The sequence below is a fragment of the Lepidochelys olivacea genome, assembly GCF_965140295.1.
Source record: "Lepidochelys olivacea isolate rLepOli2 genome assembly, chromosome: 25".
In the NCBI taxonomy this organism is placed as follows: domain Eukaryota; kingdom Metazoa; phylum Chordata; order Testudines; family Cheloniidae; genus Lepidochelys; species Lepidochelys olivacea.
The window spans coordinates 14,395,844-14,536,597 of NC_140435.1; the positions used below are offsets into that span (position 1 = coordinate 14,395,844).

Here is a 140,754-nt window from a genome sequence, read left to right on the forward strand (position 1 = left end):
CTGAGCAACCCATTGCATCACAGGAAATGTTCCATCTTCTCACCATGCCCTTTTCAAGAAGCTAAGGGGATGACAGGGTGAGCTCTGAAAGGTCGTAATAAAGTTCTGACCTAAGATATTTCAGTGCAAATGCCCAGGGTGCTTTTTTTCTCTCCCAGTTTCAGTGCGTATGGAGGGCAGGTCATCCTGAACAGCAGCTATGCAGATGATTAGCTGCATCTGGATCTTCATCCGCAGGATCTCCCAACCCATCGTTTTTCCCCTTTAGCCTCCTGATGCAACTTAAATCCCCTACAATTGGGACCAGAAGGTCTTTCGCTCTCTCTGCTGGGCCCCCAAGGCCTCTGGTTTTGTGCATCGTGTGTCCTGCATCATCATCTGTGCAGCAGGGCCTGGCACGAAAGTTTGCAGGAGAGGCAGTATGGTCAGAACATTGGACTGGGAGCCAGGAATTCGATTCCTAGCTCAGCTTCTCCTTCCGTCTGTGGCTTTGGGCGAGTCACTTAGGCCCAACTTTACAAAAGTGGTCCCTAGGTTGGGGTCCACAACTTGACGCAACCTGGGCTGATTTTTGAGGTGAGTTTTTGGGTGCCCAGCACCTCTTAAAATCAGGCCCACCACATCTCAGGTTGGGTGCCTAAAATTAGTGTCCCCTTCTGGAACTTTTGGCCTTACCTTCTGTGTGCCTTAATTTGCTCATCTGTAAAAATTGGGGGGGGGGGAAGATACTTGACTGTGTTGCAATGTATCTATGAGGACTGATTGGTGTTTTAGTGAGCTTTGGGCATATTAAGTGCTAATTATTAAGACATGCTGGATTCTTTCCTAGTTTAGGTAATGTACTTTTCTTTACCTGTGCACCAGTAAGTTTGTTTTTATTGTCAACAATGAAACAAAATGCAAGGTTAAATAATTATTCTTAATGCACCGTTATGATTGAGAAAGACCTAGCATTCTCGTGGCAGCTGTAACTGAGACAAGCACATACTACAGTTAACATCACAAGCCATAATATAAGACAATAATCCCTAACTCTCATATAGCACTCTTCACCTCTAGATCTCAAAGCACTTGACAGGTCAGATTTTCTAAATGGGGAAACTGAGGCACAGAGCAGGAAAGTGACCTGCCTAGCAGGTCACCGGCACAACCCAGACTGCATGCAGGTCTCCTGAGTCCCAGTCCGATGCCCTGAAGAACGCAGGAGTCCTGACTCCCATTCCATAGCGCTAACCATAAGACCGGGCTGACTCATTTGTATGTGCCCTGTGACAATGAAGTGTGCTTAACTTTACACAAAAGTGTCAAGTGAAGCATACAGGTCAGTTTGCCGATCAAGGCAGCTGTACGCCCTAACTTTTTGAATTTCTTGATTTTTTTTTGTATAATTAAAATTGCAACCACTGGGTTGTGTTAACAGAGACTTGTGTCCCTAACAAAAGCATCTATTTGAACCTTTCTGGGTTGATCTTCATAGCCTTCTTGACCTTCTATTAAACTGCTGCATTGCAATTTTATAGCAGGAAATAACTTGTTTATAAAAATAAAATTCAAGTCCCCTGGTATTGACTTGGTTGTTTGAAATACACTAATTTCCTGCATGAAATTAAATAGTTGCAAGGATAACATCCGCAAGGGAATCCAAACAACAATACAGACTCTGAGGACGCTGTGATCTTCTAGTGATTGAGGTTGCAGCTGGGAAATAAATTGGATTTAGTATTTGTTTAGTGCCAGCAATGTGCATGGCACTGTACAAAATGTAACAGTGCTGCTGTGAAAGTTTCTCTTCAATGAACATGCTTAAATCAGTGTTGTCAACTCTCAGGAAACCCGAGAGCTGGCTGGTTAATATGTGTTAGGGGTCAAGGTAACTGACCAGCTAACACGTGTTAAAACTACAGCTGCCTTGTCCATAGTAGGATTTTACCATGTGTCAGCCGATGTGTTAAAAACACATTTCTCTTTCTAGTGAACACAAGGCAGAAATGTTGAGTGACCCCGCGGCAGACTCTTTGTGCCTGATTCTCACTTGTGCTGAGCACCTTCCATTTGCACTGAATTCAACTGGACTAGTGAGTTCTGAGCACTTCTGAAAACTGGGGGTACCAGAGTGTCAGATTCATGATAGTCTGTTATGTCTGAAGTTAGACACCCCAAATCAGTGGGCACACCTGTGAGCTTTTGGCTGTAAACGTTCTGTGCCTCAGTTTCCCTCCCTGTGAAACGAAGACAGCGAGACCGACCTTTGTAAAGTGCTTTGAGATCCATAAAGGAAACATGCTGTGTATTTATAGGTTTCAGAGTAGCAGCCGTGTTAGTCTGTATTCGCAAAAAGAAAAGGAGGACTCGTGGCACCTTTAGAGACTAACAAATTTATTTGCGCATAAGCTTTCCTGAGCTACAGATGAAGTGAGCTGTAGCTCACAAAAGCTTATGCGCAAATAAATTTGTTAGTCTCTAAGGTGCCACAAGTCCTCCTTTTCTTTTTGTGCTGTATATTGTAATTTTCTTATAAAAATGACACCTTTTTATACCCTCCCCACTGCTCCCTGTGTGTCTTCTAGCCACAGCTGCTGATTTGACTTCCCAGAGTAGTCTTTACTCCTGTTTGCAGGCTCAAAGACCAAATCAAAGAGAGGCTGTAGCTCAAGCAGAAATTACAGGCTTGATGCAGGACTCGCGCGGAAAGTCATCTGGCCTGCGTTGTACAGGAGATCAAGGGAAACATTTTATGATCCTTTGGTCTGATCTCCTGTAAATGTTAAGATTTATTCAGTTTTTCCCTGACTGAAATATCCCTCTGAATATCTTCAAGGGAGCTGAAAATTTCAAGGAAAGTAAAAAATAAAATAAAATCCAGGACACATACTATTTAGAGAACGATCAGTCCAGAGCTAGATTAAAATAAAATTAAATAAAATTTAAAAAAGAGTTAGGGGCTGATTCTGCAAAGATTTAAGCACAGGTGGGTAATGGGAGTAGCCCCAGTTGCAGTAAATGGAACTTCTCCTGCGAGTAAAGTTATTACACACGTGCTTTGAGTGTTTGCAAAAAAACCCCCAAAAAAGTCAAAAGGAGAGTGCCCCTTTAAATTCTACCTTCCGGGCTCTTTTGAGACGCTTCCTAATGTGCAACACCACCAACCTAAAGGCAGTTACGCTTCAGCCTTTTTTTCTTTTCTTTTTTTTAAATTTAAAGGAGCCACGTCTATATATACGTTTGTGCCCATGGACAGCACATCCAACCCCATGGGCAGAGAATAGAAACCGGTATTTATCTTCTAAACAAATGCAGAGTTAGGAGTCTAGGGGATGATTTCTGATGCTTTGGGGGTATAATCTTTATGGGAAACTTCAAATTATAACAAAACAACTCAAAAAGCAGACTCTCAGCTGCAGATCTCAAAGCCCTTTGTATCTTTCCCACCCCATTTTCCAGATGGGGGAACTGAGGCACAGACCTGCGTGGGTTTGAACACCTTTCAGAGCTTTAAAATCCTAATTCTGCAAACGTTTTAGGCAAGCAACTAATATTCATGGACACAGCCCCTCCTCCCCATCAGCTTTTAAAAGGGCTTGAGTGTGTGGTTGCAGGATGGAGCCCTCAATTTTAAATTTTGCAAATAGGTAATTAAAAAAAAACTACAGATCAACAGTTTACACCAAAATTACAACAGCCACTTAGAACAAGGATCGTGCCTGCAAAGATAATAAGTACAAAAAAAACCAAAAACAACAACAGGTAATGGGGTGGCCACGAGGCTCAAAAACAGCTTCTGGGATTTTGAATCTCCAATCATCACTGAATAATCTGGGCAGCCCCTACCCTCTGCGCGTTTTCGGGAGCCGCTGGGGAAATGGGAGATGGTCCCTAGCTGGGCAGCCCACTCCTATGGCAGGTCTCTGATTCAGAGGTTAGGAATTTGCATCTGATTGCTATTTGTCACCCAATGATTTGTCTATCCAGCCATGAGCACGCCTTAGGCAGAAGGGGGAGGGGAAGGGGCCAGGGCTTGCATTGCCTGAAATGAGAAATTTACCAATCAGGCCAGATAGGGGTGCATTAAAACAAACCCAATTAAAAGAGAGATACCGAAAAAAGAAAAAGAAACCAGGATCGGCCAGGTGCCTGGGCAGCAAGGTGGGCCAGCTGCCCGGGGACGCTCGCGCTGCCATGGAGCTCCCCAGCGGAGCGGCTGCCTTGGGTGAGCGAAGCTCTTTCCTTCTCCTCCTTCTCCCCTTTAAAGTGGGTTCAAAGCCATAGGCCACCCCGCTGGCTGAAATCTAAGTCGCTGGGAGGAGGCGCAGGTTTGCGAGGGGCTTTTATTTTTGCATTAGGGAAAAAAAATTTTAAAAAAAGGGGGGGCGGAGTGGGGGTCCCCTCTAAACAAAGTTGCCGCATGAATGGGGGGAGGGGGATTTCCTACAGCTGAGCGCTGGATGCCACTTTTATCGACTTCCCCAGTGTCGGGGCTTTATTAGCACGATCACCCGACAACGCGCCCCCCCCTTTTTTTGCGCCCCCTTTAAATTCTGTACAACTTCCAAAGAAACGTAGCTGGTTGGGGCTGGAATGCAAAGATCCCTTTTTGTGCTTCTGGGAGGAAATCCTCTTGGCAAATAAGAGATCGGACCCCCTTTTTGCGGGGGGGGGGGGAAGGAAAGGGCCTTCTCCCCCACCCGTGGGGGGGAAGCAAAGACTCTGGTGTGGTGCAGCGAAAGGCCGTGCAGCCTTTCCCCGGGGGAGAGGGGCCACGCGCCCCGGGAGGGTTAAATGCGAACTCTCCGCCTGTTTTATTTTTAAAGGGCTTGTCTCTGGCTTTGCAAAAGGCTCCATTTTTTTTTCTCGCACCAGCAAGAGTTGGACACTGACCTTCCCGTGCAGGGCAAAGCATTTCAAACCCCAAATCCGCCCCCCAGCTAGAAAGGCCCTGGATAGTTCCAGGCACTCACCGGCGATTCCCCATTCAAATCCTAAGTTTTGCTGGGGCTGATTCCCCCCCCCCCCCCGCCGTGTATGAGATTTTTAGAGGAACCCTCTTCACGTAGCAGGTTAAAGAAAGAACCCAGTAAAACCATGTCGATTGTGTGATTTCCCCCCCCTCCCCCCGGTTGCTTACATGGTTGGGGATCAGGGTCTATTGATTCTACAGGGCTGACTTGCAAATAAAATCCATATTTGGGGAGGGAGGGGTGGATATGAATGCTGCTGCTAGAAATTCTCTAAGGAAGCCCTTGGAATTGCCTTTAGATTTTTTCTTTTTTTTTTTTTTTCTTTTTGATATACAAAACTCTTAGTGTCTTTTTGTTTGCCTTGTTTCTTGCCACGTCTGAACTTAACCTTTGTTACTTCTGGCTTTTTAAATGTAACCCCCTTCTCCGATTGCTTGTGTGTGTGTGTCTGTCCTGCCTCCACGCCATTTCCAGTTGTGTCAATTGTTGCATGTGTTTTTTTCAAGCCGAGTGACTGAAGTTTGATTTCCACCCACCCTCCAAAATAGAAAAGCTTGGGACAGCTTGACTTGCATGAAAATGGGGGTGGTAAGAGAGCGTATTTAACCTGTCACGTAACAACTTTTTCCCCCTTCCCCATAATCTCCATTTAGGCCAGGTGTCTGCCCCAAAAAATAACAAATTCTGTGCTTGTTAGAATCTAAATGACTTATTACTGTTTGATCGTTATTACAATAGTACCGAGAGACCTACTGTGCTAGGAGCTGTGTGTAAATGGACAAGACGGTATTGGAGGGGAAGCTGAGACTTGTCTGAGGTCAGGCAGCAGCAGGTCTGTGGCAGATCTGGGAACAGAAGGCAGGTTTCTGCAGTCTCTGGTCTCTCCAGTGCTAGCCTGCATTGCCTGTCAGTTTGCCTCACTAAGATCCACCTTAGTAAAACAATGGGGTCAATATCACAATTCAAAAAGAAATGTGGGAATTTAGTGTTCACGAAACTGAAGAACAAGTCGCACTGTCTGGGGCCGAGCATGGAATAAGCAAGACTCGCGTTCCACACGTGTCCCACCCCGCAACTGCAAAATCTTTTGCTTCCCAGCTTTACAGTCACCCTCCCACAGCATCTCAGCCCTGTCCTGGATCTCGACTTGTCCTCTGCAAACTCAAAATCTTTGCTGGAGGTTGCGTCTTGAGAGGCAAAGGTCTGACACCGGAAAGCGATTGTGTGTCAGGATTGCAGAGTTGTTACTGTGCCGCTTCGTGGCTAATATTAGTCCGTCCTGTTAATGAGGCCACAAACTTCTAATCAGGGCAGCTGGTGGGAAATATTAAATGGAATTTATTGACAGGCACATTCTCTTTAAGATTTGTTTGCTTATTTTGGCTCTGCCTAGCAAAACGGGGCCCTGATTCCCAATTAAGGCCCTTGGTTATTACTGTAATATAAATAATTTACTGACCTGGAGGCTCTAGGAATTCAAATTACCATGGTGTTTTCCTTCTTTTCCTGTCCTCGACTGTAGCTTCCAGTTGCTGGGTGCAGTTAGAACAGCTGCTTCCATCTGCTCCAGAGGTGGCTGCCCTACACTGATGGATGTCATGATATGTTCTGTATTTTAGTTTGTAAAGTGGCTTGGGGCCCTGGGGGACAAAAGGTGCTATTTTAAAAAGTTGCTGTGATCTAGTAGAAATAGTTTATATTTAAGGTTACACCAGTATCCTTGTTTCATATTCCTAATGTCTGTGGTTTGGCTGCTGTTACAGCCTGCAGCGATTTTTCTTTCACCAAAAGCTGAGTAGGTGCACTTTTCCCCGGAACTCAGATTATTTTAACTACAAGCTAATGTTGTAAGCAGCTTGTTTAGAATATGTTCTGGCAGATTCCCCCCCCTTTGTATCTTCAACAGCAACAAAGCTTCAGAATTCAAAAGGATACTTTCCAACCTTTTGTAATTGTGTGTGTGTCATGAATAAACTGATGGTCCGTGTATCCTTGAGAACTTGGAATGAAAGTGAATGGCAGTGACTCTTAGAGCCCTGCCCTAGCCACTAAACTGCATTCATTTGCTGTGTGATCCTAGGGAAGTCACTTCTCTCTGGGCCTCAATTTCTGTATCTGTGAAATGGGGATCATATCCATTCAAGAAGGTGGGGTTACAATTAAAGTAGGCCCAGTGGCCTGGGACCGTCTTTCCTTCTGCATTTCCGATTGTTCCATGGTTTCTGGTCCATGACTGCCTCTGAGGCACCACGGCAATACAAATATTCTTTAATTGTTCTAATTGTATTTTTTGGGGGATCCCAGGGCTACTTCCCCACTGCCTCGTGTAGCTGGTGCATGGGTGGGTAGAATTCTGACACCATCAGGATGGTAGTATTCTGGACTGGTGCCAATGATGACAACAGACACAGGAAAAACACCACACTCCCTTGTTTGGTGTGAGGGTGTGTGTGTGTTTGTTCTTAAATTGTGAGTCTTGTGGTATTGGCTGTTTCTCTTAGAACTTCAGCTCCGAGACTATGTGCAAATCTCAGATTTATTTATTTATTTTTAATTGTTTCTAGCCCTCATGGTGTAAATTCCATGATTTTTTTGTGGGGCCTGACTCTCAAGCTTTTGGACACTTGGGGCTAGCGACACCGCATTGGTACAGGCAAGACCAAAAGCCACTTCCTAACACTCCCCAATGCGATCAATGTGGGTTATCGATGGAGTTCCCTGTTCTCTCCTGCAGCTAGCTCAACCGTGCCATAGCAACAAACAAATTCTGGAAGGGAGGAAATGGCTTCTCTTGCTTTAATGTGTGGGAAGACCAAAAGGGGAGGGGAACGGACACAGTGGGCAAAAAATACATTTAAAAACCAAAATGCAAAGCAGCCTGCCTGTGCTAAAGGAGGATCTGCAGCATCTCTTTGAAACCGGACAGTTCTGTACCCTCCTGTCCCATTTTCCCCATGTCCTGATGCAGGGTGTCTGGCTTTTCTAATTTCTTTTTTTTCCTCACCTGATTTAATTTTTAAACCGTGGCAGTAGTACTTGTGAGAAACACTCCCCTTCCCCCCACCCCCCAGCGTTGTTGATCTTCTGATTGTTCCTTAAATGGATTCAAAGTAAACTGAAACCAGTTGTCCACTCCAGGTCATTACACCATGTCTGTGCATGCGCTATGTGGCGAGGCAGCGTGACACAACAGAGCTGTCCATCAGCTTGCAAAACCCTAACTGTCTGCTATGGTTTATTTTTAGCTGAATTCAACTGATACCCCCCCCCTTTTTTTTTTTGCTTTCTTTTTTTCCTCTTTTGAGCATCTGCTCTCGTGGGAAGTCAGTGGGGTTAGCAGCTGAAGTGCCAAAATGCTTGTTTCTAGCACATCAGACTTTGGAGACTATTTTTAAAATGAGTACAGCAGTGCCTGAGATCCAGGCCCCAGTGTGTCAGGTGCTGTACAGACACGTCATAAGATAGTCTTACAGTCTAAAGTGCTCACAATCTAAAGGGTGGGAGGGGAAGTGGCTTACCCAAGTCACACAGTAGGTCAGCGGCTAATCTCTAGAATCCCTATCCCTTAGACAACACTGCCTTGCATAGGGTGTGGTTTTAATTGGCTTCCACAGATATCACCAGGCCCTTGGGTCTGAATCTCATTTAATTCAAGACCCCTTCTCCTATACATTCTGATGTGGCTTTCAAGGTCCATTAAATGGATCTGTTCTGGCTGGGGGTTCAGGAGGGAACCCCTTACTTAGAAAATATTTATTTTGACGCTATGTCCATCTCCATTAAGGAAATGATCCATGGAGGTCAAACGGCAGGCATCCCGTGGCAACACCCCCTTCGTTTGCTGCCCCTCAGCCAGGGATGAAAACAGTTTGGCTCTGTGTGTGTGTGTGTTTTCAGCAGGTGTCTAGCGCGGGTCACAGTGGCTAAACTATTTCAACCCTGCTGCGCTGGCCCTGGCCCTGTGCATGCCCTGGCTGCTGGGATGTGTGTGCACGCTGTTAATAGAAGTTGTCCCCAATAAATCTCTTTGTGCGTCAAGACGGGGCCCTGATCTCGCCCTGCCATGGTCACTTCAGAACGTTTCCCTCCTTTGCACAAAACGGGCACCCAGTTTAAGAACTGAACATGAGAATTGTCTCTAGACATGCGCATCTACCCATTGCATAGGTGGAAGCCTCACCGGAAAGCAGTTTGCCCCCTCCCCCCCCGGATATGTTTGTCCAATCCACAAGACCAGATTTCCACACTGGCATCCCAAGCCCTCTTGCCCGCTTTCATAAGCATGCTTAGGTATTCATTTTGCACAGGAATATAGTAGAAACCTGTACAAGAGATCACTTGATGTAGGTGCCCCAAAATACCTCCCCACTCCCAAAGAATACAGTACATCTCTGCTTTAGCTTTATTAGAAGGCAATGGATTCCCCCCACCCTCAGTCCCTCACTGAGCAACTTCTTACCTAATAAAAGATCCTTTGTATTGCCAGTAGGTGTTGGGTTAAATTAAGCTAACTGTACAAAAGAGACTTCTAGTTGCTCTGGTTTTTGATCAGTGCATTGATCAAAGTTGGCAACTCATAGCAAAACAGAGAGCCAACCACCAAAGAAGTGTGACCAACGAGCTCATGGTTACTGTAATGACTCGTGTTCCAGTTGTGATCTGTCTCTCTATGAATGAAGCTCACCACCCTTTTCTTGTAAATGGAGAGGGTGGAGGAATGAGCAGAGACTTCTCAGCCTTGTTTGTGCCTTTCCCGCCGTTGTGATCGCTGCCCCTCCCTCCCCCCAGTTGGCAGCTGCTGGTATTATTTATTTTGCAGTAGTGCCTAAAGGCCTGGGCTGAGCTCAGGGGGCCCCATTGGGCTAGGCATTGCACAAACAGATAAGAGACAGTCCCTGCTCTAAGCGCTTATGATCTAAATAGACCAGACAGATAAAATGCAGGAGCAGAAACAGGCAAAGTGACTTGCCCAAGGTGACCGAGCAGGTCAGTGGCAGAGATGGGAATAAGACTTCAGCTCTCCTCACTCCTGCTTCCATTGCCCTGTCCTCCAGTCCATGGTGGGAGCCCTAGTATGGGCCAGTGCTGCCGGTGTTTGAGCCGTCCTGTCTCCTACACCTGCTTCGGTCAGGGGTCGAGGATGTCCCTTACAGCTGTCCCGTACTGCAGGGGACTGCTATGAAATCTAACACGTTTCCAGTGGTGGCACAAAGCGTAAGCAGACCAAGCAATTGTCTGGGGCCCTGATCACCCTCAAAAGGCCATGCCTCTTATTTACTGTAGACTTTTTAACAAGTAAGTGTGTGTAATAAAAAAAAAAAAGGATTTGTGGAAATAATGCAATTAGTATTTTTAAGGGGTGGGAAAGGGGGCCCAAAATATTCCCGGTTAGGGCCCCCAGTGGGCTAGCAGTACTTCTGCTTGTTTCTTGGCCACAACAGCTGTGAGATTATGGGACCCAGTTATATAAAGCAGTCCCCACCTCATGCCTTTGAAATGCTTTCTCCTCTTGCAGCACAGAAGGGAGAAAGCGATATCCAGGTTCTGTTCCGTTGGCGCTGCGGCGTCTGGCTTTAGCAGGGCAACGTGGGGACAAAGTTAAGACTGATCAGGCCCACGTGCGCTGCGAGAGACAACCACATTTGCAGCGGTCAGCAGAGAAGGGCTGGGCGAGCCCGTCACTCCTTGCTGGACTTGTACTTGGAGCTCTGCCCAGAACTGGGTTTTGAAAGCCGGGGTCTCGCCCAGCTTCCTCTGATTGGTGTGCATGGGAGTCTTCCTATTCTGAGAACTGTGCTTGTCAGACCATAGGGGAGCAACCCCTTCCCCACCTCCGCTGTATAATTAGGAACACAAGAGCTGCCATCTGGGGCTGGACCAGTGGTCCGGCTAGTCCAATATTCTGACAGCCCTGGGGCTTCATAGAATATCGGGGTTGGAAGGGACCTCAGGAGATCATCTAGTCCAACCCTCTGCTCAACGCAGGACCAATCCCCAACTAAATCATCCCAGCCAGGGCTTTGTCAAGCCTGACCTTGAAAATCTCTAAGGAAGGAGATTCCACCACCTCCCTAGGTAACCCATTCCAGTGCTTCACCACCCTCCTAGTGAAAAAGTTTTTTCCTAACATCCAACCTAAACCTCCCCCACTCCCCGCTTCATAGGAAGGTGAAAGAAATCTGGGTACATAGACACAATTAAGGTCCCAGCCACAGTCCAGCTGGGACCTTGTTTTATGGCATGGCAGGCAGGAAAGCTCGAAAGGCCTGGCTCATAGAGGTAAGAGAATCTCAGTGTTTAGTGGCAGCATGGGCTAGTGGATAGAGCACTGGACCGAGACTCAGGAGCCCTGGGTTCCATTCCCAGCCCTGTTGTGTGACCTTGTCCAAGTCATTTCACCTGTCAGTGACCCTGTTTTCCCTCCCACCTTATCTGTCTGTTTACACTGTAAGTTCCTTAGGGCAGGTGCTGTCTCTTACTATGTGTCTATACAGCATCTAGTATCTAGTCTAAGCCTCCAGGTGCTACTGGGATACCTGTGGACAAGGACAACTCGGGTTAATGAACTGCCGTGTTCTCAGGGCTGCTCTCTAGAAGCAGCCTCTTCTTCTCTCTTGGGTGCCCTGGCTCTTGATCAGGCTTTCTAGGAATTGTCTTAAAAGCCAGTTGATCCTGCTGTTTGCTTTGCAGCAGGGAGGGGTTGTGGGGATTCTGGGGGTGGGGGCTGACCTTTCAACAGATTAGTGGCTCCCCTCCAGCCTCTGCTTAGAGGAGAAGCCACAGACCAGGCCTTTGCGTCAGGGCTCGCTAGGGTGATGTCACTGGTCTCCAGGTGAGTGCCTTTGGCTGTCCAGACAAGACAGTAAGAGCGTCGACTCCAGCCTTGTGCCACAACACGGCTGGTAACTCCTGAGGCTCGGATGGAAAACCTGTGGCATGGGCAGGCTCCATGTGCCCTAGCCAGACAGACCACACGGGGCACCCTTTGATGTGATCCTTCTCCTGGGTGCCCAGGTCCTTGCTGAATGCTGGAGAAGGCGGTAGATGCTTTCAGGAAAGGCCCTTTCTCCTTCACCCTGCATCAGGTTCCAGCTGCTACTTTTTACTGCTCAACAAGGGACTGTCACTAGAACAGCTTAGAGGTACCAGTTGTGGAGTGTGAGTGTGTATGTCAGAGAGAGAGAGAGAGAGACCCTCCCTTTATAAGAGTGGAATCCACCATGTCCTAGTCTTATTTATTGTGCATTACAGTAGCACATGAGCGCCCCGGCCACTGTGCTTGGGGCTGTACAAACGTAAGAGGTGTGTACGCTGGAGGCCTAACTTCCAACTCTGGTAGGCCTCACGGCTTGCAGTGGCTTTGCCTCTGCCCTGAGGCAGCGACACTGAAACGCCCCATGCAGGCAAGGCCACGGTATGTGTGGTGTTTATTTGTGGTAGCACCTGGGAGCCTCGGTCATGGACCAGGACCCCAGTGTGCTAGGCGCTGCACAAAGACTGTGTCTGCCCCAAAGAGCAAGTAGAAGAAGAGACACTCTGTATTAAGCACCAACACGAGACAGGCCTGGTCTAAACACCGTTTTTGTACTGGTGTAACTTTTGGCTCCGTGTGTGACTTTTTTGGTTAAAAAATATATATATTAGCACAACCCCCAATGTGGACACAGTTACACTGGTAGACCCCTTTGCACTGGTATAGCTTATTCCCCTTTCCTTATGGGAAGCAGCTACACTGGTATAAACCTCTCTATACCAGTATCGCTGCTTCAGCACTGGGGTTTGTATTACTGTAATGACATAGGTTTAGTTCAAGCCATGCAACTTTCTTGTGTAGGCCAGGGCAATACTGGATGCCACACAGCCTGAGCGATCTCCAGATAACTCACACCTCCCTTGAGGGTTTACATCTTCGTGGAGGAGGAAAAGCCAGCCATTGTGTCTTTTCATAGCTAACTACCGGCCTTTTATAAACCTGCTTTTGTCTCCTGTCCCCTCTGCTGCCTACAACATCATTAAACAACTAATGTCTCCATGACTCAAAATGCCTTCCCTGCTAAGATGCTTGCTCAGCTTTTTCTTGGCTCTGTTTTTCCCAGCTGTAACCTCTTGGAGAACTGGTCTGAGATCAGTTCTTATCCACGGAATGTAGGACAAGAAGTAATGGGCTTAATTTGTAGCAAGGGAGATTTAGGTTCAATATTAGGAAATCTTTCTGACTCTAAGATAGTTCAGCTCTGGAACAGGCTTCTAAGGGAGGTTGTGAAATTTCCATCATTGGAGATTTCTTTTTCTTTCTTTTTTTTTTTTTTTTTTTAAGAACAGGTTGGACAAACACCTGTCAGGTATAGTCTAGGGTTTACTTGGCCCAGCCTCCGCACAGGGGGGCTGGACTTGATAAATTCTCCAGGACCCTTCCAGCCCGACATGTCTCTGAATTGTTGGTAACCACTGGGCTGGGACCCTATCACCTGCCAGGGTCCCAAAAAATCTTGTCTTCAGCAACGAATGAACTCCTTATTCCTGGCCATGATATTGCTAAGAACGGGGCTTTATTCACTTTAATAATGACAAAATAAGGAGTGTTTTAAAAAATAATCTACATGGACGTAATCCTTCAGATACGACATTCAATCCTTACGCTGGTAAATTCACACCTGCACACAAATAGTCTAAACCCCATTCATAGCCCTCTTCTCGCCTCTTTCCACCTAATTCCATTTTATTTAACATGCCGAGACTCAAGAGGGTCTTAGTCCTCTAGCCATTAACACCGAGACCCGTTTAGAGCTAAACACTCCAGTTGAACTGCTTCAGCGGATATGTAAATTGGTACAATGCCCAACGCCAACAGCACAAATGCAGTTCTGTCTGGACAAAGGTGCTTTAAGGTACAGCTTATTCCTGCATATTTACTATACAGATATATAATTGCCTGTGTACAGCCAGGGGATTCTACTGCTTTCTGTACGCCAGCTTCTGAACAGATTAAAATTAAAGCGGTGCAAAAATTGCATTGACAAGCCCCTAGCGTATAGTCCACAGCCTGCATTTTGCAAACATAAACAGTCACTCTGGCTTAAACACACACACGAGATGGTCTAGAAACGTTTCCCTCCTTCTCTATTTATTTCCTATGTAAATCATGCAAGTCTGATCCAGCTTCTCTAGCTGTCTCTGGAAATCATGTGTCCTGCTCCACCGACTGATTTCTCTGTAATGCGTTCTCTTCAAAAGGGACTAGATTTCTGCACCTGCTCCAACTGGTTCAGAATAAACTGACCCCCGTGTCTCAGAAGCGCTCAAAGCCGTTCATGAAATGGGTCCTTCATGAAATGAGTCGCTGTCCTGCTTATGCCTGGATTTGTCTGCAGATTTCTCCCAGCAGAGCTCTGTTGTCTGATGCACTCGCCTTGGAAGTGCTGCTTCTCTGTCTCCAGCGTGGATGGGCAGGGCTAGAAATGTGACACACCCCCACCCAGCGCTGGTTTAAAGCCAGTTTAATCACACTTTCAGTTAAACTGGACCAGGCCTAAGGTCCAGTTACACTGTGATTTCTACCACCGTGAGGAATCTCTGTTACAGCCTGATGGTTCCCCTGGCGCAGTTACACTGTGGTTCATTGCTGCTAAGTTTAAAATGGAGTTAAATTGCTCCCAGTCCTCATTCACAGCAGGAAAACTCAATGCCCTGAACGATTGCAGGGAAACAAGGAACCTCACTTCCATCCCTTCTGCATTTGTCTAAGAACTAGAACAATATTGGTGGAGACTAAAAATAAAAAATGAGGGGTTTTGTTTTTTGCCACGTTCCCCCTCCCCTTCCCCCCCCATCTCTTGCCCACTCCAAGAACGCAGTTTAAAATGCAGCTTGATCCTGTCTGGGGCCAAGCTCCTAGTGTATTTGTAACCGCGTTGGAACTACCGTGTTGCAGCCGGGTCGACCTCAAAATGGTGGCACTTAGGGTGTGGATTGGACCTCTAAGCAGTGAAGCCCAAGAGACAAATTAGCGCGGCAGCTGCCTTCTGTTGTACTCGATCTTAGATCTGGCAGCCCAGCCCGCAGGGGGCTAATGACTTTACCAGACCAGAATTCAACTCTGTCAGTCCTCTCAGGAGCTTTGGGTATGCTTCCCGCCGCAGCTTCCCTCCGTGCCAGCAACAATGGGAGTGCCCGAGTTAACAAGTCTGTGGTGTCATCCAGACCTGTCCTGAACCGGGTTAGACGCACTCCAAGCTGTGCTTCCCGGCTGCCAGGGGAGCTGAACTGCTGGGAGCGTGGCCTAGTGGATAGGGCACCGGACTGGGAGTCAGGAGACGTGTCTTCTGTTCCCAGCTCTGCGCTGCATGACTCGTGGGCATGTCACTTCCCTATTCCCTGTCTTTCCCCTTCCCCTTTGTCTCTTTCGCCTGGGCTCGTTGGGGCAAGGACTCTTTCACTATGTGTCTATGCAGCTCCCAGCCCAAGGGGGCCTGGGTCGTGGCTGGATATTACTGTAATAAAAGCCCAGTGTTGGGAAATCTTAGTCTAGTATAGACAGATTTTATTTATTTATTTATTTAATAGTACTGGGAAAACCTGAGGGCTGGAGGGGAAGTGGGCTCTTGTTTTCACAGGAACTTCTCTTTTTCAAGAAAAGGGCAGGCAGACTTTTCAAGCGTTTATTTTCCTTAAGTGTGTAAATGTGCTGGCAAACTGTCAACGTGGCGTCCTGGGCCACCCAAGTCTGGGAACCCCTGCGTCATAGCATACTGACACCCCTATGAGTGGGAGTATTGGGATCTGCGGGAGGGACCCTTCTTCAGGACCTGTTGACAGTGGATCTCAAACCAAGTCTAAGGAACTGTGTGTAAACTCTGTGCCAGGTAAACTAATTCCATCCGCCAGCAGGACGGGGGTATGGAGGGGTAGAGCCCTACGCGGACACAAAATTTATATCTGCCTCTGATCCGCAAACATGGTTTGCGGATATAAAGCGGATAGCCGCAGATTTGCAGGGCTCTACGGACATGTTCTAGCCTAGATCTGCCCCCTGTCTGTGCCCCATCCATGCTGGCCCCCTCACCTTGTTAGAAACTGGTTTTTGCTGGTCCAGTCTAAACAGGTGGCCTACCTGCTAATGAGAGGTAAATGGCTCAACCCCCCCCCCCCCTTTTTTTTTTTTTTAACGCCACTGGACAAGCCATTTTCAACCCCAGACAAGCTGGGGGCTGGCTGATATTCAGCGTGTGAGGGTCTGAGACGCTTCGCAAAGGTGGGTCAGTATCGCTGTGCGGTACGCTTGGCGTTACAGGGAAACAGAGGCACAGAAGTACCATGCAGCAAACTAGCGGCTGAGGTGGGGCCAGACCCGTGCTTACCTGGGTCCCAGGCCAGGGCCTGACTTGCTGCACCCCAGGAAGGACTCGGTCCCGCTCCCAGTGTGGATTCTATGGGCTCGTCCGTGCTGTAACCACTGTACTGGGAGGCTGTTACACAGTTGCCCCCCAGCTCTGAGCTGCGCTGTGGTACAGACTGGACCTAACTGTGTCCTTGATTTTCCCCCCCTCCCCCCCTGCAGCTTTGGACTAGGGTGACCAGATGTCCCGATTTTATAGGGACAGTCCCGATATTCAGGGTTTTGTCTTATATAGGCGCCTATTACCTCCCCACCCCGTCCCGACTTTTCACGCTTGCTATCTGGTCACCCGACTTCGGACCGAGCAGGTCGGGGCACATGAGTACCCGTAGGGGAGGACGGGGAGAGGTACTCCTAGTGCAGGCCATGGGGGCCTTCCTCCATGCAATTGCCACTAGCCAGTTTCCCTGACTCTGTCTCCAAGGTCAGGGCAGTCTCAGCTCTGCGTCCTCGGGGCAGGGCTTGGGTGGAGGAGGAGGGTCTGTGTATGGTTCTTTCAGTAGCCCCTCTCCTCCCACGGGGGGCTTGGAGAAACAGCGGAGGCCTGGGGTGAGGGATCACCTGGTAGGTGTTGGATGTGGGGGGAGGGGAGCCCGTTAGCTGTGGGTCAGTGACACCAGGGCTGCTTGGAGGCGGATGTCTAATGACCAGGCGGCCCTGCTCGGGAGCTCTCAGATTGCAAAGCAGCCACAACAGGCTTCTAGAACAAGCTGAAGGACGGTCCCTCCCCACGCCCAACTTCATTCCCCATGTCTTCCTCTCCCCTGTCATCTTCTTCTCCTATACTCCTCCCTCTTCTTCCTCCCTCCTGGCCAGGCAGGGCCCAGCCTCCCTCCCCTCTTGCATTAATTCTGGATTAATGAGGCTCCTGGTTAACTCTCTCCTCCCTGCAGTGACCCACAAGAAGACAACCCCAACCCAGTCCGCACTTAACCCTGCTTTCTCTTTTTTCCCTCCCTCCCCCGTCCCCAGGTTTGCGCAGACACCTGGATGAAGCAGAATTGGCCAAGGACTAGTGGGACCCAGCCCTACCACTGCAGCAGATCCAGAGGAAGGAAGGAAGTTGCAGTCCAGCCTGGGGAGTGCCCATCGAGCTAAGGGGCGTGCAATGTACAGGACTGCGCTGGCTGCCTGCTGAGCCAGAGGGGCATTGGCCCTGAGGTGTCTTGTTTGCAGAGACTAACAGCCCGGGTGCTTGCAACCAGCTGGTTGCTCCGAGGGTCCTGTCCCCGGTCCCCAGGGAAACGTACTGGTGTCATCGGGGTGTCGGCCCCTCGATGCAAAGCAGCCCCTAGTGTACCGCCTTGGTGCCCATTTCCCCCAGGGCGTTGCAACCTCCCTCCTCCCAGGGTACCAGTCCAGGGCTTTATTCCCTCTTAGGAACTTGCCGGCCAGCTCCCGTGGGGCACTGCACCCCACAGGGCGTTGTCCTGCAGATACCCCTCCCCTCCAGGACATTGCATCCTCCACTCCAGGGCATTGCACCCCGGGTGCATTGCCCGCCAACCCCCCCAGGGAGCTGCCCTCGGCTGGCAGAGCCATGAAGCTGCAGGCGGTGATGGAGAACCTGCAGCGGCAGCAGCGGGCGCGGCTGCAGCAGGAGCTCGAGGCGCGGCAGCAGGAGCAGCAGCGCTCCACGCCTCCCCCGCCAGCCCTGCCCCCTCCGCCGCCCTCCGGACAGAACGTTGCCCTCCCTGCTGGGGCCTCGCTGTCGGCCCGTGGCCGCAGCCAGGACCCCGTCCCATCTGAGGAGGGGGTGGAGCTTGAGAGCGCCCGCATCCAGCGCGCCCAGATGGCTGCCCTGGCTGCTATGCGGGCAGCAGCTGCTGGACTCAGCCACTCGCCCAGTCCAGGAATGTCAGATGAGAGCCAAGCCTCAGAGGAGGAAGAAGAGGAAGAGCAGGGAGAAGAGGAGGATGATGGCGGGTACCAGCAGGAGATGGGCTCGGAGGAAGAGGAGGAGCTGTGAGTATGGATGTATAAATTTGCATAAATTAACACCTCCCGTGGCATAGGCATTGCATGCTGACTTGAATTAATGCAGCAGCGCATAAATTAATGCACTTCTATCCCCACCGTGTGTTGTGAGCAAGGATTGAACTTGGGACCTTCACTGCTGAAAGTACAGGCCTTTTCTCCTTGAGCTACGTGAGTACATCCCTTAGTGTTCAACAGTAATGGGCTTTTATCTTCTGGCCCAGCCACTGAATGGGGATACTAGAATGCTTGGACGGTATGTTACATTGACGCACGCGTGTGTGTGTATAACATCCTAATTCGATAAAGTAGCTTGGTTTTATACAAATTAACATAGGATCGTTCTTAGGTTGCACGGAGACTTATCCTGAGTTAAGAAAAGTGCCATAAACGGATTTTGAATGTTTGAAAACCATCACGCTTATATGTAACTGAATTTTAGCATACAAGTCTCATGTTAACTAAAATCACATGGTGCGCTGAGGGATTCACACTGATGTCTCCCTTCTGCAGTATAAATACAGGTGCCACTTTTCTCAAGCGAGTGTCGGATGGTTTAGCCTCCACCACTGGTCGGATTCTTGGCGGCATGATGCCCTATGGCGACAGGCCGAAGCGTTGCCAAACGCCACTTTGGCTGTGTGTTGTGTTGGAAGTCATTGTGGGGGCTGAGAGCCGTCTCTTCCAGGGCCTGCCCACGTACAGTCCGAATGTTGCAATGGCATCGCTTTTCGCTGAGTCTACGATAGCACATCAATTCTGTGCAAGAGGCAGGGTTGACCTTTGGCAGCTGGTGGGAAGAGCCTTGTTTGGGGGCAGCTCTGGAACTGCTTTTTGGGGGAGAGAATCTCATGGACTCAGCCTGGGGGAAGGGGGTGGGAGACTTTTCTGTTTACATCTCTATACCATGCCCACTGTGGTCCTTCCTGAGCATCCTGGGACACAAATGCCGTACTCAGGTATAACTTTCATTTAGAATTGTAGGAATTGCAGGGTAATTTGGTCCTCATCTTCTCTGTCAGTCGGTGCAGTGTCCTTAAAGCAGCCCTGTCTAGTCTTAAATTACCCAGGCAATTGGTTGTTCTGTTGCCTCTGGCCGGTGCCAGGCCACCTGTCCACTGCCACCCCATATAGGACAGCCGCGGGAGCTGTCTGTCAACAGTTGTCTGCATTTTTCACTGGGATAGCAATAGGGCCCTTTCCCCCTTCAGTTAAAGGGTTGCTGTCAAATTGAATCCATATTTCTGATGGACAAAATTCCCTGTGTCACTAATAAGTTAGATCATTTAAAATTGAAAATTAAATATTTCAAAATAATGGTGTTTTTTTTTTTTATGTCACTTCTGCTGGGTTCCCCCCGCCACACTTGGCTTGGGCCATTTAAACAGAAGTTGGGTGTGTCTTCTGCCTATCTCTCTGCCTAACTTGTGGAGTTGGGAGTAGAGAGGGAATCGCCGTACTGTAATAAACTGGTTAAGTGTGTGTCCACCACTGCTCTCCACAGGATGGAATTGGAACTTTTCAGATGTGTGTCATATGCCCTATAGTACAAACAGGTTATGAAGATTCTTGTTTAGCTCAAGTATAGTGTGTGTGGTGGCGGGGGGGGAGGGACAGGACTGTGACTTTTTGGGGGAGAGGGATGGAAGTTTGGTCTCTGCTGTCGCTGTGAAGTTACAAGTGCCATAAAGTACGGTAATGATGACGCATCTGGGACAATTATACTATTGGCTGGGGAGGGAGAAAGGGACTGGAAACCTGATGTGAAAATCTGCCTTTTTTTTTTTTTTTAAAAGCTGAACTGGTGACACACCTTCGTCTGTGCGAGCCTGTTTGCTTAAGGCAAGTTCACACCCATAGCACGACCAGCTACCTTTCAAATTAAATGGATGCACTGGATTTTGTTCCCCCTTTTGTCTTTTCCTCTCTATTTGCAAGTGGCAGGAGCTGGGGGCTCTCCAGGGGCCCGGCTCAGTGCATGGGGCCCCCCCTTTCTCTTTAATATCTGTCTAATCTGAGAGAAAAATACACAGTTGCATTCTGGCAGCATGTTCACCCGGAGCAAACATTTGGCAGGGTGTGTCTCTGTCTCTCCAAGCAGAGAGGTGGGGCCCGTCCACACCTCCTTGGGGAAGGTGACAGGGCTGTATGTGCCCAAAAACTCCGACTCTGATGGAGTGAAGAGCAACCGTATCTAATTGCTCTTTGCCTAGCAGATACCCATTATGCATGATGAGAAATCAGCCATAGGGCACCTGTAAACTACCAGTTCAGGGTGTGTCCCCTTCTAGTAGCGGGGCCATATAAGAAGACAAGTGCCTACTACTGCTGCCAGCTAATTGTTACTCTTCTAGATCAGTTGGTGGAGGCTCCTGCCTTTAGAGCTGAATATGTCAGTTTTATGCCTCGTTGGCAATCTGTGCCCAGCTCTGTTGCAAGCCCCTCTTTAATGGGGGATAACTGTTGATGTACAACAGATGGCACTTTTTTGGATGCAACCAGGTCTGGCACCAGCCTTCCAGTGGGGCATGTGGCATAGAAAATAACAATTGGACCATTTTGATCAGAGCAGACTTGCAAACCTCTCAGGAAACTCACCTGTGTAGACCCAGAACAGTGACACTCCTTACTAAAGGTCAGTATATAAATGATTGATTAACTGTTTATTAAAACAACCTAATAGGTGGCTTATAACCATAGCTGACAGCCACTTATAAACACCTGGTACTGATGTGCTCACGTAAACCACTGGCGAGTGTGCTGGAGATTCTCGGTGCCTGATCTGCAGCAGATGAGCCTGTTACCCGGCCAGCTAGGGGAATCTTCGCTCTTCAGCACGTGCTATAGCAGCTCACGCTTTTGGCTCTGGAGGTCCCAGCCAGTCTGCGGAATGGCGGTGTTCACACTTACAGCCCCCGATGGCACTTGCAAGCGATCTGCTTGCAGGCCTGTATCATGTGCTCTGTTGTTGTTCCTTCATAAACCATCTCTACATGGAATCCGTTAATGTAAAGTGTGCCCCGTGGTGTCAACTTGCCAGCCACTCCCCTTGAGAATCCCAAGTGAGATTTCAACACTGCCCACCAAAAGAAACACTTCTCTGCACAGAGGAACAGGACAGTGCAGGGCTACGTTAGTGCCAGGCAAAGCTTCCCACTCGCGCTTGGGAGAATGGAGATTAAGCAGGACCTAGAGCTAATAAACCCTTTGTCCTCACCACTGTCCCATATACATTTTTGGTTGAAGGGGGAGCTTAAGGATTCTCCTTCCCACAGAATGACACTCTGATCTCCTTTTCAGGCAGCCGTGCAGGCCCAGTGATGGCTCTTGCTCCCTCGCTTCTCAGGGGCCAGCACCATCTCTTGTTCTGAGTCCCCACTCTCACCTGGCACCGGGAGAGCTGAGATCCCTGTTCCCCACCCGCCCCCCTGCATGCACACGCTCACTCGTCTCCATCCCAGTCTGCACTCAGATGTGATGAGAAACCCGGTTACAGTGGGGTGGGGAGGGTGGGAGCTGAAATGCTGGCAAGGAAGAGAGCTGGGTTACACAGAGGGCTTCTCCCCTTTGCCCCTTGAAGGAGCAGGAAGGAAACTTCCCTAACCAAGACTAAACGCAGTTTAGGGCCTTCTTCAGGAGGTGCTAATCCTGTCCGCCCCTAAAGCTGGGTCTGCACTAAAAAAATTAGGTCACCCCTTCTATCTCCCTCAGAGTTGTGAAAAATCCACACTCCTGAGCCATGTAGTCAAGCTGACAGAAGTTCCTGCGTAGACAGCGCTAGGCAGACGGAAAAATTCTTCTGTCGATTTAGCTGCCGCCTCTCAGGGAAGTGGATTAACTACAGCAACGGGAGAACCCCTCTGGCGCTGGCCTCTGCACTGAAGGGCTATGGCTGTGCCTCCCCATCCCTGTCTATTTCACGCATTCCCGAGGTGTCTCCACCCCGACGTTGGTTGTCGATAACCAGCCTAACTGGTTGGTTTGTTTTCCTATTCCAGGAGAGGAGAGCTTCCTCGCCAGTGCTAAGATGGGCTCGGATCCAGGGCTGTCGGCACTAAGGGGAAAAATTTCGAATCGGTTCTAAAACTGGTTCAGCTAAGCTGGCCGGAGTCCTAGTGGAGACTTGTTTTTGTTTCTAAGATGGTCTGACCTGTTTGTGGGGGAGAGCCAGGGTGCCTTAGATCACCTCAGACTGGGTCAGTGCTACAGCTCTGACTGGCTTATCTGAGCCACTTTTGAAACCAGTTAGAAAAATTCTCCAGTAGAAACGGGTCCCTCGGAGATGTGGCAGCAAATCTAAATCCCTGGTGTCTTGGGCGCAGCTCCCAGTTGAAGGGTGTGCTGCTCCTTCCAGGGAAGATGGGTCGCCATGATGGAAGAGAGAGTGGACTTTGACTCAGTCTGGATGGGTACATTCAGGGGACGTGGGATGATCTGATGTAGCAGAGGAATCTATGCAGTTACTGTGAATTCACACCACTGTAAACGGGAGCAGAAGCTGGCTTAAGGAGACTGTCTTCCGAGTGTGTATGTAGAATATTGTGACTCTTCTTCTTTTTTTTTTTTATTATGAGAAGGAAAAGGGTTTGAAGCTGCACCGTGCTTTGTGCTAAGGCTGCCCATCACGCTTTGGCCAGGAAGTGAACTGGGCTGGGGTGGAGAGAGGACAGAACTGCCCCAGTTATTCAGGGAAACTGGAAAATGTGAAAATGTTCGGTGCTTCTATTGCCTTGTGTATGGAACAGATTATTTATTTCTGCTAGCGTGCAAACTCTTACTAATTGTTTGCAATGCAAACCGCCTGGAGTTCGGTACGAATTGTTTGCAGTGCACACAGCACAGGGGCCCCAGCTGTGATCTGGGCACAAACACCTAGTGAGACACAGCCCTTGCCCCAAAAAGCTTACAAGGGAAAATGAATGGTTCAAAAGGCAACCTGGGCAGCTCTGGAGGACTTGCAAACGTGCATGATTGCGCTGTGGAGTTTGGCACAGTGAGCTGGCTTGCTGGATCAGTGAGATTTAGATTAGACTGCTAAGGGCTGTGTAATGAGACTCCTTGGTTTTATCCTGCCCTGATGTTCCTCTCAATATATAGCCTGTCTCAGGCTTTCCTGACTGTTGCTCCAGGGTAGTAAGCTAGTAGGAGATAAAATAAGACTCTCCTGCAGATGGGCTTTCTTGTTTACGGCCAAGAACACCCAAGTCTTCTGTAACCAAAAGTGGGCACTGGGTAGTTGTTAAATTGGGAGGCAACGGTTCCTACTGGTTAGAGCACTGGACTGGGACTTGGGAGGACTGGGTTCTATTCTTGCCACTGGCCTGCTGTATGCTCCTAGGGCAAGTCTCTTCCCATCTGTAAAATGGAGCACAGTACTGAGTGGCTTTATGGAGTGCTCTGAGCTCTGCTGATGAAAAGTGTTTGAGACCAAGGGATCGACCCTTGGCTTCTCCTACTAGCCTGTGCAAAGGCACCATTGACCATGTAGCACTGGAAGGGGGTGGGGAGCTGCCTTGTCCAGTGACCTCTTAACCCCGCAGTATGTTGCTGGCCAGATGTAAGATGCTAATGCTCCAGATGGCGCAAGGGAAAGGTGGTGCTCTGACATGGGAATGGGTAATGCCCGTGTTCCTGTGCACTCAAACAACATGTGACCTATGATAGTTGTGTTGCTTAATGCTCAGATTTAGGCACCCAACTTCCACTGAAATCAGTGGAAATTAGGAGCCTAAATCCCTTTGGGGATCTGGGCCTCAGATGCTGTGGTAATGGCATGGTATAATAAGCTATGTAGAACAGAGCCAGTCTGGATTAGACCAAGAGTCCAGTCTTTACCCACAGCCAGGAGAGCCCTACAATAGGTGGTTATGGGATAACCTGCCCCAGGACAAGTTTCCTGCTGAAGCCTTGGGGTAGGAGGATTTATATGCCATCCTAAACTTTCTCATATCTTGTGGGAAGGAGTTCCACAGGTGTGAAAAAAGCATTTCCTTTACCGGTTCTGGATTTGCTCCTTTTCTGGTTTCATCGAGTGTCCCTCTAATAATCTTGATTGCATTGAATCTGGTGCCTTCTCCACTGCGGGGAGGGCAGTTCTTGACGTGGAGGTGGGGCACAGGTAGCGTCTCTGTTTGTGTGTTGATTTTTAGTGAGCTCTCTCCAAATGCTACATCATGAACCTTCTCTTCTCTCCCCAACCTCACCCTTTTTTTTTTTTTTTTTATTTATAACTCCCAGGAAGCGCAAATGGGATGAAGATGACTTTGAAGAGGACATGGGGGAGGAGGAGGAGGAGGAGGAGGAGGAAGAAGAGGAGGAGGAAGATTATGAAGAGGATGAAGAAATGGGGGAGGATGAAGGGCTGGGCTCAGCAGAAGTGGTGAGATCTGGTCCGGGATCTCTGCTTCTTCGCAAGCCGCAGGCCCCCCAGCAGTACCGAGGCGAGCCCCAGAGGCTGCCGGGGGGCCAGGAGCGGCTGTCGTCTGGATTGAGCCATCAGGGGCACTTGCAGCTACAGCAGCAGGCTCCAGACCACGGAGACTGGACTTACGAGGAGCAGTTCAAGCAAGTAGGTACCCGTAAAGGCATATGTCCCTTTAAATGACTTGCTGGCATTGAGTTTATAAGCCGGTTACTTTTAATACTGCATCTCCAGTATTTAATCCCTTGGGGACCTTGAGCCGGGTCAAGGAGTTCTTCCGCATTGATGCAGGGGGAAATCGCCTCCTCCTCGTTGCCAGAATTAAGATGTCCTTTAAGATGTCAAGAGGTGTGTTGCATTCCTGGCTAAGCTGGGAATGCTGGTGTATTGAGAGCTGCTCGTGCCAAGAGACTGAGACATCCTTGGACATGTTTGGAATGGCTGGAGTAGCTTGGAAGGGATTTTGAAGGGTGGCAGGCGGGTCTGACGCTGTGTGTGAATGAAGTCTCTAGGGTAGAGACTGGAGAGCCCAAACCTCTGTTAGTTTGTGCTTCAGGGACTTAGATGGATTTTGTAGTTTGGAAATTTTGCTGCTCCTTGCGGGGAAGCACTCTTTTGACTGGTTCCTTGTTTTGTCCTTTTAGTTCACATGCTGCCAACCTCAGGTTAAGATCTTGGCCCTGAGCCACCGGGAACAGTTTGGTACCACTTCAGAGGAAGGTGGCCAAGTCAGAGAACCAGGGAACTCTGATACCTTGGTCAGTCATTCACACCGGTGCTAATGCAGGTGTTTTGCGCTGGTGTGAATGACGGCACTGTGTGCCATCTAAATGGAGTATTTGGATGCATGTGTCTTCAAACCACACGTTTTTACTTGTGTCAATAATGCTTCTGCTTTTTTCCGTCTTCAATCACCTGATTTTTAAACTCCGCTCTTCATGCGTCTGCCTGCCTGGCTGGGGGGGTGTGCATCTCGAGGGGAGCATTCGGGTCGGGTTCTCACACACGAGCACCACTCCGCAGTGTTTGGTTTGCAAAGGCAATAGGGAATCCGCCTAAGCGTCTACACGGCACTCCAAGCTCGCCGTTGGGATTCCTTTGTGTTGGCCTTAGCTTTTTTCGAAAAGCTAGCCCGTGTGGTGTGCCCCATCCCCGGAACCATTGGTTTCTGAGGCAGATCTGACCTCCTGGCGTCCTTCTGCAGAGATCTGTGAAGGCAGGGGCACTGGGTATTTGAATGGTGGTCATTTCAGCCCTGATTAAGTATGTGATTTAAACATGGGCCTGACTCTAAGGGCAGGCCCATCCAAGTCACATGTACCTGATTGGTGATCATAAACTAGCTTTCTCCTGGGTTTCACTCTTTAACTGTGCCCCCCCCCCCCGCCCCCATCTTTCCTTCCCTTCTGGGTCCCCTGCTCCTTGTTTGCCAAGCCTCACTCTGGGGAAGCAAAGATTCTCTCTCCTCTCATTCATTCCCCCCCCCCCTTGGTGATTGGCTAGAGCTGGGTATTGAATCCGTAAGCCTTTGGCTAATAGAAGGAAATGTGCTTAAAGCAGGGCTCCCCAGACACACAGAGGCTCCTTTGATGTATGTGTTTAAGTACCATCTGAGTTTAGGGCTGGGGGGAGGGGATGCTACGCAGACAGTAGCAGCAGATGGAATCCAGATGGAGTGGGGAAAAAGGGGGGAGCAAAAGGAGGTTTATGTGCTGCTTTTGGGGTGACTTTTTTTTTATTGGCTGTGCCCTTTTATTTTGGGGTCCCTGGCCAACCAAGGGAAGAGAAACCGCTCCAGGGGAACAGCTGGCAAGGGTGCCCAGCATTTGAGATCGCTCCAGGGTGCTGCGTGTGGGCATGCCTGGGTCAGTCAGAGCAATACTTGCAGAGAAAGTGTTTGCTAGAAGGATCAGGAGCCCTGGTGTGTCTATTTCCGTAATGGTACAATGCCTCTTTCCGACTCAGAAAAATAACAGGGCTGCTGATTGAAACAGTGTGTCTGTTCAGTTTTGTCTATTATATAGCATTTTCATCCTCCCATCGCTTAACATTTTGGTGGAATTAGCCCTTTTTTCCAGGATCTGATCAATTTTAAATAGTTGGAGCCTAAAAAGAAACTCCTTGTGACTGGCTTAAATGGAGTCTTCCTCTCTTTCCACTTCCTCTGACTTAGATGGTCTCTTACTATGTTTGTGTCACAGTAGCACCTAGAGGCCCCAGCTGAGGTTTGGGTCCCCCCATGCTAGGCACTGTACATGCACGCAAGACATTTTTTGGCCCCAATGAGTCTGCAGATTAAGAAGAGAAGATGGTCAGAGTGGGGAGGGGAAACTCCTGAGGCACAGAGAGAGGGAAGTGACTTGTCTTAAGGGTCACACAACAGGTCAGGGACAGTGCTGGGATTTAAAAACCCTCTCTATTCTCGGAGTCTGTCTAGTGCTCTATCTGCTAGTGCGCACTGCCTCCTTGAAGTATTACTATGAGCATGGTTACAGTCGGTCTACACACTCACTTTCCAAAACTCTGCTGATCCTTTCATATCTCTAACGTACATGTGGTTTTGTTTTTTTTTAAATATATTAATTCTTCTTGTGTTGTCTTCTTGAGCTCTTATTTACACCTTCCTCTGGCTGATATGTATCTTCTTAATGTGGCTTCTTTTGTACTTCCTGTAAATAGAGAGTGGGGGGACGGAATCTTTTTATCTGTGGAAAAAGCTTTTAAATACAGCAGCTGTGATCTTCCTGTTTTGTCACACGGTTACTGCCAAAACCCTGCTCTTGGGACAGCAAGATCACAAAGTCTGGTGTGCCTCTCATAGCTTTTGGAAGCTAATGTTAGACTGAAAGTGACCAACATGGCAGCTTGTTACCTGGGGTATTTGTTTGATGGTTAACAGGTTGATTTGTTAACAGGTTGAAAGTTTGCGGTTCTTAATTTAACACTATGCTGGGCCAGAAAATCTGTGACTGTTTAGGTTGACGGAGCTTGCCAACGCTTGTGGCTTTTTTAACCCAAGTCTTGTGATATTTGGCGTTTCTCTTCGAGATGCAGCTCCTGGAGTCATGTGATTAGAGTGAGACTGTTTTCGTTTTACAGTAAAGTATGTTTCTAGCCTTTGTGGTTGCAGACGAAAGCTGGAAAACGTGACTCTGAAAGACTCACAAATAGAAGACAAATGCCCCCCCCCTTTTTTTTTTTAATCTTACCTCAGGCTGTGTTGATGCTTTTTGTTTGTTTGGTTTTTTTTGTTTTCTTTTGGGGAAGCGGGAACCTTGGGGGTCTACTCAGTTGCGGGCAATGCCACCATTGTTGTAGCAATGTCCAGTTCTACCAGTGGTGGCAGGTGTGGGAACACAAGTGTAGACAGGCTGCTGGCCGCTTTAGCACTGTGTTGTGTAACCCCGCTTAAAGGAAGCCAAGGTAGCACCAAGACTTTAAAATGCCAGGGAGCATTGCAAATTAAATCTGCTCCCCTGGGTACAGCTCCAGTGGTGGACCTCACGGGGCATAAGCTGGTGCAGATGCCACCTCACTGTGCATGAGAACAGGGCTGCCGGCCATGCAAGGGCACTGGTCTGGCCAGCGGTGGCAAAACCAGATCCAGGGAGCAGAGGTTAAGATTTTTTTTCAAGAGCCCTCAAGGGACTTAAGTGCTTAATTCCCTTGGGCTCATTTGACCATCCCAGCCAGAAGCTCTCTGCTGCTGCCCTGTTTTCCTGTCTGGGCTGGGCAAGGCGAGCTCTGTCCTTCAAAGCACTGTACAATTCCAAGAGCTCCCCGGCATCCCTGTTCTGAAGCTTTTGGCCCTGGCGTGCCCGCTCTGTGGGCGGAGGAGAGTGCTACAGACCCGCCTGGTTTGGGGAAAGCCCTTTTCCCCCACAGCTGAGCATGTCAGAAAGCAAATGTGTCGGCCTCTGGACCTCCGCCAGAGGTTTCTCAGCGAAGCCTTTGGCCGGGAGCTCCGTTTGGCCTCCCTCCAGCACCGGCTTTTGACTGGGCTCCAGCCCCAGCTGATGGGGAGCAGCCCTGCTCGCTGGGAAGGAGCAGAAGGAATGTAAACAGTGATTGTTAGCAGGATGTGCGGTACAGTTTTGCTGCACTGCTGGGGGTGCCGTCCCCGGAGGAGTTACTGACAGCGAGTACTTTATGACTTCCTTCGCCCCTGCTCTCCAGTTCTCCACGCCAGCTTGAGTTTGTTTATTTTTCCCCCTTGAGAGTTAAGATACAGAGTTTTTTAAAAAATGTAACGTAAATCCTTTTTTGAGGATTCCTTCATGGCTGGGAGACCTACCAGCATCACAGAGGCTAATTAATCACTGCAGCACCTAGGAGCCCTCGGTGTGGACCAGGTCCCCACTGCGCTAGGTGCTGTACAGACACAGAACAAAAAGCTGGTCCCTGCCCCGTAGAGAACAAAGCCTCAAACTCCTGAGTGATTGCTGTCCCTCCCCCAAGAGGATCGGCGGCTCACGGTCTGAAACCAGCTTTTCATAGGCACCGCTCCTGAGCTGTAGCATTTCCTAAAACCGGGTCAGCCGTGACTTCCACTGAGTCATTGCCAGAGCTGGGGACGCAGCCCCAGCCTCCTGACTTGAGGTCGCTGCGAGAGCATCCCTCCCTGTTACACTCCTAGAGCCCTGCATGCTTCTGTGCGCAGTCCAAATACCAGGAATAATCTGGACCATTTATCATGCAAGACTTATTTCAGCCCACTGCCAGTAACTCTAGCCAAGGACAAAAGCAAAGTCTTATCTTTCCCCTTGTGCAGTTCCTTGATTCTCTAAGTGCCTGTCTGATTTCCGCCCCCTGCCCCATCCCCCCCCCCCCACACCTTGTTTTCCTATGTGCGGTTGGGGGGAGGCAGAGGATAGTACACCTTGGCTGGTGTCCTGGATAGCACTTAAGCATTGGCTTAAGAGGGCATTTGGCAGCATCTCATGGCACAGTCTGCCCGGTAACCCAGAGTGGGGAGCATTTGAGTTACGCAGGCTATTCCTCCTGCTTTGTAGGGTTCTGGCTTGGATGCTGTTGACTCTCGAGGGATGCATATGGGTGGGGTGGGCAGGGTTTTCCCCTGACATAGTAACCAAGAGAACTGGCGCGTGGGTTGCACGGGGTCACGGTCAAATGAGTGGGGAGGGCGAGCCGTGGTCGCTGGAAGCCCAGGACAGTTCATGGTATAACATCAGATGTCTGGTGCTGCTGTGTTCATACACAGCACAAGGCTTGCCTGAGCTCCGGTGGGACCTGCTGCATCTTCTCCATCCCTTGGACAGAGCGCAGCAAGGCTGCCTTTGAAATAAGTCCGAATGGGGTTGGGGGTATAAAAATGGGAGCTGATTTCCGATAGAGTAGCTAATTTCCTCCTATAAAGTCCCCTTTGAAGTGTTTGACCATTGCAAGCTTCCCCCCTGCTTCCAGCTCAGAGCATGAGGATTCTGATCGCTATGCGAAGGCACCCGTGAAGCTTGCAACTACAGTGCGGTTAAGACACTAGACTGGAGCTTGAGAAACCTGGGTTCAATTCCTAGCTCTGCCAGCGTTGCCTGGAGCAAATCTCTTCTTTTTTCTGGGTCTCTGTTCTCTAGCTGTGAAGGGGAGATAATATCCCTCCCCTTTGCCTGGCCCATTTCGAGTGGGAGTTCTTCGGGCAGGGGCTGCCAGGTGCTGTCTCGGGACAAATAATAAATGTGACTCCCACTGTACTTCGGGGTAAAGCTCTATGTAAGGTGTAGAACGTTACAGAATCCGACCCAAAGCAACAGGCACTTCTGCCCTAATTCTGCAGATGCTTCTCTTTTTAAGCAACTCTTGGGTGTGGAATGTAACTTTCTTCTTCCCTGTTTTTTCTGATGGTTTGTACAGTCTAGTTATAGGTAGAGCCCCATGAAATCACTTCTGTTTTTCCTAATTTTCTGGGGATTTTGTTGTTTGGCTCCATGTGGGGAGGGGGGGGGAAGTAGTGTTCTGCCCCTGCAGAGGTGGGAGGGTTTGGCGGATGAGGGGGTCGAGTCCATCCCTGGGGGGTATTGTGAGTGTGGGGCACGTTCACTCTGCCCCACAGAGGCAGCTGCTGTCCTGGCTCCCAGCTATAGGCTTTGGGACCTGGTGCCCAGGGTCGCCGCACCATTTAGGTTTGGCCCAGCTGCCCCTCCGTCATGATATCCAAGGGACAGCCAGACCAGATGTGAGCGGGCAGTGCTGCGACCTCGTGTGCCAGTGTGCAATGCCACTTGCTCAGATCTGGCTTGGCTGTCCCCGTCGTGATGGAGGTGTGGCTGGTCTGAATGCAAATGGCGCTGCCCCCAGTGTGCCAGGTCACAATGCCTGGAGCGGGCAGCGGAGCCCAGCCCCATGGGACAGGCCCTGCAGTTGGGGGGCAAGATTATTTTGTTTCATACATTTTTGTCTTTCATTTTATTCAGCGTTCTTGCGCATTTGCAAAAAATGCCAGGGTTCTAGTTAGTCTTGTAAAACTCCAATAGACGGCTTCTCATCCTGACGGCCAGACATAAACGCTATCGGGAGGGGTGACAGACGAGCCTGGGTGTGGGTTGTCTGCTTGTCGTCTTTATATTCTGGTTTCCGTGCATTGTCTCATCTTTTGGAAAATCCAGCAGGAGACAGGTGCTGGTTTGGGGCTCCTTTGCATTTGCAAATGAGCTACTCTCAGGTTGCTGGTGGGAGTAACTCTGCTTGCTGTTACACCAGCCAGCCCGGGCACACAATCGCATTTAGCATTACGTTAACCTTGACTAAGCAATTGCCTCCCCCAACCTCTTTCCTTAAGAAAGTGTGTGTGTGTGTGGGGGGGGGGGGAAGGACAGGGTGCTGTACCCCCCAGGAGAGAAACCTAAGACACTGCTTTCCCCCCCCCGGCCCCGCCCCCCTCCAAAAGTCACTGCACCAAATGTGAGCAGCAATGGAGATCCATATGTAAGGTCAGAGTCTGACAAGTATTTCTGTGGGAGATTTTTTCAAAGGCACAAAAGAATAGTTACACGCCCAACTCCCATTGACTGTCCATGGGAGTTGAGCACTCAACTTCCTTCTTGTGCCTTTGAAAAATCTCTCCCTCTGTCTACCTGAAGCCTTGTTTCATGCATTGTTACTTTTTTTTCCTCCCCCCGCCCCCAACGTCATTTGTACGAACGGCTCCACTCCAAGGGCCAGACTTTCAGAGGCGCTCTCTGCAGGGTGGCTGATGGGGACTTCTGAACATGTGGCCCCACTTGTGGGTGCTGAACTCTTCTGAAAATCTGCTCCATCAGGGCTGGCCTACAGGTGGAGGCTGCCCTGGGGGCTAAGGCATTTGGCCTGTGACTTGGGAGACCTGGGTGACCTTGAGCAAGTCACTGCATCTCTCTGGGTCTTAGATCCCTGTCTGTAGAAGGAGGATAACTTAGCCCTCCTTTGCGTCCCTGTGCCCAAGAGGGAGCTGAGCGCTTGCCAGCCAGCCAGCCCCACAGGAAAGGGAATGCATTTCTGTTCGTGAAGGGAACTCGTACAATTTAACATCTGATATTGCAGGAGTGCCTAGGGGCCTCAGCCAGGTTGCGCCTCCGTGTGCTGGGTGCTGTACAAGCGTGACCCGAGCCCCTGGCTTCCTTGGTGAAACTTCCCTCCCACCTGTGAAGATGCTGTAGCTGGTTAGTCTGTCTGTAACCTCAGGGGTTTTACAGGTGCAGGGCGAGGCAGACAAAGCTGCCTGTAAACTAGTCTGTTCCCGGCATGCTGTGGATGCGTGCCCCGTCTGACAAGCGCCAAGGACTCAGGCGGTGCTTAGGGAGACCAATAATTTATCTGAGTTTCAAATAGCTGCTCAGAGGCTACAGTGCTGCATGTGGCTTAAATATGTGGAGTGGCCGAGTTCTAGTGAAACATGAGTCTGAATGATCTTCCTAAGCCCCCTCGCTTCAGGAGCGCCCCCCCCCCCGGCCGAATTTAATCCTTCCACCCCCCTAAGGTCTCGCTGCTGATGCCCAGGGCCGGCCCACAACATTTTGGCACCTGAGGTGGGGAGCTCAAATGATGCCCCCTGGCTTAGGCCAAAACTTTGAAAGGTCTTAATTCTACCTTCTTCCTGTTCTAATCCTCTCATGGTACAGCTCTGCTACCTACCCCAATAAAGGAGAGCTAACAACTTAGAGTGCCTTGTTCAAAAATTTTAAGTAACACTTAACTTTCAAACGCCTGAACAGCAAAGGTAACTTTTCTTGTCTGCATAGTAGACACTGGCATTTTTATCTGTTTGAATAGTCAAAATGGGGCTTTCCCTGCCTCCTTGGTTGCAAAGATTGAACTGCTTCCTGAAGGTTCACAGTCTGGACCAGCTCATGCTCTGTTGAGATGGTTGCAAGGCCGACCAGCCTCTCCTGTGTCCTCGTGGAGCATAGATGTATTTTTATTAACTTCAGCTTGGAGAAGCTGCGTTCTCCACTGGCAACTGTTACAGGAAGTATTAGAAGTATAGGCAGAGCAACAAAAGCAGTTGGAAAGAGGGTGGCCATCTTATTTGTGCACTTATATTCCAGAACAGCCTTTGGAATTGATCCTGCTGAAATGTATCTTGAAAGGGCTTTCAGTTCATCACCTAAATCACTCGCATCAGTATCGTGCATGTCCTCATGTGTCAGCACGGTCTCTCGTGCCCTGCATTGCTGGTGCAGGTCTTCAGGTTTAGTGAGGAGTTTTGGAATATCCTACAACAACCCGAATATACTGCTGTGTTCCTTGAGCTGCATGAAACATTCTTCAGCTGACTGTATTGCACAATCTAGCACCTGGTTAAAGAATTGAACTTCGAATTGTTGTTTGGGGTCTCTTATGGGATTATCCCGTGCCTCGTAATCAAAATGTCGTCGTCTTCTTCGGTGACTCTTGCAGTCTTGAATGGGTGGGAAAATAGCTTCAGTGTGAAGTTCCTCTGCCAACTTCTGTGCACTCTTCAGAACGTTTTGAATCCCTCATCTGACCGGTAAGACTGTAGGTATAACTTTGCTTTGTCCAGTTGTTCCATTGCTCCAGATATATCAAGGTCAACACTTTGGAGTCTCTTGCTTACAACATTTATTTCAAACAGTATGTCATGCCACAACACTAAGCCACACAGAAATGTGAAGTTATGTATGTTTCTGGTGATTCCATTTCCCTCTGCCACTGTTCTCACACGAACAGTTCCTGTCAAAGCATTATCCTCCATAATGGCAACTAAGGCATCATCTATCTTCCCAAGTTGGTGTTTGATAGGCTTTATCACCTCCACTTGACTTTCCCATCGTGTGGCATTTGGTGGTTTCGGTGTCAGAGAGGATGTTCCCAGATGTTGCTTCAAAATTTGCCATCAATGAGTTGATGCAGAGAAAAATACATAGATGCTTTGAATTACATTAAAAAATTCAGCAGCCTCACGAGAAGCTGATGCTGCATCACTGACCACCAAGTTCAGTGAATGAGAATTCCATGGGACAAGAAAAAGCTCGAGGGTTTAACTCTCGGATCCGTGTCTGCTCTCCTCTGTTCTTTCCCCTCATGTTGGCTCCATTATCATAGCTCTGACCTCTCCTGTCAGCTATCGCAATTCCTGTCTCTTCCAGCTTTTTAAGACGCACGTTTGATGATACTACAGGAGCTGGTGTGACAATGTCAATAAATTCTAGAAAATGCTCTCGGACCGTCACCATTGCAGGGACATTTTCACGAGGTTCTGTTGTTGTTACAAAACGCATCGTTAAAGTCATTTGTTCCGTATGGCTGATGTCAGGTGGGCAGTCCAGAATAACCGAGTAATATCTTGCTGACTTCAGATCTGCCCCAATCTTCTGTTTGACTTTTGTTCCCAGAACTGTACAATCTCATTTTGAATTGTTTTTCCAAGGTCGTGGTGTGTGCATGCTTCTTGGGTGGTGACTCTTCTTAGATGTTCCTGGATACGGCATCAAACTCCGCCATCAGCTCCACACTTTTAAGGAGGTTTCCATGGTTTGGCGCACACAGCTGATCTGAAGTGCCACGCAGGGCTAGGTTTTGGGGAGCAAGCATTCTCACCATGGCAATGAGCCTTTTCAGAACACTTTGCCAGGAAAGAGACTCTGATGCAATCTTCTCTTGATGCTGATCATCTCTGGTGGCCTTTAACCTTAGTCTCATCTCAAGCTCTTACCACCTATGGAATGCTCTCTGGTGATTTGCTGCCTTCTCATGGCATGCCAGATTTCTAGCCAGATTTTTCCAGTCCTTTGTTCCTGTAGAACCCAGTGTGGCTGGAACATTAGACTGGAAGAGTTTGCAACAAAACCAGTATGCAGCATTCTGGGTTTTTGAGTACATAAGCCATGGCCTCTCCACTTTGTCACCATTGGGGATTTCATGCCAGTAATGTGTTGGATGAAAACTTCTATTTTCATTGTCTTTGGGGAACGTGAAGTTTTTCACTTGCTATGGCCCATGCAGTACAAGGAAGTCCCTCAGGCTACTGCTCAAGTGGGTCCACAGTCCTGGATCATCTAGACTTAAGGAACTAAACTCAGCAGCAGCTGTTTCCATGCACCTCCACCGCACTCTTCTCTGATCCACGCTTTTCTTCAGGACCGTGCATGGTTACATCCATTTGAGATGGAGATATGGATGCTGCAGTAGCTTCCCGGTCACCTGCGCTCTGACTAACTGGAAGATCAGGCATCTCTGCACCACTCACTCCTCACTGGGGCCGGAAGGCTCACCGTGAACATTTGTGTCTCTGTATCTCAGGAGAGCTCCTTTCTGCTTAGATGGAAAAGCTTCCTTTTTGCTTTTTTGCTTTTTCTGAAAGCTGCCCCAGAGGGACGTTTTCTTCTTTCACTCATGGCTGCTGTTCTGTGCCAGCTAGAGTGGCTCTCAACACTCTATTGAAGGGGACAAAGAAGCAGGCTGGTAGCAGCGCCTGAGTGAGGGAAGATATCAGCGTCTTAAGGGCCTAACTGGCTCCTACCACTTAAGTTGACTGCCTGTTCTCCTCAAGTGGGTCCAGGGAAGCAGCAGGAAACAGGAAGCTCCCTGAGAAGCTGGGGTTAATCAGTCCAGGCTCCTAGGGGTGCTCGTAAGCGGCTCTCCCTCCTCTCTCTCCCTGCAGCTCCTGCTGCTTTCTGTGATTCCCTCTCACCTTTTCTCCTGCCTGCCTGTTCTGTCTCTTGTGCCCTCCTTCCTCCAGCACAGCACTCCCCCATCTCTGTGCATCTTGAGCAGAGAGAAACCAGCAGCATACACCATTTTCTACATTCTGGGTCCCAGTGGCCCCCCCCCCCCAAAGTCTGGCACCTGAGGCAGCCGCCTCAGGGTAAGGCCAGCCCTGCTGACGCCTTCTGCCTTGCAAAGGGATCGAAGACTTGCTAGTGGGCTAGTGAAGTATTCCCTGACCCTGTGACTTTCCTCGCTGGAACTGCAGGCCTTGGTGGCTGGGCTGGTTAGCAGAAGACTCAGGATGAGACGGATAATCCGTTGGGCTCGGATCATTCTCTGGTGGTATTGAAAACCGAACATGCCACCCCTTGCCTCACCTGAGGCCGACACGAGGTTTTTATTGACCTCGGGAGTACTGCAGGCCCCATGGGAAAGGGGATCTGGGGTTCCTTAAATGTGTTGGTGGGGGGAGAAGGAGGCGGAAAAGGCTCCCCACCCCCAGGAACCTGGTCCCGGATCTGAGGGTGTGAGCAAGAATCATTGAGTTAGGAAGCCAGTCCATGGCAACTTCTCCGCTTGTGAGAGCCAGCAAGCTACTGAACCAGCTGAGGTCAGATCCGAGGTCGACCTCCTGGCCGCTGACATGCCAGCCAGCCTCCTCAGGGAGGAGAACAAAGGAGGCATGCACAAAGGGACAGGCGCGAGGCCATTGTCCTGGCTTGTCAGGAAAAGGTGTAGGGGCAAGTCACAAAAAAGAAGGGTGGGGCTGGGGGGAGGAGGAGTGGATAGAGAACAAGCTGCAGCAGACCTGCAGGGTTCCCAGAACGTTCAAAGGGCTGCTTTCCTCCCCGTTCTGCGCAGCGCGGGGCCGGGGCACTGGTGGTGACCTCTAATGAAGAGGAAATGGTAGCTCTAGAAATGGAGGAATTGTAGCCCTGCAACAGCCTTCTCCTCGGGTAGAACCGGGGGGTGGAACCGCGGTGCATCAGTGCTGCCCGCAGGTGTCCCTATGGAGGAGGGTGGACCCTGTAAGGCCGTGGGCCTGTTCCAGGCTCCCAGCGCACTAGGGCTTAGAAGGCACGGGTAACATTTTCCAGAAGTGCCCAAGGCCTGTTTTCAGGAGTAAAGGAGGAGCCCGAGGCCCGGTCTGCACCCAGAACTCAGGTCGACCTAGGTATGTTGCTCAGGGATGTAAAAACTTCACCCCCCTGAGAGACGTTGTTAAGACAACCGAAGCCTCAGTGTAGCCAGCGCTTGGTTGACAGAGGGATTTTTTCCGTTGACCTGGCTACTGTCCCTCAGAGAGGTGGACTGCAGGGGGAAACCCCTTCCATCCCTGTAGTATTTGTTCCCGCTGTGGCATCTCTAATGTCAGCCACACCCTGCGTCTTGTTGAAAGTCAATGGGGACTCTGGTGTCGACCTTGCTTTTGAAAATGGGACTTCAGTGCTTTTGGAAAATGTTACCCCGCCTGTCTCTCCACGCCCAGGCACAGAGGCAGGAGGTGTAGGTTCAATTCCCTACTCTGCTGCAGCCTCCCCCTGGGTGACCTTGGGCTAACCGCTTACTGGCTCAGTGCCTCAGTTTCCCCGTCTATACAATGGGGATAATAGGGTCGACCTGCCCTACAGGGTATGTTTTGAAGATTAATTCACTAATGCTTAAGAGATGCTCAAACGCTAACAGCCAGCGCCTTGTGGAATCCTAGTGTAGCAAAGACAAGGTGCGGCTCTAGCTCGATGCAGCTGACTGTGTTGAATCCCAGCTTTCTATAGCTCCCCTTAAGTGGGTGAATAAAGCATCTTGCATACAGATGCTTGCCGGTGTTGGCTATCTGGGTGTAAAAGCACCACCTTTCCCCTAGTGTAGGCGGGACACAGCAGTGAAGTGGCTTGCCCCAAAGTCACATAGTGGTAGACCTGGGAATAGACCCCAAGTGCCCCTGACTCCCAGGGCATATCTACACTACAGCGCTGTAGTCTCCCAGGCCAACACCTTATCCACTGGACCATGTTACCTCTCTTCTCACAGCCTCCCCACTTCCCCCGGCTTAATGATTGATTTGGCAGTGGGCATTCTCATGCCAAAAGAAACGAAGATGCGTTTTTCTTTTCTCCTTGGAAAGATAAGTCCCCACAAAGCTTCTTATAGGTTCAGAGATTTCAAAACGGGGAGGGGGAAGCTCCCAGCGTGACTTTCCACCAAGTTGTCAAACTAGTTCTCGTGCTGAGCTGCGGGAAGCTGGTGTTGCTCTGCAAACAGGCTGAAGGGCACCCCGATAACTGCCTTGTTGCCCTTGCTGCGCTGGTTAATTACTAAGGATATTGCAAATGCCAACACCCACTCACCTCCCCCCAAACGATGTCAAAATATTAAAGCGAACACTCCCTTCGTTCGACTCCTGCTGGCATCGCAGTCAGTCGCACACTCACAACTGCCAGCTCCTTTTTGGTTAGCTTAATTTTTTTTTTTTTTAACCCTTTGTGGAAAGCTCTGTGTTTACCTGTTGCCTCTGGCACACACGCTAACGGAACAAGCTGAGGTCCCCTTGACGCCATAAAGTTGTATCGCTTTAACTAGGGTAATTAAAGCCATACAATGCCCCTACTGTGGAGGCAGTTACAGCGGGGTAAAGATGCTGTTCCTAGATTGGAAGGTGAATGAGCTATATTAATATAAACCACCTTCATATCGCTGTAACTGTTTGCACGCTAAGGCTTGTTCTGGTATAACTACCCCCCCCTTCCTCCTGAGATAGTCATACTGGTATGACTTTCAAGTGTAGACTAGGGTAAGACAACATGCATTGGGTCTTATTTTCCTCTTTCATCGTAATGCTAGTGACCCCAGTGTGTAAGTGGTGTAAGCCAAAGACTTCAAATGGAGTTGCTTTTGATTTACACCACGGGGACATATCTACGTCTCAGATCTAGTAAAACATTTTCTGTTTTACCCTAGTTGCTATCTTGTGTTAACGATCAGCTGGTTGCAACCACTTTTAAGGTTAATTTTGGGAGTGTATTAAACTCTGCTCCACTCTTTAAAATCTTGCTAGCTAACGGACACTGTTCAAAGGGCAGTGAATAGCTGCCTGGCTGTGTTCTTGCATGCAATGTTCTGGGCCTGAGTGAATTTTTATAGCCGAGTGACGAAATCCTAAGAATTAGGCAGGGTTTGTAGTGAAAACCCTGAAACGACCTTGACTCTCTTGCTGCACAAGTATATAGCTCCTGAAATAATGTAAGGATCAAAAGCTGGCTAAGTCTACATGTGGGGCAGGCAGGATCATCCAGGAGAGGGGACAACTGCTCCCAAAAAAGGCCCTGATCCTGCACACAGTCCAGTCAGTAACTTTACTCCCCTGGCTGGCTTTATTGAAGTCAGTGGGTCTAATTTGGTGCATAAAGACGTGAACAAAAGTCTTGGCTGGATTTAGGGGCCCTGCTGTGCTGGGGACTGGACACATTGGAAGAGTCCCTGCCTCTAAGAGCTTGCAGTCCCTCTGGACAAAATAGCCCCAGGGTGAAAGGGGAAACTGAGTCGCAAAGCAGGGCAGTGACTTGCCCAAAGTCACAGGCAAAGCTCAGAGTAGAACCTAAGTCTCCTGACTCCCAGTCCAGTGCTCTGTCTGCTAGACAACACTGGCTCTCCTAGTGATCGTGAAATGTAGAAATCATGTTGCTGCCTGAAACCCTGCTTAGCCTCCCGGTATTACATGTCACACCGAAGGTGACACTAACCAAGGAGATTGGTTAGAGGAAGGAGGTCTTTCATTTTTACTTCGTACATTTCACAGCACTCTGCATAGAGCTTGGCAAAAATGAGCCGGGAGGCAGAAATAGGAAGACTTCAGCCTCTGTCTATCTAATCTGGTCTTTATTTTAATTTCAAATCCTTCCAGCCAGCTCTAGTGCATGTTGTTAGTTTCACTCTTTTCTTTCCATCTCCTGCTCAGTTCAGCCAAACACTTGTGGGGGCTTCTATCCCGCTGGAAGTCAATGCACATCCTCGGAGCTGAAACCCTGTGCAAAATCAGGCCACGGTCAGTTCCCTCTGCTCCTGCGTGAGAGAGAAACATTTAGGAAAATATGGTTATTGAATTCCCAGGCTAATTGTTGTGGTTCAGAGTGGGGTGGGGATATTTAAAAGACAATGGGCGTTTGGCCATCTACTTCCTTTCGAGCTCCTTGGATCCACCCATCTGAAGCTGCTTTTAACTCCTGTTTTTGGAACTGACTAAAGTATTGAGGTGCCCGTCTCCTGCTAAAATCAAGGGGAGTTAGACGCCAAAGTATATTTGAGGATCTGGGCCTAAATGTCTATTGACACCAACCCCCTTAGGATGGCTGAAAACCTGCCCCACAGAAATGCTTACCTGTGAATAGTAGTTTTTCCTACCTGCACTGACCCTCCCCTCCCCCCTCTCAAGAATAAACCCCTTGGGCATCCTGATCTCATATCAGCGGAGCCTCTCCTCTGTAAATGCTGACTCGGGGGGAGGGGGAGTCCGAAGGTTGAACGCAGCCCTTTTGGTTTTATGTTTGTTCACCTCCCGCCCCAACAGCGAAACGTTCTGTCCTCTTCAGGCAGGTTTCGTTCCCCTTCTGAGTCTGCGCCACGTGACGCTGGGGAGAGATCTCTGATCGGAGGTGACTCCTTAAGCAGGGGGGTGGGAAGTCTCAAGGAGACGCAGTGCTAGACAGATTCACCCCAAGAAACAAGGTGTACGATTTCAACAGGCAGGGGACTTAACCATCAAAGCAACCGAGCTAGGGCCGGGGTGGATTCTCCAGCAGTTGAAGTATTGAAATCACTCCTGGATATCTCTTTTAAAGATACGTCGCGGCCCAACCAGGGGTTTATGGTCCAGCTGCAGAAGTTACTGGTTGAGGTTCTATGGCTTTGGCGGTGTGGGGGTCACAGTAGACCATTCTAAAGGGTCCCTTAGGGCTGTAAAATCTATGACATCCGTGACACTGGCAGCCCCCGTCTCTGCAGTACACTTGCAGCAAAATAAAAGCTGACACCTGACTGTTATATATATATTTTTTTTAAGGGTTAGTCCCTCTCCAGCACTTTACAGCTGAGGAGCTGGATGCGCTCTGCAAACCCTAATTATTTAAGCTTCACAAACTTGAGTGGTAAAGAGAGAGGCAAATAACTCTCAGCCCGGCGTTACAGAGGATGAAACTGAGGCATGGAGAGGGGAAGTGACTTGCCCAAGCTCACCCAGGGAGTCCCTATGGGAGAGTCAGGACTAGAATTCGGGTCTCTGCTGTAACCACCTGACCATGGCTGCTGGCTGGAGGTGGGTGGTTAGGACTGATTCACTGCAAATTGCTGTGTAATGCCACGTCAGCCGCTGGCCCCAAAAGGTGGTTCTTAAATAAGCCTGCTCTGTATTTAGTCAGCATCTTAACTGTCTAAGGCAGCACCTGCTTTTGAGCACCCCCACACCCCGCCCCCACAACTTGCTGAGTACTCTACATGTAAAAAAAATTCCATCTGGTGCCTTTGTGCTACTGGCACATTGTGGAGAATCCCACCTCTGACCTTTCTGTTCTGGATTAATTTTCTTACCGCAGTTTACTAATATCAGGAGTATTGAACTTAAGTGAGTTTGCAACATTCAGCCTCAGAGTTTCCTGTTGCTGCCCTTTTTGGAGTTTCCTGTGTACTAATGCGAAAGCCAGCTGCTTTCTGGTTTGCTCACGCTGTCCCGGAATTCAGCAGGCCGGAGCACGGATTTGATTAATCATTAAATTGGGAGGTGCATGCCACAGCCTCCGATCATATGGAATTCCCCACCCCCTCGCTTGCCCTCTAAGAAATGGAATAGAAGTGCCCTGGGCTACTGGGTGCATTCCGTGGGGTACATTCGCCTGTCCAAGGTTCTGTTGAGTGTGCATGCAGATACCAGGTAGCCTAGTGGTTGGAGCATGGTTCTGAGCTTTGGAACATTGGGGGCTTGGTTCTGTTGTCACACAGCTACCCTTCCCTGTGCATTACATTTCCCCATCTGAACATCAGCCAGGCTAAAGCGTAGCGACTGGTGTAGGGGGTGTGAGGTCTTAATATTCATGGAGTGCTTTGAGATCCCCCTCTCGAAAGGTGCTCAATGTTTAATAATAGACTTGTGGGACTCCAGGAGTCTGGAAGGGGAGAAAGGAGACCGTAGGTTGCTAGACTCTCTGACCCTGTGCCGAGGAGCCAGGAGGTTACAAATCTCATGCTGGAAATGTGGCCTCTCGCTCTGACCTTGCTCTTGTTTAGGGCGTGCCCTGCAGAATTCATGCTACGTTTGTATACCCCAGGTTCATTCGAAATACCCGCCTGGCCATCCCTGATTTGAAAAGAGCAGCTAAGGGTTTAGTGCCCAGCTAGGGACACCTTAAAGCAGCCTGATTGCCAGAGGGTGGGATGCTGGTGCTTTTTGAAAATCAGGCCACTTTAAGATGTCCCAAGTTGGGCATTCAGAAATTACTAGTCTGTTGTGAAATCTCGACTTTACTTTTTCCTCTCCAGAACTTTTCCCCTCCTAAAAATATTGTTTTTTTTAAAGCAGCCTAAGGTTATAGAAGGGAGGGGAACTTGGCAACTTCTCATATGACCTGTATGCTGGGGGGTGGGAATAGGGGTGGAAACCAGTTTCTCTACCAACCCTCCCCCTATCTCCAACTTATAGACTAGTCTAGACTCTGCATTTAGCATGGGCTGCTATTAACTCTTAGGAAAAACAAGCCATGCCCTCTCTAGGAGACACTGCTTTTGATTTTCTTCTAAATGATGGGGTAATCCACTAAATGATGGGGCAATAGACAGTCTGGGAAAGTGCGGGCTTTGCAAACACAGGGAACTTGTAGATCTGAAAAAGGACTTTGTTTTCCCTTCATCTTGTGTCAGTGGGGTGGCCTTTTGGGAACAGGTAGCGAGTGGTTTTCAGGATTGTTTAAAACAAACACACACACACAGGCACAAACAGAAACCCAGCCTGCAATCAAAAATGACACTTCCCCCCTCTGCTCGCTAGCTTTCTGGTTCTTCAGACCTTGTGCCCAGATCCAGGAGTCCGTTGCCCTTAGGGGCAGGTGCTGTGAATAGTTTCATGCTGTTCACATGACTCGGCCAGCAATTAAAGCTGAAAAGGGGGAAATGCATGAGGGTCTGGGGAGGTGGAGGAAGTGGCGGATTTCTCGTTCAAAGGCGCCCTTTGAATAGAGCCAGTTTTCTCTTTTGATTGCTCCTCAGGATATGGCTTTGGGTTGGATGTTACTTTTGTCAGGGAGAGAGACTTCATTAATGGTTTATGCTGTGGAAAAATCATTGGGGGGGAGGGAGGGGGGTGATGGTGGAGGAGATATGGGGAGCTTTTTACTTGCATTTAAAAAAAAAAACCAAAAAACTGTCTTTTGGCTGTTAGTATGGCTCTGCAGAGCGTGGCAGATTTTTGTCGCTGGTCTTATTTTAAAAGAATAATTGAAGCAAAAAAAGGTCATGAATGGCTTAAATCAAGGTCTTTGAAGTCAAGATCCTGTCTGTCTGTCTCCAGGGTTGTGATGCATCTCCCCAGACTTCCTGTGTGAGCATGGGCAAGTTACTCCATGCCTCTGGGCCAGGTCCTCAAAGATATTACAGAGCCCACTCCCATTTAAAGCAACCAATGCCTACAATGTTTTGAGGATCTGAACTAGGGCTAAGAGTACTTCTCAACCCCTCTGGGGGCTGAAGAGGGTAAATACATTAAAGATTTTGAGGCACTTAAATATTACGGAAGTGGGGACCGTTCTTCTCATCCCAAAGCATCTTTGCCGATACAGGGAGCAGGACAACGTTGCCATTCGATCCTGTCCGTGGCTTATTCCTCCATTAAACCCAGCCTGGTCATGTCCCTACATGCGCTGTCCCGCCATCTAGGTCGGCCTGTAGGTGGACTGACCTTGGTTGCATTTGCATAATGGTCTTTGGTATCCTCTCCTCTGTTTGTCTTCTACAGTGTTCCCACCATTGTAATCTCTTCGATTACAGCTAATCCCATATCCTGATTTCACATCCTACTCTCCTTCTCACTTCTTCATTTGTCTTAAAACCATTCCACTCCCATCTCTACCGCCTCCTGGTGGAAGCAGCTGCATGAAATGAAACAGCCATCTGCTGCAGAGTATTACCGGTTTGCTAAATTTTCACTTTAGTCCTAAACAGAACGATTTAATCATCCCATAATTCCATCAACTGCTGTGTAGCTAGACGCATCTTCTTTTAACCCCATCCTGGCTGGAACCATCAGGACTGATCCAGCTTTCTAGGTACATGAGATTTTACTTGTTCCACAACTTCTCCGCTACTGCGTGTCAGCACTTTATCTGTTGTCCCTCTGCCACTTTGCCGTCTTGCCATTTATTGTCCGTCCCAGTGGACTACACCAATTTTTCCAAGGTAGAGAAGAGTATTGGTTGTGTCTGCTGGTTGTACAATGTCATCTGCATAAGCTAAAGAACTTAACTCTAGCTCACCCAATGTTGCGCCCTCCGACTCATCTGCCAGTTTAAACGTCCAGTTTAAGAGCATGGTGTAAAGTGATGGGGATTCCATTTCCCTCCTTGTCTTACACCAAACTTTGACTGGAACCAGGTGCATAATTTCCCAGTAGGAACCATAGAAGTCCCTATCTTAAAACAAAACAAACACAAAAACCTAAGACGTGTTCCCTGTCCACTTAAAATATGTCCGCATTGAATTGCAAACCTGGGTCTGTCTGATCCCTGTTTGTGAATTTGGTGTTTCCAAGCCCATGCTTGAGCATCTGTGGTAAAACCTGGTTTACAGTTGCTGGACCTAGGCTTCACAACCATGCTAATGCATCCATACTGGACTACACAGACCTTCTGACTCGTGTCTGCGGCTTGAGCTGCGTCCATGCTACAAAATGACAGGGCTTGGAGCTGAGTCACAGTGGGACCCGGGTTCAGACCCATCCCCTTGGGTGGATGCTAGGACCTGGGTCCTGAGTGCTTGCTGTCCCGAGTCGGACAGATTTGTTTGTGGACAGTAGGAGAGTGTGGACTCGAATCTGAGCCTGGGTTTACAATGTAGTGTAGACATAACCTCACAGATCCCAGATCTCCTGATATCCAGTTCTGTAATCCACTAGAATCCTTCCTGTTTTCCTATCTGTGTCTCTCCCATTTAAGCAGCAAGACTCCCCTAATTCTGGGTGACTTTCTGCAGAACAATTTTATTTCTCATGGCAGAGACAAATTAGGTGAGGTAAGCACGTCTATTGGATCGTCTTCCGTTGGCGGAAGATACAAGCTTTTGAGCTTCAAAGAACTCTCCTTCACGTCTTATTGCATTTCACATTTCATTTCTCTGCTTGGGTCATCCGTTCCAGCCGCTGATCGTAACACCTTGTTGTTCTAGAATGCAGCCTTTCTTTGTCCAGGCCGTGCGTCTTACCGTCTCTTGTTTGTGTGGCTCTTATTTGATGGCTTATCTATCATGCTCAGACTTCAATAACTACTTCCTAATGTTCTGCAGAGCTCTCCCGCCCGTGGGTGGAGGGGGAAAGGAGCATTTCTTTGTCTAATCAGGGCTGGAAGTGCAGGCTCGTGGGGCCAATGTGCCTCCCCTGGACGGAGAGCACTGGTAATGTTTTCTGGCAGTACTTAATGCAGTGAAGTCAGGGCATGCCCATCTTACGGAGAGAGCTGGTCCCAAAATGAAGATTTTTTTTTTTTCCTGTGGAAGATATCTGTTTTCTGCCAGAAAATAGAAAAGTGTGGGCTGAGAACCAAACTTAAAACCTTAAAATGGTTTCGGTTGTTGGTTTTTTGTTTGTTTTTGTTTGTTTGTTTGGGAGGTTTTGGGCCAAAATTTTTCAGCCATTCTGTCTCTGATTGGGAAAATATCGAAGTTCTCTGCCGGATACAGACACCTTTTGGCAAAAAAATTAATTTTCATTAAAGACTCAACTGATTTTCCGACACCAATCTAAGTTGGAAATTTCCCCCCAGCCCTCACTGGGGATTTCTGAGGTGGGCTTAGCACTACCGGGGGGTTAGAGGCAACAGGGCTCTCTTTACACCTGTGCATGTCTTCACGGCTGTAGCTCTTTCGATGCAAACCCACTACAGTAGACAAGCCTCTAATGTAGCAATTTATTACATCGGGGTTCGAGAGGTTGTGTAGGTGGGGAGTGGGTGCAGGCGTGTTGGTACGTCAGGCAGTCTCGGTCCCAGGGGGGAATGGATAGTGTGTCTCTCATAATGACTGCAGATGGGTCAGCTTCCTTTCTTTAAAATATTGATTAGCGCTTTACTCCATTAGCTGGCTGAGCAGAGCAACGAGGTTAGCTGTTGAGCAGAATGAGAGGAAAGGGAAGTCCCAGCTAAGGTCTGGGAACTGAAGCGACTGGGGGATGTAAGAAAAACCTAGAGCAGATAGTGGGTTTTTCGCCTCCCTTTTCTCTTTCCTTTTCCCGAAGTACAAGAACTTTTGCTGGCTTGGCTGAAATATGACAGGCAGCTCGGAGCGGGGGTGGGAAGGTGTTCTTCCCCCTCCCACCCCCGCCATGTGCGTTTTTGCTCTTGCAGCTGTCGTGCAGGGATCAAGCTGATAAAACCCCTGCAAACAGCATCATCTTTGGGGGCCCTTTTTTGGAGCCAGATCTTTCTGCTGCTGGCCGGAGAGCGATTGCCGTCTCTTACCAGACCCCGCAGGCAGATAAGAGGGCGAGGAGGGAAACGATACTGGCAATTCGAAAGGTTGCAGGAAAAGTCTGGGAGGGGCGGGGGGGGGGGAGCTTGCTTAGCTTGCACTTCCATAGCACTTGGCAGTGGGTTAGGCATGTTAGAATACATTTTAATGAGTCCAGTGATCGGTCTGATTCTCAGGCAAGGGAGATATGGGTCTAAGTCCCTGCTCTACCCCAGTCTTCCTGTGTGATATTGGGCAGTCACTTAAGCGTTGCTGGGCCTCAGTTTCCCATCTGTAAAATGGGGTTGCAACCAGGGGGTTGGGAGGGTAAATTCAGTACAGCCTGTGAGGTGGTTGAGGGCCGGGGGATAAGTAGGCTCGATAACTAGACAAGTAATGTATGGTCAGCCCCAAACATTCCAAAACCGGGAGTTAGGACCCCAGAATCAGGAGATTGGGGTTTAAACCCACCATTTTAGAATGTGGGGAGGGTTTCTTTGGAACTTGCTTTCTGGGATTTGAGCCTCTAGGCGGTACCTTGTCAAGCTCATCTCCGAGACCAGGAGAGCAAGAAATGTGCCTTTTTGTGTAAACGACCTGACTTTCGCCCACACTCACAGGACTCTTGGGAGCTGGGGTGGAAACAAACCGCCAAGTAGGACGAGACTTGCAATAAAATCATGCGCATTGGCAGCTCTTACTAGTGTTCCCTTGATCCCCCTCAAACCCAGCAACGCTCCTGTAGGCATCCCAGATGCCCCAAGCCTAATGCGAACCAAATTCTCCCAGCAGCGGGACAGGCCTCTGTCATCCTTGGATCAACGGGGTGTGTTAAGAGCCACCCTAGGACTGCAGGCAACTGTTATTGTAAAGCCCTTGGGATTGCCCGTAGCAGAGCAGTTTGATCTGCCCCATCTCCCCATGGTATGCTGAAGTTTGTGGGACCTGAGTTTATCTGTAGAGCTGCTGTTGCCCCTCCCTCCCTGTTCTTTTATTACCACCTCTGATCAGCATGTGCTGCCCCTCCCAACACTGATCCCCTCAGAGAAATCTTTCTTGAGCCCTCTGGCCTCTCTACCTCCTTCCTTCTAATGCCTGATTCATTAAAGTACCTTTCTTGCAGGGACTCCAGTCTTGTGATCAGCTATTAGCCATAATAAGCGAGTGGTTCTGGGGCTGTAATCCATCAGAGGTCTGCAAGGCAAGGGCCAGCGGCTCCCCTTTAACTCTAGGAGTTTATCCTTGCAGAGTCTTCGGTGTAGGGAGCCTGGTGTTGTTTTAGCCTTGCTCAGTTTTCCTTGGTTAATAATGGCCGGTTATGTTTATTCCAAAGAGAACTTCAAGGCTGAAACGTGCTACAGTCAACAGAGAAAGGAGGGTCCCGGTGGTTACGCCACAGAACAGAGACGCAGGTTCAATTCCCGGCTTCGCTACAGATTCCTTGTGTGGCCATGGCCAAGTCTCTGTGCCTCGGTTACCTTCCTCTAGAGGTCCCAGTGGAGATCTGCTAGGTGGTGTTCAGACACCCAGCGAGAGACAGTCCTTGCCCCAAAGCCCTTAACATCTTACAAAGAGACAAGAGAGAAGATTATTACCACCCGTTTTGCAAGGCCACCCTGGGAGTTTGTGGCAGAGCTGGGAACTGATCCCTTGAGTCTCCATGTGGTTCCCTAACGCGATCTCCCTTCCTCTCAATGATGTCATATCAAAGACGAGCCCTTAGCGAGTAAACTATGTTTCCTAACTGCCCCACAACTCTGCCTGGGATCTGAGAGCCAAGCTGGGTTATTTCTGGTTCACGCCCCATTTTCCACCCCCAAGCCCTCCCCACCCAATCACAAACATTCTCCCGCCCCCCTTCCCCCCCCCCCCCAGCACCCATGCAGGAAGCACATGCCCAACTTGAAATGCACGTGTCATCCCCTTGCCTGCAGGGCTTGAGTCACATGCTGAATTGTGGCCTGGGAAGCCTGAAGCCTCGACTCTTTTGCATGGTGCGTGGGCTGTAACGGAATCGGGCTGGTTGCGGATCCCACACAGCTGCACTCATGGGAATAGAGGCTGCTTGAAAATCAACAACAACAGCCAGCCCACGTCTTTGTCGGTAGGCTGGGGAGAGCGGATCCCCAGGGGAAGCAGAGCTGTTGAGTAAGGAGGCACTGTTGCCACCTCATCACTTTTCTGACCAGAGCTGCGTTTGCCGTGCCGATGGCTGTCGGGCGGCGCCGGAGATGGTGCAATTTCCTTGCTGCTGGGTCGTGTGGAGAGTGGGAAGCAGATAGGGGAAGGGGGTGGTTTTGTTGTTATGGCAGTAACCCCTCATGCACATACTCCTGAGAACGCACCTGCTGCCTGCCCCACGCCCACGGTCCTCCTGCAGCCAGCCATCAGCTGTCCATGAGTCCTGTGAATGCAGTGATCTAAAGAGAAATGAAGGGGGAGTGGCGTGTGCTAGGGCCCCCAAAGAATCAGTGCTTGGGCAAGCCACTTTCCCTCTCGGTGCCTCCCTTTCCTTATCTGTAAAATGGGCTGATGATCCTGACCACCTTTGTAAAGTGCTTTAAAAGCTATTGGTGAAAGCGGCTATGTAAGAGCTAGGGATTATTATTTATAAAGCACCCATCAAGGAGAGAGGTGGCCATGTGAGTAAGGTGCTGGACTAGGGCTGAGAAGATCAGGGTTCAATTCCTGGCTCTGTCTGTGACCCTTTAAATAAGTCACTGAATCGCTCTTTGCCCTGTCTTACAAAGTGGACCTGATAATCTTTCCCTTCTCTCACCTTTTGTCAGGTCTATTCAGACTGTCTGAGGCAGGGACTCCCCTAGTATGGCGGGGGTTCTGGTTCTGGGTGTGGCTTTTAGTTGCTACTGTGGTGTAGGTTGGGACATCCAGAGCGTGAGCCTGGACCTGCATAATGTCCTTTTGAGGCCTTTTCTGAACTGTGGCTGCTGTTTTAGGAGAGGATCCTCCTCCCTAGCACAGTGGAGCTGGCTGGATCAGAACTGGGAGTAGCTCCTGCGGTTCTCTGATGCAGAGAAGTGTACAGATGAGAGACAAGAACTTCCTGAGTCATTTTGTGGCTCAGTTTCCTTTTCTGACCACAGGCAAGTGACGTTATCTTCTGCCTCAGTTTCCCCATCTGTCAAACAGGGATGACGATTCCTTTCGTCCCAGGGCGTTCCAAGGATCGATACAGTGTTTGTAAAGAGCGATAGAAGTGCTGTGCCTTGTTAAGGCTGCCTTGGTTTCAGGATGGAAGTGGGGGGCGAGGCAGGGGCGGGAGGGGGTAGCTCAGGGAAGAATGACTGCAGGGGTGTGTCATCTGGAGATCTGAAACAAGCGCTTGGCCCCTCATTCCGGTAATCCGCTGCCTGCGTCTTGGCAAAGATCCGCCTGCTGCTGGAGTTGGTGAATGAGCTGGAGAAATGCCACTCGGCAGCTGGCAGACCTGCTCCCCCCACCCCCGAATCTCCTGCCTCTTCGCTCTCCATTACTAGAAAGCGGCTGGGTTTCACCGGGCGTCGGAAAAGATTTGTGGTGATTGTTCACAGCAGTGACGGCCCACAGCTGGACGCTTGTCAAAACCATCTGTGGCTGCTGGACCCCGTCCAGATATTGAACTCTCCGTGGCTGGGAGGGCACTGGGAGCTCTCGGGGACAGACTGTAATGAAACAGGATTTCTTGGCAGTGGTGTTTTAAATGGGGTGCATCGAAGGTGCCAGGCGGCCCATCCAAAAGGACGTGTCTAAGGTCTGATCTAGGTGTGGTGCCCTGCATTTCAGGAACAGGGCTTGCCTGCCAGGTTTGCAAGTGCACAAATCCCTGGCGGTGTCAGTCTGAGAGTGAGCCCTGGTGGAAACCCCGGGGTGACTCATCCGCTTTGGCTTAGAGTGATGGCTTTTCAAAGATGATCATTTACATATGGTGGAATTTGGAACTGTGATCACCAGCAAAGGCTCAGGCTGCCTCTTGGCTTCTGCACCTCTGTGCGTCGCTCAGAACAGGTGCTTCCAGGAACCCCCATTGGCCTGCCCCCCCCATTATGTTTCCATAGGAAATGGATGCTCACCCGTGGCTAGAGGAGCTTTCAGTGGTGTTTAATTACCTGTGGAACCACCACAAAGCTAGAGCTAGTGCTAGACAGGGGATCTGGATGTTGTTGTTACAGGCAGCGATCAACAGCTGTAGCCATAACTGGGGAAGAGCAACCCAGGAAATTAGGGGACTCTGTACCCTAAGTAAGGGCTGAGGTAGGGCATTCGGAGGCAGGACTCCTGGAGTCTATTGCTGACTCCCTGAGTGACCTTTGGACAAATAGTGTAACCGCTCTGTGCCTCAGTTTCCCCACCTGTAAGTGAGGGATACTTACCTCCCAGGGCTGTCGTTGAGGGGGGACAGCTTCGGTCAATAACTAGCCGCAGCCACGGCTAACATTGGCAAAAATGAGCCACACCCACACCAGGAACCTGTCGAGACAGGACGTCAGAGCAAACAGCATAAGCAGCATAATCAGACGCCAGGGTGGAGCTCTGGTAGCCAGTCTTTCTCAATAAGTACTGACTCTACTGAATTAATATTTATATAAGGGAGGGGAGGGAGCTCATGTCGAGGCCACGTCCGCACACAGTGCGAATGTCTGGAGAGAACTATTCTGCTGATACACTTGGAAACCAAATTGCTTTGCAGCTAGCAGTGGGTTGGGGTTTATTTTAAACAAATTATTGAAGGTTGTCACAGCGCCTCATCTGTTCAGAGCGCTGTGGGGACGCTAATCTTCACCTCACTCCCTTGAGGTGAGTGTTAACCCTTATTTGACAGACAGAGAAAACGAGGCAAAAAGGTGGAGTGACCTGCCCAAGGCCAAACAGTAAATCCAGTGGCAGAGCTGGGATTAGAACCACAGGGCCTGTTGTTTCATAGCTCAGACTGCACTGCCTTTCAGAGCTGTGTTTCTTCTGGCGATCTGTGAGAGGCTGTGACCCAGACACTCAGCCTGTCAAACCTAGTCTCCAGGTCACAGCCTATAATTAGAAATAAATCGTTACTTGTAAGGCTGACCCCCAGAAAACCTCCCATCTGGCAGGTTTGTCTGAAATATACATTCAAAACGCAATCGCAGCAACGTTCACTTCCTCCTAGCCCAAAATGGTAGCCCTGGAGCTGCTGGAGGCTGCAGCCCTGAGCTTTAAATTTGGGCTCCCTGCTAACTACTGTGTTGACATTATCTGACAGACCTTAAGCCACTTGGAGCGTGTTCAGATGTTAAATCCGCTTCCCCCTCCCCGGCCTCCCACCTTCCTGTTTGAAAGGATGTGGCAGGAGAAATGGACTGTGTCCTAAGCAGCTGGTTGGATGAAGAGAAGCAATGAAAAGCTCACAGCTGGGATTTTCAAGGAAGAGGTGCCCAAATCCTGTAGCATTTCAATGACAATGCAGCAGAGAGTATCCCAGGCCCTCCGCCAGCAACACCTGGACTAGTGGCCCCTGCTGTTCTGGGGCCCCCGGCATGCTTTGCTCCAGGCACCTGACTGCCTCAGGCTCCAAGCCTCCTCCTTGGAAGTGCAGTAAGTTAGTTACACTGAGGCCATATCCAAAGTCCATTAAAGTGAGGGGGAATCCCCACGGACTTTGATGGGCTTTGGCTCCGGCCCTGGCTTTTGAAGATTAGAAACAGCAGTTAAAGGAAGCGTGATTTTAAAATAAAGTTAGATAGATAGTAATGCTGACACAAGCTCTCTGATTGCTCTTGCAGGTGCAATTCCAGGTGGGGTTGGGGGGGGTGAGCTAGAAAGGCCTCTCATGGTTTCAGATCCTCTGGGCCAGATCCCCAGGCAGCTAAAAACCTGTGGACTTTCCTGCTGATTTCTGTCTTCCTGGCCAGGCCCCTTGAAACAATGCAAGGGAAAGGAGCAGCAGGCTGGCTCAGTGGTTCACGCTCTAGCCACAAACTTGGCAGAGCTGGGTTTGATTCCCTGCTCTGCACAGACTCCTAGCGTGACCTTGGGCAAGGTGCTTAGCCTCTTGGTGCCTCAGTTTCCCACCTGTAAAATAGGGGTAACAGACTAGTTTATAAACACACCTAGACAGCAGGCGTTTCAAGAGTGGTGGGGCGGGGGACGCCTCGCAGGGACCTGGTTTGCAGCAAGCACCAATTCCTCCTGAAAATCTGGCACCCTGGAAGGGATCTCCCAGGGAGTGGAGCAGGGACTCGAGCGCAGGTCTCCTGGGTTCTAGGCTGGCGCACTAACCACTGAACCATCCTTTCCTTCAATTCAATTTTTTAATTTACATTTTATAATTGTGCCTGGTGATCATTTCCTTTGGAAACCCCCCCCACCCAGCTGCTTTAGAGAACCTTGGCCACGGACAATAACTTCTTGTGAATGGGGCAATATGATAAGTGGGGAAGGGAGAGGGGGGGTCACCTTCTCGGATGCCTCTGGCTTTCATCCCGGCCTGGAAGAGGGAAAGAGAAAAGCTGGGGGAATCAAAAAGGGAAGGAAAATACCTTCCTAGCTTTCTTTTTCTCCCAGTGATTCAATCTGATAGACAAAACCAGGCCGAATTCATCTAGGGGGCCTGATGCAGCCTGCGGCTGAACGCCTTCAAACGCCATTCACCCCAGAGGGAGCCTTGGCAGGATTGGACCCTGACGGAATTTGCCCCACTAATGCTGGCGGGACTGGAGGGTGCTTAGGAGGTCACAGGATCAGCCCCTTACGTCTATCCTGCCATCCCGTGTCATCCCTCCTCCCCCCATACATTTTTTTTTAATTCTTCCCCTCTCCTATAGTGCGAGGGAGGACAGCTAACAAACAGAGGACAATTGGGGGTCACGGAGGTTAAACGGTAAGTAATTCACCCATTGAATGGCCTTCTGTGCTTCAGTGACACCCTTGTTGTTAGCCACTGACACTGTTCTGCATCATTCCTGTGGCCCAGAGAAGGCTGGATGGCTGCAGCAGCCCTCCGGAGAAAGACGTGCATCCAGGTGAACGTGCAGCCCGGGGTGGCACCGGGACAGCTGGGAACGCTGCCCGCAATGTTCATTGCATCTTGGTTTGGAAGGGGAGCTGCTCCGCTCTCCCTGCAAGTGCTGTACCCACCAGAAATCTGCTCCTCTGAGCACAGAGACTGGGCCCTAAACATTTATTTCTTGCTGTCTGTTTACCCTTAACCCCTAAGTGAGATTCTACGTTCCCAGTAGCCAGTTCCAGAAATACTCTTGCAACTTTGTAGATTGCTGATTGGTTTGGACGGCAGCTGGCTTTCTAAAGAGCTGAAAGTGCTTTGTTCCAGCTGCCCGCAAGGATCCAAACCGGACGCGCGTTCCCACCTGTGTGTCTTGCGATGGCCTCAGTTGGTTCTGCAAGAATGTGGATGTGATGGGACAGAGACTGTGCCCCTCCGAGGAGCAAGGGCTAACAGTTACAGCACTTGGCTGGGAGCCAAGGCTCCTGGGTTCTTTCCCCAGCACTTGCATGGTCTTGCTGTGTAACCGCATCCAAGTAATTGTCCCTCTGTGACTCAGTTTCCCCAAGTGAAGATTATTATTGGTTTTATGGCAGCACCAACCAAAATCAGGGTCCCATGGAGCGACGTGCTGTACATGCACGTGATCACTGACCAGAAGGCGGCCTTTTTCGCTAGAGATTCTGCAGCCCGTGTTTCAAAAGCACTCGGGGATCCTTGGGCAGAAGAGCAAAGTCTTATTTGTGTCTGCACCCGGCGAAGGAGTTCCGAGCGGCTTCCTCTGGGATTAAATGTTGCCTGTGGTTTACTGGGCTTCTTGATTCACTCTGACCCTTGCCCTGCTGCCACTCAGGGGTTGGTCGGGATGCGACTTGTCTCTGGAATGCTGTGTCAAGGGGAATTAAGCCACATTCCAAAGACCGGGGCATAGGCTTGGACGGATCTGGTTGGGCGGTCCAGGCTCTTGATGGACAACTCTGCCTCTCTCTCGAGGGTGAGAAGCCTTTGGCTTCTCCTCCGCTTCATGTTCTCCCTGGGCTTGGGGAAGAAGGTGAAGCCGTGGAGAGCAGCGCTCTGCTGTGGCTGCACGGTTAAGAGCCTACTCCCTTCCTGATAAAGCTGGGTTGTCAAGGTGGCCTTTTGACTCCTCTTGCAAAGGGGGAAAGTTAAAAATCACTGCAAAGGGTGACTCTCCAGCTCCCTGCTGGACTGACATTGGGGGGTGTGAGTCTTCACTGCCCAGCTGCACCCTGTGCACCAGTGCAAGGTGCTGCCATCCTGACTTGGTTCCTCTCTTTACTCTGAAGGAAGACCGCAGCTGGGAATGGCGCTCCATGAATGTAGTATTCACGATCCCATTTAAAGTTCTGTTTTGCTGCAATGGAATCAAACCCAGTCTCACCCTTGGCTCACCTTACCTTAGAGACTAACAAATTTATTTGAGCATAAGCTTTCGTGAGCTACAGCTCACTTCATCGGATGCATTCAGTGGAAAATACAGAGGGGAGATTTATGTACATAGAGAACATGAAACAATGGCAGGTTTCAGAGGAGCAGCCGTGTTAGTCTGTATTCGCAAAAAGAAAAGGAGGACTTGTGGCACCTTAGAGACTAACCAATTTATTTGAGCGTGAGCTTTCGTGAGCTACAGCTCACTTCATCGGATGCACCCGATGAAGTGAGCTGTAGCTCACGAAGGCTCATGCTCAAATAAATTGGTTAGTCTCTAAGGTGCCACAAGTACTCCTTTTTCTTTTTATGAAACAATGGGTGTTACCATACACACTGTAAGGAGAGTGATCACTTAAGGTGAGCTATTACCAGCAGGAGAGTGGGGAGGAGGGGGGGAAACCTTTTGTAGTGATAATCAAGGTGGGCCATTTCCAGCAGTCGACAAGAACATCTGAGGAACGGTGGAGGCGGGGAATAGTTTTACTTTGTGTAATGACCCATCCACTCCCAGTCTCTATTCAAGCCTAAGTTAATTCCAGTTTGCAAATTAATTCCAATTCAGCACTCCCCCCCACTCCCCCCGTGCTCCCCTGCTGGTAATAGCTCACCTTAAGTGATCACTCTCGTTACAGTGTATAGGGTAACACCCATTGTTTCATGTTCTCTGTGTATATAAATCTCCCCACTGTATTTTCCACTGAATGCATCCGATGAAGTGAGCTGTAGCTCACGAAAGCTTATGCTTAAATAAATTGGTTAGTCTCTAAGGTGCCACAAGTCCTCCTTTTCTTTTTGTGAATACAGACTAACACGGCTGCTACTCTGAAACCACTCACAGTGAAACACCTCCCTGCTCTGAAGAGTTTACATGCTAAATAGCCAAGATGAATGAATTATTATCCCCATTTTATAGATGGAGGAGAGTGGAAACTGAGGTAGAGTTTGATCAAGTGACTTTCCTAGGATCACATAGTGAGTCTGTAGCACAGCTGGGAATTGAACCCAGAGCTCTGAGTCCCAGGTTCTGTAACCTCAAATCTTTCCTATCCTTTTTAGCAAGAGGTGACATAAAATAATATCAAATAATGAATGGGGTGGAAAAAGTAGATCAGGGACTTTTGTTCTCACAGTCTTATAACACAAGAACAAAGAGGGTATTCAATGAAACTGAAAGGTGATAATTTCAAAACTGATCAAAGGAAATACTTTTTCACACTGCATAATTAGACCGCGGAACTCACTGCCACATGAAGTCATTGAGGCCAAGGATTTAATGAGATTCAAAAAGATTGGATATCTCTACAGAGGGTAAGAATATCAGCGTGATTGTAATAGATTATAGCAACATTAGAAGGGCTATTTAAATCTTGGGTTTGGGTCGATCTCTAGCTACTAGAGACGTAATGTGGAGAGCAGCTTATCCTTGTTCTGCCTCCTGCAGGGTTCCTTGCACCTTCTTCCAAAGTATCTGGTTTTGGCCATTGTCAGAGCTTACTGACTAGCTGGCCCTGGGGTGTGAGCCAGTCTGGCAATATCTCTGTTCCTCCCAGGGCAGTCACTGGAGGGTGGCCCATCGTGCAGTCAGTTCAAACTGAACCCTCGCAGGGTGAGCGTGCGGCGCCAGCAGATGGGAAACCTGCAGCGGGGCGCTCCCCAGCAGGCGGGGCCGGTGATGGGAATGGTTAGCACAGCAGCCCGAGTGGGAAGCCCTACATCTTCATCCTGCAGAGACGCTCTGACTAGTGAGCTGTCCGGTGTCTCCGTGTATGCTTTGGAAACCAATTCCCTCTGGATAGTTCTGCACCTCGCTCACGGGAGCCCAGAGGCCTTCCAACAATTACTTCCCAGGCCTTCTCTTCCCTTTTTTTTTTTTCTTTTTGTTTTTAAATTTTCTCAACAATGAATGCCGCCTTCCTCTTCTCTCTCATTGCATCACACCGCTTCCTGGGGTCTCGTTTCTAGCCTGCTTCCTCTCGGCTGGGCCTGCCTGCTCTTTTTTTTAAAAAATTCTGTTCCTGGCCATTTCATCCTGATGCTTGCCAGCCTCCTTCGCCCCAGCGGCCCGGCTCAGGAGTCCGCTGACCAGCCCAGCAGGGTTCTGTCTTACACGCCCGTCTAACAATGGAGCAACAAAAGAAGACATGTCCTCTTTACACACGGGTGAGACTCCCTGTAGTGGTCTCGGAACTCTCCCAGGCAAATCTCACTGCTTGCTAGCAAGCTCCATAAGGAGACTCCAACAGGGCCCGGGACTGGCGCTTGGCTTGATTTAGTCTGTGACCCTGTTGGGGTTTTTTTAGCACGCCTTGCTTTCACAGGAGAGTTTATACACGTGGCCGACTGAGGTGTGGGAAACGGGGAGGCGATTCCATGGACCAACGCCCAGTTAACGGGTCTCTTGCCGCAGATTGTGGGAGGACTTTTCCTCTTTTGATGACCAGGGAGGGAAAAGTCTTGGCAAATCTCCTTTGTTCACCCCATCCACAGGGCTAGATGAGTGACAAAGGCAGATAGTAAGAGGATAAACTACTGACCAGTGCAGTCTCTGTCCCTGTCTCTGGAGTTGGGTGAAGCACAATAGAAACTTGACATTTCTGCACAGCTGTTAGATCAATGGGCTAAGTTTTGCAGTGAGGCCCGTCAGATTCAACATGAAGGTTGCTTTGTCCCGTTTCAGAATGCAATAAGGACTAGATGTGGATTTTTGCAACTGTGACCCCATCTCCCGTAGGTTGCTTATCTTAGCCAACCTATGGCATTTATCGGGGCCGCATTGCTGGCCTACCTAGGCTCCTGTAAAGCCCATACGTAACCTACAAGAGAATGAAGTTAGAGCTAGTTGATAAATGAAATGCTGTTTTCACCCAGAAAGTTTGGAAGTTGTCTTCCTTTCTGTGTGTTCACTATGCTTGGTTGGTTGTTACTTTTGTGCGGAAAGCTTTGGGTTTTGTTTTGGCTGGTTGAGTGGGTGAGGGAGAAGGCAGGTTTTTTGACCATGGGCTGTTTTTAGTTTTGAAAAATGCCAGCTGGCCCCAATGTCTACCCTGGGGCGTGTGCACTCGCATTGGAGACCCGATCCCTATGTGCGCTCCTCGTTAACGACCTTCTGAGCATGTGCCTTGAACAGCAGCTCTTCTCCGCAGCCCAGGGCGGCCCTGGGTGAAGAGGGAGCCCCGTCCCCTGTGGAAAAGCCTCTTGTAATTTTTAGAAACATCCATGTTCACAGCTGACCCCTCTGGCCATTTTTAAAGCACACGACGCCACGCCCAACTTTGAAAAGACCCTGATTTTTGTACTGCCGAAGTTTGACCCTTTTAGGCCCCCGTCCTCCAAAGATCAAAGCATGAGCTGAACTGTCGTGATTTCAGTGGGACTCCCAAGTTGTCAGTGCTCAGGATTTCTATTGCATGATTTTTGTGTGTGTTTTAAAGTCACAGCTCCTGGCGTCGTGTGATTTACATGGGAATCTCTGCTTGCTTGCTTAAAAACAAAAGTTCTGGCCCTTGTGACTGTGGAGAAAGACTTTGAAAACTAGAATTGTGGCTTTTAAATCTCGTGACTTTTGGGGTCCGACTGACAATTTTGGAATACTTGTGGCTGGCAAAACTGGGGGACTACGCGCCGATTATAAAGTCAAGCCTGCGCGTAAGTCTTTGCAGGATCAAGCCCTGCAGAGTCCCTTTGCAAGGGGAGGCCCTATATAAAGACTTGGCTCCTGCATGTGAATCAGCAGCCAAGGGTTTGATGAAAAGATTTGTCTGGGTCCTGAAGTTGCAGGGTGTCTGCCTCAGGAGCCTTATTAAAAGGCAGCCTTGTGTGGTCGGTTTTAATTCCAGTTTTTGCTTATTATTGGTGCAGCAGTTTCATTTGAAACTAGGCTTCATCTGCAAATAAAACCAGAGGTGGAGGCAGCTCCCTGTGATCCTTTCTCTCTACCCAAACCTTCGGCGTTAATTTTTTTTTAATATGCATTTTATTTTATTCTTTTTTTGTGGACCCTCCTAACAAATTCCACAGCGAGTCTTGGCCAGGAGACTGGGGAGGGGGTGGGGAAGCCGGGAATGCAGTGGGATCTCTGGTGTGTGTCCACATGGAGGGGCACTTTCTCCGGCATTCCTGACATTGTTCAGACGGGTTGCAGAATTCTGGCAAGCCCATTTAAAGTCAACCGGCTGGGATTTTGGCGTAATCTGACTAGAAACATTAATCTACTTGTCGGCTAATGGCATAAGAATGCGCACTAAATCCCTGGGCTGGAAATCTACCGGGGGACAGGCTGTTTTCCTAGAGGGCTAGTATCATTCTGCTCACCTCCTGCGATTAGTTCCTCCTTTTCTTTTCTTTTTTTTTTTAACATTTTCCCTCTGTTAGCGTGCTCTTCTATGCATGCAGCCTGAGATGCAGAACCCCATGCAGCTTTTAGTGAGCATAAAGCAAGGGTGGAGGTATATGGAGACCTTTTGTGGGGAGGACGGGTGAGTTGTTTAGAGTAAAGGCTGATCCCATGGCTCTTGCAGAGAGCGTGAGGTTGTTGCTCTGCAGGGCAGGTACGAGAAGAAATTGTGTGTGTGAGTGAGTAAAATTCAGTGGAAGGATTCCTCTCCTCCCCCACCGGGTTGTCAGCAGGGTTAGAACCTGGGACTTTCAGTACTGTTACACCAAGGTAGCAGTAGTAGGCTGTTATCCTCTAGTGGCTGTGATTCGTTTTGCCAGTGTTACATAAGCACTAGGTGCATGCTCTGCGCTGAGCAGGACTCTCAAGCCCCAGTGCACTGGCTGCCCTAGGGTATAGCTTGAAGAAGGGGGAAGAGCGCGGACAGAAAACAGGCGTGTTTTGGGAGCAAGCACTATCCTCCCCATGCCACAGAGTGGTTTAGCTGCAGGCTTCCCTCTGCCCTGTTAGGCCTCAGTCCTCCTTTGTAGCAAGAGCATCTTCTCATTAATGCAGCATCAGACGCGCCTGCCCTCTACTGCTTTACCCTTCGGAGCTTATCCATGCGGCCCTCAGCACCTGTGCTGGGCAGGTTCAAACCCAGTGGCTTTGGGATAGGGGTTATCATCTGTGTCAGGCTCAGAATATGCGGTTCCTGTGACATGCCATGTGCAACCCTGGACTGTTTTTCTCCAGGAAACCACATCTGATTATGCAGCAATGAGCTGGCCTAACATTAAAACATCCCTTGATGATATTTGTTTGCATAGACCGGACTTCTGCAGGGGATAAACTTCTGCATAGGCAAGCCTGTGTGTCGGGACACCGATTGCCTCACAGTGCAGTTTTCCCCTCTTCACCAGTAACACGGAAGGAGAAGCTGAGATGCGTGGGTTGTCCCAGATGTGTTTTTTTTTGTCACAGAGACAGTATGCGCAGAGAATATTTGCTGGCCCTGTGCGTAGGGGCAAACACCTTTTGCAAGGTGAGGCTGCGAAAGAGAAACGCTGGGAAACGGAACAGGTCTGGAAAGTGGTGGGTAACAGAGCAGCTTGCAGAGAAGCCCCGTGCTCTAATAACAGGCAGGGTGGCCGTTGAAAGCAAAGCTTTCAAAAGGACGCTGATGGTAGCAAGTGCCTCGAGGCCTCCATTGTGCGTGGCGTGATACAAACACAGTCCCTGCTGCAAAGGGCCACTGGGACAGGAAGTGATTTGCTCTTGGTCAGGCAGCAGGTCAGTGTCAGTACCAGGCATGGAGTTAGGAGATCAGGGTGCTAGGCCCCGCTGCCTGCCCTGTTCGGGGAATTGTGTGTCACCTGGGGAGGAGTGCTTGCTTTAGCCTTAGGCCGAGCTGCGTTCTCTGTGAGCTAGCAGACCGGATGGCCTCGGATCTCTACAGGGCGTGGGCCACGTCACTGAGTGTGGGGGGAGTCCTCAAAGGTGCTTCAGACGAACCACATGCCATGAAACACGGACACCGTATCTTAATGGCGAGCGTCTTGCCAAGATTCACCCCCTCTTCCTGTTCATGAGACCGTAACATCTCCCTGGCAGCCGTGGACACGAGAGAGATTCACTGTTGGAAAGGAGTTGATGGTGAGGGATGGCATTCATCCCCCTGCCCTTAGTGAGAGCTTAACTGGCACCAGACTCAGGCCTTGTCTACACCTAAAACTCAGGTCGTCCTAGTTACGGTGCTCAGGTGTTTGACCAATTCACACCCCTGAGAGGTGCAGTTAAGCTGACCTAAGTCTCAGTATAGACCCTGGTAGGTTGGCAGAAGAATTCTTCCATCACTGAGGCTCCCACCTCTCGAGGGGGTGGGTTAACTACAGTGACAGACAAACCCCTTCGGTAGGTGTAGCACAGGGGTGGGCAAACTTTTTGGGCCAAGGCCCAAATCTGGGTGGGGAAATTGTATGCAGGGCTGGGGCAGGGGGTTGGGGTGCAGGAGGGAGTGCGAGGTGTGGGAGGGGGTGCGGTGTGGAGGAATGGGCTCAGGGCAAGGGATTGGGGCAGAGGAGGGGTGTGGTCTGCGGGAGGGAGCTCAGGGCACGGGGTTGGGGTGCGGTGGGGGCTCAGGGCAGGGGGTTGGGGTGCAGAAGGGGTGTGAGGTGCAGGCAGGGAGTTGGGGGGGCAGGGGCAGGAGGGGTTCGGGGTGCAGTCTCCGGCCCAGCGCCACTTACTTAAAGTGGCTCCAGGGTGGCAGCGGTGTGCACCAGGGCCGGGGCAGGCTCCCTGCCTGCCCTGGCCCCACACCACGCCGCTCCGGGAAGCGGCCGGCACCACGTCCCTGCACAGCCCCTGGGGCAGGGGCGCACAGGGCTCTGCGCGTTGCCCTTGCCATGCCTCCAGTTATCTTCTCCCGAAGCTCCCATTGGCCGCGGTTCCCCGTTCCCAGCCAAAGGGAGCCGTGGAGGCGGGGGTGTCTGGAGGCAAGGGCAATGCACGGAGCCCTCTGCGCCCCACCCCCACCCTCTCCGCCCCCAAGGACGTGGTGCCGGCCGCTTCTGACAGCGGCATGGGGCCTGCGGCACCATGGGGGGGGCAATCCCACGGGCTGGATCCAAAGCCCTGAGGGGCCAGATCCGGCCCGCGGGCCGTAGTTTGCCCACCCCTGCTGTAGCACGGCAGCCTGTCGGTAGTGCAGATAAGCCCGGAGACTCAGGAGACCTGGGTTCTAGTCCCCAGCTCTGCTCTGACCAACTGTGTGAACGTAGGCAAGCCACTTCCTTTCTTTTCCTCCTCTTGTCTCTCCTGTCTGCTGAGACTGCAAGCTCCTTGAGGCTGGGACTGTACAGCGCCTAGCACTGTGGGGCCCCCATCTCTGTTGGGACCACTAGGTCATTCAAATATTAACAATATTTCTAAATCCTCATAGCATTGTTAATTATAAAGCCTAAATGCAACAGCCTGTCAGTATAACCCTTGGCAGCGCTGTATTGCTGGGTAGCTTAGTGTCTAATCGAACCTTTATTATACTTGCACAGTTCCTTGCAATCTTTAATTGAATTTCCCTAATGGGTAGTTGGTTTTTTAATGGTATAAACATGTATAAAAGCTGTTTGCCCTAGAGAGCAACTTATGAAAATTGGCACGAACCAAAGTTCTACACCCATGCACCTGCTAATTTCAGTCCTGTGGCGTAAGCGGTAGCTATATTCAAACTAAACACTTGCCGACTGGTTTGTCAGTTTCACATATTGCTTAAACAAAAATGAATTTCAGTTCCTCAATTTTTTTAAAAAAAAAAGATCTGAGATCTCAGCTTTTTACGATCAGTACTTTTAAGTTTCATTGTTCATAAAGGGACAAAAAAAGATGCATTGGGATTTCACACTTATTTTTATCTGCGCTGTGTCATCTCTCATGTAATTTAGCAGAAAAATGGTATAGAGAAATAGATAGGAAATAAGGCATTCTAGGCAGAACAAGGCAAAGAAATCCCGTGGAGGGTTTTTGGAATTCACTCATGTTAACGTCTGGGCATTTCCATCTCTCTGTCTTTAATATGCAGCTCCGTCTCAGTAATGATGGATGCATTGGTGATGTGATGCAAAGAATTTTTTTAAGGCATTTTGGTGGGGGAAAAAAAGCAAAAACCTGTCAACAAGTGGGCGGCCAAACTTTTGTGTCTCCCCCTCCCCCCCATCCCAGGGTGCACCTTCACATGAAAGCTCTAGGCTCCTGCACAGTCTTTACCTCAACCTGCTAACTCATGTGAAAGCTACAAACTGCCTTGTCTCCATTAGGACTTTACCTTGTGTTTGCTAACGTGAGTTAAGAATGCACTTTCATTCCTACTGAAGACAAGGTCTTAGTCCCTGACCACTGGACCGAGAAGTAAACTTAGTTGCAAGCGAGGCTGAACCCAAGACTTGCTTAAAGGTCCCGCTCACCCTGTGATGCCCAGCATAGGGCAAAAGGCAGCTCCTGATGCCTGACATTTACAGAGCCGTTTTGTCCTCTCCCTCAATCAAGTGGATTCTGTGGATTCCCACCCCCTTTCCTCTTGGGGAAAAAGAGGCTAATGCTCATCTCATGAAGCTGGTCTCTCTGCGCCTGTCCTTGTCTGGCCATCCCAACAAAGCACTTGTAAAAGCAGGCAGCTTCTAGGAGTTGCTCCATCCAGAGGCAGCCAATGCAGATTCCATGGGAGATGCAAAGACACAGCATCTCCCTGGAGCAAAAGAGGTCAGGGGAGACACTGGGGTTCTTCTAGCAGTTTAAGGTAGACACAGAGGACACACTCGCTCATCAGAGTATCTGTCAAGGTCTCGGACCCCATTCTCCTGCTTTACATCCAAGAGCACCGTCTATTCTGGAGGAACAGTGGGTTGATCTCAGTGCTAAGTATCCAGTCAACATCGGTCAAATTCTGCAGAGTTTTCAAAATCTAGCCTGCCAGGCTGGACATAACCAGTTCCCACATATCCCATGCTGCACTGGCTTGCCCTAAAGGCTTCTGTTACTCTTCAGCAGGTGTATGACTGAAAGACCCTGTTGAAAGATAGACTCAAGTTTGAGTGTTACATGCCATACTCCCACAGCTTTAAATGCAGCTATTTATTCCTCGTATGGGGCCTGAGTTGAGCGGCTTAGGAAGCAGCAAGACTGTCCTGAAAGGTTCGTGCAGATCGGGTGCAGCAGGTTCGTGTTGAACGTCATGCTTCCGGAGTTCTGTCTCTAGTTTCAGAGTTATGGTGTTTAACCTGGTTTGTGTGGATTAAACTTTCTGGGCAGGAGATTTTGGCTTCTAAGCCTAAACTTATTGCCCTTCCATTTAAGGGGCAGAGGTTATACACATGGATTGGCTGCAGCTTTGACCCCCAGTGAATTAAAAAAGAGAGCTCTCCACCTCTTTCCTTTCACTCAAGAACAGAGCTGTATTTAGCTCGTCCCTTCAGAAAGCTCCCTTAGAAGTCCACTGTTCCGGTCCCTCTTGCCAGGAGGCAACATAGTAGCAGATGTGCTGGTGTGGTGCCCTTCTGGGGTCCAAGAAGAGGTCTCTTCCACTATAGAGCCGTATTTGAGAGAACGGTAGGAAGTGTAAGCTCAGGGAGTGAACCCCTAATGTTCTGCTTGTATGGAATTTAATCGGTTTCCCCAGAATAGTCCTTTTTATGTATTCAAAGTGGGGGGTGGGGTGGGGGGGAAATAAGTCTAGCAGCTCATCTCATGTTCTGGAATCCTAGACAGCCTACAGGTTCAAAAGTAACCCGTGATTTTTAGGATAATTCAGGCATTTCCAATGGGGCGTCCACAGAATCACTTTTGAAAATGTAGGCCCCGAATATTTTAGGGTTTGTTTATTTTTTTAAATTGGGGAATGGGGCTGCTGGCTCAGTGGCCTTTCGCATGGTGACATGTCTTGGCTCATTTGCTAGCCAGCTCGGGAGCACGTCGGTGTGTTTTCCCTCCACTTTTAAGCTTACAACTAGTTGAGGGGATCAAAGCTACGTCGAATGGGTCACGCGCACTGGTACTGAGCAGGCTGCATAGCTGCTACCTTGGTATTATCTATTGGGTCTGAATAGAGCTTAGACGGGAACATTATTGTTCACCTGCAGTGAGTTTTCTATCCGCCTCTTCAATTCAGAAATACCGTCCTCCTTGGGAACCCAAACTGGTTCAGATTGAGGGCCAGTTTCTCCAAAGACCTGCCTGCTTCCATTTGGCGTTCAACCTCCTGGCAGCTCCTGCTGTTCTCAACGGGGCTGGGGTGGGTGATTCTCCATTGCTCTCAGAGCCTTTTTGGAAATCTGCTCCGTGGTTGTGCGAACGCTGACGTCAGTAGTTTGGAGTAGGCTTTTAGCAATGATGTATTGCAAGACTTTGTTGTTTTGATTCCGGTAACGAGAGGGGAGAGAAGTGTCAAAGGGCGCCGTACTCCTCTTGATTCCAAGGGGAGTTAGGCACTTAACCTGCTTAGGTGCCTGGCGGGGTTTACAAAAGCACCCATTCGCATCTTTAGGCACCTAAATACCTTTGAAAATCTGGCCTAGAGTGTCTGTCCCCTGGGGTCTGGACTGACACCTAACTTCTCGCACAGGCCACAGCTGACTCCAGTGTGTTGGCCTAGAGGGGGAAAGCCTCATAGCCAATTACCTTCTCACAATAGTCTTGTGCCCCCTGCCCCGCCCCTTCTCAAAGGCCCCGCCCCCACTCGCTCCATCCCCCCTCCCTCTGTCACTCACTCTCCCCCACCCTCACTCATTTTCATGGGCTGGAGCGGGGCGTTGGGGTTCGGGAGGGGTGAAGGCTGTGGGTGCGGGCTGTGGGGTGGGGACAGAAGTAAGAGGTTTGGGGTGCAGAAGGGGGCTCTGTGCTGGGGGGTGGAGCTGAGGGGTTTGGAATGAGGAGGGGGCTCTGGGCTGAGGCAGGGAGTTGGGATGCGGGAGTGGGTAAGGGGTGCCGGCTCCGGGGAAGCGCTTACCTCGGGGGTCTCCACGGAAGCGGTGACAAGTCCCTCGGCTCGTAGGTGGAAGCATCGCCAGGTGGCTCTGCACACTGCCTTTGCCCGCAGGCGCGACCCCCACACCTCCCATTGGCTGCGGTTCCCAGCCAATGGGAGCTGCGGAGCCAGTGCGCGGGGTAGGGGCAGCGTGCGGAGCCCCCATGGCCGCGCCTCCACGTAGGAGCTGAGGGACTTGTCGCTGCTTCCAGGGAGCTGTGTGGAGCCAAGTAGGGAGCCTGCCAGCCCTGCGCCAACCGGATTTTTAATGGATGCCAGGGTCCTTATTCGACCAGGTATTCCAGTCGAAAACCGGACACCTGATAAACCTGCTCGTAAACCTTTTGCTTCAGCTATTTGGTATTCACTCCGGCTGTGCCATTGGATGACTAGACCACCTGGTGTTAGCTCTGCTCCTGGACTGGATGTGTCCGAAAAAGTTTCAAACAGGAGACTGTCTCTGTGGCTGAATAATCCTCTCTGCTAAGATCAGAAATAAATAAATAAATAGAAATAACGCAAGTTCCTGGATTTGCAGATGTTTTCATGAATTCACAGCACGTATCTGAATGTTCATGAATAAGGGGGAGTGAGAGAGGGTCACATTTTCTAGAATGGGTACATTTTATAATTGGTAAATAAACCACGAACAGATGTTTTAACAAATGGTTAATCAATTGTTAGGGCCCCCCAGGTCAATAGATTGCTTATAACCATCTATACCACCTGCTTATAGCATCTGTTCTCTCTCTGTAGGCTCTCCTACCCTGCTCATCAATGCAGTATCCGTAGTCCTCGTATTAACCCTTTCTAAGCCATACTTAAGGTGTGGTCTGCATAACCCATCAAGTCAGTTCCTTTTTTCACACAAATATTTGCCATTCCGCACTGATGGAGACCTGTGACCCAGAGAGACTAAGGGAGTTGCCCAAGGTCACGCAGGGAGTTAGTAGCAGGTCTCCCAAGTGCCACGCTGGTACCGTGCTATCCCACCCCTTCCCTCCGGGCTGGACACGGTGCATTTTCTGCCTGTGCTACCTGCCTCATGGCAACACTGAGTGGAGGGGAAAACAATGCAACCATTCATTGATCTGCCCGCCCCGCCCCTCCCAACACACACACACACACACACTCTGAGCGGTTTGATCATGTGTTATCTGACAGGCCAGCTATCTGACCCCAGCCACTGTATCGGCCACAAACTGGCAGGAAGAGGCACAAGGAGCCAGACCCTCCAGAGAGCATATTGGAGGGAGTCAGTCTGCGAAAGAGACCTGGAGGCAGAGGAAGGTAGCCAGTGGCCCGGGGAACCAGCACGGAGTCTGAGGAAGCAGCCCTTAGCTTCTCAATACGGGGTCCTTGGACCAGAGCCCAGAGTAGAGGACAGGCCTGGGGTCCCCAGCTGACCCCCAAGAAAAGGGATGTAAACTCTCCCCCCGCCTCCATGCGAGGAGGGACAAGGACTGTCGAGTCCAGCGTGGGGCTGAAGGCCGGGGGCAAGGTCACTAGACTACTGCTCCATTGGACTCTCCATTACCACGGAAGGGGTAGGGATTGTAAGCGGCCTGGCTGGAGGGCTGAGTGGTGAGAAAGGGGAAAGCACCGCGGGCTCGGAGGGACCGTCGAGCAGGGCGCCGGAGCGGAAGAGGCTGCTGCACCATGCCTGGCCACGAGGGAGTGCACTGGCCGGTGAGTGACCCCTCTGCCGTTGGGCATGTGAAACTGATGGGCACTACTGCCTATCCCAGCATAGAGGGGAGGGGGGGTGTTGTGGCTGATGCCCAGGACACGGAGTCAGGATGCCTGGGTTCTTTCTATGACTATCGCTGACTCCCGGTTCTTGGGAGCCCAGCCTTAGATCCTTGGGGCTTGATGTTTCAGAGGAGCTGAGCACCTGCAGCTCCCATCGCCTTCAGATGGAGGGGTGGGTGCTCGGGTCTTGTGAAAATCAGGCCCCAGGTGTCTAAATGTGGGCACCCGAAACTGAGACACAAATTTAGAGGCCGCTGTTGAATGTTTGGGCCTTACCCTCTGCGTCTCCGTTTTCCATCCATAAAGTGCAGATAGATGTTATCTCGAAGTGTGGTGAAGCTTAATTCAGTAATGTCCAAAAAGATGCTATAGAAATTCAAACTGTTTATTTTCATTGGTTTCACCAGGTAGCCACGCTATTTGGATAGCCGATGGTATGTACTGTAACTATTTACATATATGTGGACTGAAATTGAGGTCTGTAGCTAAGAACTATTGTTCTGTGAACTGGATGACAACTATGATTATTTCATATCTAACTCTTATGAGAGACCAGCACTGGGGTACAATATCCAGATTACAGGGAGGGGCCTTTGTTGCACGTGTGAGTTTACTTTTCCATCCCAAGAGATATAAAATTTCCCCATAAACTGAAAAAAAACTTCTGTTTGATTGTTATGGAGAAGAGAGAAATTGCCCAGCCTGATTGGCTAATATTGAACTAGTGGCTTTAGATAAGATACCTGAAGGTGCATTTTCAGCCAGTCAGACTGCACATGCAAATGGACACCTCCTGATTGGCTGCAGTTAGCTGTTTTCTTATGCACCTTCCAGGTGGTAAGTAGCTAGTAATTCTTTTTCCGGCTGACCTTTCTGATTGTTTGCCAGGCTTTTGAAGTCCACCGCTGTGATGAAGCGCAATTCTGATTAAGACAATCAGAATTGGTCAGATTTTAGCTTCAGATCTCTGGGAGCAGCCCCCTATGGGTTGTTTTACCTGACCTCACTGCCCAAGTGTGTGCATTTTCTGTTCCCCCAAAGAAAACACAAGGAACTTTTTGCTTAATGCATTTTTCTCCTTGCAAAAGAGGACTGTGACATATTACAGCTCCCCCCCCCCCGATTATGCTACATTTCCTTCCCTTGTTCATTTGTATTTAAACAGCAGGCTCAGCCTAAAAGGATCCTGCCTCTTAATTCCCATTCTCAAAACCTCTCCTTTGTGTGAAGCAAGGGAGAGCACGTGTTCATGCAGGCGATACAGGTACTTGGTGGGAAGCTGGTTAGTGGTTTTCCAGACGTTGTCCACAACCCCATGACAATTTCATGCTTGATTTTTGCAATCAGAGGTAGAGTGGGGTCTGTGGTCAGTCAGTTTCTTCTTAGATGGAGGTCTGAGACTTTCTACGTGCGCCATGGGGAGCAGGGGGTAGGTTCTGGTCTGATGCAGGTACGCAGCCCCTGTGGGGTGGCATTGGGGACACCTGCCGTTGGACTGCAGCATTCAGCATGGTGTTAATCACGAGACAGATGGGCCTCGGAGACCCAAGGGAGCAAAGCTGCTACAAAGGAAGGCCGTGAAGCCTGACGGACAGGGCACGGGGCGTCAGGAGACATGGGCTCTGGCATCAGTTCTGCCACTGGCCTTGGCACTGACCCTCCCTCCCCACTTCACCCGCCTTGTTTCCTTTGAGGAACATCTCTTGTGAAGTGTCTTGCACAGCAGGGGGCCCTGATCTCCAGTCGGGGGTGCTACTGCCATAGAAATAACTGGGGGGGACGACCATTCCCCAGTTAGGTGATGAAATCTGATGGCAGGTGAATCCTGTTATAAGGAAAGAGGCTTATAGGGTCACCCTTCCCATGCATGTAACCTTACGCAATTCCGGTTCCCATCTCCTTTGGAAGCGGGATTCCAAGGTCCGCCATGCTGCTCCGAATGGATCCACTGTTGGCGCTCTGAGCCTGCTGTCCTCATGCAGTCAGCATCTGGCCGGTCTATTTTCCACTCGCCGGTGATGTTTTATGGGAGAGAAGGGACTGAATTAACTTGCCGTGGTGCGGAAGCGGCCACATGCTCACAACGGGGGCAGAGGGGGTGGGGGTGAGGGTGAGGGTGAATTCCCCGAGGAGCTTTCTTCACAAGAAAGCAGTATGGTGTTAGTAACAATTCCAGTAGCGGGGCAATGGAGGGGAACTTGAAAATCAGCGTAGAGGGGGGAAGACGAGCCTTTAGGAACTGAAGCATTGAAATCAGACCCGCTGGGCTGCTGTGATAATGGCATGAGTCGAAGCAGAAGTGACTGAGTGGGTGTGAAGGGGGGAGTTACTGTGCTGGGTTATCGGTCTCAAACAGCACCGGGAAGCCCCTCCACACAATCCCGTGCCTCCTAAAAACTTCAGGCCTGGTTCTCATGTACATTCAGGCCCCTGTACACTGCTCTGCAATGTGAAGTGGGTGTAACTCTGAGGCCTGGTCTGTACCGTGGGATTGGACCAGAATAACTATGTCAAGGAGGGGATAGATGTTTCTAATTTTGTCTTTTAATCAATATAGTTATCCTGGAACAAGCTCCCAGTGTGGACACGCTTCAGCTGGCATCAAAGTACCTTATACACTAGCATAGCTTATTCCCCTTCCTGTGTAGGAGGAGCTATATTGGGAAACGCACCTTTGTAACTGCTCCCAGTGTCACTAAGTTGTACCACTTTAACTGTAGTTGTATTGCTAACATAGCATCTGAGCACCCCACCCTCTTTTGTGTCTTTATCCTCATAAAGCAGCTCTCTGAGGCAGGGCAGTGCTGTTCTTCCCATTGTACAGATGTGGAACTGAGGCAGAGAGAGGCTAAGTGACTTGCCCAAGGTCATGGAGGAAGTCTGTGGCAGAGCTGGGATTTGAACCCAGCATTCCCAAATTCCAGACTGGTGCCACCACCCCTGGATCATCCTTGCTCTTGGTTACTGGCTTGTAAGCCTTTGTGTCTGTGCAGTACATGGGCAAGGGAACGAACCAGGGTGTATCTGGGGAGGACTGTGCTGCAGGATGGTGCTGAGTTCAGGGAGCTGGTGCCAGCTGGAAATGCACAAACCGGGAGGGCACAGCACCAAGCCTGTGAGTCTGAGCCTCTCCTAATCTGCCTAATTGATAGAAGCCCTTTCCTAATTTATTCCCCCACCTGCGAGCCCTGAGATCCCCTGGCCCCACAATGATCCCTTTTCATGCCTCTATAGCTGTATCCGGTCTCCTAGTGTGCGACAGCTGGGGAAGGCCAGGGGTGAGGAGGGCTGTTAAAGAAATACCTCCCACCCCTTAATTCAGCTCATCGACAGCTCTGCTGTTCCCAGGAGGGGTTTCTGGTGCCCCCCTGGAGCTGCTGCAGCTGTTTGGCAATGCCTTGGTCAAGAACTGAATTCAGCTGAGGGACAGGACAGTCCCCTCCACTGCCTCTCTCTGGCTCAGGGCTCAATCCCCAGGCTGCTGAGCACCATCCCCTCCCCAACCCCTTCCCCAGGGAGTGGAGGGCGCTCAGTGCTAGACAGGACCGGTGTGTCGGGAAGGGGCAGGGGATCTGGGAATCGGCAGTGGCTGCTGGGAAATATCCCCAAGTTTCCTGGACTCTTCATTGGCTGGGGCCTAAGATTCCCCGGCTGGGTCAGGAGTTTCCCCGGAGCCATGTCTATTGCATTCCTGCTGCCACCAATAACCACACCCCATCCACTGTCCCCATCACATGCCAAATTCGGAGCCTCCTTTCCCCAGCCAGAGTAACCCAAGCTCTGTTCTCCAAATCCGTCCCCCTAATACAGGAATCCTGGGTTCCCTCCCAACATATAATCTCTGGACCTCAGTCTCCTTTGCAGCTTCTTGGGGGTTGCTGCCCTCCCCTGCCTCCCAGCTCCTTGCTGCCCTTCCCTCCCCAGCCCTGTGCCAGCGTGGCTTGCAGGGGGCGGGGGGAAGGGGGGGGGCGGCGACTTGAAAGCAGTCTGGGCTCGCAACTGGTGTTGGTGATAAAGGCAGCTTCTGACCTTTGCCTGCATCCACTGCACAGAGGCTGGCTGAGCCTTTAACGGACTTCACAGGGAGCTGCAGGTTTTATGGCTTTCTTTTAATACCCTGGTTATCAGTGTGGTCCCACTGATCTCTTCGACAGGTCACCCTGCTCCGGCGCAGAGAGACATGCCAGGCTTCAGAAACTGTGATGTTTGCCCTCTGCACTGTTCCCTTACTTATAAAGCCCACTTAGTGAGCAGCCTTCCCTGCCAGCCAGGGGCAAATGACTCTGGGGGAGGTGGGAGTTTGTCGTTCAAAGGAGCAGCACCCTGGCTTCAAGTCCCTGCTCTGCCACAGACTTCCCGGGGGACCTTGGGCAAGTCACTTAGCCTTCCTGTGCCTTGGTTTGCCCATCTATGCAATGGCAATAATAGCCCCACCTCCTAGCTGGGTGGTTAAAGTCTGAGAGGTGCTCAGGTACACAGGCATGGGGGGGGGGGGCAGATCATAGAATATCAGAGTTGGAAGGGACCTCAGGAGGTCATCTAGTCCAACCCCCTGCTCAAAGCTCTTGAACTCTTATTATTTATATTATAGTCATAAGAACGGCCACACAGAGTCGGACCAATGGTCCATCTAGCCCAGTATCCTGTCTTCTGACAGTGGCCAATGCCAGGTGCTTCAGAGGGAATGAACAGAACAGGGCAATTATTGAGCAATCCTCCTCCTGTCGTCTAGTCCCAACTTCCGGCAGTCAGAGGTTTAGGGACACCCAGAGCATGGGGCAGCATCCCTGCCATCTTGGCTAATAGCCTCTGCTGGACCTATCCTCAGTGAACTTACCAAATTATTTTTTGAAGCCAATTCTACTTCTGGCCTTCACAACATCCCCTGGCAATGAGTTCCACAGGTTGACTGTGCATTGTGTGAAGAGGTACTTCCTTATGTTTGTTTTAAACCTGCTGCCTAGTCATTTCATGAGATGACCCCTGGTTCTTGTGTTATGTGAAAGGGTAAATAACACTTCCTTATTCTCTTTCTCCAAACCCTTCATGATTTTACAGAAGCTCTGTCATATCCCCCCTCAGTCATCCCCTTGCTAAGCAGAACAGTCCCTGTTCCAGATCCCTAATCCAGATCCTTGGGAGATCCCACTATTTACGTCTTTCTATTGTGAAAACTGGACATTTATTCCTACCCTTCGTTTCCTATTGTTTCGTTACTGATCCATGAGAGGACCTTTTTATCTCAGGACAGCCTACTTTGCTTAAGAATGTGAGTCCTTGTCAAAGGCTTTCTGAAAGTCCAAGTACACAATATCCACTGCATCGTGCTTGTCCATGTGCTTGTTGACACCCTCGAGAAATACTACTTAAAAACAACGTTGCTGTTAGTTTTTGTGTCTTTTGCTAGTTACTCTTCAAATTCTTTTTTTGGCCTGGCTAATGACACTTGACCTGCCAGAGTTTATGCTGCTTTCTGTTTTCCGTAGTCGGATTAACCTTTCAATTTTTAAAGGATGCCTTTTTGCCTGTAACCGCCTTTTTTACTGTGCCCTTTAGCCATGGTGGTATTTTTTTGGTCCTCTTACTGATTTTGTTTATTTGGGGCACACATTTTGTTTGAGCCTTTATGATGGTGTTTCTAACTAGATTCCATGCAGCTTGCAGGCATTTCACCCTTGTGACTGTTCCTTTTAATTTGCATTTAGCTAGTTTCCTCATTTTTTGTGTAGTTCCCCTTTGGAAGTTAAATGCTACTGTGGTGGGGTTTTTTGGTATTTCCTCCCCTACAAGGATGTTACCTTTAATTCCATTGTGGTCGCTGTTTGTGAGCGGTTGAGCTGTATTCCCCTCGTGGGCCAGCTCCTGTGAAAAGAAAAGGAGGACTTGTAGCACCTTAGAGACTAACCCATTTATTTGAGCATGAGCTTTCGTGAGCCACAGCTCACTTCATCGGATGCATACTGTGGAAAGTACAGAAGACGTTTTTATACGCACAAACCATGGAAAAGTGCTCCACATAAGACTAAATTAAGAATTGCCTTCCCCTTTGTGGGTTCCATGACTAGCTGCTCCAAGAAGCAGTTTTCTTAATTTAACGTCTGCGTCCCATCTTGAGGTGACACGTGCTCAGTCGATATGGGGGTAGTTGAAATCCCTCGTTCTGAGTGGGTTTTGTAGCCTCTCTTACCTCCCTGAGCATTTCACAATCACCATCCTAGAGTCCCCATTGTGATGGACACACACATAGTAAGAGAGAGTCCTTGCCCCAAAGCTCGTCCAGTCTAAACAGACAGAGTGGGAGGGGAAACTGAGGAACAGAGCGGGGAAGGGACTTGGCCAAGCACACGCAGCAGGTCAGGGGCTGAGTCAAGAAAAGTAGCTAGGTCTTGTGTTTCCCAGGCTTGTGCCCTGTGTACTAGGTTGGCTATCTCTTGATTATTGAGATGATAACAGGGGCCATAGTGGTACCTAAGATAGACAGAAAACCCTGTGCCCATCCCCTCTTGTCAGTCAGGGCAGGGGAAGAGGCAGTTCCTTTGCAGACCTACTTTCGCAGACCCTGGGTTAAGACCCTTTGACCTGACAACCCACGTGGCTTCTTAAGCAGCTCCAGATGCCTCTCCAAAGAGGAATCATCCCAGGCAGCCAAGCTGGAGCTTGGGGCCCGGCATATCGGTTACACGGTTAATGTGCTAATCCGCCAAGGCGCAGTCCGCAGCCCCGCAGTACGTGCCCTGCTGAGATACCTGCTGATATTTATAGGCCTGCAGCAGGCCCCGAGGCCTCGGCTCTGCTGGCAGTTGTTCAAAATGATCATTGAGAAAAGTGAGAGGCGCCTGGCACGGCGTGGGATTCGGCAAAGCCCGGGCTGCTTCGGGACTGCGTCGCCCGGCACTGTGCACCCAGCCTGTGGGTGACCGGGGCATATATGTCAGCACTGCAGGGGGCCGGGGCGCTGCAGCCCCTGGATCTGCATCCTGGACGGGGTTGTGGGGGGGAAGATGCCTCTTGGGGGAGAGGAAACAACACAGGGATTCTGGGTTCTTCACCTTCCCCCTCAAAAGTTTGTTGGATCCTGATCTCCTGTGTTGGTTCCTGGTGGGGCTGCTGCTCTTCCCAGCTCCTCCCTTCCATGCCAGCTCTGGACCTGATCCTGCCAGCCCCTGGTCTGATCCTGCAAGGAGTTAATGTCCCCTGGCTGGCGCTGAGTGCCTTCCATGAGGAAGCGGAGCACCTCCCTGGGGACACTCCGGACCTTGGCGGATCAGGTCCTGTGTTTCTGCAGTTGTGTTCAAAGCTGCATGCCCATGAACGTACCCCACTGTGCTACCCTGACCGAATCTGCTGTCCTCGTGCCCTGCCAGATGTGCAGCCCACACCCCAGACCTTCTGCCGTGCAACCAGCGTAGAGTCATTAAACGTGCCTAATGGCCCTGCGCCCGCTGCCTCTCTAGATTCTCCGTATTGTTTAACGCATGTCTGTAGCGTCGAGGGCCATGTGGCACCTGACACGGAGCGCGGACACAGCCCCCACCCTGAAGAGCTAAAGTGACAGAATGGTGGAGGTGAAAAGAGGGAGAGACTGAGAAAGGGATTAACAGAATAAGGCTATTAACGGTGTAGCATACTTGTTCCTAGCTAGCAGCGGTAGTAAGCTGTTACCTAAGCTGGTCACAGGTTTTTCCATTGGAACTCTTCTGGGATTTCAACTATAAATAAACCTTTTTATGAAACGTGTGTCGGCTTTCCACACACGCACATTAAAAATGAACACCTCAGAGCCAAAATATTTCCATTTTTTTCTATTTCAATGAAAAGTCAGAACCGTCAACGAAAACAGCGGGAGAATTAGGTTCGGTTGAAATTTTCCACAGCAGCCAAGCCGTACTTTCGAAACAGTTCTGCTGTTATTCTCTGGGGGTTTCGTTTCTGTTCTGTGTCGGTTCTTAAATCATGCTCATAGCCGCCGAATCTGAGCACTTTCCCGTCATGCATTATGCGGCGTGACTCACATCTGTCACAAGTCGCTCGTTTTCTCCTCTACTCCCTTGGGAGAGAAGCGCGTGCAGTGGAGAATCTTGTTTTGGTAGGGTTGGCTTTTTTTTTTTTTTTTTTGCTATGGTTTAGGTGTCAGGAGCGCTGCCGGCTTGCAGCCTGGTTGCTGGGCAACTCAGCAAGCTCACCTGGACCTAGTGAGCGCCCTCCAAATGGTTGTGTTTCCTGACGGGGCTAGGGAGCCAGCGGTTTGCTTTGGGAGGCTGCTCAAGGCGTAATGAGCCTGCAGCTGCTCTCGCTTCCACTTCCTGCTCCAGTCCTTGCTCCCAACCCAGTTTCTGCTGCACCCCCAACCTCTCGGCTCCCAGCTCTGACTCTCGGCTCCATCCAGAACTGTGATTCCAGCTCACCCTTCAGCTTAGGCTTGACTCCTGACTCCAGTTCAGTGCGATTCCTGGATCTATGCTTGTCATCACTCCCACAATCACCAGGCGAGATCCCGTTCCACCCACTAGCTAGGCTACCCATGCTCTGGGAGGCCAAAGAAATTCACCTTGCACTTGGACCAGAAGGTGGGTGGTTCTTGGCTCCTTGGGGAGTTCACTCCGTTGTCTCCCGCACAGGCGAACTCTGCCCGTGTAGAGCGTTTCCATATTGCCATTGGGGCACATGCAGAGCAGTCGTTAAAGGAGGACCTGACACGCTGGTGGGTGATGCACTGGCAGTAGGCTGATGCAGTGGTTGCTTCTCTCTCTAACTTGTGAAGCAGCCTTCGCTGTATTTCACATGCACTTGCCCTTTAATCAGTCCATTCCTCCGACGGACGTGTGGCGATAATGATTATTAATCGGATCCGCGTCGCCCATGCAAAAACTCAAACCAGCATCGGGATCCAGCTTCCAAAACGCGGTTAAGAATTTAATGTGGCCTTCAATTCTTTTCCTCCCCAGGCCGGCAAGGCCTGCTCTCATAAATCACATCTGGAATGTGCTCTGCTGTCAAACGATGGGTGTGGTCCCAGGAGAAAAGCTGGTGCGAGTATAAATTGAAGACTACATAGAGGCTGCATTAGAAGCCTTGCATAGATCTTCCTGTCACAGCTTATAAAAACATCCCCCCGTTGTATATTGCTAAGACTCCTTGCAGCATGTAATGCCCTGTACCTTGCTTCATTAATCTTGTCCGGTTTACAATAGCATTAGCGCCTTGTATTGTGTAAGGCTTGGATGTGGGGGTGGGAAGAGGGCGTCTTGCATCAAAGGATCCCTTTACAGAATGGAGGGGAAGGGGCTTCTGTCCCTAGGGTCTCATCAAGAGCGAAATTCACTGTCGTGGGAGGTGTTGGCTGTAAGATGCTTTGTAAATAAGATCAGTAGCTTCTCCAGACTGGATCCAAGTTATAAAAAGTGGGGGCTTGCGGATACTAAGAGCCCCGGTGAGCCCATTGGGATGCTCTTTGACAAAATACGGGGCACCATAACGGAGTGCTTCAGGCAAAGCAACATTCCTGTATCCTGAAGGGGCTGATGAAAACTTGTGCCAGCCAAGACAGTCCAAGTTAATACTGAACTCCTGCCTTGGGACGAGGTGAATTCTTTAATGCCAGGCCGTTTGTGTGACACATGAAAGGATAGGATAGGGGACTAGCCTGGGCCATGGGAGGCCTGGGTTCAACCTACAGGTTACCAGCAGGATTCAAACCTGGAACCTGCAGCAGTAAAAGAGAGCCGGTCTCCTGCTTGAGCTAAAGGAGTAACTCCAATAACTGGTAGTGGCAGGAGACCACTATCCACTAGCAGAGGATGCAAGACACATTCAGTTAGCGTAAGTTACAATCCCTACTGGTATTTGTATTGTGTGTAATGCCTGGAAGCACAGTCGTGAACCAGGACCCCACGGTGCTAGGTGCTATATGCAAACAGAACAAAGTGATGAGCCCTGCCCTTTATACACTAACAGAAACATGAAGTGAGATAATGGCCTTTATTGGACTAATTTCTGTTCAATAAAAGGGATTCCCTCACCCAGCTTGTCTCTCTAATATCCTGGGACCAACAGGGCAACAGTTACATTGCATTATGCACTAATAGGAACAAGTGTCCTAGGGGGTATCTTTATTGCCCCGTCTAGGTAGTTGAAGCTCTTTGGGGCGGACCCAGAGCCCAGATCTTCAATGGGAATTAGGTCCCTAAATCTCTTCGAGACTCTCTGGGCCCAGGTCATTGTGTCTTGCATGCTGCACTCAGAAGGCCAGCAACGCTTTACGAATAACAGAAAAGGATCTGGGTTCTTGCTCGGGAGATCTGGGGCTGTGGTTTTACAGTGACGTTTTCAGTCTCTGAAGGGTTCAGAGTGGGTCGGACGGAGGTGGTGGCTCAGTTTACTTTAATGTAGCAGACTTTTGGGGTTGTGTTAGAAACGGACAGAGGGGTAAAGGTCCCACCAGCTGCTTTAAGTGACTGACACTTGCTGCACGGGGAGAGGGGGAGGCGAATATTAATAGTTGAGGCATCACTCCAACACCCACGTGTTCAGCAGCTAATGAGCTTTACATGCACCGAAGATTTGCTGCGTTCCCTCTGCCGGCTCACAGGCTTCCCTTCCTGCAAACAACTGCTCAGAAACTCTTGCATAAACCCTGAAGGAAACAGCTTTGAAAGGGGATGGATCTCTGTGCTGTGTCAATGCACCCACTCCCTTGCTGGCTTTACAGCACAGTCTGCTGCGCTGTATTGTTGAAGAAAAGGAGATTCCAGTGCCCAGCTTAACAAAGGATCATCCATAATAACTAGCCTGGCTGAGTCCCTGAATGCACCCTTCTCCGTGGGACCTCATCAGGGGAGCTTTGCCATGCAAATGTCTGGAGGCTTGCTGCTGTTCTAATTGCTGCTGCTGTTAGATGTAGGGTAGTAGCGCCCAGCTGCCCCAGTCGGGGATCAGGACTCCATTGTGCAGGGAGCTGTACGTGCATCTAACATAAGATGCTTCCTGTCCCAAAGAGCTTACAGTTTGGATATGTTGATTTCTGTCCCCTGTCTTGGTAATTGGGATTGTCACATAATCATCTGGCGCATTTGCCATTAAAGAGACAAGGTGGGTGAGGGCATCTCTTTTATAGGACCAACACCTGTTGGGGAGAGAGACAAGCTTTCGAGCTCCACAGAGCTCTTCTGCGGGTGTCAGCTCACAAACCACAGAAGTCGGTCCAATAAAAGAGATTCCCTCGCCCTCTCTAATACCCTGTGACCAACAGTGCTGCATACGGTTAAAGGTGTGTGTCTGCCCAGGGCTTGCTTTGCTGACTGCACAATCTGGAACCGTTTCCAGTTAACCTACCGTCTTTCAGTCTCTTTAAAGCCGCAACGCAGCTGCAGGTCATGACATGCTTGCTGCCTATTCTTGGAGAGGAAGCGTTTCTGCTCTTCACCTAAGCCGTGCAAAGTGTGTGCGAGGAGAGCATGTTAATTACAGAGAGCAGGGGTCATGCCACGGTGCTTCAGCTGTTAATGTATATCAGCTCTGCCAGCAAGCAGCAAAATGTTAATGGCTGCCAGGGCTACTGCACCCGGTGATGTCCCACAAAGCTGTGCAGCAGAATGGCTTTCGCCTCCTTCCAAAGAAGGACTTGATTGCATATGGGACTGAGTGCTGTGGCCCCGATCCTGCTCCCATTCTTGCAGCTAAGCCCGTTCTTACGGTTGGGAATTTCAAATCCCTACGGTAGTCAGGCGCCCGACTCCTGAATTGGATTCCCGTGTTGTTTGGGCACCTAACTCCATGATGCTCCAGCCGAAGAGCCTGGCAGAACTGAAGCCCAAATGACTGCTGCCGTCCCAAGCAGACCCCAAGGCATATCAGTGCACCACACGTTCAGCCTGGCTTAGACGTCAAGCTCTGTAGGCCAGGGGCTATGCTGCCCCTCGTACATCATCAGCCCCTAACACACAGCTGGGGATAACCACCCCCACCCCCGGCCTTGTATGAGGTTTCTGTGAGTCTCTTGGAGCGGTAACCTGCCGTTGTCAGAATGGACCAATCTGATGACGTTATCCCGGGAGGTATCTATGGTCCCCATTACGATAGCATTGTCACCCCTCCCAATCTGTACAGGCTTTATTCTCCCAGCTCTTCGGTGAAGTGGGGCATTATGGGAACCGTTAGTCCCATTTTATAGATTGTGATCTGAGGCACGGAGAAGCTAAGTGACTTGACCAAGGTCACATGGCAAGTTTGGTGGGTCTTGCCCACATGTTCAGGGTCTAATTGATCACTATATTTGAGGTCAGGAAGGAATTTTCCCCCAGGTCAAATTGGCTGAGACCCTGGGAGGGTGGGTGGGGGGGTTCGCCTTCTTCAGCAGCACGGGTCACTTGCAGGTTTAAACTCCTGTAAATGGTGGATTCTGTAACTTCAAGTCTTTAAACCATGATCTGAGGACATCAGTCACTCAGCCAGAGGTTAGGGGTCTATTTCAGGAGTGGGTGGGTGAGGTTCTGCGACCTGCGATACGCAGGAGGTCAGACCAGATGATCACAGTGGTCCCTTCTAACCTTACAGTCTGTGAGTCTTCCAAGCCATAACAACCAGCTTAACCACTGGGCCACGTGGTGGAGATGCAGGTAAAGAAGCATGTGTTCACCTGCAGTTATCTCCTCTTCCCCCTTCTAATCACCGCTCCAAACCACAGCCATGCGAATGGTTCAAAACTAGCAAGTATTGCACGCTTCAGTGTGGCCGTGCCTCGAAAGGGAGCAGCATTTATAACCCTAGTCGCTTAGCTGGAAAACCTAGAAGCTAAAGGAAACCGGGTGGGTGAGACGGCGACCTGGCTGCGTTTCAGGACTCCGCTGTGTGCAGCCTCCCCCGTTTCACCACCTCCTCTGCTCACCAGCTGACCCAGCAGTGGCGCTGATGTGTCTCTTATAATAGATGATCTGCCGTGTTTCCTACCTACTAGGCCAAGTGCCATCCAGTGTGTTTAACTTCCTCCGACACAGGGCGGGCTGGGCAGTGCAGAGCCAGGCTCTCTGGGCCCCTCCCTACGGGGGACGCTCTGACGTGTGGGTGTTTGTCATGTTCTCCCACCCCGGGTGCCTTGCGAGTGATCTCTTCTCTTCCTTCTCTGTGCACAGTTGTACGAGCTGGATGGCGATCCCAAGAGGAAAGAATTCCTGGACGACCTCTTCAGCTTTATGCAGAAGCGAGGTGAGCCCTGCTGTATTGTCCTGGCAAGCTTGCACTAATGCGCGTGTGTGGTCCCTCGCCACCTCAGGTGAGATTCAGAGCTCGATGAGCCCCAAGTTTTATTTTCTTGCTTAATATTCTTGCCTCAAGGAGAAAGCTGTCACCGGCCTAATGTTTAACGTGAACCACTCCGCGCATGGGGATCAATCCTGCTGCATTGAAATGGGTGGCACCTCTGTCCCCACTGACTGACTTTCAGTGGAGCAGGATTCGGCCCCTTGCTCGAGTGGCTTTGCTTTCTTGACTTTTCATCCTTTGGGTCTCGTTTTATCAAAGCCCTGCTTACGACTGTGCATTGCAGTTTGATAGTCTGCCATCACTGCTTCTGGGCAAGCGCCTCTCCCTTCTTAAATGGGGTTTGTTTCCTTATTTCCCACCCCGTAGTAACAGAGACCCTTGCCTGCCATGCACGGATGCAGCATCCTTCATCTGGTCACTGAGCAGCAATTTGCTTCCATTGTCTCTTCTGCCCATCTATCCCGCTGTGCATCTCTTAATATTTTTGAGTGGATGTGATGCTGCATCAGAAACTTTGCTACCAGGGTTGATAAGTGCCTGCTAAAATCCCTTTTCCTCCCTTGCAACTTTGCTCCATGGGTAGAATCCACAATTTCCAGCCGCTCCTTCAGAGCATTGATGTGCTTTTCAAACTTGCCCTTGGCTTGCAAGCAGGGAGCTGGTGCCTTCACACTGAGCAATAGCAATGAACTGAGTCAACACAGCAAAGCGACTTGGTGGCAAACGCTGTGGAGTGGACGAAAAATCCGGGCCAATTATTCTCAAAAGTGACTAGAGATTTTTTCGTGCCTCCTTTTTCAGAAGTGCTAAACTGGCCACTCTCTGAAAATCCGGTCCATTGAAGGTGTCTCAAGTCAGGCACCCCAAACTGCTCGTCACTTTTACAATATCTAGGCCTGTGACATTAAAGGGCACTGTCAAGTTAAGAATATATATATATATTTAATTCCTTTCTTTGATACAAAAACACCTTGGATGATTAAATCTGACAGAGTTTGAGCCATTCTAGCTCATTTTCGCCATTTATGCTGGTTGGTTTGTTCACTTCCTGCATTTCTTCACGTGGACAGTGGAAATAGACATGCCAGTTTCACTTTGCTTATCAGGTTTGAGTGGCTTTCTTCTCCTGGCTCCTTTTGAGGGAGCCTGGCCCTGCAGCGGTTGGCTTGTTAACCCTGCTTCCGCTGGCCTTTCATTTTGGGGTAAAAAAAAAAAATCGTGGGAACCTTTCTGCAGACCGTAAAACTTCACAGCACCACAACCCCAGCAGTTTTAGTTTTTGCCAAACCCTAAATGTGGTCCAAATTTGGCTCTGCTTCAGCAGAGTAGATCTCTGCACAGGGGCGAAAGACATGCCCATTCAGTGAGGCTACTGCAAGGCATCTGTGTCACTGAAGACTCACTTAAGCTGTAAGGACAAGATCCTCAGCCCGTATAAATTAGCTGCGTTCTGCTGACCTGACCAGTATATACTAGCTGAGGATCGGGCCCCCATAGAAACCAGTGGGGTTGCTTCTATCCTACACCAAAACAAGCAGTGACCATACATGAGCATAAGCCCCCTTGAGCCCCATCTACACTGCAGAACAAGCCTTGGGGGGCGAAACTGGCCCTAGAGTAACTTCCCCACACATCCAAGCCAGAACACAGAGCAGAGCTTTAGGGTGCAGCCTTGTGGGAAGAAAATCTAGTTTTCCTCAGGACCTGAAGCCAATATTTCTGGGTTTGGGGTTGTGAGGGCCTTCCAAGACGTTTGTGTCAACATAGAACTGCTGCTGGTGCAGGAGAGAGGATCAGCAAGGATCATATGGGGAAGGGGAGGGGGATCAAGGGAAGGCTTCACGGTGAAAACAGTGCACCGGCCCATCCTGTGTGGGATGGGAAAGCCGAGCAGGATGTCTTGTGGCACATAAGGAGAGGCCTATGTGTACAAGCTCCGAGACACATCATGAGAACGTCCCCGTCGGTGCATGTGACTCAGTGCTGAGGGGCTGGTGACTTGCACTGAAGTAACGCACGTTAGTATGCGCCGCTGGCCTCTACTGGATGGAATCTGAACTGTTAGTGTGTGTGTCTTAGGCCCCAAGCTGCTCGCAGGTTACAGAGAGTCTCCTTTAGCCCAGCCTGTGCCGCTGGAGCATGAGGATCTGAATTCTACCCTGGGTGTCACTGTGACGTGCTGCCTGGCTGTAGCATGCAGTGTAAGGATAGCCAGGAACTCACAAGTGCCCCTGGGTTTGGGATAATATCTTGCGGGGATAAGCTAGGGCAAGTGGGGGTGGAAAACAATAGACCAGCTCATGGGGGCCTGAAGTAGAACTCGAGCGTGTAAGGTTTTGGGGTCAGGGGCTGTCCTCTTGGTCCGTCTTTGTACAGCAGACTGGGACTCGTAGGTGCTCGGGTAATGCGGGGGTGAGGGAATGTTGATCCCAGCTGGTTTCAAACCTTCCCCCTTGAGAGGGATGGTTGCAGGACCGAGGCACGTTGGGTGCGAGAAGCCGAGGGATGGTTGCAGGACCGAGGCACGTTGGGTGCGAGAAGCCGAAGGATGGTTGCAGGACCGAGGCACGTTGGGTGCGAGAACCCGGTCCCCATCTCACAAGCAGCAATGGGTCAGGGAGGAGATTTCCAGCCAGCCGATTCAGAGATGCAAAAATGAGTCTGCAGCTGTGTTTACAGTGGCCGAGGGGGTGGCTGTTTGCCTCGGTGGAGGGCTCAGGTTCCCAAGGAAAGCAGATGGTGGTGCTGCTTGCGTGGGGCCTTTTGTCAAGCAGGCAGCCTCTAGGAAACGGGGAGGGGGAAAGAATCGGCCAGGCGCTTTCCCGAGTTTACTCATTCCATCCTCTGGGTCCTCTCCCAGCCCCTGGCACTTACACAAACAATGCGGTCGGCAAGGTGTGGGCTCTCCTCGACTGGGGGAGGGAAGGGAGGAGCCCCGGCGAACGCGGGGCTGAAATCAACATGCTTCCAAGGCAGGAAAGGTCCCCTCCGGAGCCAAGTGGCTGGAATTCGTGGAGGATGTTGTTACTGTGCGCAGGAACCTTGGAAAGCTGTTCTCGGAAGCTAATTTCCCACAGAGAACGAGGATGCAGCCTTGAGCATCCGAGTCCGAGGGAAAGCTTTTTGGGAGCATAGGTGGCCTCTAAACAACAGGGCTTGTCCGTCTGACCAAGCGTCAGTTAGGAGGACAGGGTCTGATTTCATCCTATAGTAATTAATACTTGATGTAACGCTCTTCATCGGTGACTGTCAAAGCTCCTGAAAGAGCACGTTTTCCAGAGGGACCGGGGGGGAAACGGAGGCACAGAGTGGCTGTGACTTTCCAGAGGGTCACCCACAGGCCTCAGCCAAGCCAGGAACAGAACTCAGCAGTCCTGACTCCCAGCCCCGTGCCCTCACCACTCAACCGCGCTGCCTGCCGAAACCACCGTGAGGAGGGTGCTGAAAGCAGACGGTGCAGATGTGTCGGCAGAATATAGTGGAGAACAATGCGAGGTGATGAACAGCCGGTGGGCAGGCTGAATTTATGTGGCAGGGGTTATCCTGGAGGGCAGATGGCTGGTCTGAGCATGAGCACTGAGCCTGCAGAGTAAATTCACGCCTCTTGGAATTGCCTAACAAGGCTGCAGCTGTGAATGACAAGATAGAGACTCAACGCGAGACCTTTGTGTTTGACCCGCTTGGGTCTGCCCACACTGGGCCTTGCCCTGCTCAGAAATTACACCCAGGTCCCCGGGAAATATGTTTAGCCTCGTGGAGGTGCCAGCAGTCTCAACACAGCATTGCTTGTGCACGGTCAGCAAATAACAATTGTGCTTCATGCAACGCGTAGGACAAGCATGGCTGGGGCTGATCAATGGCAGACAGCCGCCATAAGCTGCTCCCAGCAAACAGGTGTTGACCGTCAACTCCAGTGGCAGGGGCCTCTTCCGGGTTATCCGCCCGGGGATCAAAGCGAGGGCAGGGGGGCTCAGGACTGCGGTGAGAAGATGAGGGAGACATTTCAGGCCGAGCCCCTTTTCCTTGTCGGTCTGCGACTGCTTAGGTGAACTCTTTCTGCTCTGGTGCAGTCCCTGTGGCAGGCATGAGCAGCGAATGGACAGGGCCGGATTCAAGTGTAGGGACCACAGGCCCTTGCCTAGGGCCCGGGCTCCCGGAAGCACGTGATGAGGTCCAAAATCTCAGCCTTCAAGGCACCCACCAGATCATCTAGTCTGACCTCTTGTGTAGCACCAGCCGCCAGCACCTGCCCACAGACCGAGCAATGGGAATTAGGGCAAAATATTACAGCCCCCAGGAGACTAGACTGTGAGGTGCTACAGGCAGAGGATAGGGTGTTCATGGTGCCCGAGGCCCCTGTAATGGCAGGGAAGCAGTTAAGTGAGATGTACCCCGATAATTCCAGCAAGTGACCCACACTCCCCACGCTGCAGAGGAAGGTGGAAAATCCTCAAGGTCATTGCCAGTTTGACCTGGGGAAAATTCCTTCCCAGCCCCACGTATGGGGATCAGTTCGACCCTGAGCCACGTGAGCGCCAGCCAGCCAGCCTTAACATTGCTAGCAATCTTAAGAGTTGAAAATGGCACCTGAGTGTATCTGACCCAGGGATGTCTGCCTGAGTCTGCAGACAGCCTGAACCAAGAGGTGGGAACTGTCCCATTCAGCCTTGCGCTGAGACCTGCTGCCTCGCCCAAGTAGGGGCAGGGCTATGACAGGTGTGAGGGTGGGGCCATGGGAGCTAGGGACTTGGGCTGCAGGCTGGCTGCTGTTCATGAGGGTTCAGAATAGCCTGGGGTCCTCTGAGACCCTCCCCAGTCATCAGGTTTCAGAGCCTGAGCTCCAGCCACACCCTGAACATCTACGCTGCTATTTTTAGCCCCGCGTGTCCAAGTCAGTTCACCCAGGCTCTGAGACTCGCTGCCACGGGTCTGTTTTGGCCGGGTAAACGCACCCCAGAAGCCCTCGGCTCCTGGTTAGGGCCAGAATAAGTGACCAGATTTTTAAACGAACATGGCATGTTCTTTTGAAAATCTGACCCGTAAGGTTAAAACACTGAGCTAAGTCTCAGGAGATCAAGACTTCATTTCCAGCTCTGCCAGAGTCTCCCTGTGTGACCTTGAGCAAGTCACGTAATCTTCCTTCCCCGTCTGCAAAATGAGGAGGATGAGCCTGTTCGATCTTGTCTGTCTAGACTGCAAGCTCTTTGGGGCAGGGACTGCCCCATGCTCTGCTCTTGGTCAGTGATGGGACCCCGATCTCTTACGGCCTCACGGTGCTACCGCCGTATAAATAATCTCTGTTGCTGACAACGGCTACAACTGAACAAGGGCTCAACCGTGATCGGCACCATTTCAGTAGCTGTGGTTTAACAACACCCCCCCCCTCCCCCCGGCCTGTTTCCCTTCTTCCGGGTAGCGGCCATAAATTAGCAGCATCACCACAGGGTGGGGATTTTGTTTCCTGGTTTTAAAAAGGCAATAAATCAATAACGGAAGAGGTGGGAGAGGAGACATCCTCATTGGCTTCCTCCAACTTCAGACTTTGCCACCTCCCTCCCTCCCCCACCCTTTGCACCCTTCCCCTCTACAATAAACCAGAGGTCAAGACCCCCACTCCCCCACCCCGGCTTGTCTGATTGAATCATTGGCATGATTCTTCAGGCAGCTATTGATGAATGGATGTATTATAGCCCAGCCCCCTCCCTGAATATATGTGGTCCCTCTGTCTCTTTGTATAAACATCCTGTGTCCGTGCTCCCCCCTCCAGTCCCCCCCTTCCAGTCTCGGCCCCAGCTCTGCGCTAAGATGGGAGGTTCAGAATGATACTGGCTGGAACTAGGTGTTTGCTAAGTGTAGCATTAAAGCTGGTCACGTGACTTATTGCCCACGATTGTTCTATGGGTGGGGAAATTTATCCACAAACCGAGAGAGAGAGAGAGAGAGTGTGTGTTGTTTGGCTGTCATTGTGGTGGTGGTTTTTTTTCTTTGATAAATATCTGTTCACAATTGCTCAGTGGATTGTTTTTTTCCAGCTTCCGATGGGGGCCTGCCCCTGTGTTCGTAGCATGCCCCTTCAGAATTGGCTAGTTCAATCCAGGGACCACCTGAAGTTCGATTCTTAGACCGGGCTCTTCACCCTAATGTCCGAGCGCCTTCCAGTCGTGCATGCAACTGACACCCCTCCCATAGTGGCTGTGACGCGTGGGCAGTGAAGTTGGTCGTTTCGGGGTTTTTTTTAATACACGCGTTGCTCTGTGTCGATGGTCGCGACGGCTGGTCACAGATAACACGCCTGGCGCTTGGCGTAGAAGGTGGGGAGGTATGGGATGGGCCGTTGTTCCTGGGGCAGCTTGTGCCAGTCCGGGACCAGCCACCGCAGACGTTTAGTCTCTAGCACAGCTGGCTCGGCTGCCGGCCCGACTGGACGACATAAGACCAGCGTCTAGTGCCAGGATGCCCTTTGGCGCACGAAGGCCCAGCCCTGCTTGCGCTGGGCTGGATTCCACCCATCATGCCAAGCTGTGAGGAGCTGGACTTAGTGCATGGAGAGACAGAGGGCTGGGCTGGGGCGGGATCCTCTCCCTGGTGCCCGTGCACCATAAGGCAGCAGCCGCGCTCCCACCCAGCTGCTGCTGCAGCCGCGGGATAACAGTGCCACCTCCTTGGGATCGGGAGTCGCTGGTTGGCCCAGGTTAGCCACATCCCAAGGACATAATCCAAACCCCAGTAATGTCACGGGCAGCTTTCCCCCCCTGACTTCCGTGGGCTTTGGATCAGGTCCCCATTCTCCTTCCCTCCCTTGCGATGAGCCGGGATACAGCCAGGCGCCAGGGAGCTAGGTTCAGTGGCATGCAGAGGTTGGGGATCCCTTGCATGGGGTCCTAGAGTCATCCCCCCCAGGCCTTTTGCTGAGGGCAGGGACCTCTGGCTGCACAGGGGCTGGGGCAGCTTCAACCCATAATGTTGGAACCACGTGGTCCATCCATCGCGGACTGTAAGCTTGATGGGCAGAGACTTGCATGCAATGTTGGCACTCAGCCCCCCCCCCCCTTTGCGTAGCCCTATGGGGTGAGGGGGGGAAGTCGGTCTCGGAGGCCCATCCAGCCCTAGGGCCCCAGCTGCCATTGATACACTAATGATGTGGGGTCTGCAGAGACCCCACTGTAAGCACTGGCTTGCGACCATGTGAGTCTGATCCAGATTGAGCTCACTGCACCTCCATGGTGTCGGAAGGAGGCATTGGGCTGAGGTGGGCTGCAGAGTGGGGACTGCACTCTCTAGGGGAAGCCCCTGTACTGCTTACCTGATTTCTCATATCATATGACTGAGACCGCCTTGCCCATCTCGTTACATGTGCACACACATCCTGCTGCATGGTGACCGCTCAGGGTCCCGCTGGCCTGGATCTCCCAGGGCAGGTGTGGGGGGAAACCTAGCGCCGACCTGCCTTTTCTAAGCCCTCGGAAGGCAAACCCCACGGGCCTGATCTGAAGTCCACTGGATTCACTGGAAAGGTTCCCATTGGCTTTGGATCAGACACTCTTTGCTCTGCATCGTAGGAAACTGGGGAGCCAAGGGGGTTTACAGAAAACTTTTACTTTTTTAGGGGGGGCAGAGGTTGGTTTTTTCCCCTCAGTGGAAATGTTTCAGTTTTCCACTAAAAAATGCAAACTTCAAACCCTTCCTTCCCCCCTTTTCTTCCCCCCTCCTGCTTTCCAGTGACAAATGGGAGAGGAGAAAGCCTGGGGAAGGGACACATTGACAAAACGACACAGGTTTGGCTTTAAAAGCTAAAAACAAATTGTGGAAACCTGGAACATTCCAAACCGAATGAAAATTTGGTGAAAAATCTTGTTCACATTTTCTGGAGGGAGGGGGCTCCCCCGAGACTTTTTAGGGCTGTTTTTCATTGAACATTGTTTTTGAAAGGAAAACGACCAAATGTAAAAACGACCTTCTTAGACAGTCAGCTCTATGGCAGGGCCCTCCCTTCTATGTTGTGAGGCTCACCAGACACATTATTATTAGTATAACCGTAGTACCCAGAAGCTGCAGTCCTAGTCCAGAGCTGCATTGCGCTAGGCGCTGTACAAACACACCACAAAGCGCCAGCCCCTCTCAAAAGAATTTACAATCTACTTAGAAGAAAGAAATGGATGAAGCTGGGGTGGGGAGAGCACAAGAGAACAGTGAGATATCCTAATCTATTCCCTATAATGGTCTGCATCCAGTTTTTATAATAGACACGTCCTTAAAGTATCCTTGGACTCACCCTGATCCCAGGATCTTTATCAGGAATGAAACTGACTCTCCTGCAGTTTTCGGCCTCTCAGGGCACTGGGGGCTGGGAAGGTGGGGGACCCTCTGTAGCCCTGTTCAGGAGAGTGAGACTCTCGGGGAAAGTTTGGGGCTCAAGCCTGGTTAGCCCCAAGTCTCCACCTTGGAGTGTGACCGCAGATTTGAAGGTATTGGCCCATTGGCCACCTCCAGCCCTGCTCAGAGCGGGGTGTCAGCTGTGATCCCTTGAGGGTTTTTAAATCCAGCTCAGCAGAGTAGACGGGACCTTCCTGTCTGTTGCACAACAGTTTGGTGTCTCGTGCTCTGGGATGGTGGCGTCTGTCTCTTCCGCTCTCTGAGTAATGCCCTCGTCCTCTTAAAAGCCCCATTGCTGGGCTTTGGTTGCTAGCGCCACCTGCTGGACACGACCGAGCCGGTGTCCTTAAGCTCCTCTCCCTGCACTGGATGTGCAGAGGAGCTGCTGACGTCTTAGGGCGAGGATCTGGGGAGAGTGACGTGCATCTGACGCTAATGCAAAGACAGAGCAGTGGAAAACGGCCAGAGTATCCTGGGCGGGGAGGGTTGGGTTTCTCTCTCCATCACATCCTTTTCCTAGCCGCTGTCTAATTGCTTCTGTGGTACCTCCCTGCCCCCTACCGCTTTCTAAGAGCTGTCCCTGACCAGGGCAGGGCGGCAGATAAGTCCAAGAAAATTAGCCCTTCAAATAGGCAGTGGGGTCTCTATATCGGCCCAGTCCAATATGCCAGGCTCCTTCAAATGTGTGCATGACCGGCCGCAGCCCAGCAGAGCAGGGGCAGGGCTGTGAATAAAAAAATGTTTAAATAGCACCATGCAAATATGCAAACCCTCCCCCACCCACAATTGGATGTCAGCCAGGCATGCTGGAAAGGGAGCTGGTTTTGTTCCTGTGCGAAGCACAGATGAAACGGTCAGTGGAATTTAGGGGACCTTTCCATGCTGCTATGAAAAGGATTTTCTTCAAAAATGTTTCCCAGGCACACTTGGGATAAAGATCATCTTGTCTGAAGGACGAGGCATTTCCTTCCTCACGGTAATCCCACGGTCCATCCCGGAGGCCCCAGCTGAGATCGTGGCCCCATTGTTCTAGCTACTATACATACATGTTGTTAGGGACAGTCCCTGCCCTGAAAAGCTAGAAAGGCAAAGGGGGGGGGGAGGAGGGGGAAACTGAGGCACAAAGCAGGGATGTGACTTGTCCGAGAGCTAGGGATGCAGCGCAGGGTTTGTGAGTCCCAGTTGTGCCTCGCTCCTACGTTTCATTGCCCCCGGCCCAGCTCTCTCCGGCATACTGACCTTCCCCACTCCACAGGGACCCCCGTCAACCGAATTCCCATCATGGCCAAGCAAGTGCTGGACCTTTACATGCTCTACATGCTGGTGACCGAGAAGGGGGGCCTGGTGGAAGTGATCAACAAGAAGCTGTGGCGGGAGATCACCAAAGGCCTCAACCTGCCCACCTCCATCACCAGTGCTGCCTTCACGCTACGCACTCAGTAAGTGTCGGGGGATCCGGGGGAGTGGGAGGCCGCCCTGCCCTTCCAGCCAGCTGGCCTAGTGTTCGATCCCAGATTCCCACAACGAGGGGAGATCCCAGCCACGGCTCCTTAGTCCAGCAAGGGCTGGAGGTGGCTGTGGGGGGAACAGCTACTGTGTGTTGAAGGGGTGGCACTCAGCCACGGCCCATCGTGGGGCTGATCGTGTGGGATGCTGGGCTCCCTCCCCGTTTCTGGGATTGCTCTGCTTCCTGTGAGATCCGTTCTCTCTTCCCCACCCCGGATGGAGAAAGGGATGTCTGTAGCCAGAGGCTGATCTAGACAAGCCCCTCTTAAGGAGTCCTGGTTTGGCTGATGCAGGACAGAGCATCAGTGTTTCCAAACCTCCTGTTTCCAGTGCCCAGCTGGGGAGGGGTTGGGGCTACAGAAATCCCTTTTTCTTGAAGGCAAGATCCTCGGGGCATGGAGGCGGCACGGCTCTGGGGAAAAGGCGCCTCTGGATCGATACCGACAGGCGCCCGTGTTAGCTGCTGGCCTGTGGGAGCTGCCTCCTCGGTGGGCGGGCTGGGAGGGTGCCTGGTGCCGCGGGCTGAGCAGGTGTTTCCTCTGGCAGATACATGAAGTACCTGTACCCCTACGAGTGCGAGAAGCGGGGGCTCAGCAACCCCAACGAGCTGCAAGCCGCCATCGACAGCAACCGGCGAGAAGGCCGCCGGCAGGGCTTTGGGGGCTCCCTCTTCACCTACTCCCCCAGCGGCACCCCCAGCCTGCTCTCCTCCCCCAAGCTGCAAGTGCCTGGCTTGGGGCTGGTGGCGGCCACCAACGGCGGCCCCATCGGCCCTGGGCAAAAGATAAAGAAAGGTAATGGCTTGGCTGGCGCCCTGCTTGGCATGAAGGGGCTGGGCCATGGGCAGCGGGCTGAAGCCAGGTGCAGGGGAGGGAGGGAGTAAAGGCCTCAGGGTCTGGCTCCGTTAGCTAGAGCTTTTCACCCCATGGTTTCAGAGCCCTCCGGAGAGGGGAGTTAATAACATTCCTATGGCACTCATGGGCAAATGATGGCAAAGCAAGGGATTAGAACCCATAAGTCCTGATTGCCAGTCCCCCAACCCCTGCGCTCTAACTACTAGACCCTGCTCTCCTCCAAGAGCTGGGAATAGAACCCAGGAGTCCTGGCTCCCAGACCTGTGCTCAGTCCACGATACTACACTGGCTCCTTTACATGGTGTCACTTTAATGTCAGAATCTCAGAGCAATTTATAACCATTAACGGAGACATAGGGATTGCTCTGCTCACCGACCATAAAATAGGCCAGGATTATCCCTAGTCTACCACTGGGGAAACTGAGGCAGAGTGTGGGGAAGTAACTCGATCCAGGTCGTACAGGAAGGCAGCTGGGACATAGGTGCCTTGATTCCCAGCCCCCTGGGCTAACCACTAGTCCTCAATGCCATGCCTGTGTGAATCAATGCAGAACACTTGTGAAAGGAGAGTACCATACAAAGGAGCCATCCCGTACTGCAGCAGGGAGCTGGCTGGGAAGTCTGGGTGCACATAAAGCTTGTTTCTGATGCACGTGAAGAGGCTGGCCTGGACCAGCCCTCGCGAGCTCACGGGACTCCCGTGCCCTCTCCCTGTTGCAGAAGAGGACTCGCCGATCCCCATCCCCATGCCCAGCCGACTCCCTGTGTCCCTGGCTGGCCACCCGGTGGTCGCGGCCCAGGCAGCGGCCGTGCAGGCGGCCGCGGCCCAGGCAGCGGTGGCTGCTCAGGCCGCAGCCCTGGAGCAGCTGAGAGAGAAGCTGGAGTCCGGGGAGCCACCGGAGAAGAAGATGGCTCTGGTGACAGATGAGCAGCAGAGGCTGATGCAACGGGCCATCCAGCAGAACCTCCTGGCCATGACAGCGCAGTTACCCATGAGCATCCGCATTAACAGCCAAGGGACCCGCTCGCCAGGTGGGTCACGCTGGGGCTGGAGGGAGAGAAAAGGGAGGCAGTCATGCTGCAGATCTTCCCCAGAGGTTAGGCTAGGGGCGCCGAGCCTGCTGGAGTAAGGCCACCCCCGTGCACGGGTCGTCGGCAGTGGGGATTGAACCTGGGACCTGATTCTTAAATGCTGTCCCTCCACTGCATGAGCTACAAGAGCTGTACCCAGCTCCCTGTCCCATGCTTGGGCCGCTCAGCCAGGCCTTTCCCCATCTCCCAGCAGGGGAAGGGCTCTTTTGCTAGCCAGAGTTTAAAAACAAGTGCCTCTTTTGTGTCATGTCTGACCAGGTTCCTCTCTCCTCTCAGTCCTCTTCCCGCTCCCTGTACCAAAAGCATTTCCCGGCACTGTGCTGGGCCCACTTTTAGCAAATCTGAAGACCAAAACCAAAGCTTTGATTCCCCAGGGCTGGAGGCCTCTGCTTCTGCTCCTGCTGATGATACCAGACCCCTAGACCAGCCTTGTCCGTAGGGCTCGCTTTTCGTTCTGCGCGTCCGTTTTCCCACCCGCTGGTTTCCGTGTGTCCCTGCTGCCTGTCCGATAGGAACACAGTAACATTTAAAGGCAGACCTGGACGCTAAATCCACCATCTGTAAATGGAGAGGGATTTTTTTACCATCCCTGTTAATAGCCGAGAGGAAAGGATTTGGGGATGGCGTCAGCAGGGTTCTGTGAGCCTGGCGGGTCAGGACGGTCTTTGTTTTGACTGAGCAGTTTGTTTATCATCTGATTTATCCTGCTGCAGAAAACCGTCAGGACCCCGGCATGAGCCTGTCCAACAACGGCACGAACAGCATCAGCATGTCAGTGGAGATCAACGGCATCGTCTATACGGGTAAGGGGAACGCGGCCAGGTCTCCGTCTCTGCCTCTTGCTTACCCACTCCCCAGCCCCCTGCTGGCCCAAAGAGTCTGACACAGCAACACACAGGGCTGCTGGATCTCCCTGGTGAGCGTGTTAACGTGTCACCCCAGTAGCACTGAAGGGGCCCATCGTGCTGGGTGCTGTACAAACCCAGAGCAGGCTGTCTGATCAGAGCCCAGGCTCTGGTCTCACGGTTCCTATTCTGCAGTCCCTTCCCAGCCTTTCCGGGGGGGATTGATCCGTGCCGGATGCTCCTCTCCCTTTGCAGACTTTCGGTCCTGGCGTTCGGGAGGTAGTGACTTGCCTCTCCGTGTCTCGCTGCCCGTAGACAATGTGCTTCCAAACTCTTTCCTCTAGGGACAAAGACGCTTGCAAGTTATTTTCACGAATCGGCACCACTGTGGTAGTATGTAGACACCTAGCGAGAGCTGGTCCCTGCCCTGAAGAGCTTACAGTCTAGGTAGACATGGTTGCGAGGGGAAACGGAGGCCCTGTAACTAGCTAGGAATAGAGCTGTGGGCTCATAGGCCAGGGCCCTAAGCACTAGATCACTCCTCTCCAATGAAACTTAGCTGCTTCTTGCAGCGTTTCTTGCCCCTTCCTCTGAAGCCGCTGACCGTTGACCGAGACGGATGCTAGGCCGGATGGATCACTGCTGTGATCCGGGCTGACGGTTCCTATGTATCAGGGCGCCATTGTCCCAGCAGGGGCGGGGAGAAAGGAAGGAGCGTTCTCCCCGCTTCACAGCTCGGTTCCCGCTGGAGTTAGGAGCAGCCCCCCACGAGCCTCTCCCTCTTGTCTCTCCCCCAGGTGTGCTGTTCGCACAGACCCCCGGCCCCTCGTCCTCCTCGCTCCCTTCCTCCGCCTACAGCAAAGGAAACAGCAGCAGCCGGAGCAGCAGCAGCGGCGTGGGGGGCAGCAGTGGCGTCTCCCAGGCTGCCCCGGCTGGTTTGTCGGCCCCTCCAACCTCTACCTCCAATAACTCGTCTTCGCCTTAACTCCCCACCCCCACCCCCCACCCCAAACGGCAGCGCCTCATCTCACCAAAAGACAAAAAAAAACCCAAACCCACCCACACGTGGAGCTTCTGTCACAGCTGGGGCCAAAACCCGAGCTTGCATCTGGCTTCCCCGGGGGGTGGGGGGAGGAAGCCCCATTTCCCCCTCCTCCCGAGAGGACTGGAGAAAGTTTTGCAAGGAGAAAAGCTTTAATCCAGGGGGTTTCATTAAAAGCAGCCTGGACTCTGAGCCAGTCATTACCCGGTAGCTTTGGAGGTGATGCACCGTTCCCCGCCCCCAGAACTCTTTTTACCTCATGGACACCCCACTTTGCACTGTGCGTTTGTTTTCTAATGTTGTTGTGTGAAGTTGTGTTCTTTTGGATACCTCCAGGCAGACACACAGTCGCACCGACGCCCACGGGCTTGTGTTTTTAATGAAACCTCCCCTCCTTTCCTTTCCTTTCCTTTCCTTTCCTTTCAACCAAAAACAAAATTTGCAAAAGCGGGAGGAATTTTTAGTCCTTTAAATCTTTTTTCATTATTATTTTAAGAACTACACTCAAGCTATATGGCATTTTATGAGGTGGTTAGTTGGATCTTTTTTTTTTTTTTTTTTGTAAATAGCTTCTATTTTATTCTCTAAAAAAAAAAAAATCAAACCTTAACTCACAAAAATGAGATATATATTAGTGTTCGTTCAGGGAAACAGGACTTGGAAAACTTTGTAACCTCTTTTTCTTGTGGTCGTCTGATGTCGATCTTTGGTCGAGTTCGATCCGCGCTACTTTCTTTCGAACGCTGGGGACACCCAAGGTTCGGGAGAGAGCCAGGGTGACCCCAGCGAATGAGCTCAGGTGTTTGTATGCAGGGGGAAATGGGGGGCGGGGCAGGGCGGGGGCCAAGCAAGCTCCATTTGGAGATTCTTAGGGTTGAAGTGTGTAGTTGATCTGCAGTTATTAGGAGACGGTTTTGTAGAGCTGCCTCACTGGGAAAAGTCTGCGTTTCTAGGATCCGTTTCCTTCAGCGATAGAGGTAAAGGGGTTCGATGCCACCCCTTCAGACTCTCCGCTCCACTCCACAAGTAGCTGTTGGACCCTGGTCCTCTGGGGGCTTGATCTGATCCGGACAAGCACTTACGCGCCTGCTGGGACTTCAGGCGTTAGCCTCAGAGAAGCCGAAGGGATTACTCACCTGCTCCCAGTTAAGCAGGTGCATAACAGCCGTGCTTTGGATCAGGGCCAGAGCGTGCAGCCAAGGGCATAAGGCGGAGCTGTCTGCCCAGCCAGCCTGCTTGGTTCGGGTCCTGCTTCAGCAAAGCCCGTCCCGCTGGCGTTAAGGGGACTGCAGCAAACGCTTTACAGTTTCGGGTTGAGTGCCGTGCGGAGGGGGCTGAGCGCAGCGGGGGGAAGGCAGTCCCTGTGGAGGTGTCTTTGCTTTACACCTGTAGCCCGCGGCAATGACACACTTGCCCTGGCTGGCAGGAATTCTTCGGGCATAACCCGCGGGGCAGCAAAGGGTACGATTCAGGCTGGTAGGCTTTGGAGGCAAAAAACAGAGAGATTTTGCATCGCCAGATTACCCGAGTTCTTCTTCCCATCCCCAGTCTAGAGCACCCTCCGCCTTCCCAGATAGTCAGAGCATAGAGGAGAGTCCTAAGCCAGAGGCCCCGGGCAAAGGAATCACTGGGACTTCCATTAGAGCAGCCTCCTCAGCTTCGTGATCATCCATCTGGCTGCGTCGTGTGCACGCCCCGATATGGATGAGAGCCAACACTTCCTTTCCCATTGGCTTGTAGAAGTGGGAAGTGGATCTGTGGCAGCACATGGGCGCTGGGTGGACCTCGGGGAGTTGCAGTGTGTGGTGCCGGGAATCGGTTTGTTCAGAATCGGGCTCTGAGAAACAGCTTTTGAGCCAAGACACAGTGCAGGGAGAAAGCTCATCCCAAGTGCCTGCTGAACTCTGGGCAGGGGCCAGGCAGCCGCTTGTCTGCGGGGAGGGAGTGTGCCAGAAAATTAGAGGCACTGATCTCCCATGCTTTCTCCTGGGCAAGACCTGCCAGACTCCTAACAGGGCAGCGCAAGGGGCTGGAATCACTGAGCTGGGTTTGTTGGCCACGTGGACCTGTTCCATTGCCATTCCAAGGGTGCTGAAGGATCCCGTGTGCTGGAGAGGGCAAGGGGAGCTGCGGTCACTGTTGTGAACGGGGGCTTCCTCCTGATCTCGAAGCTCATCCGTCTGGGTGGGTGCACACCTGTGTCCGTAGGTGTCCATACCACCTGCATGTACACCGTCAGTGGGAGAGAGGGCAGGACTCTGGCCTTCTCTGTAGCTTTTGGGAAAGCTGTGGGCATATGGGAAAAGCTGAAGCCCGGCTGTAGTTTATTCAAATCACGGAGGTGCCTGGACCGAAAGCCTGGATCCAACGCCCTGAACAATGTGGAGGTTCAGATCCAAACTCCAAAGCTGGCCTGTCGCTAGGACCTGAATCTGGGTTCCCCAGCAATCAAGCCCAGCTGCAGTTGGGTCTTTTCCTCCCTTTCCCTTTGCCTCTTTTATTCCCTCTGATCTGGACCTACGTGTGAGGGAATTAGGTTCCCAACTCCCATTGACTTGCACCTAATTCCATTTGGCTTCTTTGAAAATCCCAGGCTTAAACCGAATCTGTGGTTCAACCAGTGCTGCATCACAGAGAGGGGGAGAGAGAGGGTCCTGCTTGCGGCTGCCTGCAGTTACCTGCAACTTGGCGTCATCACCAGGGACCGGCTGGCCTGTTACGCTCAGTCTGTTTTGTATTTTTCACGTGTGTTTCTTTAATTTCTTGGTGGAGGAAATTAACATCGATGACTCCTCTGCTTCCCCACCCCGCCTCATATCCCCTCCCAGGGAACCCTGTTCCCAGGGGCTTACAGTACAAGTCTCTCCCTGTAATTAGGTCCAGGGAGCATAATTTAATGAGCTCTGTGTTGTGTGCTGTGCTCCTGACGTGAGTGCGGGGGTGGGGTTATTCCAGAGGAGAAACTCCATTTTAGAGACAATCTAGAGCTTGCTGCAGAATTCATCTGTCCAGCAAGGGGCTGATGAGCCTAAAACAGCCCCAGCTGGGACATCTCCTGCAAGGTGCTGAGTGCCGTTAACTCCCACCGAAGCAGCTGCGTGCTGAGCATGCTCTGCACTTCTCAGGATCGGGCCTTAAGCGTGTGTCCTGCTGTCGCCATGTGTTTCCTCTGCCCTGTCCTGTGACGGATCATAAAGGCACCAGAGCACCCTTACCTGCATAATAGTCACTGCCCATAAAGGGCCTGATTCTGATTCTCGGCTGCTGTCACATACACCAGCGCAGAGGGTGGGCGTGAAGTGAAAGTGCTTTTGCACCGGTGTGAACATCTGCGCAAAGGGCGAAGCAATGGAATGGAGACCCAAAGCCCCCCAGCTTGGCCTCTCTTGCAACCAGCGGGGGTGGGGCGCTCTGGATTTTTTAAACATCGTCTTTCCCTGCTGATTTTTGTGCTTTTCCGTTTGATAAACCGGCTCCCAACCGCCCCAGCCTGTTTTTCGAGTCACAAGCCCTTCTGACTGCCTCCAACTCCCTGACCCCGCATATTGCCAGCAGCCACCAGCCTGATGGTTTCCTGCAGAGCAGGGAGCTAGCATAGGGAAGCTGATCTAAAGGCAAGACTACAGTGTGGAATCTGGGTTGTACACATGCCCCCCTCTCGCCCTCCCTGCTTCTTTCGCCAGAGTCTAGATACTTGTCGCACCTCGTCCTCTGCTCAGGGCTGAAACAGCAAACTGGTTCTTCGTAGGTTTCTTTTTCTTCCTTTCTTTCTTTTTTTTTTTTTTTGGACAGGTGAAGAAAATAACCAGAAAAATTAGGTGTACTAGATAAAAGCCAATGAGATTCCTGCTTCCCATCTCTCCCATCTTCCCATCTCTCTGGGTCGGCTGTAGCACACGGGGGGGGGGAACGGACTGTTTCCTGATGTCTCCTACAGTGTCGCTGGTGAAAGGCAGATGTAAGGACTAGTATTTTCAGAAGGGCTCTTTTGCGGCACTGAAATAAGTGGGCAGTTTGGCAAAGGAATCCAGCACGTTGGGTCGTGAGCGTTTTGTGAAAACTAAAGTTGATTAACTTGAAAATGAAACATCGGTGGTGTCCCAATGGAAGCTGAGCTCTCGTGCTGTTCTAGCCCCGGTGGCGGGCGTTGAGCATTTGAAAATATGGCCCCACGCTCCAAGATTTTTACATCTCAGGCCTTTGGTTCTCCCTGTGCCGCTAGGCGGACGAGGGTGGGAGCCCTGCCATGAAGCATATTGTTGCAGTGATGTTTTTAGAATGTGCACTGGGATTATTTTTGGGGTTTTTTTTTAATCTCCCATCGTGAATATTAAAGAGACACCATGGGCTCTCCGCATTTCTGTCTGAACAAGTTCCCCTGACATTGCTGCGGCTAATCTGATTCTCCCTGAAGGAGATTAGAGACCGGAAAAAATCCCCCTAGGTTATTTTTAGTTTATTTTCCTTTGGGCATCTGACAGCACTTCATGTGTGGTCAGTTTCACTGTTTTCCCCCCTCTCCGGGGCCTGAGTCAAAGCCCACTTCAGTTTCCACTGACTTTGGTCAAGCCCCTAGCTACTCAGTTTCCCTTCCTCAGGGTGGATCTTAGGGTGATGGTGAAAGCAGAGAAATTGGCAGAGGGACTGCAGAGCAGGTGCAGAACCCTCCAGTTCATTGAAATGGACAAGATCTCAAGCTGATTGTGTCCCTTCGTAAACGGTCCCTTAAAGCTCCACTGAGTGGCTGCCTGAAACCAATGGTCACTGAACCCAGCTATTTGTGCCAGCAGACCCACCTCTCGTCTAGCCGGGATCTAGCCAGGAACTCCCTCTCCTGGAAACAGCAGGATGGTTGTTGTGACACCTAAGTTTTTTGTCATATACGGTGATTCTTCCTCTCGGGGTGGGGCTGGGAATGTTAAAGCCGTAACACGTTCCCTAGGCCAGATCGGTTTGTACCAATATAATTATGGAAGTAAGGAGTGTGACTTTTTACCGCTATAGTTCTACTGGTACAGTTCCTAGTGAGCTACAGTAAAGCCATATAAAGGTGACTTATCCCAGAAGTTGTTTCCCTTCTACAGCAAGAGCACCTTTATACCTGTGTAACTGCATCCACACTAGCAGGGTTATGCTGCTTTAACTATACCCTGTCTACCTGGGGAGGGAGGACCCCTGAAGCTGCTTAAACGTGGTGCAGAAAGAGGCTGCACTTAATCCTGTTATATGTTAAAAGCTGTCTCCCTAGCTTTCTGGTCCAAGCGTTAATCAACTTTGTCACGCAGAGAGAGAGAGGGCACCATCTGAAGTGGAGTGGAGATTTGTCCTCTTTCCCAGCCTTACTCTTGAGAGTGGGTTCCTCTCTTTTCCCTGGGGAAATGTGACCACGGCTGTGCATGTATCAGCTTTGCAGGGTACATACCCGTGATGCACAGGGTCATGTTGAGCCCTGGTATAAGTGGATGCAGCCTCTGTTGATTTCGGTGGACTTGGCATTTGCTTATGCCACGGCTGTCGTTGGTCTCCAGTGCATGCTGCAGAAGAAAAGCAGCTGCTCCGGCGTGGTGGGAAAGCATCTTTGTGAGTTGCGAGCTCTGTTCCGCTAAGTGGAGTGCTGACCCAGCTGAGCCAGCCAGAGGGGAATGCTGGCGGTTCCCCATTCCCATCTAAACAGGCCTGGATCTGCTCCATTACACCCCTGCTTGCCCAGCCATGGGGCCTCATTGCCCAGCTGTCGACCTGTTTTTCAATCCTGGGCACAGATGGTGCATCCTCACTGCCTGTTGGTTGCACCCATGCCAGGAACCCCACAGTAAACAGCAGGGCCTGGCTTGGTACTCCTTTATTTCCCTGGCCGCTGAAATCCTGGGAGGAGGTTGTACCTTTCTGGGAGGAGCCCGGGCTTCTCAGGTGGCTGAAGGGATCTTGGCCTCCCAGAGAATCTGGCTAGAAATGCACTCCCTTGTTTAGACTTTCTGCACAACTGCCCCTTTGACCTTAGAGGCCAGGGAACGGGTATCCCCATCAAGCCGCTCCCCTCTGTTCCGTCCAGCCTGGCCGTTGCTTCTTTTCTTTTGAACTGGCAGCTGCTTTGTATTTTAAAAACCTCTCACCGATATCTACGTTCATGATGCTGCGGTAGCTCCTTCTGGAGCACCCGGGATCAAACCCTTTGAAGCCAACTCTCCCATTGACTCGGAGCGAGCCAGATTGATGTGCCTTTGCTCAGCCTGCTGCTAAGTTGCTTGTAGATGCACTCAGTGATAATTAGCATCTCACTCCCTGCCCCTGTCTCCCCCCATGGCACTGCTGCCAGATTCCTGGCATGACAGTTCCTCCTTAGGCAGCACAGCAAGGAGTCAGACCTCAGGTGGCTTCTGTGCCAAGAGCCAGGTGGGCACAATCTCCTCTTTTAATGCCCTGTGGGACAGCTCCTGCAGAGAATCCAAGGCTAGCGTCCATCTCTCTGTGCCGCTGCTCAAGCAGGGAGAATATGGAAGCAAGGGGATTTGGTGAGCGAGAACCAGCTGTAGCTGCAGGCCGCTGGCGATACAAGCTCCTGCCCTGGAGAAAGTGGGGTGTTTTTATAGAGGGGGGGGCTCGCTCGACTTCCTCAGCCAGCCTCCAGAATCCTGAGTATGCACCAGGGACACTGCCCAGTTTTGTGACACAGCAGGGGAGGGCGAAAGTGCAGGGTGCCTGTAAAGCACAAAGGACCCTCAACTTCCAGGGAGGCTGGAGCTTCTGACACACCTTGTGGGATGGAGAGCATCAAGCTTAAAGGGCCTGCTCCAAAATCCATTGAAGTCAATGGCACAGCTCCCACTGACTTCAGGGGGCTTTGGATGGAGCCTGGTGTCACTTATGAATATATATATATATACACTTTAACAGACGTTTCTGAGTGCTCCCCATCTCCCCTTTTGTCCTGTGCAGACGCACAGGAAGTTACGGTCCTTTGCCTCATTGCCATTTTCCTTCCCTGCCTGCTAGCCCCACACGCCTTCTGTTTCCTTTTGCTGTGTCCTTGCTTTGGAAGCCGCCCTGGGCTGCTCCCCCCCGAGCTCCATTTTCATGCCTGGGCAGCTTTGAAAGGTGTACTGCAAAGCTAAAGTGAAAAGCGGAGCTCAGCCCAGAGATAGGAGCTGGCTGCTCCCTGCTACCTGGCACTGTAACATGGGGCTTCATCCCTCCTGCAAAAACCTTCCAGCACTTCCTGGCTCTCGCCTCGGTCTTCCCCAAGTCGCCAGAGCCCTTTGATGGGCTTGGCTGAATCAGGGGCTATGTGTGTTTGCTGGCGTCCGACGCCTCCAGCAAACCAAGAGCCGCCCCTGCAGCCTGGCACACAGGACCGATTTCTAGACTCCGTTCAGTTCCCGTTTCAGCTGGGCAGTTCGCTCTTTACGCTCCTGCTGTGGAATTGACCCTGCATGCTGGTACCAGCAACCCTGCTCACTCATAGCCTTCGTTCTGTATGCAACTCAGGCGAGATCAAAGATCCCGAATCCCTCTCTCGATAGCTAGATAAAACAAAGGCTTTTCCCCTCTCCCACCTCCTCAGTGCCAAAAGCTGTAGCTAGAGAAGTCTCATGGGCACAGACCATACATCTGACTTTGTCGCCGAGGGATCTGTGGCTGTTCTCAACCCGCGTTGGGTATAGGACCAGTGAGGTGGCGTCTCTGTTCTCTAAACGCCCTAGCCAGTCAGGCCATTGATACTTGGCTCTGAGCCTGGCCTGGAAACGTATCCTCTCTCAGAATGAATGCTTTGCTCGCCTTGTATAAGGAGCCTTAGGAAGTGGGGTGGGTTGGGGGTGGGAGAAATTCTATATCAAATTCTATATCTCGTGTGTGTTTTGAATGTGCGTATAAAGCAAAACCAACCAACCTACCTTCAGGGTAAAACGTGTTTCTTATGCAATCTGGGCTCTCGGAGCAAGAGCAGGATTGTAACTCAGGGGAAAAAGACCTGCTGTCTGGAACTGATTGTACTGGGTATGGGAGGGAGGGAGAAGGGGCAGGGCAGGATTTGCTTGCTGTGTCATTTATTTTAAGTTCCAGTTGTTTGGGGGTTTTGGTGGGGGGGGGGGGTGAGGTGTGATTTCTTAGCCCTGATTTTTCATCCAGGAGAAACTTGCCTTAAAGTTGCCCGGCACGGCGGGTGGGTGACCTGGGTTTCTCCCCAGTGCTGGCCCGCTTCGCTAGCATAGCTTCCAGCTTGTGTCTGCCCTGTTCTCGCTGCGGGAGCCCGTGTGGCTGCTTGCACCGTGGCTGCAAGGAAACCTGGACCCGAGCATGACTGAGATACTTGACTTCAGAAGGGGCTGCGTGCATCTTTGTGGGCCTGCTGCCTCGGGGCTGCATGGGTGTGTGCCCAAGGAGGACCCTCAAGTTCCACACCGGGGACAGCTAGCGTGTGGCAAGGGCTCGCCTCCCACAGTACCTCGCCGGTGGGAACGCAACTCTCTGGGCTGCCACGGCTTCTACCAGCAGCCCCTGAGCAGGCCACACATCCGGGGGGGTGGATGCAGGGGCTGGAGGTGCAGACAAGCCACAGGGCACCTCCGCATGCCAAACACTGGACAGCCCAAGAGCCATTCCCCACCCCCATCCCCTTAACTCTGGCCCCCAAATCCCCACTAGCCCAGAGTTCTGCTGAGCCCACCTGCTCCGTTCTGAAGGTCTGGCTAGGAGGATGCCATGGAGCGCTTGCCGCTAGGACTAGAACGTGCTGTTTTAGGGCCTGCCTGACTACCTTCAAAGAGAAATCCTGCGGGATGGCCCCCCAGAGAACTCTTTGTCACTGGCTTTTGTGCTGGGGCGGGCGGGCGGGGGGGGGGGGGTTAGATTTTTAGTAGGTTTTGCATTTGTACAGTCCCTGTTTTATTCCTCTCCTCACCACCACCCCCCCACCAATTTTTTGGTTGGGTTTTTTTGATTTTTTGGGGGGGGAAGCATATTACATTCGGCTTTTTTTCCTTTTTGCATATCGATTGAAAAAACCCAGTTTCTCTGGGGTTTGAAAGGCAAAAGGAATGAACACCGCTGCAGATGCAGTTATACAGCACGCATAGCTTAACTCAGGTAAAAAAAAAAAAAAAACCACAAAAAAAAGAATAAAAACCACATTCTACCTCTGATAACGGCGGGCCTCAGGCTGCCTGTCCTGGGAATCCCGCAGTGAAATATTTCAGTTTTGCAGACATTCAGGTATTAAAACTTTGTGATTATTAAATAAAATAAAATAAAAACACTGAAAGTTTACATTTTATAATAACATTATTATACAGATTGTATTTAAACTTCAGAATATTTAAGACAATTGTAACCCTGTAAAGTTGATGAAATATTAAAAACAAAAACAAAAATCTGACTTTTAAAATCCTCATCTGATTTCTTTCTTGTGTTGCCCGGTCTTTATCCACAGGGTCCCTCTGCATTCGGAGAAATCTCTTGTAAAAAGAAGCAGGGTTGCCGCTGGGTTATTAGTTGTATTACGGTAGCGCCTAGGAGCCCATCCCCTTTGTGCTGGGCCCTATATATTATTAGGTATATTATGGTGGCACCTAGCAGCTCTCATCATGAACTAGGATGCCAGGTACAATGTGCTAGATACGGTACAAAGACAGAACAAAGCGCCGGTCCCTGCCTCCAAGAACTTCCAATCTCCGCATAAGGGCAGAGACAACAGGTTGCTACAGACAGTGAGTACAAGGAAACCGTGCTGGGCAGCAGTGACTAGCAGGTAGATCCCTTTCCAACAGATACACTAGAGCAAAAAGCGAAGCCGTGGGTTTGATTCAGAAATAACTGGGTATGGCTCTGCCGGAGGGCTGCCTAGCTGATCATAGGATGGGTCTTTCGGGTCGTAGTGTCTATGAACTCTTGCAATGTTTGGGGACGGGGAGGGTCTCTTAAACCCTCAGCTTCTCTGTGAGAATTTCCACTTCCAATTACAAACCCACCCCCCCACCCCACCCCGCAGGGCCTCGCCCTACTGGCTGCGGAGAAGAGCGTGGAAGGGAGGCTCAGAAAGCCTGCCAAACCGTGTTTTTTTTCCCGCTATTCTCATGGTTTTGCTGGCGGGGCTGGCGTGATTTTGGAACGCCTGGGGTTGACAACACTGACAAGGAGACAGGGGGTCGGCAGACAGCGCTGGAGATCTGCAGGCGACTGTCCTGGGACAATTCCTTAGGCTCCCCATTGGGTGGTCACTGGGGCCCTGATCCGGGGAAGCACTAATGCACATATGTGCTTAACGCCCGATGGGACTTGTAACATGCTGCAAGTTACATCAGCTTCTCCCCTCCCCCTGGCCCCTGCCTCCCTCTGCTTGGAAAAGGACCCCCAACTCCTCCAGCTGGTGTTTGCACCCACCAACCTACTGCCTTCATGCTCAAATCCCTCCAGCCTCCTCCCCATCCCACCCTCCCTGGCTGACTCCTACGAAGCTGTGCTGGGAAGGAGCCCTCTGAAAGCGTGGATCCCTGCAGCTGGGGGGGTTGAGGGGGGCTGGCATGGGCGGGATTCCCCTTTGGACTCTGCAGGCCAGTCCACTGCCAGGGAAGCAAGAGCTAGTCCTGTCCCTCCTTGGCCATAGCTCCATAAAGCTTTAGGTTGCTTTGCTGGGAGCATCCGTTAATATCCTGCAATTCCCATCCACCTTGCACAGGAGGAGGCTGGGTTGGGCTGAACCAAACTGGGCCTATCTGCTGGGCTCTGTCACTCAAGCCACTCTCCTTCCCCCTTTATTTGGGCACAGTAACTTCATCCCTTCCCTGGGGCTGAGCCCCTGGCTTTTATAGCAGGCACAGAGTGGGGTATGGGGGTGAGGAGCACCCAGGGAGGGTGGGATAAGACTGCACTTAGCTGTGGCTCTCAAAGGGCTTTGCAAACAATTGGATTACGGCTTCATTTTACAGAGGTAGGGAAGGGACAGAGGCCCACAGAAGTGAGGTGACCTGAGCCCCACAGCAGGTCAGCAGTGGAATTTAACCCAGGAGTCCTGGCTCCCAGTTCCCTTCTCTAGCCCCTGGACTGCAGTGTCAGAGCTGGGAATAGAACCCAGGAGTCCTGGCTCACCATTTATTGCTCTAATTGCTGATCGGGCTGCCTCCCTCACAGAGGAAAGCTACACAGAAGGTTTCCCTGAAAGTTCCTTCCATGCCACCTCTTCACCCTTCCTTTCCCAGGCTCCAGCCCTGATCTCAATGGGGACCCAATCCAGCTGGGGGTCCCTACTAATCTCTCCAATTTGGTGCTTGTCCTTTTTTCTCTTCAAGGCCTCAGCTGGTGCTGTTGGGTGATTTCCTTAAGGACGGGCCCAGTCAAACCCAATAGGGAGGAATCCAAGAGGGTTCTATAGAAATTGCCCAGAACCCCTAGAGAATTGAAATAGCGAGTGAAATCCTGACTGTAAGGGTTGGAACTGTGGGCTAGCAGGGAGCTGATTCTCGTTCAAAAGGCCTGAGGGGGTGTGTGAGAGGGGTCAGCTCCCAAAGGGGACTGTAGGGCAGGACGATCCAGCTGGCAGAGAGTCTTGATCTGGGCGACCTGAGGCCACTCCAGCCCATCTGTGCTCAGTGTAGAGTCCTATCGGCAGGCACTGCAGCTATCCAGAAGCAGGGGAGGATTCCAGCCACCAAGGAGTCCAAATGCTGCACTCAGTCCCTTGCTGCCATCCCCAGAGCTATAGGGACAGGGTGGGGCTGAGGGCTGGAGCTCACCTTGTAACACCGCCTGGTGGGCTAATCAGGGGCAGCAGCCACCAAGCTCCAGAGGCGACTCAGTTTATTCCTGTGGCAAGAATTTAACCTACCCCCTACGTCACTGCCTTCGTTGTGTAGCCTTGGGCAAGTCACTTCACCTCCTGCACTTCCCTTTTCCCATCTAACGGAGATAGTGATACTGACCCATCTTTGTACAAGGCTTTCAGCTCTACCGCTCAATAGCTCCCATTCCTAGGGAGCCCTCCTCTTCCTGAAGGATCCCTTAGCACACAATACAGCCACACAGCACCACTGAAATGCAGCCCCCCCCCCCCCGCCCAATGAAACATGCTCCCTGACAGCAAAGGGTGGGGAAGCTTGAGCCAAAGACACCAGGACAAACCTTCCAGAAAGCCCCGTTGGTTCTGCAACGTCCATGCAGGGCAGACTGGGCCTCGCGTTTAGAGTCTCACGTGAAAGCCTTGCACACTCTAAAGGTCCCAGAGTTGTGTGTGACACTGATGAGCCCTCGGCAGGTTCCATTTGCCTTAGTACCCCAGCCAAAATTTCCACCTCCTGCCACTACCGCTGTGCATTGTGCTGTGCATTGGCTCTTACCCTGCACCCCACGCATGGCTGTGTTTCTGTAGGTGCTGGATATATATGGCAGCAAACCCTCCACTGTGAGACTCATGCTGCCTGCAGAGGACTTGCAAGATCATGGTTTGTAAAGTATTTAAAAGAGGATTATTATTACATTGGAGAGGCCTTTGTCTTAATTGGCAAGAGAAACCTGATACACGCGAGTGTTGAAACCATTAAGGGAAGTTCACACTCTTTCCTGTCCCATAATTTCCACAACCGGCCTCTCTTCATTCCAGGTAAAGGTCACTTGCATCTTCATATGATTTAGCTTCAGGGTCTGGCTGAGCGAGCGACCTTTGACCTGTGAAACAAGGCAGTGGGCAGTAGTCAATAAATCCTGATGCCTGCAGGGAAAAAAAGGGGGAGGAAGATTGATTGGCTGGGGAGGAGGTGGATGGAACATTAGCCCCGACGCAGGCAAACTAGCGTAGGAATTCACAAGATAAATTCAGGGATCCCAGGCTCTCCCTTGGAACAGCAGTGAGTTAGTTACACTAGGGATCTGCAGGAATCCACCTTAGTGCGGTCCCGGCCTTCTCCTAAAATGCACCCACCCCTTTTATCCAGCCGTGGAAGTTAAGTTTATCAACCCTGACTCGCTACAGTCGTGGAAGAGCTTGGCCCAGGGACGCCCACCAAACAAGTCAAATTGTGCAAATGCAGAGCACCCCCTGCAGCATCAACCACTCCACCCCCTGAAGAATGGCATCATTAGGCCTGGGCCGTGTTCCCAGCTGAGTCACCCCCCAGCTTCCTGCAGCGCTGGGGTGCCGTGTTCTGCAGTGACAGTGAGAGGAGAGCCCCCACCCCATGCCACACGGCACCCCCTCCTGAGCCTGCAGCACCCCCCAGCGCATTGAAATCAGACTAACTTCAAGAGAACGCCCCCTACTGGGGGAACCCATCGCAGACGCTGGGTCTCCCATCCGCCGCTGGGACCGGCTGCATCCTGCTTAGCTTCTAGCCGCACGTGGGCGGACGCAGCTCCTGCGAAGGGAGGCGCCGGAGCCACCCTTCCTCTTAGCCGGACGGCGCCTCGTTGTCAAGCGGCGGCCGCTCTTAGGCCGGCGGCGCCCTCGTCGGCCTGGGCGGACCGGAGAAGATGGCGGCGCCCATGGAGGTGGCGCTGGTGACGGACGCCGCCGGGCCGCTGAGCAATTGCTCGGTGTGGGAGCTGCACTCGGGCTCCGCGCTCCCCGGCTACCGGGGCGGCAACAGCGGGGCGCGGGGCCTGGCGCTGCTGGGCGGGGAGCACCTGCTGGGGGCGCAGCTGGGCAAGGGCTACATCAACGTGTGGGAGCTGCAGAGAAAGGTACCGGGACCCCCCCCCCCCGGAGCCCCCTCGGGACCCCCCCCGGAGCCCCCTCGGGACCCCCCCCCCGGGCCCGATCAGCCCCCTCGTCTCGGGCCTCGCCCGCCTCAGCACCCCCCCCCTCCGGGACCCGATCCCCTCAGAGCCCTTCCCTGCCACCCCCCCCCAGCTCTTCCCCACAGTCAGGGGCCCACCTCAGAGTCCCCCTCTGGTGCCGCCCCGCAGCCCATCTCCAAGCTCAGCCCCCCCCCCCCCCCGCAGCAAATGAAGCTCCTAAGAAACCCCAGCAAGTGGCCGTGGAAGCCTTCATGGGTCAGGAGCAGCCCCAGAGACACCCCATTTCCAGACGCCTTATCCGATGAAGTGAGCGGTAGCTCAGGAAAGCTGATGCTCTAATAAATTGGTTAGTCTCTAAGGTGCCACAAGTCCTCCTTTTCTTTTTGCTTATCCAGCAAGTGGCAGCTCCCCACAGAGAGCTCTGCTTGAGCATGGGCAACCCCCGCCCCCCCCCCACTTCCTCTGGACTGGGACTTCTTCAAAAGATCCTGAAGAACCTTCTGGGTCAGGAAGCCCTCATTTGGACCCCCCCCATCCAGTGCGTTGGGATGAGTGGTCATGAAAGACAGTAAGGACATCCCTTCTCCCTGTTTCTGGTTGGCCCCCTGATACCAGGGACTCACCCCAGGAAAGAGCCCAAGAGCCCCACCTCCCACACAGCGTGCTGAAGGTGTGTAGAAAGCCTCCAGGCAGCCTGGGACCAGGGCCAGGCATCCTGAGAAAAACAGCAGTCTCTCCACCCTGTCCCCCTCAGAAGTTTTAGAGAAGGATGCCTGGGCTCCCCGAAGCTGGGATCTGCTCCACATCCCCAGGAGAGCTGTGGAAAAATGTATCAGGGACTGCCACCCTGGGGTATCCCAGGGACCCCTGATAATTCCCAGCATAGCTGGAGAGTTCTCTGGTGTGTGGGAGTTGCTGTGAAACGTACCAGAGAGATTTCTCCTGAGCCTGAGGACTCCTGTCCCCCAACTTCCACTCTCTGCCTCTTGCACTCCAGCCAAAAATGTGGGCTCCACTTGCTCAAACCTAGCTGCCCCCCACTTCACCAACCCGCACAGAAAAGCCCCAGCTGGCTGCAGGTTGTGTTTATGTTCATCAGCCTTCAGGATGAGACAGCCGAATGTCACAGGCCTAACCCTCTGCCCCAAATCTGGAGTCTCCTGTCCTTTGTCACTCCCATTCAGCTGAGCTATAGAGCACGATATCAACCAGCCCAAATATCTTCATGCACAGCCACTTCCTCGCTCCCATCCCAGGGTTTATTGCGCTTCCATCGGCTCCCTTACTCCACAGAGCTAGAGAAGAGCATCCACCAGGAGGCAGCATTAGACCCATTCATCAATCGGTGGGCTTGGATTATTTTGGTTCTTTAATTTTTCTATGATCTCCTTACCCTCTGGGCTGCTTTCTGCTGAGCCTCTAGGATTCCCCATCAATGGAGCAGAATTGTATTCAAATCCCTTTCCTTTCAACACCCCTTCCGCCTCCAGTGGCAGAAACCTTGTGGGGTAGGATAGAAGGGAAACCAAAATCTGTTTAAATTTCTTTTTAGCTGAATCTCTCACCCCTTTGGGAGTTGAAACCAAACCAGCAAAATCCCTAGCAATCTTGTTGCTAGCACAATTTTAACCACAGTGTGGAGAGTGCCTTTGTCTGTCCTTCACCTTCCTCCTGCTTCATTGTGCTGCTCCATCTTCCTACTCTGCTTGTTTCTCACCTCTGTCCTTTCTCTGTTTCATCTGCAAACTCCGGTGGTACAGGCGGAGAAACCAACCATGTATTAAGGACACATGTTAAACGTTGAGAGGCTCAGTGAGAATCAGATATTGTTAGCAATGGTTTCCCTGTTATGGCATATGTTGGGATAGCCTCTGAGACCTTATCCAAGACTTAAAAAAAAAAAAAAAAAAAAAAACCAAGTAAATTAAGAATTCAGCTTGACTTTGAACTTTTTACTGCTTTTTGTTGACATACAATTAAATTACCCGGAGCTGATTAAACTTACACATAGGGTAGATGCAAGGTATACCACACATCTAAAATATAAAAGTATTAATTAGCTTATGTACACATTTGAAAGCAGACTGCCACATCCACCTTATATTTTACATTGTACTACACCTTTTATGACTGGTGCATTAATTTTTGGGACCCAGTCTCTACACAGATTATGAGTTGGCCACACTGCACATATGCCATTGGACATCACTTGCTTTCCTGCAATCTCTTTTGTTCTAGCTACATATTTTACATATTTACAAAGCAACAGTGAATTCATGTTTTGTCCATTGTTTCATCTCTTTGATCAGAATGCACCAACAGCCTGGACTGGAGTTAAATCTGGGGCTTAATTCCTCTTCCCAGTTCCTATCCCACCCCCAGTGAATCTCTACCCACACACTAAGTGCTGATGCCCCCTTGCATTCTTTGTACTCCTAGGATCAACTCCAGCAGAAGATCATCTGCCCTGGGCTGGTGACTTGCCTGACAGCTTCCCCTAATGGTCTCTACATCCTAGCAGGCATTGCTGAGAGCATCTATCTGTGGGAGGTAAGAAATCTTAGGGCTGCATGGAAGCAGCCGCATAGGCTGTTGAGTTAGAAATGAGACCACATATCGGTAAAGAACCCCCAGTAAACAGCTGACATCATTGCAGTGAAGTAAGCTTGTTCAATAGGATATTGGAAAAATAAAATATTTGTTATAATGAGCATGATTGTGCAGTTTACGTCTTTCATTTCTGCTGAGCCTCCAGGATTCCCCATCAATGGAGCAGAATTGTATTCAAATCCCTTTCCTTTCAACACCCCTTCCGCCTCCAGTGGCAGAAACCTTGTGGGGTAGGATAGAAGGGAAACCAAAATCTGTTTAAATTTCTTTTTAGCTGAATCTCTCACCCCTTTGGGAGTTGAAACCAAACCAGCAAAATCCCTAGCAATCTTGTTGCTTGTTCCTTGTTTACGTCTTTCATTTCCCATAGGGGCAAGGACTGTCGGTTGAGTACAAACCTCAGCATGTTGGCACTTAATAAAGAGACGACTTCTCGTTGGTACTTTGGTTATATAGATGATAGCTTGTGTTGTAGGCAAAATGAACACAGCCTGAGCTCTTGAATGCCTTTCATCCAAAACACTTTATTAATGAGACTCCACAGTGCTTCTGGGATCTGCGGAGGGGGGCTATTACACCCATTTGTGAGCTAAGACATTGAGTTGGGGGCTTGCCCAGGGTAATACCCTGAATCAATGATAGGGTCTTCAGGAGCTAGGCCTCCTGGCATGTACTGCACTAACCACTAGGTCATGCTCCGCCTCCAAAGGCCAAGGTGTGCATTAGCTCAGGAAACGGTGAACTGAAATATCTGGTGCCAAGGGTCTGATTCTTCAGACAGGCCCTAGGCCTTCATTCTGTGCCTTCTGATTCATTCATGCCTTTTCCCTGGCAAGTCACTGCAGGTGCAAAAACCAAGAGTGCCGTGTGTTATGGGCACAGAACTGTCTGCTAAGCTGGGAGCCAGCTTGAAAGTTTCACTAAATATTTTTGGGACTTAAATTCTTTTTTTTTTTTTTTTTTTAACCCAGTTAATCGCCAAGGAGGCACAAGGACCCAGCAGTCCTTGAGGGGGAGAAACTGAGGCATGTGTTTGTCAATTGGCACTAAGTTCCAGGGACAGCAACCAATCCAAATGCAGAGATTTGCGTACGGTCCAGTTACTGAAAAGTCCCATTCCATTAGGCATCAGTAATTACACGTTATCTGTGCTCTGACTGGCTGAGGACTTTCTAGGCCAGTTACAAATATTTTAGGAATTCCTCCTCCTTCGCTCTTGTGGGCTTTGGAAACCACCTTTGTGTACTTACAAGAAAGTGCCACAAGGGGGCAGAGGCTGCCTTTCTAGCAGGGCATTTGCTTTATTGCATAAGGCTGTGAGAAGCTGTCAGGTACACTTTGGGGCTTCGTAGCCAGTTATGTGGGCAGATGCTTCCCCATGTTGTATGTAAGGGGAGAAAGGGGCCCCGACAGGCAGCCCGATGAGAGGGTGCTGGGTCTCATCTCTGGTGAGTACTCCCCTCCCCCCCCCCTTAATATTTGTATGGGAAGTTAGGGCTGGTGACAGGTACGGGCTGGCTCTGATCATCCCAGGATCAGAGGTGAGAGGGGAGCTTATTTTCCTGTGGCCCATTCCATCCTTGGGCTCTGAGCTGAAGCTACCCAAAGTGGTTGGTAGGAGGTGTTGTGTAGGGGTACAGCTTAAAGGGAAATCTACAATCATTTTGATCATCCCGACAATCTGAGTGTTGACCGGATAAGCTGGGTCAAGAGTCAGGACTCCTGGGTTTTATTCCCAGCTCTGCCCGCTGACTTGCTGGATGACCTTGGCATAGCCTGTCTCTTTGTGCCTCCGTTTCCCCGTTGTCAAAATGAGGATCATGCTGCTGGCCTGCCCGTGTTAGGAGCTTTGAGATCTTTGAATTCAAAGATTCTTTCGGTCCTTAAGTGTTGATGATTGCAGCGTTTTTTAGTAGTAGTTATGCCAGGCCCAAAACTGCTAAACTCTTATTTGCCCTAGGAAGCGACCCGACTTGGTCCAAGCCCCAGAGCTAAACTGCACAGCGTCTACCTTGTAGAGCTCTCAATCCCAGGGGATGTTTCTGAGCCTCGTTGTCTGAGCAGCTGTATGTTTATTTATCAGATTTTTTGCTTTTAAAATGTGCTTGTGGTACAATAAAAATAATTCAGTCAAAGTGCTGAGTCGGGAATGCTGGGCGCACAGGAGCTCTATGAAAGATGTGACCTGCTCTCTACCTGGCTGTATTGACTAAATACTGCCCTTTCCAACCAGTGCTCTCAAAATGCTTTGCACCCACTAACTCCACCTGACAAACTGCTCCCCACCCCCGATAGATAGGAAAGTGTCTTTCCTTCATCATGTAGATGGAGAAACTGAGGTACGGGGAGGGGATTTTTCTGAGGCCGCACAGAACCAGAGCTGGGAATGGAACCCAGGAGTCTCGTGCCTTAACGGCAAGTCCATCTATTCTCCACTTCATCATGGCTTGGCTTCTTTTTATGCAGAAATCTGAAAGCAAGTTGGAAACTGGATCTATCTCTTCTGTGTGGCTCCCTCCCTGTCAGGCCCCCAGATAGTGTCACCTTTCAGCAAGAAAAGCACAGGGTGTGAGGGCATACCTTGAGCAACCTTTTCTCCCAGAGCATCCCAAAGAACTTTATGCTGATGAGCACGGAGCTTGGCTGAAATGCAGCCACCTCTCAGATGGAGCCAAGTCCAGCACAACAGACAGCAGCGTAGGGGAGAGACACCAGGGGACAAACTGCCATGAAAAGTATGCGCTCTAATGTGCAGGCAAAACAAATGGATCTTGGTTTGTAAGGGCACGTCAGAGACACCAGAACGCAATGGGCTACATGGTGCTCGGTTCACCTGCCTTGAAGGGTTGAGCAGGGCATGGACCCTCCAGTCCCAGGGAGAATAGCGTTTCACACCTGATGCTGGGCTGTCTAAGCCACCCAGAGAGAGAGGCGAGCCCTAACCACTGGGCTAGCCTAATCTAGGTCTTGGGAGATCCAGCTTCAGTTCCATCACAGGCTTCCTGCATGACCTTGGGCAAGTCACTTTTCTTTTCTGTGTCTGTTTCCCATCTGTAAAACAGGGGTAACGGCAGCACTGCCCTGCTGCAGAATCAGTACATTAAGGATTGTGAGCCAGGTAAGTACCTAGAAAGATCGATCCTTCCCAGCCCTTCAACTTGAGCCCTCTGTCACCCAGAGCAGAACCTGTTCCTCACTATGTGGATGCACAGCTCTGCTTGGCTTTCCCCCTCGTGCCAGCCCGCGAAAGCGGAATAATTCCACCCTGAAGAGGAACAAAACTGCTGATGCCCGGTTTCTTTGAAGTCCTGTTTCCGCCAAGCCCCAGTCAGGGCTCTGCCCTTGATGGCCTTTCACCTGGACTTAATGAGAGCGAGGGAGTGAAGTGAGTATTTCATCCCAGCAGCTGCCCTCTTTATGTCCCCAGAAATCTGTTTGTCCAGCATCCCTGTGTGGGCTCACAGCTCTTCCAGCCTTATGGGTAATTAGCTGTGCCTGGATGAGTTCAGAGAGAATCTGAGCAGGGGGAATTCCTTCCTGACATCCACTGCCCCCTCAAAGGAGAGGGAACCAGGGTTGGGGTGCAACTTATTCTTTGGGGAGCCTAACCCAGAGGGACAGTAATGGTAACTCTGAGATGCACCCTTGCCCAATCGCCTACTATTTTATGTGCAATAAAAATGTCTAATAATCTTGATCAGAAAACACCTCTTTCAGCTGCATTGATATTTAGGTCTCAGGAAAATGAACTTGTGTATTTTTAGAGGCATGACCATTCTTGGTGGGAACATCCCAGGGCCCTGAATCTCCAACTTTATTGGCAATAAACGAGGGAGAAAAGCTAGTGGTGGCGGGGGAATCATATGTTAGTTTCTGTTTCTTTGTCATTTGATCTGCAGAGAAAGAGGTAACAATGTTGATATATTAACTGACCTCAGTAGGTTCCAGAGTCTAATCCAGCTGAGCTTAACGGGGACGGTTCTCACCTCTCTAAACTCTTGTTTCAAGCAGATGTCGCTGCGTCGATTACACTCGGGCATGTTTCAAAGGGTCTCTTTGCAACCCTGGGGGCGAATGGCCCTTTTAAAATGACAGGTTAGTTTGGGGAGTGCAGGAGGGCAGCCTCCAGAAGTGAAATACCAGCTCATCGAGCTGCCATGGTCCAGTTCAACTCCACAGATGAACTAAGCAAGGTCAGCTGTGCGTGTACACACGCTGTTTCTCTCTTTCGTTTACCTGTTGCATCCTGCCTGTGTGCTCCCTGGGGCAGGGACTGTCCTCTTTGCTGCTTGGCTGTACAGCACCTAGCTCACTGGGGTCTTGATTGGGGTTCTTAGATGCTGCTCCGAGGCCAGTAAGGACTGAGAGCAGGAAGCCGGGCTCCCAGGGCTGGGAAGTCTAGGGGCTTTCACATGTTTATTTTCTCTTGCTTTCCAGGTCTCCAGCGGGAACCTCCTCGCCATCCTGAACCGACACTACCAAGACCTCACATGCCTCTGCTTTACCGACGACAGCAGTCACTTCCTCTCGGGGGGCAAGGACTGCCTGGTCCTGGTGTGGAACCTTTACAGGTAGCATCACATTGCGGGGTGGGGGCTGGGTCTCCATCCACTGGTGCTGGGGAGCAGTGGAAATGTGGGCATCTTCCACCCTAGTGTTCTCCCACCCGGGGACGCCGTCTAGCCCAGTGCAGGAGCCGTGGCTGTGGGGAGCTCCCACGCGATGTGGGGAAGGAATTGCAAATCACTGCCGCAGCAGCCTCTGGCTGCAGAGTAGGAGCCGGGCCAGATGCTGTTCGCTCTCTCCCTGGTGAGGGGTTGCACTCGATTGTTCCACCAGGGATGTTCTGTCCTTTAAAGCGAACGTATAGAAACCAAGGAGCAGCAGGCAGGAAAACACCCATGCAGAAACACCCATGCAGGGTTAGCACTTCCTGGCAAGGTGTATCCATTTCCTGCGTATGAGGAAACTGCTTGTGTCAAGGGGCCCTTCCCAAGGAGCACACTCCATGTAACCAGACACATGCAGTAACCCCATGTGCGTGTTTGAGTTGGTGTCACGTGGGCTAGGAGTCAGACCTCTGGAATTCTCTTCCTAGCGCTGAGTGGGGAATGCTGTCTAGTAATGAGGGTACAGGAGGACTGGGAGACAGGATGCCTGGGTTCTATTCCTAGTTCTGAGGGGAGCATTGTCTAGTGGCTAGATCAGGGGTATATGGAGACGGGGACTCCTGGTTATAGTCCCAATTCTTCAAGGGAAGCCTGGTCTAGTTAGCTACAACAAGAGTGTGGGGGCCAGGATTCCTTGGTTCTCTTTCCAGCTCAGGGAGCAGGGTGGGGGGTCCTGGGTTCAGTTCTGAGCTCTGGAAGAGGAGTGTGGTCTAGTGATTACAGTAGGGGGCTAGGGTGACAGGGTTGTAGACATGTGTTCCCAGCTCTGCCACTGACCTGCCAGGAACCTTTGGTAAGTCCCTTCACCTGTCTGGTGTCATGGTTGTCCCCGTCTGCTAAATAGAGCCATGTACCAGGGCTGCCCAAGGGAGGGCTGATAAGTGAATGTTCATAAAGTGTTCGCCCTTCTCTAGTGCCTTCATCAGAGATCTCAAAGGATTCTTATGGCTAATGGAGAAAATGCTTCATACAGCAGGGAGCGATCCTACCCTGGCTGGAAAGGGGGTGAAGTTCACCGGAGCGTATAGGAGACCTTTCCCTGCTCTGTGTCAGGGACACCTGCTTTGGTGCTGACTGGCATGTCCCCCCCCCCCCCCCTACTGTGGGCTGGGTCCCACCTGCCCGTCACAGGGGCGCAGGGGTGTGACATGCGGTCTGAGCTGCGTGGCGTGTATCTCGCTACCGCACTCCGGAGCTGCCTAGCGCTTGGCGGCTGTGAGTCTCCCTGGGCGGGGATGTCAGTAATTAACATGGAACCCTGTCCACAAGTCTGACCCTGCGTGGCTGCTGGGCACGCAGCAGCTGTGCGTGAATTGTCTTTACCTTAGTGCAGACACCGAGGAGGGGAGGGCTGGGATTGGGTAGGGGAGTAGCAGTTGCTGGTCGCAGGATGGCTTCTGCTGCGCCGAGATCCAGGAAACAAGACTGGGCTGCCGTCCCTGAGCGTCCTAACCCGACCCCATCCGGGGACACGTGGCAAACAGCACGGATCCTGCTGTGGCTGCTTTTGGGAGGCAGATGAGTCTATAACACCCCAGACATCTGAGTACGTCCAGTGGGGAGGGGAAGGGGGCGACAGTGGAGCGATGCCCGTTGACGGCTCCACGAAGTGGCGCAAGCGGGAGGAGGCCGCGGGTGAGACGTTTCAGAGCTGGGGACAGTCGCAAGCTCTGATCTTGGTCTCCTTGCTGAGGTTAAATAGCATCTCCGCGATGCCAAGCTCGCTCTTCCGCAGACTCGTTCCCTTCCCCGGCTCCCATGAGCATCCCTGTAGGGCCTCTTGGTGGAGGGGGAACTGGCCCGGGCTCCCCTTGGAAACTGTCATTGGCTTAATGAGCTGGAGGGGCGCTGTTACTACTCCCCAGCGCTCAGTGAACCATCGCCCCAGGCCCTTCTCCAGCGTGTTGGCAGCCGGGCCTTCGCTCTCCCCATAGCTGCATTGCTGCTCCCTGGAGTTACATCCCCACCGCAGCCCTTGCTCCCCCCTCGTGTGGCAGCTGAACTGTCCCTGCTGCATTAACCTCCTCCCCCCACCCTTGCTCTGTTCTTCCCCGTGGCAGCACACTGCAGGTTGAGCACTCCCAGATCCCTGAGCCCCGCCACGTGTGGTCTCGACACAGCCTGCCCATAACAGACCTGTCCTGTGGCTTCGGGGGCCCCTTGGCTCGAGCGGCCACCGCCTCCCTCGACCAGACGGCGAAGGTAAGGGCTGGAGCTGGCAGCCCCGGCGTCCTGGACCGTGGCTTCCGTGCGGCTGGCCAAACGAACAGGTGCCCTGGAGGGCATGTGCGGCTCCCAAAGGGTTAAGCTCGAGCCTCTCTCCGGGGGCTGTGGCTGAGCCTCCGGGTACCGTTTGCAGTCAGTTCAGGTCCTTGGCACGCTCTCCGGTGACTCAGACCTGCCCGTCCTAATGGGGTTTCTCCTCCGAACATTAGCAGCTATTCTGTTGCCTCAAACTGATGTCGTCATGTGCTTGGCAGCTTCCCTGCTCTCCGGGGAGGGGCCTGGTTAGAGCCCTCTGCGTTGTACCCAGCTGGCAATCGCTCCATCTGGCAGGAGCACCGAGCCATGCAGGCTGCAGTACGGGGGCCAGCCCCTCTGAGCCTGGTCAGCTCCAGCATGGGACATTAAAATATCCCAGTGGGTCCCTAGGAGGGGAAGCTGCCATGGGATATAATCCCCGTTTTACAGGCAGGGAGGTTAAGGGGCTTGTCCAGCCATGCAGTGAGGCTACGATGCAGCTGGGATGCCCAGCCTTGTGGTCTGACCGCTAGGCAAAGCTCCCCCTCTTGGAAGGTGATCTCTGGGGAGAATGAAAAGCATCTGGGAAAGGAAGACAGCTCTAGAGCATAGATAAAAGAGGGAGCCTGGACCGATCAGGCCGCTTAATTGGAAGTGGATGAAGGGAGGGGGATGGGGAAGACAGGGGGCTGGGTAACCATCCTGTGTTGAGCAGCATTGGGTCCCATCTGTATCCTTGGGGTGGTGTTGTCTAGAGAGGAGAATAGGGCTGGTCAGTACTCCTTACTTTGCCTTGCTTTGTGACCTTGGGCTGGTGGGTCTGTGCCTCAGTTTCCCCATCTGTAGCATGGGGGCGATGCTGCTCTGATTTTCAGGTGGGTTAGTGAATACTGGTGAAGTGCTGAGACACGCCCTGCTGGAAGGTGCTAAGGAAGGACACCATGTTATAATAATGTTGTTCCTAAGCAATTAACCCTTTTGTCCGCCTGTCCTGTCTCTCTCTCCCTCCCTCCCCCCCAGCTCTGGGAAATCTCCTCCGGAGAGCTCCTGCTCTCTGTCCTCTTTGATGTGGGCATCATGGCAGTGACCCTTGATCTCTCAGAGTATCACATGTTCTGTGGTGGCATGGACGGTTCCATCTTTCAGGTCGACCTCTGTGCCTGGGTGAGTGACCTAGGAGGGGCCAACTGGGCACTGGCTACCCTGGGCGGGTGTCCTGCCAGGTGGGTGTCCAAGGGCGTGTGTCTGTCTGCCTGCCCTCTGCTGGGCCCCCTCCCTGCTCCAGAGGAGAGCACATCCCTTCGCCTCCACTTCCCGGGCTCAGACTCCGCCGGCCCTGCAAGGGGGAGAACTCTGATTCAAGCGACAATGGATTATGGAGCTAAGGCTGCTCCGTCTCCCCTGCTCGGCCCCCTGTCCGCACTGGTCCCATGCGGTAACCCCGGGGGATGCTGCACTGTGTCGTGGTGTTCGCCGTCCCGACACAGGATTGCAGCAACCCAAGGCCTGAAATGAGCTCGGGGCCGCTTTGGGGTCAGATCTGGGAGGGGCTCACATCCAGCTCTGTCTGTCGTGCTCTCCCCTTGCGCAGAGCTTCAGAGAGGCACTTACAGTTCTGCGGGGGAAAAGAGGCCAGGCTGATTCTCCTCTTAATTCTCTCTCCTTCCTTGGCTCTTGCAGCCTGTTCAGAGAGACCGAGCCTTCCAGTCGGAGCGGGAGAGTGGGAAGATCTTCAAGGGGCACAGGTGAGGCGTGGCTCTTGCAGCTGCTCTGTCTCTAAGAGCACCCTCCTGCTCCCAGCGCCAGCTCCCTAGCACTCGGCCACGCCAGTGATTTTAGGCAGCCGCCTCCTCTTCCCTCAATGGCTCTTGCGAGCCTGCAGAGGCCGCAGCTCTGCGGGGAGCCGCAAGCTCCGCGCACAGAGATGAATTCCAGATGAGAAATAACCCAGGGAAGGGCAGTTGTACTGCTGCTCGAGGACAGGGAGTTCTCGGGGCCTGCTCTTCAAACACGGATGATCTTGGGAGCAGGAGAGTCTAGTGGTGTGGAGAGAAGCCTGAGAGTCGGGGCTCCTGGGTTCTGTGCCCAGTTCTGCAAGGGAGTGCAATTCAGTAGCTAGCACAGAGGACCTGGAGCGAGGCCCTCCTGGATTTTATTTCCAGCTCTGGGAGGGGTGTGGCCTCGTGTTTAGACAGCAGAGTGGAACAGGCATTCCAGACTCCTGGTCTGGGAGGGGAGTGGGTAGAGCAGGGGTCGGGGAGCAGCTGGGCCATGTGGGGTCTGTTCCCACAAGCAGAGAGGCACAGCACGTGTCATGCCAGCTCCATGATTTTTGTTGTTAAACCAACTCTTTGCCCAGTTGTGATCTGCAGAGCCAGGAGGTCCAGGGTCCCTGGCCTGCCGGGCCTGGCACAGCACTGACGAGGGGCTCGCACCACCGCTGAACTCCTCAGATGGGGGAGAAGAGGCAGTGGAGCATGCAGGGACTGGGCAGGGCGTGTCAGGGGATGAGGGCGGAGCCTCAGCAACCCCAGGGTCTGCCGTGAATGATGGGCAGGCATTGGGGTGTATGGCGGAGGGGCTCCTGTCACTGCTGCTCCCCGCCTGAGTCAGTAGCTGATTAGTGACCTCCCCTTTCTTTCCATGCCTGTGCCCCAGCCAGGCCGCGGTGACCCAGCGGATGCTGGTCTCTCCCGGCCATCAGTGCCACTCCTTGCATTAGCCAGAGAGCGGAACTAGGAGGCACCTTGATGTGCTTCCAACCCCAGGAAGGAGGAGCTTGGATCCTACTGTGCAGCTGTTGGACTCCAAGGCCAGCCCACCTACCAGGAGTGGAGGTGGCCAGCCAGTGGGGTGGCCTGTGGCCACTTCAACCCTGCTCCTCTCTTCTACCTCCAGACCAGTCCCTGTGTCCCCCATTGTGTCTCCGTAACCCACTGGCCACGAGCAGCCAGTCAAGCCCTTGTGGTCTCTCACCGCTGTCCCTCTGTCCACAGGAACCAGGTGACCTGTCTGTCCGTCTCCACGGACGGCAGCCTGCTGCTCTCCGGCTCGCACGACGAAACAGTCCGGCTGTGGGACATCCAGAGCAAGCAGTGCCTGCGGACGGTGAATCACAAAGGTGACCGGGACCCTGCGCACCCCTCCCTCCCTGGCATGCAACCCTGCAGAGCCTAGCAAAGCAAGCCAAGAGCAAATGGCTTGCACCGGTTTTCCCTGCGTGAGACCATCTGAGCTGAGCCCTCCTCATACAGAGACCTCAACCTACTGCTGTGGGGTTAGGGGAGGCTTAACCCCCTTGCTCCCCCAGCAAGTTTACAGGTGGAGAGAGGAATCAGGTCGGGGAGGGAAGGGGTAATGTTGTTTTTGCAAGCTCCGCCCACATGGGGTGCAGATCTTTTGGCTCCTGGAGCCAGGCTGTGACTCTGGCATGCGAATACACCCGGGGGCTCCGTGGTGAGGCTTACATGCCCTACTGGAGTAGCAGGTGGGTTGCTGCATGGCAAGGCTTTGGCAGCACGTGGGCCGGGTTCGTACCATCCGTCCTCTCCAGAGTCACCCAAGTGTGTGGGAGGATGCTAATCCCAAGTGTCTTTGTACTGGGACGTGGCTAGAGAAGAAGGCATCTCCCCTTCCCCTGCCTTCTTGTGAGGGTGTCTGTCTTCTGAGTCCTTGCTCCAGGTTGCCATGGTCCGTTACAGCTCATTTCCACGCTCTCCGTGCTCTCGGGGAAACGCGGCGGCGGGTGGGGATGGACAGGAGGGTGACCTGGGACCAGCAAATGCACTTCACTTAGCAGCCTCCCTACAGCGTGACACATTGGGGCTGCTGCCAGCCCAGGCTGTGTCGATGGGCTTGTTGCTAGCAGGCTGGTAGGTGTGAATGGTGATTTCCCCCTCCCCCCGAGGATTCCTATCCTAGCTAGCCAGCCCCCCCCTCATCTGTAGCCCTGCTTGATAATCCAGCCCCCCTTTGGAGGGGAGCTGCAGGCAATGCCTGCCGAGGCCAGTTGTTGAAACCATGCAGGCCACTGAAGTACCATCGATGGTGAATGTCAGCAGGGCTTTGATTTCCTGCTCCATCTGGGTGCCATGCAGGACGAGACGTTGGATTGTTCTCTCTTCTCTTCTCTCCCCCCCCCCCCCCCAAGGTCCCTGCTAGAGTGGGGTGGGTGGACTGTGAGAGAGAGGGTTAATTGCCACATGCCTCGGAGGCTGTGAAAGTGCAGCCTGCTACGGTCCCACGTCCTGAAGGGGCGGCAGCTGCTGCTGCTCCTCCTTTTAGCAGAGTCTCCCGTGCCATGGGGCAGCAGGGCCTAGCGGGAGGGTCTTGGAGCTACCAGGCGTAGCCTGCACACCCCTGTTGCAGCTCCCGAGGGCACTGGGAATGATGGGGTGAAACCGGCAGGAGCCAGGCTGGCCCCTGCTATTCCTAGCCCAGCCCCAAGTTGCTCCCCTGTCCGGTGTTCCCACCCAGTCAAAGAGGCTTGAGCCTGGATAAAGGGGAGACCCAGCTGATGATGAGCATTTCATGCAGGGAGCGCTGCTGCCCCACCTGGGCGTTCTCCTCCTATATCTGCCCAGGAGATGGCCCGAGCGAGCTTGATGTGCCACTAAAAGGCCGGGATTCACCGCTACAGTTCCAGAGGCCGTGTGACTTTCCAGTGGTGTCTCTCTCCCCAGCCCTGATCACTGCCATCCCTCAGCCCAGAGGCCTTCAGGACCCAGATCCATCCCGTAAACCGGTGCTCTGACCCTGCAGTCCAGCAGTCTGCCCACGAGGGGTAGAGACGAGCACAGGCCTGGCTCACGTGGCTGGGGCCAGTAGCTGATGTTCTGGTGACCTCTGGGCTAGAGCAGCTGGGTGAATGATGCTCTCCAGGCAGAGGGCAGGAGAGAGCTGCCCCCAGGCCAGGATGGAGAGCGAAGTACAAGAGACAAACCCCAGAGGAGGCTGGAAATAGATCTGAGGAGTCAGGGGCCGGCATGAGCCTGCTGCTCCCAGCTAGAGATGACCAAGGTTGTTATGCCAATATCCTGCATGGTGCGGGCAGGCAAAGGAGCCTTTCCTGCAAGGTTTGCTCGTCCCTGGCAGGCTGGGTGGACTGATGGACTCTGAGTACTTGGTGCTAGCTGGTGTTGATTGATGAGCTGTGACTCCAGGCTGGGCTAGCCAGCATGGCTCCTCTGGCACTGAGCCCCATGCCTTAGCCTTAGGGGGAGCAGCATCAGATCTGGAGAAACATCCCTGGGCAACCTTCGTCTTGACAGGCCTGGGCGGTGGAATTTGGGCTTCGCACAGGGCGAGAGCAGAGGAGTTGGGAATGGAGAAAGCGGGCAGTGTGATGGAGCAGGGAGGGTGGCAGACTGGAAGCCGGGTCGCCTGGGTTCTGTTCCCAGTGTGGCCACTGACTCCCTGTGCAACCCTGGACGAGTCACTTTCCCACCCAGTGCCTCAGTTTCCCCATCTGTAAAATGGAGCAAATGGTGCTGCTCCATCTTTGTGAAGCACTTTGAGACCTGAGGAGGGGGGTGGTGGTGGGGCTAAAGCACTGAGCGGGGACTCAGGGGAGACTGAACTGGGTTAGGGGCTCCGGTTGTTAGCACGTCTGAGGGAGTGTTCTGGTAAGTCATCTCGTTTATTGTTACTCGACCGAGTTCCTGTGGCCGCATTGGCAGGAAGCTGCTAGCTGGCCAAGAGCTGATATGTCCGTTACTAAATGCTTCTGGGAAGGATTCTCCTATTCCTCCCATGCCGAGGGGGACCGGCGGGTACCAGGCTCTGCAGCACTCTGGCGCAGGGAACAGGGACTGGGCACAGTGCCGGAGCGTTGGGATCATTTATGACGGCTCTGGGGACTTGTGGTCTCTTGGCGCTCCTTGCTAATTGCCTTCCTGTGAAGATGCCTGACCTGCTGGGGACCCCAGGGCTAATCTCTCTAATGGATGCTTTCAAAGTTTGTCAGCTTGCAGGGGGGAGCAACATTTTAAAAAAGTATCTTCGTGGCAGAGGGTGGCTTTGGAGAGCAGCGCTTGGCACGGGGAGGCCAGCTTGAGAGGCAGAGCCTTTAACTCTCCTGCTGTGTCTAGACCACAGCGCTGCTGGGTACACCATCTCCCCAGTTACCCAGTCCCCCGGTACCTAGAGCCAGTCCTGGCTGTGTCCCCCTGAGAGCTGGGCCAGAGTCCATGGCGAATTCTGATCAGCGTGGGTTTGGGGATGGCACTGGGGAGCAACATCCCACCCCCCAATGATCGTACTGCCCCCAGTGGATGTTCAGCCCTCCTCCCCTGGGCGGGAGACCCACTGTAGCGTTCAGTCCAGGACCCACTTCAAAACTGGCAAGAACCTTCCTGGGCCATGTCTCGATCTGCTCCCCTCCTTGTTCCCTCTGCCTCTTCCTCATCCGCCACTTTGTTGGCGCAAGAGCCTTCTCCTCTGCGTTTCCTTCCATCCGCAGCCGCCTTCGTTCATTCCTTTGGCCTGCCACACTCAGCTGGGAACGTCTCTCTCCTCCTTGAATCCCCCCCTACCTGCCCGGTGCTATCGAGCTGCGTGGAGCAGTGAGGGGGGGGGACCGCACAGAGCTTGTTTTTTATTAGCTACTGCTGTGGTGTTCTGGCCCCGCACGTGCCCCTGCCCTGCCCCACCCCCAGGTGCTCACACCTGCTACTCCGGTGCATAGGGGAGCCCTCCGGGCTGTGGAGGCAGGATTTGGAAGGGTGTTTGCCTGGGTGATGGATGCAGTGACTGTGCGCGTGTGTTGGGCGGGGGGGGGGTTGGGGCAGGAGGACTGATGGAAACCAGTCTCCTGTGTGGGTAAAAGCAGTAATTACAGCGCTCGTTAACTCCACGTCACGCAGCCCGGTGATGGATGGCTCGCTCTGCAGAGGACAGCTGGCCCGCTGCACTCTGGGCTCCGGAGCCCATGGCGGGAGAGGGGCTAGGTGCTCTTTCCTGTCTGCAGAGGGATCTTGCACCTGCAAGGCCCGGCTCTACGGCGGGGGTGGGGGGAGGAGACATTTACCCTCCTCCCTACCCCGATCTTCAGGGTCCCCAAGTTACTGACAGCCCAAGTGTGTCCAGGCTTTGTCCTGTGTCTACATTGTACGTCAAACCAAAGTATTGACACTAGCCAGAGTCTTACGACTTTAACTTCTCAGATCCAAGCTTTTCCAGGGGCCTAGCGAGGCCCTGACTCCTGGAAGGTTGCTTGGTTCTTAAATAGCGACTGCCAGGGCTGCGCCCCCCCCCCCCCCCCCGGAAGGGGGCCCTAGGTCCGGCCCTGCTATGTGCAGCAGCAGAGGGAAGCAAATCTGGTCTGCTGCGGGGGGGGAGGGACGGGACTTTCCTCGGTGTCCTGGTGGATTTTGGAAGCTAATCTGGTTCCTTTGTGAAACTGCTGTGGATGTTCAGGGGTCATGTGCGGGGGGGTAGGGTCACCAGTCTGCCCTGCTGCATGCATCCCTTAATGGCTCCAGCCTTCCCCTCCTACTCTTCCCTCCCCACCCCACCCCCAGCTGGGTCTTCTGCAATGCTGACACTGGAGGGTAGAGCTTCTGTAACCCCATAATCTCCAGCTGCTGAGGCCTGAGTCCCTCTCCCTGGCGCGCACACTGGTTCCAGACAAAGGCCACCCACTGCTTTCTTCTCTTGTTTTGTGGGGCACAAGACCCCCTCCCCACATCACAGCAAGTCCTGGGGAGAGAGCTGATGGGGTGACAGAGCAGGAGAGTCCCCAAGCACTTTCAGCCTCCTTTCAATGAGCCAAACCCCTCTGCAACTGGAGTGCTTCCCTGGGCTTTGTGAACAGGTTGGGGCCGCTTTGTCCCCCTGCGGGGTCGTCCAACACCCCTCGGACTGCACCACGCGTTGCCTCGAGCAGGCCCCGCTGAGTCCTGCGTCTGGCGCTTTTGGGTCACTAAGGTGGCTCCCCAGGTTTGATCCGCTGCTCTAAGCCCAAGGCTATGCTCCCTGCCAGAGCCAGGAAGAGAACCCAGGCATCCGGGCCGCCACTCAGCCCTTCCTTTCATTTCTTGAGCCGCCCAGGTGACCTGTGAGCATCTGCACTGTGTAAACTTGACCGGCTCTTCCTTTTGCCTCCTCCCCAGGCCCGGTGACAAACGCCTTCATCACACTGGCCCGAGCCAGCATGTTTAACCCAGACAGCAAGCCTGGCGTGCCGCTGCCCAAATTCAGCAAACACCTGCACGGGACCGAGAGCAGCGAGGATCAGCAAGCCGAGGGGGTAACGGTGCGCCTCGGCCTCCACCAGCAGGTAGAAGCGAGCGGCACCAGCGTCTGGCCTGGGAGGGAGGAATGGGCTGGGGTGGGGGGGCATGGATATTGAGCCTTCTAGCCAGAGCAGAAGCAGGTGGCTGGTCCCAGCTGAGCTGATGCTATTGGGTGGTAGCTTGTTCTGGCACAGCAGAGGTGGGCAGAGAGACCTGATGGGCACTCAGTTTACAGAATACCGTACTCCTGTACAGTGGATTGGAACGGCCTCAAACTCCCCATGTCACGGCCAGCACCCCTGGGACTGGCCATGGGATAAATCAGGCTGATCTAGAGGTTAGAGCTAAGGGGGCTGGGAGTCAGGACTCCATGGCTCTGGGAGGGGAGTAAGATTCTAGTGGTCAGAGCAGTGGCAGGGGGACAGGGCACTTGGGGTGTAGCACCTGGTAGCTTGTCCCAGGAACAAGCCCCTGAGCTCCTATCAATCTGCCCTGTGAGATGCCCCCTTTCTCATGCAGAATGAAGGAGCCCAGCTGCTCTGCCCCACCCCTCGTCTTACGCAGACCTTGGCTGAAGGTTCTTTACTGTCCCCAGGTGTCCTAACGAACTGCTGGCTTTCAAGAGCTTTCTAATTAACTGATTGTGGCTGAGAAGCTGGAGCTCTTCCTGTCTCAGTGGGATGGGGAATTAGAGAACCCTTATCTTTCTCTCCCACCCACAGAAAGGGCTTAATTAGCACCATGCCAGCTTCCTCTGAACTAATTGCTGGTGAAGGGGAGAGGGGCTTTAGAAGGTGGGAAAGGGATCCAGGAACGAGCTATGGCTCAGCTGGGGCTGCGCTGTCATGTCGTGCAGGGGGCTAGGGAGCCTCTGTCCAGCCTGGGTAGAGGATGGTTTGTGTCGCCTGCTCCCTGCTTATCTTTCTGCTAGAAGGGTTCAGGTTCCATAAAACCCTGGGGTGTCAGGGCTTAGCAGCACACAGGAGGGAAGGAGAAGGTGCCAGACCCCTGCAGGGCCAGCGTAGGTCCCCTTCCTCTTCCCCCCACCCCCAGCCACACCTCTGCACAGTCACGTCACCAAGGGCGGTAGAGATCCTTGCTCCCCAGTTTGTTACGGTCGCCCGCTGGAGCCGTAGTGCTGTGGGAATCTGCCACTGCGGTGATCTCATCTGATCCCTGAAGCTCATCACACAGGGGCGGGTGAGCAGCTAGCAAGGGTGACAAATCGGGATGGGGTGGGGGTAATGGACGCCCATATAAGATAAAGCCCCAAATATTGGGACTGTCCTGTAAAATTGGGACATCTGATCACCCCAAAGCAGCGTCAAGCCAGGTCGGTAACCACATGAGTGATGCCAAGTGCTGCAGGACGGGGTGGTGACGGGTTGGCTTCCCTCTGTCAGCACTGGCCCCAGTGGCCCAGCACATGAGGGGCACAGGGCTGCTGGGAGCAGGGTGGGGGGCGCATCCCTTGGAGGCTGTGCTGACCTCAGTGCCTCAGCCTAGCACTGGGGGGCGCTGTGTTGCTGGGAGCTGTGGGGGTGACAGCCGGGATCCCCCTTTGAAATCAGCGCTGACCCTCTGCCCTAGCAGAGCACGCGGAGGTGCTGTGCTGTAGGGGGTGCTCTCATCGCTGGCAGTAATCTGTCCTTCCTACTTTCCACTGTCGCGCGGGGAGGGTCACGCTGGGCGTGGTCGTGCTCCAGTGACGACGGGGATTGGCGCCCACCTGGGGGACGCACGCAGCGCTGTAGGGATGTATATTAGTAACAGTCAGGCTCATTATGTGCCCCCTTTGCACCCCTGCCCCGTTCTTACCTCTCTCCCCGGCAGCCCAGCCCACCCCCTGTGTGTGTTCGTTCGGGCAGCGGGGAGCAACGCGAGCCCTGCTGGGCTGGAGACATCTGTCTCGTCCTGCAATAGGACAGCACCTCTTACCTGACAGGCTGTCCCTGCTGCAGCCCCGTGCACACACACAGAGGAGCCGGGGTCAGGGCTAGATGCTGCATCCCCTGCAGCTCTGCTCGGCAAAGGCAAGCTCCTGCCCGGTTGTAATCGCCCTCCGCAGCCGCTCCTTAGCTCTTCCCCTGCGCCACTGCCCTGTGCACACGTGGAGACCGGTGACCTGAGGCATGCAGCCTGCCTTTCGCTAGCAGTGGGGGCCTGGCGCCCAGGGAAGTCAGCTGAGCACCTTTGCAAACCAGGCTGCTCGGGACTAGCCCAAGGTCACGCAGCAAGTCCGTGGCAGAGCTGGGAAATCCCTTGCTGTAACCAGTAGGCAATTGCCTACCCCTTTCCCCCTGCCGATGTCTCCCGGCTCCACTGTGTCACTGGGGCTTGCTGTCGCAAATTGCATCTGAGCTCTCCGACCTTAAACCACCTCCCCAGTCGTTCTGCGGGGGGAAGGGCAGTTCTCGTGCTGGACAGGAGAGCGGTGTGTAAATCTGACTCCGGGCTTCTCCCTGGCCTGCAAGTAGCCGTGTAGCCAGGCTCCAGAGCACAATCTGGAAGGAGTTGGGAGCCGCCAGCCCTCAGGGAACAGAAGGGGGGACCAGGAAATGGAGGACTCCGCACCTGGGAAGGAGCGAAGGGGCCACTGAGTACAAGGAGGGAAAAGTCCCTGCTGCCCGAAGTGAGATCTAGAGGGATAGTAACGCCGCTGTTTGTGGCCCCTCCCTGGGGCCATCTGTGTGGACCCGGGGCTCCCTGCATGGTTTGCCACCCACTGTCTGCGGAGGATGGTGCGTGGCAGGGAGACGGGGTTAGCATGGCTCGCGTGCGCGCACCCTCCTCCTCTCTGAAGAGTCTGCAGCACCTTGCTGCTTCTCATCTCGGGGATGTACCAAGGGGAATGGGGCGGGGAGAAGGGGGAGTGGGCATTGTTCAGCCGGCGGCGGAGCGAGAGGAGAGAGCTCGTGTCTGTGTTGCCTGGCCGCAGCCCGTGTGCGCGAGGTCTCCGATGAGCCCGTCGGTCTCAGCCAGGTGTCAGTGATGCGGGGACCTTCTCTGGGCACTACAGTGGGTTTGGGGGACGGTAAGACAATGGGTCATTGTGAGAGGGCCCGGATCCGCCTCACCAACCCCTCCAATGTGTTTCCTTGCAGGGGGCTGGGGAGAGCTACTTGGAAAAGGCTGAACGGTTCTACTCGCAGATGTGCTCAACAAGGGAAAAGGTGAGTCCCACGCACCCCCCTGGGGGCCCCAGCAGGGCTTGGCGAGGGATGGCAGTGGAGGGTGGTATGAAATGGGGGATACCTCCTTCCAGCTATGCCAGGCGCATGGGGTGCTCCCTAAGGCTTCTAGGCTTCTAAGGGTTAAACACGTTCCCCAAAACTTGGGAACCCTCCCAGCACAAGGTTAGGGGGTGACTCGGGATGAGGGGTAGAAAATAAGAGGTTTGCGGGGTTACTGTCATCTTGGGGAGACCCTGGTTACTTTGTCTTGCTAGTTCTTCCCCTCTCAGGCCTGAGGAGTCGAGACCCCTCCTCCAAGCCATCTCTGCCCCCCTCTCCCTGCAGAACCTGATGGGAGACCAGGAGCAGCTGAAGATCCAAGTGACTGAGCTGGAGGACGAAGTCAGCACGCTCAGGAAGATCAATAAGAACCTCTTTGACTTCTCTGCCCGCATCATCACTAAGTCAGCAAAATGAGCGCTCGCTCCGCCCAGCCCTGCAGAGCTCTCGGCGGGGAGGCGGCTAGGCCCCCGGGTGTTGGTGCCCACAGACGTGTGAGCCAGGTAGTCCATGTGGCCGGGCCACCTCCCGTGGAAATCCACAGCACAGGCCGAGTAAACAGGCATCCACACGCGGACTCCGACGCACAACAGACGAGCACACGTAGGCAGGACACCAGGTGCCATCAGACAGGCATTGTCCATGTAGTCCCACGTGTCTGTTTTCACACACCTCTGTCTGCATGCCTCGGCGTATGCAGGGGAAGGGCAGTGGGATCTCAGCGTTGTTCTGGGCACTGGCCGTGGGGGAGACCAAACCAGGACTTGGACAGTTGCCAGTGAAGATACTAAAGGGAAGTGTTACCAGGTTGTGGGGAGAAGGGAGGTAGATCCAGGGGATACCACCCTTCTCTTCCCCTTTTTCTTACTCTGCCATGGTGCGTGGACCGAGCAGCAAGTGCTGCTTTTGTCTCCTAACACACTGGAGTGGGGGAGGTGACGCTGCGTCTCTCTCTCCCCCTCCTCGAGTGGAGATGCTGCTGCTTGTCCCTGAATCCTCTGCACTAAACCGGCTGGCTGAGGGGCAGGGTTGGAAGTTCCCACCGGTGCCAAATCTGGGACTGACCATCACAGAGCCTGAGCCAGCAGGACACCGAGGCCTCTTGGAAGCCCTAGTCCTCTCCCCAACCCCCAACTCTTCAGCTGGCTCGTTTAGTGCACAGGAGGGATGGAAGAAGCTTGTAGTCTTCCCCCTTTCTGGCCAAGCAGAGTTTGTTTTATCGGGAGGGGGGTGACAACCCTGCTGCAAGGTTGGTGGACTATTTCAGGGCATGAGATTAACCCTTTGTGGGAGGTGCATTGGGTGCTACATGGATGCAGTTGCTTATGGCAGAGCCGCTGAGTCAAACTAGTCCCCAGCCTGGGAGGTTATTTTTTTATCATCATTCTGGCTCCAGTTCCTTTTGTTCTCAGACCGTTTTCTTGGGAATTTGCCTTTGGACTCTGTCTCCTTTTGTATCGTGTTGTGGCGTTTGGTTTGATTTGGGGGTTTTTTTAACATAAAAATTGTTTTTATAGTGATACGTACTTGGGTTCTTCAAGTCTTTCTGTAGTGCTATCTAACCCAGGATCTCAAAGCACCCTGGTATTTGGTTAAGCCTCATAACAACCCACTCCCCAGTGGCGGGGGTGTGTGTGTAGTTGTATCCCTGTTTCACAGATGGGGAAACTGAGGCACAGAGGCAGGGAAGTAACTTGCGCACGGTCACTCAAGAAGTTTGTCTCTGATTCCTTGTGCCCTGCTTTAACCTGCTATTGGACCACGCTCCCTCTCAGAGCTTGGTCTAGAACCCAGAAGCCCTGACTCTAGTCCCCTGCTCTACCCACTAGACCATGCTCCCTTAAGGACAGAGCTTTTTGCAGCCAGTCCTCTGACCAGCTCAGGGGCTCAGCTCCCCTTTGACAGGCTCCACAAGAGGGAGTGAGGCAACCCAGCTTCACTTGGGGCTAATTAACTCCCTGGGAGGCAGCTAATTAAGCAGGGGCGCACCTGGGCATGGTACAAGGCAGCAGTTCCCAGTTTGGGGAGAGAAAGGACCCCAGAGCAATGAAAGAGAGATCTCCACCACAGCTGGCTTCTCAGGAGGAAGCTGCTGAGGGGGACTCGCCAGCAAAGGACACAGAGGAAGGACGTTCATGGGTGGGACAGGTTCCAGACTGAAAAGCAAATCGCAGAGAAACTTGGATCCTGAGAGACTTCAGCAGGCCCCAGCAGAAGCCCTAACTTAGGGGAATTAGAAGCTGTCCTGAAGAGAGGTCCTTGCAGATCAGCCTCTGTGTAGGGCCTTGACCCAGGAGTAGAGACCCTTCCCCAGCTAGTGCTGAGAAAAGGGCCCCAGGTTCCCAGAGGACATAACCAGGCCTGTTGGACTAAGGCTGACTCAGCCCTTGCCCCCTCCAGCTAGAGAGGCTGGGATGGAGGCCTCTGTGTGACGTTCCATCTCTGGGTAGAATGATGTAGGTCCTGGAAGGGGCACTGCTCAATATACGTAAGCCTTATTGCAGCCCACTGGGGAAACTGAAGCAGAGATGTTCACCGATGCAGCACTCTAGAGTGAGGCCCCCACCACTCTCCCCTTTCACAAATTAAATGGCAGCTTGTTTCTAGTGGACCTCTAACTGCCCCTACCTTCCTGCAAAAAGAAAAGGAGGACTTGTGGCACCTTAGAGACTAACCAATTTATTTGAGCATAAGCTTCCGTGAGCTACAGCTCACTTCATCGGATGCATACCGTGAAGTGAGCTGTAGCTCACGAAAGCTTATGCTCAAATAAATTGGTTAGTCTCTAAGTTGCCACAAGTCCTCCTTTTCTTTTTGCAAATACAGACTAACACAGCTGTTACCTTCCTGCAGTTTCTCTCTTCCCTGCCAGCTTCAAGATAAGTGACTAGGAGCCAGTTGCTGCAATGAAATACTAAGGCTGTATCCATTTTTCAGAGTAAGTCCAGGCTCTTAACTCAGGAGTTGCGCCCGTAACCCACCTCCTGCCACCCCCCGACCCTCCGCCATGGGAGTTGTGCTTTCAGCATGGGCTGCCTGGCCCTGCCGGGTGGGTTTAAGAGGAGGCTAAACCACTCCAGTGCTGATCTCCCTGGCCTGCTCCTGACTCCCCCCTGCCCCAAAGGAGAGACAGGTTCTCCCACCATTCCTAAGGAATGAAATCCATGCTGGGTGGGGGCTGAAACAGGAGTTGCAGGCGATCCAAGGTCTCCATCTCTCTCTGTTTCTAGAGCTTCTCGGCACCATCTCTGGGTGCAAACGCCTGCCCCACCGGAGCACAGATCTGGGAAATCTCTGCTGTGCCTTCCCTCTCGCTGGGGCTGCTTCAGCCATGGGGTGACCAGCTAGAAAGTGTGAAAAATGGGGACAGGGGGTGGGGGGTAAGAGGTGCCTCTATAAGAAAAATTCCCAAATAGCAGGACTGTCCCGCTAAAAAAAAAAAATCAGAACATCTGGTCACCCTATTCAGCCGTCACCTTGCGCTGAGCCCCCAGAGGCTGTAAAGAATCAAAAAGCCCCGATTCAGACCTGCTCCCTGCCTTCTGCTGTCCGAATGATGGGGGCCTGACACCTGCATGAACAGCTCACCTGGGCAGGGGCGGATAAGACCCTGCCCTTCCCAGTAGCCGCAGCCTCGGAGCTAGCAATCCTAGTAGCCGAGCCCAGCCCCTGGCATGCTTCGCTCTCAACAGCTCCCCCTCCACCACTTGGCACCGGGGGCTTCTGGCTCCTCTCCCTTCGCTCCTACTGGCCCGGGCAGCTCGGCTTGGCCAAGCAGGCTTAAGCAGTGGGGAGGGTTCCTTGCCTTGCTGCACCGCAAGGAGTGGGCTGGTTCCTGCGTATTGGGGCCCAGCTGTGCCAGGGGCCTCTGTGATTTGTCAGGCAACCAAACTGACCTACAGCAGGGAAGGAAAGGGAGGATGTGGGGGGCAGGGAGGATGCTCCCCTTATCCCCCCTTCAGTGAACGGGGGTGTGTGTGCAGAGGATGGGGGAGAGGTGGCTGCCTTGCCCCCTTTCACTGAGCTGGGGGTGCAGATGTGCCCAAACCTCCTGCAGGCCCAGCTGAGCCTCGACCCATCTGCCCACCCTGCAATGGTGGACCTGTTTCATAAACCAGAAGCAAGAGCATTTGATTCAGTGTGCGAGTGTCCGGGCCAAGCTCCTGTCTCATGCCAGCTCACTTAGATGATGCTTTTAGTTTAATAAGGGCCATTTCTCTTCTTTTTTTTCCCCCCATCTGTTTTTCCTTCAGACGGTTTGGATCGATGTTAATAGGCTGCATCAGAGCAGCATCGGCCCCAGCCAGCAAGCTGCTCTGAGAGCCACAGGCCTCTGCCATGGCAAAAGGACGGTACCCTAGGCTCTCAGATACCACAGTAATGGGCACCTGTAAGGACCTGGGTGAACCAGGGTCTCGTCCGGGTCTCCATGCACACTTTGCTAACTCTGGGTCACCCAGCGAGCCAGCAGGAATCTTTCCCAGCCTGCTCTGAAAACATAGTCCAGGCTCTACAGGTAAGAAGTCAGCTGTGGGCCTTGGGAATATTCTCTTCTGCCCCCTCCCCAAGTCAAAATAACAGCCTCTGCCCCAGCCTCCCCATGCCCCTCCAGCCCAGCATCCCTTCCCTGCTTTCAACACAGAAAGCAACAAGATAAAGTCCAGCTCTGACTGTCTCCTCGGATCGGGCTCCTCCACCCACCCTGCTCAGCCCACACCCTAGATCCTCCCTCTCCAGCCAGCTCCTCCCACTTGCCCTACACCTGGGTGGGATCATGACCCACTGCCCTCAGGCAGACAGCAGAGCCCACTTAATCCTTTCCAAGTTGGTGGGACAACCTGCCAAGGGGGTGGGGGCTGGTTCAGGGGAGTGACAGTACCACTGTCAGGTGGTGTCTCCCCCTAATGGGGGAGTTTGTAGGCGCCCGTGACAGCATCCTCAGTAAGTTGGAATTCGTTTTCTCCTGCTGTCCACTGGACCCTACGGCTTGACCCTTTTCAAGCTCCACACACTGCCTTGGCTAGCTGAGGCCTAGATGACTGGTTAGGGTCAAGGTAAAGGTTTCTCTTTGCCGCTGTGCGGTTTGGGAGGCCAGGGAATAGTCCATGGTGCGTCGTAGGGGCCCCTGGTGCTAACTGTGTAAACGTCACTAGGCCAGCAGCCCGGTGGGTGCCAGGTATGTCTCTGTTATTGATTCCCCGATGTCCATTCCTGGGGCGGGGGATACAACGTGCATTTCAGTTCATTGCTTTACCCTCTTATCCTCCCCTTGCCCGGACCCCTGCTGCCCCAGACTAGAGAACGTGCTCTGTGACTGGAACAGAGACGCGCTCCTGGGCAGAGCGGTGGCCCGGCTGCGAGCTGCCCTGCAGGAGTGTCCCGAGGGAGGCTAGAGTCCACGCTGCCACGGGGCAGAAGACCCTAGATGGGCTTCAGAATGTGGCTCCCAAGCAGCGAGGGGAGATTGTCTCCCACCACCGAAACATGGTGGGATTTACCAGAGGTAAGGACGTGTGTGAATAGAAGTATGGCCCAGTGGTTGGGGGGCTCACCTGGGTGTGGGTTCAGTTCCTGGTTCTCCCACAGACTCTGGGGGGGACCCTGAGTGAGTCTCTCTGGGCCTCAGGTCCCTGTCTATAAAATATATTTAAGGGCAGTGCCCTGCCTCACAGGTCAGGGGTGGGGGGTTGTGAGGCTGAATACTGAGGTGCTCAGACACTATGGCAAGGGGGGACTGGGGGGCAGCCAGAGGTAGATCAAAGCACCGGACTCCCGGGAATGGAATTCAGGCTCCGGAGCGAGAGACGTGCCTAGAACCTGCCCATGGAGCAGGAAGCCGCGGGCACGCCCTGGCACCCGTGCAGTCCACGCCACAAAAGGCAAGAGTGCAGCTGGGTGCATTGGGGGCTGCACTGGTGCCCTGATACAGAACCTCCCTCCCCAAACTCTGCCCGGGGCCTGTGTCCCAGCAACGCTGTGCTGGCAGGGAGGGCAGGGCTGGGTGGTCTCCATTACCTGGGTGCAATTCAGCACCGTCATGAAATGTCAGCTCACCTGCGGCTGTGCGCTCTGTACTGGGGATTTGCCGAATCATTTGTTTGGCCCAGCTGCTAATTTTTGTTAAAGCAAATCCCCTGGGTGTGGGGGGCTCTGAAATGCAACATCTGCTCTGCATCCTACTGGAGCTGCTGTTCTCTCCCAGCCCCTGGATCTTTTCCCCCCTGTCCTCGCTGAAAGCAGCTCTGTGGGGCCCACATCTGGGATATGATGGTTAATTCATACCCGGCAACATCTGGGTCGCTCATACAGGGGCAATCCTACAGTGCTGTTTTTTTATTTGTACTCCGGCAGTGCCGGTTGAGATCAGCGCCTCATTGTCCTGGGCGCTGCACATAGACGGGGAGAGGCTGCCAGTCTATCTGGGAAAAGCAAAGCTGAAGGGAAACTGAGGCACGGCAAGATGAAGCAGCTTGCCCAAGGTCACACAGGGAGTTTGGTGGCAGAGCCAGGGAGTGAACTGGGGGGTCTTGACAGGTCACTTGCAGGTTTAAACTAGAGTAAATAATGGATTCCTTGTAACTTGAAATCATGATTTGAGAACTTCAGTGACTCTGCCAGAGGTTAGGGGTCTATTACTGGAGTGGGTGGGTGAGGTCCTGTGGCCTGCAACTTGCAGGAGCTCAGACTAGATGATCATAGTGGTCCCTTCTCTGAGTCTCCTGAGTCCCCATCTGTTGCCTTAACCACTAGCCCAGCCGTCCCTTTCTAGAGCATCATCTTTCTCCTAGGCACCCTTCAATCTATTCCCCTTTTCCCTGGCCTCTCTGAGCTCTACAGGCATCATTTAAACCCTGCAAGGCCCTATGCATGAGGGCAGTGCTGTCCCCATTGTATAGATGGGGAAACTGAGGCACAAAGCAGCAACAAAATAACTTGTCAAACCTCGCACTGCTATTGGGTGCCACACTGAGAATAGAACTCCGGAGTCCAGGCTCCCCGGTTCTGTTCTCTGCTCTGCTCCTCTCCGTGCAATGGGAAAACTCCCCTCCCTGTAGCCACCTCCTCTGATTTCAGGGGGCTGAACGGCTAGTGCCCCCCGGGATCTCTCTTCACACAGTGGTGCAGTTTGAGAAGAGAACAGAGGCAGCAGCTGTTTGTCACAGGTTCCCACCTGGCTACCTGCCCAGGTGGCTAGGGTGGCCATACATTTAAGCCCTGTCCCAGCTGCCCTGACTTTTTGGATAAAAGTGGGCATTTGTCCCATTTGCTCTTGCGAAGAAGTGGGGTGCGGTGGGGAGGAACATGGTGGGGCGCGGAGAGGAGATGCCAGCCCCGTGCAGGGGGGAGGTTGGTCTGGAGGAGTGGGGGAAGGAGGGTTCCAGTGGGGAAGGGGGCAGGCAGGGTTCCAGTGACCAGGGAAGATCTTGGATGTATGTATCAGAGACTTCGACTGACAGACGGCAACTGACACTAATGCCTCCCGTTGCTGGGTCAGAGCCGATGAGGAGGAAACCCAGCAGCATTATTCTGTCCGGTCCGGTATAATTCAGCTCGTCAATCAGCCGCTGACCCAAGAGGAAGTTACATTTTATGTCTCTCAGAGCAGCACTATTCAGCCATGGGGGGGACGATGGGGAAATCCATTTCTCTCTGGATCTATTTTGTGGCCATGGGAAAGCAATCAGTTAGGTGAGGGTGTTGTCTTGCTCAAAGGCTCTAAGACAAGGGGCTTAATGCAGCCTGGCATACCAGTGCAATGCCTGAAGATAGCAGTTATTTGTAGTAGAGCTTCATCTGCTAAGATCGGGCCCCGTTGTGTTAGGTCTGCATGTACACAGTAAGAGAGAGCCCCTGGTCCTAAGGGTTTGCCATTTAAATAGATCAGACAAAGGGTGGGAAGGGAAAGGGACTTGCCCAAGGTCACCTAGCATTTCAGTAGCAGAGCCCAGGTCTCCTGCGTCCCAGTCCACAGGGCCCGTTGCTTCTCGAGCAGCACCTGCTTCTGGCCGGGCTCCAGTTGTCCCACCGCACTGCACCTTCAGCTCAGAAGGCCAAGCACGGGCCTGGAAAGACTGTCCCAGATACGCCAGCAGCTTTGCTGAGGCAGCAGAGAGCCACGGAGCTGCCTTCTCCTGCAGGTCCTCTCTGTGTTCCTGGAGGGATCTCCCTTCTCTTCCTTCTCACCTGCACCCAGCGCAGGGCATAGCTGCTGTTCTCCATAGCCTCTGTCACCCAGCACGGCCTGTTCGTCCCTGCTCCTCAGGGGCTGAATTCATAGACTCTAAGGCCAGAAGGGACCCCTGTGATCATCCAGTCTGAGCTCCTGCATAACACAGGCCAGAGAACTGGTTCAACCCTGTTTACAATGACCTGGGCGGTGGTGTCCTGGGCTGTGCCTTCCGGGATGCGGCTGGGGTGGAGACCATGTGGGGTTGCTCCTAATCCCAGTGACTTGAAACCTTTCACGGTCGGCATCTGCCCCAGAGCTGGAAGAAACGGTCAGGATCTTGGCGGCGCCTGAGCGAGACCCGCTCTGATAAGGAGCCTGGTTTTTAAGGGCAAGTTCCCAATCTCTGCTCAGGGGCTACCATTACCAGTGTAAAGAAGCAGGCCCCTTCTGTGACCTCCCCCCATCCCCATCTGACTTACACTCACCGCCTGCCTTCATCTAATGCGTGCAGTGTTTGTGCACAGCCAGGCCAGAAAGACTCCATAGGGGAGGGAGAAGGGGGTTAGAGAAGGGGATGGTGCACCAGGATGCCTGGGTTCCATTCCCAGATCTGGGAGGGGCGTGTGGCACAGTGGCTGGAGTGGAAGTCAGAATTCCTGGCTCTGCTGCTGACTCATTGAGTGACCTCGGACAAGCAACTTCCTTTCTCTGAGCCTCAGTTTCCCCCATTGAGGAAGCAGGGCTAAGTCCTACCTACCAGGGTGAGTTGGTGTTTTATGACTGACTAATGCTGGTAAAAACAAGCCCTTCAGCTGGAAGGCCCTAAAGACGAGCACGGCATTCTGCTCGCTTGGGCTGGGGTGGGTACATAAGGGCCAGGGAGCTGCACGCCAGCTGGGCAGAGAGAGAGTCAGTCCGTTAACAGGGCTGTAAGGGCCCCACTTTGGGGATGGCGCAGGGAGAGGAAAATTAACGCCCACTGGTTAATTAACAGCAAAGTGATACTGAAATGCAGACACAGCCGTTACTGGTGCTAGGTAATTGCTCTCCGGCCTGTCCCATTGCTGCCCAATAACTAGCTCTATTCAACCTCCCTCCCCACCCGCCAAAAAAAGGATGGCGCAGAGCAGGCCTTGGCCCTCTCCCTTGCACAAGCAGGCCTGTGTCGGAACATCGCTGGAGCTGGATGATTTAAAGGGCCCAACGGGGGCTGACGCTCCCGGTCAGCTGAAGCCAAAAGCAGAGCAGGGCTTCCCGGTGGCAATCCATTGACATTGGTACCGCTCCGGCTCTGTGGTCGCTCCCCTCCTTCTTCCCCCACTCCGCCCCCCCCCCCCACATCTGTCTCCAAGAATTACAGCGGAATAGCATGAAATGACATGACAGGGAAAGATGCTCTGGAAGGTGAAATGGACAAGGTCAGCGCAAGGGCTATTTCCAGCTGCCTGTCTTTTCCAAAAACCAAACAATCCATCCCAGGGGCTTACAGATAAGTCAATTGTTTTTAATAACGTGGGAGAGGAAATATTTGTAACCAAAAATAAATAAATAAATAAAATTAAAAGGGATGGACTGTTTTGTGTTAGGCCCCCTCCTTGGACTGAGTAAAGATCAAAAATGTAGAGTCTAGCCTGGAAGACATGGAGAGAGAGAGAGAGAGAGTGTGTGTGTGTGTGGGGTGGGGTGCATGCACACACAAAAGCATGTACACAGCTACCCCCTGCTAGATGGAATCAGAATGGCTCAGCTGTGTGTCATAAGCCCTATACTGCTAACAACAAATGGGGAGTCTCATTTAGGTAAAGTGAGAGGGGCCTGTGCTTTTGGTGCAAGAAAGCTCTGGCTTTGAGCTTTGCTTTGCCCCTGAGCCTCTGCAGAAGAGGCGGCAGCCATGGGCTTGATTTGTCCAAGGATTTGAGCCCTCCCAGCTCCCTCTACAGTCCGGAGGAGCCATGGGGCCCTGGAGCCAGCTCATAGCTATTAAAGGTCTCGTGTGAGAGGAAGTGATGGCCTCATGCACCAATCGATGGCTGTGTTAGCCATGGCTGGGAGCTGGACCTCTGGGAGTGTAGCCATTGCAGGCTTAGCTTAGCCTGCCCAGCCATCCCCTCGTATCCTTGAGCAGCAGGTACCGAGGAGCCAGAGCTGCATTCTGAGGGGCTGCCCGCACCTTAAATTCAGCCCCCACGCTCCTGCCAGCTCCCCGGCCAATCCACTCCATCCTTCACTCAAAAAAACATGCGCCAAGAAGGGAGAACTGGCCACGTTGCCCCTTGGATTGTTAATCTCGTTATCAGTTGCTTTATATCTATTTGTGGGGGAGGGACCATCTCCCATCTGGTTGACTGGTCCAGTGTGACACTGCATGGGCTGTTCTCGTTAGGCCTTCAAAAGGTTTCCTTCTCCTGCCCTCCCCTTTGAAGCGAGACAGATCTCCCCCACTATCATGCCCGGGAGGAATTCATTAGCGTTCACTCATTACATTTGTCTGAAGATCAATATATTTCACCAGCTGGTACTTGGCTGGGGTGGGGTTTTTTTGGTTATTAATTTAATAGATTTTCTTCCTTTTCTGCTGGCAGCTGGTGTTTGTCTTCGGGGGTGAGAGGGACCTCATCAGAAATGCAGATCGGTGAACCACGAAATCCATCCCCCCTTGGCCACATGTCGCTCATCTCCCTAGGACACACATCGCCACTGCCTGGCCTCTCCCTGTGACCACAGCTGGGTAGGCGATCAGCTGATGCCATTGTCTCCTGTCCATCCTCTCAGGCTATGGTGCTAGCTCTTAAGAGTGGCCTGCTAAAGGCAGCGTGAGCAGCCTTCTGGCCTTGGTAAGAAGGAGCCAGGGATCTAGCAGAAGGGCAGATCCCAGTGAAGGAATGCTGAGCGGCCAGCACGCTTGTCCTTGGTGCTTTAAGGTGAATAACAGGGAGGCCCTGGCTTGCAGTGAGAATTAGTGGCTTGTACCACAAAGGACAGAGGGGTGAGCGCAGACTCAGCAGGTGCCCAGAGAATGATGTGAGCCAGACGGAACGGGGGACCCTAGCCTCCTGCCCTGTTCTCCAGCTGAAGGACCCAGTGCCACAGCCATCTGGCTGGCTAATGCCTGGGCTATTTTAATTTTATTAGCCATTTATTAGCTCAGTATTATCATGCCACAGCCACACTCCGGCTGCCTCAGGCTGGGAATCCTCTTAGATTGCCTCCTGAGATAAGTAGCATCTGGCCTGGTCTTGCCC

General features: G+C 52.1%; 2 protein-coding genes across 2 annotated transcripts; both read left to right on the plus strand.

The window, feature by feature from the left end:
• The first annotated feature begins 4,015 nt into the window (after nt 1–4,015).
• On the plus strand, nt 4,016–95,151 carry ARID3A (AT-rich interaction domain 3A). The gene is made up of 9 exons (XM_084614796.1): nt 4,016–4,207; nt 17,323–18,315; nt 24,565–24,895; nt 80,791–80,863; nt 90,549–90,732; nt 91,346–91,593; nt 92,374–92,685; nt 93,459–93,548; nt 94,388–95,151. Exons 2-9 carry the CDS (start codon nt 17,891–17,893, stop codon nt 94,573–94,575), a joined length of 1,851 nt encoding a protein of 616 aa, XP_084470922.1. The 5' UTR covers nt 4,016–4,207; nt 17,323–17,890; the 3' UTR covers nt 94,576–95,151.
• A 12,855-nt stretch (nt 95,152–108,006) lies between these two features.
• On the plus strand, nt 108,007–130,864 carry WDR18 (WD repeat domain 18). Its single transcript, XM_084614661.1, has 10 exons — nt 108,007–108,297; nt 110,794–110,904; nt 115,402–115,535; nt 117,695–117,836; nt 118,896–119,039; nt 119,556–119,620; nt 120,872–120,996; nt 125,987–126,153; nt 129,214–129,282; nt 129,628–130,864. The coding sequence occupies exons 1-10, from the start codon at nt 108,088–108,090 to the stop codon at nt 129,757–129,759; spliced, it is 1,299 nt and encodes a 432-aa protein (XP_084470787.1). The 5' UTR covers nt 108,007–108,087; the 3' UTR covers nt 129,760–130,864.
• Nucleotides 130,865–140,754: the final 9,890 nt, after the last annotated feature.

Coding starts and splice junctions, on each gene's coding strand:
- WDR18 (XM_084614661.1), top strand. CDS start 108,088: ATGGCGGCGCCCATGGAGGTGGCGCTGGTGACGGACGCCGCCGGGCCG. Junction 119,040..119,555: donor AGGTCGACCTCTGTGCCTGG/GTGAGTGACCTA, acceptor TGGCTCTTGCAG/CCTGTTCAGAGAGACCGAGC. Junction 129,283..129,627: donor TGTGCTCAACAAGGGAAAAG/GTGAGTCCCACG, acceptor CTCTCCCTGCAG/AACCTGATGGGAGACCAGGA.
- ARID3A (XM_084614796.1), top strand. CDS start 17,891: ATGAAGCTGCAGGCGGTGATGGAGAACCTGCAGCGGCAGCAGCGGGCG. Junction 24,896..80,790: donor ACGAGGAGCAGTTCAAGCAA/GTAGGTACCCGT, acceptor CTCTGTGCACAG/TTGTACGAGCTGGATGGCGA. Junction 90,733..91,345: donor GCCTTCACGCTACGCACTCA/GTAAGTGTCGGG, acceptor TTCCTCTGGCAG/ATACATGAAGTACCTGTACC.